We start from the raw sequence: 143,757 nt of genomic DNA on the forward strand, positions 1-143,757 counted from the left end.
TCACGAATTCAAGTACTTGCCCTCCAAAGCTATCTGTGGCAATGAATTCCACCCTCTGGCTAAAGCAATTCCTCCTCTTCTCTGTTCTAAAGGGTTGTCCTTCTATTCTGAGGCTGTGCTCTCCAGTGCTAGATTGCCCCACTATAAGAAACATCCTCCCCACATCCGCACCATCTAGGCCTTTCAGATTTCTCCTCGTGGGTCAACCCAATACAGTTCTCATTTTTTTTAGTTCACAGGACTATGGCGGTGTGAGAGTAAAAAGTTTCCATAGCCCATTCGTCTGGTGAAACTGCAGTCACTGGCACCAAGCCAGGAGAACACTTGGACCTTTACAGAATGAAGTACACTTATGCGGTTGGAACACTGGCCGTGAGTCCAGCCACAACAACCTTTGCTTTTTATGTAACACTGTGTGTACAATTCCCTTCAGGTTGGCAGCAATGATTGGCAAATCCTGGCACTGACAAGAGCAAGGAAGATCAAGGCAATATCAGAACTACAGCAGCTCAATGTCTGTCGTCTGATCTTGGGCAAGAGAGCGACCTTCACTGCATGGTGTTAATCAAAATGTTCAGTGACTAGATAATTCCATTAGACATAGGAGCAGAATTAGGCCATTTGGCCCATCTTGTCTGCTCTGCCATTCAATCATGGCTGATTTATTTTCCTTCTCAGTCCCATTCTCCGGCCTTCTCCCTGTGACAGCCTGACTAATCTCTATCGATCTCTGCTTTAGAGGTACCCAATGACTTGTCCTCCACATCTGCCTCTGAAAATGAATTCCACAGATTCACCACCCTCTGTCTAAAGAAATTCCTCCTCATCTCTGTTCCAAAGGGGTGTTGAGGTGTTCCCTCTAGTCCTTCACTCTCCCAGTAAATAGGAGCATCCTCTCCATGCCTGTCTATCTAAGCCTTTCAATATACGATAAGTTCCTCCTCATTCTCCCAAACTCCAGAGCCGTCAAACGTTCCTCCTAATCAGCATGTGCCCCCAGGTATCAACCCGGAGGTAATCACCTTGTGGCTCTGCTTTTCCGTTTAGCTCTGAGCCCCTCATAGTTCCCGAGCAGACCTCTGTCTCCATCCTGTTAAGGTGGTACTGTAGTGTAGCTGTTTCTGTAACGCTTTACAGTACCAGTGAGCGGGGTTCAATTCCCATCGCTGTCTGTAGGGGGTTTGTACATTCACCCCTTTGACCCTCTGGCTTCCCTCCCACGTTCTAAAGATGTACGGGTTAGTAAGTTCTGCATTTGATACTTTGGCGACAGCAGCATGCTGATTTGCGGGCTGCCCCTAGCACTTTCTCAGGTTGTGTTGGTCATTGACACAACAAGACTTTCATTGCATATTTCGATGTTTCGATGTACATCTGACAAATAAAGCTACTCTTTATTTTATCGTTACACTCACCAGCACAAGCCGATCCTCCCCCACCCACCCCAAGTTATTCTGCAGCCTAGGACCCAAGCGCCAGGAGGCACCATGTCGTCCAGGACTCTCTGTCTCTACTGCAGAGAACAGTGACCTTCCCCCAACTCTACTCTCTCTACCTCCTACCTTTCTCACTCCCCCCCCCCACCTGAATGCCCCTCTCTGTCCTGGTGTCACTGACAGTTCGTGCAAACTGCTCCTCATCCAATCAGGGAGCAAGAACTGCCTTCCTATTGGGCAAGGGCCAAGCCTCCTTCCGAATTTTCCTTTGAATTCCCTCCACCTGCCTCTTTTGCAAGTCACATCCTCCTGCCCCTGATCTGATCTTTTGCCCCTGATCACTGAATCTATCTGAGGAAGTTAATTTGATTTGAAACCAGTGAAAAGCTTGGCCTGGTTTGGCTCGATGCTTGAGGGATTTGTTTGATTCTGTGCTAAGACAGAGGCCTTCTGTGGACTTCTGAATCGGCTGCTATGGACTTCTGAGTTGGTTTCTATGATGCCTGGTGTTGTGAACTTCAGTTCTGAATGCTGTTTGCTGGCTTTAACGTTTGCACGATCTGTTCTTCCTCTCTGCACGTTGGGTGTTAGACAATCTTCTTTTGCCTTAAATGGGTTCTACTGGGGTTCTTTGTATCATGGCTGCCTGTAAGGAGCTGAATCTCAAGTTTGTATAAAGTATATGTACTTGGATAATAAATGTGCTTTGAACTTTGCACAGTGTTCATACAGATCAAATCACTACACGGTGCATTGAGACAGAACAAGGCAAAACACAATACAGAATAAATATTGTATAGTCACAGCTTTATAGCTCCAGTAACTGGGGTTCAATTTCCATCTCTGTCTGTAAGGAGCTTGCACCGTATGCTCTCCCTGTGGCCGTGTGGGTTTCCTCCGTGTGCTCTGGTTTCCTCCCAAATTCCAATAGATATAGAGGCTGTGGTTAGTGAGTTGTGGGCATGCTATGCTGGTGCCAGAAGCGTGGGGACACTTGTGGCCTCTCTTGGACTGTGTTGGTCATTGATGCAAACAACACACTTCACTGTATGTTCTGACGTGCCTGTGACAGGTAAAGCTAATCTCAAATCTCCAGAGTGTAACAACTACAGCTGCAGGCACACCATAAGGTGCAGATCATAATGAGGTCCACAGTGAGGTCAAACGGGGGAAGAATTTTCACCATCAGTATTGCCGAGAATGGCTTTTCTTTCAGAGGATTTAATTGTCCACATTTGGCGGGGCGCCGCAGTAGTGTAGCGGTTAGCGCAGCGCTGTTACAGCTCAGGGAGTCGCAGTTCGGAGTTCAATTCCGGTGCCCTCTATAAGGAGTTTGTACCTTCTCCCCGTGACCGTGTGGGTTTTCTCTGGGTGCTCTGATCTCCTCCCACAGTGCAAGGATGTACCAGTTAGTAGGTTAATTGGTCATTGTAGATTGTCCCCCGACTAGCCTCGGGTCAGATAGGTGCTTCGCTGAGTGGTGTAGCTGGTTGTTCAGGAAGGGTTTGTTCCACGTTGTACCTGTAAATAAAACAAAATAAAGGCCTGTCTCCGGGTGACCACTCCAATACCCCATGACTGCACCGCGCTCCCTCTGGGGCTCTGGTTTCCTCACACATTCCAAAGACGTGTGCGTTAGTAGTTTAATTGGTTACCTGGGCTTGTTGGGCCGGAATGGCCCGTGATCGTGCTGTTTTATGTAAAATTATAACACCCATTGTCCTGCTGCCCACTCTCTGCCCCCACTGGGCCGCAGCCGGTGGTGTCCCTGAACAGAGACCCTGCACGTGTCCCTGCAGCGCACGGACTGGACTGAGGGACTTCACTGTCTTGCAGCAGAGGGTGGCTGCGGAGAGAAATGCACGCCAGCTCCGATGCATTCCTGGAGCCTGCACGCTGCCACACTGCAGTCGCTCAAAGAGTGGGCTGCCATTCACTTGACCTCTACCTACATGCGGCGCTTGGTTCATTTTCAATCTTGTTTCCAAAGTTCAAAAGTAAGTTTATTATTAAAGCACACATACAACCAGCAGCTTACCTTTCTCGTGGGCATACTCAATAAATCCAATAACCATAACAGAATCAATGAAAGACCACACCAACGGTGTGGACAACCAGTGTGCAAAACACAAGAGCCTTGCAAATGCAATAATAATAATAAATAAACAAACAATAAATATCGAGAACATGAGATGAAGAGTCCTTGAAAGTGAGTCTGTAGATTGTGGAACCTCTGTTTATGTTAATATATAAATGATACATTATAAATTTAAATTTAAATATTTTATTTAAACACTTAAAAAAATAAAAACATGAAAACATAAAGAGATCAATTAGTGTAATCTTTGCTTCAAGTTAGTTTAATTTGGCTTGAGGGTCAGGGACCAGCAGTCCGTCCCTGTACTGCAGTGTTCTAATGAAGGATTTCAGCCCGAAATGTCGACTGGTTACTCTTTTCCATAGATGCTGCCTGACCAGCGTTTTGTGTGTGTTGTCCTGTATTTCATAGTTTTTTTGATAGTGCTTCTTTCATATTTTAAAGTAGCCAATGTCCATTTACTTTTAAAAACTTCGCTTGCTGTATTAACTTCGACTGGGTGCAGAGCCAGAGCCAGACTGTGTCCACAGCGCCACCTCATGGTTGCACTCCGCCTCCGAATCTGAATCACTGACATTGCCGTGATAACTTGTTGGTTTGCGGCAGCAGTATAGTACAATGGACATTAAAAATACTTTAAGTTACAATAAAGAATAATATAAATAACTATTGCAAAAGTGGAATGGCGAGGTAGTATCACAAACAAAATGCTGGTGGAACACAGCAGGCCAGGCAGCATCTATAGGGAGAAGTACTGCCAACGTTTCGGACCGAGACCCTTCGTCAGGACTGGCGAGGTAGTATTCTGGGGTTCATGTGGCAGAAAGTATCACCCCAGCTATTAACAACAGTACGCACCTCTGCCAACCCAGAAAGTCCATAGCCTTTGTCAAAGCTGGAGACTGGCCACAGTCTCAGAGCAGATCCCCGCAGGCTAGCTCACCACAATGTCTGACTGGCAGCTGAAGTCGATCTCTCGGCAAGACCTTCCCAGACTTCATCACATCGTCACCCCTGAGGCCTGACATGGCCGCTCTGTCAGAAACCTCGAAGCGGGGGTCATGGGTGAACTGACGGTGCATTGGGAAGACTGGATTGAGGAGGCATTTAGGCATTTTGTTGTTTGCCTGTTCTCTATCTCCCTCTGGTGCTTCCCCCCCCCCCTTTCTTTCTCCTGAGGCCTCCCGTCCCATGACCCTTTCCCTTCTCCAGCTCTGTATCACTTTCGCTAATCACCTTTCCAGCTCTTAGCTTCACCCCACCCCCTCCGGTCTTCTTCTATCATTTTGGATCTCCCCCTCCCCTTCCCACTTTCAAATCTCTCACTATCTTTTCTTTCAGTTAGTCCTGATGAAGGGTCTCAACCTGAAACGTCGACTGTACTTCTTCCTATAGATGCTGCCTGGCCTGCTGCGTTCCACCAGCATTTTGTGTGTGTTGGTATGGAAACTGTGTATGGAGGAGGGAATTCCTGTAATGTACTCTTTTATGTTCTGTGTTCTAAGTTGCACGTAATGGACATTGTGAAATTAGAGGTGGGGGGGGGGGGGTTCAAATTTCCCCAATAACCAGGATCACTAAGTATGAAAGGAATTTTAAGTTTATTCAGGGAAGCCTTTGATGCCAGTACATAGATTCTAGTCAAGGGTTAGTTCTGGAACTATGCTTATGAATTTACATTGGCAAGTCATTGAAATGTCAGTGGGAGAGCATTTTGAAGCATAATTTTGTAAGCTTCAAGATAGTATTGGGAAGGGATAAAATGGGCTAGGTTTAATGTCCTGAATTGAGGGGGAGCAATATCATAAACATCATGGATTTTAATATCATAAGGCAAGACCTGTGAAAAGCAGAGTGCAAGTGTCCACTTTCAGGTCAATCTAAAGAGAGAGAAAGATCACGTACTTCAAAACATGCATCATAAATACGAGTAATTCTGCAAATCCTGGAATCAAGGGAACAGACACAAAATGCAGGAGGAACTCATTGTCTTTCTCCTATTCCAACAATACCTGCCATACCCACCACATCTGCTACCAGGAAGGACAAGGGCAGTAGGCCCAGGGGACCGCCCCCGTCTGCAGGTTCCCCTCTGAGTCACACAACATCCTGACTTAGAGCTTGTTTACTGGCACTTGAACACAGACACACACAAAATGCCGGAGGAACTCAGCAGTTCAGGCGGCATCTACAGAAATGAATATACCGCCAACATTTTGGGCCAACACCCTGCTTCAAGACTGGAAAGGAAGGGGGAAAGAAGCTAGAATGAGAAGGTGGGGAGGGAGGGGAAACAGTACAAGCAAGAAGGTGATAAGTGAAGCCAGGCTTGTCTTTCATCCAGGTCAAAACCTTTCCCAACAGCACTGAATAACATCACAAATATTAATTCATATCAAGATGGTGACTTATGGTCACCTCCCTAATGGTAATAAGTGATAAATAATAAACCCTGGCCTTTCCAACAGTGCTCACATTCTGAGAAATGACTATTAAAGAAATTAAAGCCAATGAGGTCTCACTATCTGAGGGAGCTCACCGTGCACAAACTGGCCACCGTGTTGCCTGCATTACTTCCCAAGGTGCACACCAGAACCTCCTCGAGTGGCTCTTTGTAAGGCCCTCACCTAGTGGAACCGCTGTAGAAACAGAAACGTCTTCTTCCTCTTGCAAATGTAATTTTCTCCAGCCACACCAAAAAGGTGACGTCACACTTCGCTGCACTTAATTTTAAAAGTTTAAAAAAAAATCTATTTTGCAAGCAACTGCTCGTTTTAAGATATGAAACCAAGGCAGTCCCCAAGGGCTGGAAGTAATAATAAAGCATTTAGGGTTTGGTGTGTGGTGAGTCTAAGATATGGCCTCTGTTGAGGATGTGTGCTGTTTTAATTTCTTGGTGTTTTTACATTTGTTGCTCTCCTGCAAATTCTTTCCGTCTTCTAAAGAATGATACAGATCTGACAGGGCTCGGGGGCCTGTGACAAACCATATCCGGTGTGACTGGCTTATCTCTGGCAGTGTGTGGTTGAGATAGAGTCTGCTACAAGGGTGTAACAGAGTCAGCGGGAACGAGAACCAGGGTGAAACTGCAGAACACACCACACTGTAGTAGCTGGACTCGATCAACTGCATCAAGGCTCAGACAGAAGGAATTGTCCACTGCCCAGTGCCAAGGTGCTTTCCAGCTGGTAGCCCAACTCTGTGCAGAGCGGCTAACGGTGAACTAACTGTCAGAGCGGGCAAGAAACCACACTGTCCGCTGGATGAGAGACAGGAAGAAGGTTAGAAGCGAGGTGGTTTATTTTAAAAAGAGTTATATTTCCTGTTTTACTTTGCAGAGCGGTGTGAGCACGGAGACCTGACAAGCTCCAGAGCTAAAACTCTTCTCAGCAGAATGTTGCTCCCACTTTGAGGAGAAGCCTGAAGCTGACCAGGACAACTCAGCCCGGAGTTTGTAGGGATCAGGAGGAGAGGCTGGGATGGAAACAACATCCACAGACTGACTCCATTCACCCGAGTGTCTCTGTATCCAGATCTACCCCCGGCTCTGTCCAGTGTGCGGATTACAAACAACAGGCAGACACGTGCGGCTGAGGCCCAACTAACCTTCCATGGTCTGGCATGAGATGCTGAGATGCTGTTGGACACCTGAGCTTCAGACAGCAGCGCCTCCAGGGGTGAGGGAGAGGGGTAACTGAAAGGTTTGAATGACTTCACGTGAACGATTCCATTGGAAAGGGAAGCAATGGCTTTTGTGAGCAATTGATCGCATTGGTCTGAATCAGCTGTGAAACCTCAGTTACTTACGCACGACAGAACAGCTTCTAATCCAAATAATGATTTCTGTTGGATATCACCATTGGGTGCCCCTAATTTAGTCAGTAACCTGAAATTGCTCTGGTTAATTTGTTTTATTTGCAAATATTGGATCTAATTTCACCTGCAGGAACATTGGTGGCCTTGGGATACGTTGCTCACTACGATTACAGATACAGGCAGACACAACGCTTTGTTACTGACGTTGGTGCCAGGAGGTCTGTTGGGCCAGTGCCACCTCTCAGGATGACGGGTCTTTCTCCAAAGCGGGGTCTCAGCCAGGCTGGCGTGGGCACAGCCAAGAAGAGGAGGCTGGTGACTGAGAGTTACGAGGAGAAGCTCGAGCGCAGGCACGAGAACCGCCAGAGCCTCTTCGGCCGAAACAACGTCACCTCATGCCGCAGTTCACCAAAACGGCGCGGCGCGGAGCAGAGCTCACGGCAGGAGGAGTTCTTGAAGCGGCGGAACCTGACGGTGGACGATAATGCGGCGAAGACAAAGACACCTGCTGTGGCGCCCTGCAGGGGGAAGGGTGTAGGAGGAGCCAACACTGGGAGTCCAGCACAATCACCACCAACATTAATCAAAGTAACACAGGTAAGACGGTCTACATTTCTGAATCAGAATCAGAGTCAGGTTTACACCTCGTGAAAATTGTTAGTTTGGCAGCAGCAGGAGAGTGCAATAGTTATAAATTACTGTAAGTTACAATAAGAAATATATCTAAAAATAAACAGTGCAAGACAGCAGCACCCAACATCAAGGACCCCTCCAGGAAGGAGATACTGGAGCCTCAGGGCTCACACCAGGAAGCGTTTTCACTCCTGAACCAGTGTGGGTAGCTTCACTCACCATTACTCTGAACATTACTTCCATACATTCACTTTCAATGACTCCTTACAATTCCTGTTGTCAGTATTAATTGTTTTATTTACTTGCTGCTTACTTATCCATTTCCTTAAGCACAGTTTGTCTTCCTTTGTATTTTGGTTGTTAGTTAGTTTTGTTTATACATACTTATTAAAATTCTTCCTGTAAATGCCTGAAAGAAAATTAATCTCAAGGAAGTACAGTAGATGGTAACATATACATTCTTTGATAATAAATTTACTTTGAACTTCAAAGATTTTGAAGATTTGAAGGTACAGTATTTATTTAGTACACATCCTGAAATTTGTCCTCTTCACAGATATTCACAAAACAAAGAAACCCCATACAACAAACAGAAACATCGAAGTCTAAAGCCCCCTTCCCTTCACACCAGCAGCAAAAAGTATTGACCCCCACGCCGGCAGAAACACCAACCCCGCCCCCAAACCCCCACCATGCAGGCAACAGGAAAAGCACCAAGAGACAATCAAACTACAGTCCAGAAACCAGAACACAAGAGAGTTGGCGTTCACAGATTCAGAGACCACAATTCTCTGCATGGATCCCCCTCACCGGCTCTACGAGAAACCTCCCCACCCTGGCCTAGTACACAGTCAATAGCTCAGCCTCTTTGGCGGGATTTCTAAAAGCTCACAGTCTCCCAGACACACATATAGATTCAAAGAGTCATACCGCACAGAATCAGGCCCTTCAGCCCATTTCCCTTCTAAGCCTGTCCCATTTGGCCTGTCTGTCTCTAGACCTTTCCTATCCACAGACCTGTCTAGCTACTGTTATTAAACGTGCAGTGTGCGCACAAGTACAATAGTAAATAAAAATATTAGATGGAGCCTCACAGAGGCCTAACATCAGAGACAAAACATATACAGGAACAGTATAAAATAAGCACATAATTAACAAGAACGAACACAGAACAAGAAAGGGTCTGTTTTAGTGCAAGGTGGACATAGTGTAGTTGTACTGCTGGTGGCCAATGGCTCTCTCCCGTGTCACCCTACGAGAAATAAGCCTTGTAAGTAAGACAAGGATCACTGATTTTATAGAAGTTAGTTAGGGCTGATCTCCTCAAGGAGAGAGATCGAATGAGTCATCATTCAAAGCCATCTTTATACCTATCGTACTCACACCACTACACCCGGACACAAGCAGGAAAAGTGTGAATGCTGGGATGTTCCAGGAAAATCTTCCAAAGTTCCAGGTTCAGGAACAGCTAATACTCTCAACCATCAGGGTCCTGAATCAGCATGGATAACCTCACTCACCCCAGTACTGAACTGATTCTGCAATGTAGGGACTCACTCTCAAGAACTCAACAACTCATGATCTCAATATTCTTTATTACTTATTTATTCATTATTATTTTTGTACTTGCACAGTTTGTTGTCTTTTGCACGTTGGTTTTATGTCGTTGTTTGTGTGTGGTTTTTCATTGGTTCTGTGTTTTTTTTTGTTTTTACTGTGAATGCCTGAAAGAGAACGAATCTAAGGGTTGTCTGTGGTGGCATGCGCATATTTTGATGATAAAATTACTTTGACTTTGAACTTTGAAACAGAATTTGAGAAAGCAAGAGGGCAGTCCAAATGATAGCAATAAGCCACAGGGAGACTGACCTTACAGAGCCATTAGATAGTACAGATACCCCCCTCCCCTGACATACTTAACATTGTGAAGCTGGTAGATTAATGCAGGTGTATTAAAATGGAACAAGAGGCACAAATCTCCAATCAATCACCTTCAACACCCTTTGCTGGGCATAGGTTCCCAAGCTTGCTGAGATTTTAAAACCCTTGTTTGTCTTTGGTAGGTCACGCCCCATGGATGAAAATAGTGACCTGATTTCAAAATGCCCAGTATGTATTTATTTAGTGATAGTATGGAATAGCCCCTTCGACCCTTCAAGCCAGGCTGCCTAGCAACCCCCAATTTAACCCTAACCTAAATCATGGGACAATTTACGATGAACAATTAACCGACTAACGGCGCATGTCCTTGGACTGGGCGAGGAACCCAGAGCACCCGGAGAAAACCCGCGCGTTGCACGGGGAGAACGTAGAAACTCCTTCCGGAGGACGCAGGGATCGAACTCCCAACTCCGAAGTCCTGAGCTGTAATAGTGCCGCGCTAACCGCTGCGCCACTGTGGGGCCCACAGCTAATGTACTCAAGGCCAAGGTCAAGCTTATTGTCATATTCACAAGCGCACTTGTACTCAGCTGAATCCTGGTGTGGCCGCTCCGGGTGGAACACGGCTACTTCCTTCCATCAGTTACATGAGAGAGAAGTTTCCATAAGACCATAATTAGGCCATTTGGCCCATTGAGTCTGGTCCATCATTTCATCATGGCTCAACCTCACTCTCCTGCCTTCTCCCCATAACCTTTGATGCCCTGAAAATTCAAGAACCTACTTTAAATATACTTTCAGGCATCCTGCTTTAAATATACCCAATGACAGCCTTCTGTGGCAATAAATTCTACTGATTCACTACCCTCTGGCCAAAGAGATTGCTTCTCATCCCTTCAGGAAACAGATGACTTTCTGGAACCACGTTCCTGGGTCTGCATCCTTCAGATTCTGTCCTCTCACTGCCTCTCTCGACATCTTACGATGCACTGAGCTCTCCCTGATAGCTCTCTGTATAGGGATTGATGTCTGCTAAAAGTTGAAGTCACTCTCATGTTAGCATCCAAGCAGAAAACTAACTTTACAACTTTGAAAAGAACAATAGAAAACAGGAGACTGGGATTTTTGTTGTGTCATTTGCCCGTGATCTGAGGTTCGATGCAAAATTTGACATTCATGTCCTTTGATCATTATCGGGGCACCAGCTATCACAGCAATACACACAAAATGCTGGAGGAATTCAGCAGGTTAGGCAGCATCTATGGAAAGGAATAAAGAGTCCACATTTTGGGTCGAGACCCTTCATCAGGACTGGAAAGGAAGGGATAAAGAGTGAGAATAAGAAGGTGAGGGAGGGGAAGGAGTACAAGTTGGCAGGTGATCGGTGTGACCAGGTGAGAGGGAAGGTGTGTGGGTGGGGGAGGGGAGTGGTGAAAGCTGAGAGGTGATTGGTTGAAAAGGTAAAGGGCTGAAGAAAAAAGAATCTGATGTGAGAGGAGAGTCGTCCATGGGAGAAAGGGATGGAGGAGAGGATCCAGGAGGAGATGGGCTGGTGAGAGAAGGGATAAGAGGGGAGCCAGAATGGGGAATGGAAGAGAGAGAAGGGGGAGGGGGTAGAAATTACCAGAAGTTAGAGATTTCAATGTTCATGCTATCAGGTTCAAAGTTCAAAGTAAATTTATTATCAAAGCATATGTTACCATATAGAGCCCTGAGATTCTTCTGGGCATACACAATGAATCTATAGAATAATAACCATAACAGAATCAATGAAATACTGCACAACTAGGGCGTTCAATCAGTATGCAGAAGACAACAAACAGTGCAAATACAAAAAGAAGAAATAGTAAGAATAAATGACTAAACAATCAAATGAATAACTATCAAATATCTCAGATGAAGAGTCTTTGAATGTGAGTCAATAGGTTGCGGGAACATTTCACTGATGGAGCATGTGAAGTTGAGTGAAGTTATCCACTCTGGTTCAGGAGCCTGATGGTTGAGGGGTTGTAACTGTTGCTGAACCTGATGGTGTGAGTCCTGAGGCTCCTGTACTTCCTTCCCAATGGCAGCAGCAAGAAGAGAGCCTGACCTTGTGATGATGGAGGCTAGCCAGATGGAATATGAGGTGTGGCTCCTCCCATCTGAAGGAGATTTCTTCGCAGCAGTAGAGGAGGCCAAGGACCAACATGTGCCATGGGAATAGGGAGGTAGAGTGAGCACTGGGAAATCGGGCCTTTGGCATCAGTTGTGGTGCTTTCTGAACTCCCAGATCTTTAACACATGGTAGTATTTTGTTCCTCGGTCAGTGATCTTGCTGTAATTCAATAGTTTCAAAGGTACATTTAATGTCAGAGAAATGTATACAATATATATCCTGAAATTCTTTTTCTTCACAAACATCCACGAAAACATAGGAGTGCCCCAAAGAATGAATGATGGTTAAATGTTAGAACCCCAAAGCCCCCCCAACTCCCCCCCACGCATAAACAGCAGCAAAACAATGACACCCCCCTCCCCTACCAGCAAAAAAGCATTGGCACCCCACCCCTCCAAGAACTCATGTGTGCAGCAAAGCATCAATAAGACACAGACTTGCAGTACCCCAAAGACTACTCGTTCACCCGGTATTTGACACACCACAGGCTCTCTCTCTCCCTAATAAGGGAAAAGAGGTGTCCCCGTTTTGCAGCGAATGGGGAGATGTAACAAAGCAACTCACTGATTTATGGTGTTAGAAGTCTGTTGCGTCGCTTTTTCCAAGTTCTGTACCCAAAGAACTCAGGTCTCTGGGCACACAGCCAGCAGCCAGCTCACTGCTTACGATCTTCCGTCTTCCTCGACATATCAGGCAGTGGCACTGGCCTCGAATCCACCGGCCGCCAGAGCCATGAAAATCCAGCACCCTGAAGGTGAGCTGGTCTTCCAGGCCGCATCCTCGGCATATCGAAAAGCGGTCGGCCAAGGGCAAGACCCATTTCCATAAAGAACCAAAATCAGTGCGCAACTCCAGGTCAGGGTCTTCAAAAAATCCTTGAAAGGAGAATAAAGAGATATCCAAGATGGAAATAGAGCTGTTTCCAAAGAGGCAAGCAAAGGAGTCACTGTTAGGTGGCATTGTCCTCCTAAGCTGCTGGTGATGAAGGGAATGAACCACGTGCCAGCAGCCCACCATCCTGAGCAACCACACCTTCGTCTCGGTATGAGCATCGAGGGTCCACATCAGCATCTCTCTCTGGTGACCCTTAAAACAAATGGGTTATTGGGTAATCCACCTGTGTCTGTTGCACACACAGACTGGGTCAGACAGAAACAATAAACCTTCTCTGGAAGGCATTAGTGAAGTAAGTATTTATTTTATATTTGATTTTATTTTATTGAGATACAGTGCAGAATAAACCCTTCTGGTCCTTCGAGCTGGGCCACCCAGCAACCCCTGATTTAACCCTAGCCTAATCACAGGACAACTTACAAAGCCCAATGAACCTACCAACCAGTACATCCTTGGACCATGGGAGGAAACTGGAGCACCCAGAGGAAACCTATGTACAAGGCAGCGGCGGAATTGAGCCGGGTCGCCTGTACTGTCAAGCATTGTGCTAATCACTTCGCTACTGTGCACTGATACAAAAACGGAAAATACAGGAAGAACTCACAGTGTCACTGGGGATCAGCCCCTTGGGCCCAGCTGGCCCGTGCCCATCCAAGTGAGTCCCGATTTTCAGATTCAGATTCGTTTATTTATCGTGTGCGTCGTTTGAGTTAAAACCAACACAACCTACGATGTGTTGGGAGCAAGATTCACCACACTTTGCAGCACCAACATAGCGTGCTTACAATATTTGACAGTGTTGGCCCATAACATAAAGTCTATTTATTTATTTATTTGCTTGTTTATCTATTGATTGATTGAGATACAACACAGAACAGACCCTTCCGACCCTTTGTGCCTCACTGCCCAGCATTCCCTGATTTAATCCTAGCCTAATCACGGGACAATTTACAATCACCAATTAACCCCCCAACTGGTACATTTTTGGACTGTGGGAGGAAACCGGAGCACCCGGAGGAAACCCACGTGGTCATGGGGAGAATGTACAAACTCCTTACAGGCAGCAATGGTGGGAATAGAAGCCAGATCACCAGTACTCTAAAGTGCTGTGCTAACCACTACGTTACTATGGCACCCGTCCAATTAATGTCTGTCCAACTCTCTTTAATAAGTTATTATTTTATCTGTCTCAACGACTGCCTCTGGCAGCCTACTCCACATATATATCATCCTATGTGTAAAAAAGTTGCTCCTCAAGTCCCTTTTAAATCTTTCTCCCCTGTGCCCTTGAGTTTTTGATTCTCCAACCTTTGGGAAAAAAAATGTGCACATTCACCCAATATGTGCCCCTCATGACTTTATATGCCTCTACAGTAGTAACACACACACACACAAAATGATGGAGGTCAGGCAGGATCTATGGGAGTGAATAAATGGGTGACGTTTCAGACCGAGACCCTTCTTCAGGACTGAAAAGGAAGGGGAAGGATGCCAGAATAAAAAGGTGGGGTGGGGAGAGGGGAGGGAGGATAGCTGGAAGGTGATAGGTAGCCAGCTGTGTGGGAAAAGTCAAGGGCTGGAGAAGCAGGGTCCCAGGGGCAGGTGATAGGCAGTTGATAAGAGTTAAAAGGTCACTGTGGGGAATAGAGGAAAGTTGGGGAGCAGGCCTCTATATATCCAGTTCTCAGTCTCCTACACTCCCAAGGAATAAATTCCTATCCTGCCCAACCCTATAACTCAGTCCCTGAAGCCCTGACAAAAATCTTGTAAATCTTTTTTGCATCCTTTCAAGATGAAGGACGCCTTTCTTACATTGAACACAACATTCCAATTGAGGTCTCATCACTGTTCTAGATAACCACGTCATACCACCCCCACTTTTATACTCAGTCCCCCGGCTGACGAAGGCCAACGGGCCAACCCAGCCACTCAAACAGTACCTTAACATTCTGGGTCAGGAGCAGACAAGGATCTCAAAGCAACACTCAGGCAGTGACCTGAAACACTGACTGGTGTCTCTTTCCGTAGCTGCTGCCCAACTGGTTGAGATCTTTCAACCTTTTCTGCTTTTATTTCAGATTCTGACATCTACAGTTAGAACATAGAACATGGAACAGTACAGCACAAGAACAGGCCCTTCGGCCCACAACGTTGTGCTGAACCAGCTAGAAAGTAAATTAAACAACCCCCAATAACCAATCCTTCCTACCTACATGAGGTCCATATCCCTCCATCTCCCTCACATTCATGCATCAATCTAAACATCTCTTAAAAGCCTCTAATGTACTTGCCTCTACCCCAATACCAGGCAGCACATTCCAGACATCCACCACTCTTTGAGTAAAAAACCTTACCCTTCCCATCCCCTTTGAACCCACCCCTCTCACCTTCAATGCATCTTCTCTGCTATTAGACATTTCTACCCTCAGAAAAAGATACTCCCTGTCTGCTCTTTCTACGCCTCTCACAATCTTATAAACTTCTGTCAGATCTCCTCTTAGCCTCCAGCGCTCCAGAGAAAGCAATCCAAGTTTATCCAGCTTCTAATGATTGCACGTGGTCTCTAAACCAGGCAGCACCCTGGTAAACCTCTTCTGCACCCTCTCCAAAGCCTCAATATCCTTCCTTTAGTGGGGCGACCAGAACTGTACGCAATACTCCAGAATTCCAAAATTCCATAAAGTTGCAACATGGCCTCTTGGATTTTGAACTCAATGCCTCAACTAATAAAGTAAGCATTCCACAAGCCTTCCTACCTACCTTATCGACCTGTGTAGCCACTTTCAAGTTGTAGTTGTTTTCCCTTTGGCCTCATCACGGGCATTAGCTACTTAATGTATTGAACTTCCGATTCCCAGCAGGAGCTGAATATGAAATACCTTGGTTTCCTTGACTGTGTAAGCCCAGGGAAGACACCCTCCGGCCCCCAGTAGTGAGATTGAGGCGCTCTCGATCCCACCCCAAACCCCAGTCTGTGTGGATGCTGTGTAACTTGCTACCCTGTTACAAATTAATGCCATGAGATAACGGACGGTGCATTGCATATAATTAAAGGAATTACATTTATGAATCTTAATTTAACTGAAGGGTTAGTAAAGAATAGCAAAAAGAAAAGGGCACATTATAACTGAACAGTCCAATGTGCACAAGTTGGAGCTCATCTTGAACCTCTCTGTCACTCACGAGCTGGGCCCCTGTCAGTGTGAACGCCCACACCACCCTCCGAACGCCGGTTGCAATCCGTCTCGAACAAATGGGTCTCCCACCGGATCGTGTGTTGCTACGACTGGTTCTCTCCGGCATCTTCTCTCTTCATCTCCCGCCAAACACAAAAAAGAACAAACCCAACCTTATTGTCCCTCAGCAAGAAAACCTCCTGCTAATTGGATGGCACGCATTCCACATCATCCCTTATCTTCAACAGTAACCAAAACAAGCCGAGATGGAGCAAGCTGAAAACAAGCAGCTCTTACAGAAATACCAAAATGAAATACGTACAGCATTACAGTAAAAATATGAACCAGGGCAATACAAATATCAACTTCCCCCCTCACCTGGATCTACCCATTGCTTGCCAACTCTTGACACCTCACCTCTCCATCTTCACTCTTTCATTTCATAAAACCATAACCATTAGACATAGGATCAGAATTAGGTCATTTGACCCATTGAGTCTGCTCCGCCATTCTATCACAGCTGATTTATTATCCATCTCAACCCCATTCTCCTGCCTTCTTCCTTTCATGCCATGACTAATCAAGAACCTATCAACCTCCTCTTGAAATATATCCAATGATTGGCCTCCACGGCTGTCTGTGACAATTAATTCCACAGATTCACCACCCTTTGGATAAAGAAATTCCTCCTCATCTCTGTCCTTGTACTCTGGTTGTGCTAGCTGATGTTGATTGTTCATTTCCCTCCACACATGCTGTCTGAATGTTGAGTTCCTCTAGTGTTTTGGTGTTTGCTGAGTGTTTACTCTGTTGTAGTTCTCTGGTAATTCTGTTGTGACAGGTTATTTTGTAAGGCCTGTCCCAGGAAAGGAGTACACCTCCTGATACATATTAGTCTCTGTGGCAATGCAGTGGTTCACTCTCAGCTGTGGTTAGAAGGCAAGACAGCTTCTGGAGGCATGAGAGATTTGATAGCGGAAGTTGTCTCTGCCAGTCATGCCCACATTCTGTCTGAACAACAGAAGCTTACTTCCATTGAGATTTACAGCAGCATTGAGTCGGTGCGGAAAAAAGATACAGGAGCAACAGGTCAGCGTAACAAACCCCAGGCATTTAACAGGCATTTCTAGTGTAAATGGTACCCAGGAAATTCCTTCAGAGCCTCAGCCAGTTGTGTCAAGTCAAGTCTCTTCCGGTTACTTATTCCCCCCAACCTTCCTCCCTTCTTTTTCCATTCTCCATTGTGGTACCCCACCTCTCACCCCTCTTTTCTCCTCAACTGCCCATCACCTCCCTCTGGAGCCCTTCCTCCTTCACTTTCCCTCGTGGTCCAGTGTCCTGTCCTATCGAGTTCTGTCTTCTTTAGTCCTCTTCCACCTATTGTAAGGCCATAAGACATAGGAGCAGAATTAGGCCATGTCCCAGCTTCTTACTTCATCCCCCCCTCCCCCACCCACCATCTTTCCCCCTCACCTGGTTCCACCTATCACCTACCAGCTTCTACTCCTTCCTCTCTCCACCCCTTTCCTCCTTCCTTTCCTCTCCACTCCTCCTCCCTTTCCAGTCTTGACAAAGGGTCTTGACCATCTGATTCAAGTTCATGTATGTATCATATATACATTGAAAGCAGGGTGTCAAGGTGGAGATACATCTCTACCAAAGGAGGTGTAAGGCGCTCCTTCCCTCTGCCAGCCTGAAGGTCCCCCTTGGGCAAGGTGTGGCACCTGCTTAGCCCCCGATCCATGGGAGCAGATGGTGGATGGTCGTACGAGCAGCTGGTGCAGATCACAAGTCCTGGTTCTGTGACCACTGACACCAGACAGACAATCTCTGAAGATAATGGCTGGTCTCACCCGTCTTGTAAAGACACTGCCTGGAGGAAGGCAATGGCAAACCACTTCTGTAGAAAGATTGGCTAAAAATAATCAGGGTCATTGAAAGACCATGATCACCCACGACATACAACACAGCACATAATGAACAAATGAACATTGAAAAACATAGTGAAATACCTAAGGATGTGCTGGGGACAGCCCACAAGTATCACCATATATTCTAGTGCTAACATAGCAAGCCACCATGTTCAGTCACGTTCGGTCTAGTTTAATTGCTACCAGACAATACAAGTGATTTCACTCTCTACCTCTCTCTCTCACTCTTCAGGTCTCTCCACAGTTCGGGTTCGCTAATGGTGGCTTGTCACTGAGTAGTCAGCTCAGTCAGAGGGGAGCAAAGGACTCGACCCTCACTTTCCTTACCAACACACTCAACCAGACCGATGCCATCTTCAAGAAGGTCTCCAAAAGAGATAAAGGTGAGAGTTGGAAGCAGTAAAGCTGGTAAGGCAGCACTTCACCAGTGAATCTGCTGGGGTTGTCTATTGTGTCCGGGGCTTCTGATGCAGCCTCTTCTGCATTGGTGAGACCCATTGTAAGCTTGGGGACTGCTTCATTGAGCACCTCTGCATCATCAGCCTCAAGCTGACCAAACATTGTAATTCTGATTCCCATTCCTGTTCCAACGTGCCGGTCCATGACCTTCTCCGGTGCATTTTGTGGGTGAAGCAGGTATATGCTCGGGGTTTGGTCGTTGTCTGTAGTGATGAGTAGAAGGCCGGACCTCAGGTTGGAGGGTGTGGATGTCCTGACTAGCACACACTAAAATGCTGGAGGAACTCAGCAGGGCAGGCAAACATCCATGGAGAGGGATAAACATTTTGGGCCAAAAGCCTTCATCAGGACTTGTATCACAGTGTTGCTTGAGTTTCTCCAGCATGGTCATGGAGCATACGGATCTTGGACCTCCAGGAAGTGTACACAACAGGGGTGATTGATAAGTTCATGGCCTAGGGGAGAAGGAGATGACTTATACAGCTCTCCTTACATGCACATGCAGGTCAACTCTTTGAGTGATTGTGCAGAAAGTTTGAAGTTAATAACTCATCTCAGGAACTTATCAATCACCCCTGATGAGTTATTAACTCCACTTTCTGGAGGTCCAAGATCCGTATGCTCCATGACCGCTGGACTAAGTGTGTAAATGTAGGAGGGGACTATGTTGAGAAATAAATGTGCTAGGTTTTCTAAAATTGAATAGCAGACAAGAAGACGCTGTTCCTGAATTGTTGAGTGTGTGCCTTCAGGCTTGTGTAGCTTCTTCCTGAAGAGAGCAATGAGAACAAGGCATGTTCTGGGCTATGGGGGTCCTATTATTATTTATTTTATAATGCTACATTCTGTTATTGATCAATGAACAGCTGCTTTAATGTCTAGAAGATCAGGAATTTGTACTTTGCATATTAATAATGCCATAGTGCACGCAGACACCAAGTGGAAACCTGGTTTGGTGGCGTGTGGCCCTCTCTGATTTATCTTAGTGTTACCATCAAACCCAAGAGGCAACAGAATCACATCTCGTTACGGGACCCGTCCTAACAAGGACAGTCACAGTTACAGAGATGGGCACAACCATGCTGCCACGGTGAGGGCATCCCAGCCCACTGTTGGATTCTGCCGTTTTTAATCCAAGGCTCTCTCAGAAGTCAGGACAGAGGCACAGAGCTTGTTGCTTCATGATCGTTGTATTAAGTGTTAATAGAGCAAAGGAAAATTGAAACAGACAGGGACCCTGCCATCACACACAATGCTTCCTGAACTTCTGTCTTTAACTTCCACCTGTTGGGCCCTGAGAGCGGCAACACGGGAACAGGATGATCTCACTCGTTCCTCAGATCGGTTCCATCAGTAAAGGAGACCTAGATCACTCCGTGACCAACCTCCCCCATTGACAGACATCTGTCAGACTTGGATCTGCTCCAGTCAATGGGAGGGGTGGTTCTGAATCTCCACCCCCTGTGTGAGAGGGGAGTGAGGGAGGGGCAATGAGGGATGAAGAGATGATGGAGTGCCAGGGAGCAAGGAAGTAACGTAAGGTGATGTGGTACTGAGGGATAAATGATGGGGAAAGGGGGAATGAGGTGTATTGAAGGATGTGAGATGGGAGTGGGGGGAATGAGGAGATGAAGAGGGAGTTGGTCAGTAGTGAGGGGGATTCAGGAGAGTGCGGTTTGTGGGAGTGAGGGGGGATTGAGGAGATGATGAGGATGTTTGGGGGAGTGAGGGGGGATTGAGAAGACTTTGATGAGGAGGTTTGGGGAGTGGGGTGATTGAGGAGGTTTTGATGAGGTTTGGGGAGAGAGGGGGATTGAGGAGATGATGAGGAAGTTTGGGGAGTGGGGGGATTGAGGAGGTTTTGATGAGGTCTGGAGGACTGGGGGGATTGAGGAGATGATGAGGAGGTTTGGGGGAGTGAGGGGGGATTGAGGAGATGATGAGGAGGTTTGGGGAGTGGGGGGATTGAGGAGGTTTTGATGAGGTCTGGGGAGTGGGAGGGATTGAGGAGATGATGAGGAGGTTTGGGGAGTGGGGGATTGAGGAGGTTTTGATGAGGTCTGGGGGGGTGGGGAGATTGAGTAGATGTTTGGGTTGGTGTGGGACACGACTTATGAGCTGTTGGGATTGTTGTACCTGAATCTTCAGAAAGGGGGTGTATCTCTGAACTGCCGTCTCTCACTTCATTTGTGAACAGCAACCCAGGTCCCACCAGCGGGCAGTGATGGATTCGGAAATGTGTCCCAGAAGGAAGCAAGCCAGCAGACAGAGTAAGTACTGACTCCCCCATTTTGGGCTGGATCTCAGTTAATTTACCTCGTGTCCAGTACTTATTCCAGTTAAAACACCTCAGAAAGCAACGGAGCATGCCCACAACTAACCAGCTCTAACCTGGACGACTTTAGAATGTGAGGGGAAGCCAGAGCATTCTGTGGAAATCCACACGGTCACAGGGAGAATGTACAAACTCCTTACAGACAGTGGCGGGAATCGAATCCCCCCCCCCATCCCTGGTGCTCTAAAGTGTTACACTACTCACTACTCTCCCGTGATCCCCCCCCCACTCTCACCCCATTAATGTACCTCCAGGCAGGTCAGATTCTGGTCACAGGGGCTGATTATTGTCACCAGTACCAAGATCATCCCGATACATCCATCCCCAGCTCAAGATGGAACATCCACCATCAGAGAACCCCAGCATCCAGGCCGTGCCATCTTCCCTCAGCTCCCGTCAGGAAGGAGGTACTGAGGCGTGAAGTCCCACACCACAATGTTCAAGAACAGCTACTTCCCTTCAGCCATTTCATTCTTGAACCTAATCGCAATGTCCACATTTAATCGAAGTTAAATTCATGTTGTTCTAATTGTGTTCTTGCTTGTAAAGAGTGTGTGCAATTTATGATTTTCTGGTGAATGCTGATGATATAATACTGTATGCCTATGATGCTGCCACAAGTAAGTTTTTCATTGCAACTGTGCATGTAGGGATTTATGCAAACCTGACTTTGAGTTTGAGCTACAGTATAAAGTCTAAGTTTGTGTGCCATTTGGGCAGATAACGTATGTACACTGAGGTAGTAAATACTACCCTCTCCTTGGCATTGTGTGGGCTGTAAAGAAAAGAGCCCAAGGACCATCACAGAGGCTGCAGAGCGAGCCTCCGGATGGCTCTGGAAGTCTAGATCAAGAGGTGTGACCCGTGAACACAAGCCAGGGCCTGATCTCCCTGCTGGGTCGCCTGGGCGAGGGTATCTGATGCTGAACTACCTGTCCCCAGGCTACATCGCTGATGATGTGTCTGATGTGTCCCAGCACATCCTCGGATGTATCTCAACTACAAAACCGAATGCAGAAACAGGATGCCGTTTATGTTGGGACGGCACCCTAACAGAGGGCCCTGATGTGTAGCTGACATTGGTACACAGTCTACAGCTTAGCATCCCCTGCCGGGCTGGTGTACCATGTACTGTGACTCACTCTCCGCCCATCGACTGCCTTTAATGCTCTTGTCGTATTTTTCTTCACAGATGTGGAGTTGCGGTTCTGGATCAGGTGAGGAAAATTTGCATCAGTCTTTTCCATGGGGCTTGGTGTCTCTGTCTGCTGCAGTGCTGCAGTGACCTGCCTGTGCTTTGGGTGTCACAGCGGGTACAGAGTGAGCATATTTCACCTGATCTCTGATATGTGGAAAGGTTGATTGAGCTGGGGCTTTTTTCTTTGGAGCAAAGGAGGATGAGGGGCAACCTGACAGAGGTGTATAAGATTATAAGAGGCATAGACAGAGTGGACAGCCAGAGATTTTTCCCAGGGCATCAATGACAAAAACCAGAGGATGTCCATTTAAATGGAGGAAGGTTTAGGGGAGATGTTAGAACGTAGGACACTACAGAACAGTTCAGGCCATTTGGTTCAGATTGTTGTACTGACCTTTTAACTTACTCTAAGATCAAACTAACCCTTCCCTCCTACATAACCCTCCATTTTTAAATCATCCACATGCCTGTCTAAGAGTCTCTTAAATGTCCCAAGTTTATCTATGTCTTCCACCACTGCTGGCGGTATGTTCCACGCACCCACCACTCTCTGTGTAAAGAACTTGCCTCTGACATTCCTCCTGGTATTAGCCATTTCCACCCTGGGACAACTGTTGGAGGTACCCACCACACAGTGTGGTGGGTGCATGGAATGTATTGTCAGGGGTGGTGGTAGAGGCAGAAACGTTATCACCCTACCTCCCATGGATCCACCCATCACCTCCCAGCTTCAAACACTAATCTGACACTCTCACTTCCTCATCTGCCTATCAACTCCTCTTCCCCAGATCCACCCATCACCTCCCAGCTTCTGACACTAATCTGATACTTTCATTTCCTCATCTGCCTATCACAACCCCTCTTGATCCACCCATCACCTTCCAGCTCTCGCTCCACCCCTATCTCTCCAACTCTTTATACCAGCTGTACTTCCAGTCCTGATGAAGAATCTCCACCTGAAACATCAATTGTCCATTTTCTTCCAAAGATGCCCCCTGACCATTGAGTTTCTCCAGCGTCGCGTGTGTCCCTCTGCATTGTTGTAAAAATCCAGCTGGCTCGTAGGGAAATAGATCTGCAGTCCTGTCCTGGTCTGTGTCTCTGTCTGGGTCCACATCCAAACTCAATGTTGGCTCGTCTCCTCCCTCGGTAAGGGGCCATCCTCAGCTCAGGAGCAACTGGGCTCAACCCTCACAACCTGTGAGTGGATAAAGCAACTCTAGTCACCAATAACTACTGTAAGTGGCAGACACAACTGAGGAAATTAAACTTCTCAACTTTGGTTGCTAGAGGGACAAACTGAACACTATCTGGTGTGATGTTCTCAGGTGGATGGATGGGAGTGGACATGGCCCTAGTTGGAGACTAGGGGTGAAGTCTGGCCAGCAGTGTGGTCTTGATGGGTTTAGATCAAAATTTAATTTTGTCTCCTTCATGAAATTCCTGCATTTTATGTTTTTCAGGAGATCCAGCAACTCTCAGAGTATCTGAAGGTAATTCGTCTGCAATCTAACTCTGAAATGCAATGCAAAGTTGGATATAATATCATTAAAAATGTAAACGCTGACATGTCTAACAGCGAGTGATTGCTTTAGTCACTTTTTTTGTGATTGCAAGACCCTGTTGGACATTGTTAATGTGGTATGCTGCAAGTCTGATTCACTGATTCATTGGTGGACAGTGAGGAAGCGAGTGTGGCCTCCGTCGTTGAGAGGATTAGGCCTCAAACCGTGGTGTCGCTTGTTTACAGCCACCTAGGAGGGAGGCAGCAGAGTTGGTGTGCTCCATCAGCTGAGGTGTGGCATGGGGTTCAAGCAGGAGTCAGTGCTGCCCCCTAGTGTTGGCTGGGCAGAAGACCAGCTACATTGAGTTCGAGCGCAGATTTCTGCAATGTTCATTGACTCAGGATCCTGAACTACATTTTTTGGTGTGACTGTACTTCACTGCTATCTTATATGCGCTATATGAGCTCTGAGCTGTGTATGACTGTGTTGGTACTGTGTGTTGCACCTTGGCTCCGGAGTAACACCGTTTCATTTGGCTGTATTCATGTATGGTTGAAGGACAACAAAACTTAACCATCTTCAACTATCAGTGAATTCTTTAATTTAGTAGATCTCTGTTTGAAGGTGTAGCTTGATGTAATCAAGTGTGTTTGAAATGCAATGCGGTTTGATTATTGAGCTGGAGGGCTCGTACTGACTCTCGGGCATCTCCCCCCCACCCCCCATAGGAAGCTCTGCACCGTGAGGTGATGCTGAAACAGAAGATGGCAGTCCTCCAGCAGCTGCTTGCCACGGTCCTGCAGGCTGCAGAGAAATCGTGGAAGGTAGGAATAACGTGGTTGCCATTTGCTGCGTGTCGAACCAAGACTCATAAGACCATAAGGCATAGGATCAGAATTAGGCCATTCAGTCCATCTGAACCTGCTCTGTAATTTCACCATGGCTGATTTATTATCCGTTGCAACCCCATTCTCCTGCCTTCTCCCTGTAATCTTTGATGCCCTTTCTAATCGAGAACCTACCAACTTCCAATTTACATATACCCAATGACTTGTCCTAACACATCTATCTGAATTCCACAGATTCACCACTCTTTGGTCAAAGAAATTCCTCATCTCTGTTCTAAATGGACATCTCTCCAATATGAGGCTGTGCCTTCTGATCTTAGACTCTGCCACCATAGGAAGCATCCTCTCCACATCCACTCTATCGAGGCCTTTCAACATTCGATAGGTTTCAAAGAAATCGCTCCCTCATTCTTCTGAATTCTTGTTAATACAGGGCCAGAGCCATCAAACATATGATGTTTATATGATAAGCCTTTCAATCCTGGACTCATTCTTGTGAACCTCCTCTGAACCTTCTCCAATGTCAGCAAATCCTTTCTTAGATAAGGGGTCCATTGATGGTACATGGATGGTCTGTGGATGGTCTATGGATGATGTGTGGATGGGCCATGGATGGTCTGTGGATAGTCCATAGATGGTGCATGAATGGTGTATAGATGGTCTGTGGATGATCTGTGGGTGATGGGTGGATGGTCAGTAGATGGTCTGATGTGGTCTGTAGATGGTCCATGGATAATCACTGTGTCACAAGTATCAGACTGAATCCATGTCAACCTCCAAAATCTGGGTTGCATTTCTGCTGGAATCCCCTCCCATTGTTACAATGCTGGTGTAAACACTGACAGAATCCTCACAGCCTGTCGCTGAGATTAATTCCCCGGGGCTGGACATCACACTCTGCTTCACTTGGTCTATGCTCACCTGTAAATCCTCATTTCAGGTACAACTGAATGATGATTCGCTACGCTGCAAACTGCAGTCACTGGAGACTCAGTTACACACCTGGGCACAGGTAGGGGAATTCATTGTTCAATAAGATCATTCTTTAAAGTTGTTGAGTGTAAAGTGTGTGCGTGTGAGATGTTGTACCCTACAGCCGGAAATAAATACAAAAAAAAAAGTGCAGTTTCCCACAATGATGGGAAATCACGCACGAGGGGACAGATAGGGTAAATGCAAGCAAGCTTTTTCCACTGAGACTACAACCAAAGGTCATGGGTTAAGGGTGAAAGATGAAAAATTTAAGGGGAACATGAGGGGGAACCTCTTCATTCAGGTCATGAGAGTGTGGAACGAGCTGGCAGCACAAGTGGTCCATACAAGCTTGATTTCAATATTTAAGACAAGTTTGGATAGGTGCTTGAATGGTAGGGATATGGAGGGCTATGGTCCTGGTGCAGGTTTACCATGGACTAGATGGGCTAATGGGCCTACTTTTGTACTTTTCTATGACGCTATGGAACAGAGGGATAAAATGAGACTAACAGCAAACTGTGAATGTAGAGAGTTCAACTGTCAAGCTGTAGATTTTATTCAGAAGAAATGAATACTGGTTTATTATTGTCACATGTACCGAGATACAGGGATGATATCTGTATATCATCAGATCATTCCATACTTTAGTATATTGTATATTGTTTTATTTTTATAAGACCTCATGACTGAATGTAGATCAAAGAACTAACAAATTCCATGAGTCTACATTTTCTATGATTGTGTTTGTGTTTTGTAAGTTTCGAGGTCCTTTTCTAACCCTGTCTCCGTGTGAGATTTCACTGGGTGCTCTGGTTTCCTCCCACATCTCAAAGTTAGCTGGCCCCTGTAAAGTTAAGCCTTCACGTAGGAAGGTGCCAAAGGAAGAAGGGGGAGCCTATGGATGCACATCACAGGCTTACAGGGGAAAGGGAAGGGCAAAGGGTCAGAGCGACTAGTTCTGGCGACTAGTTTGGATTTAATGGGCTGAATGTCATGGAACAATACAACACAGAACTAGGCCCTTTGGCCCATCTAAGTCCCCCTGAACTGTTATTCTGCCTCGTCCCATCAACCTACAACTTGGACCATAGCCCTACAAACTACTCCCTCCCAATCTATGTATCTATCCGAACTTCTCTTATATGTTGAAATCGAACCCACATCCACCACTTTCACTGGCAGCGCATTCCACTCTCTCACCACCGTCTGAGTGAAGAAGTTTCCCCTTAAATATTTCACCCTTCACCCTGAACCTATGACCTCTAGCTCTAGTCTCACCTAATCTCAGTGGGAAAAGCCTGCTTGCATTTACACCATCTATACCCCTCATAATTTTGTACACCTCTGTCCAATCTCCCCTCAATCTCCAACATTCCAGGGAATAAAGTCCTAACCTATTCAACCTTCCCCTATAACTCAGATAGTGTAATTAGTAAGTACAAGCAACAATTTAGAAATTGTGCTGGTGACCATTGACTAAATGAAAGGCCTTCAGTGTTCACAATGTCTGTTTCCCATCCATCCATTGAAACTTCTCCTCTCTGGTGCTACATGGAACACCTCTGTCTTTCTCCAACAGAATCACTCAAGAGACAGTGTCAAGGAAAGCATGATTGAAATGCAGGAACAGAAACTCAAGTATGAGAACATGGCCAAGGAATCGCTCCAGAGAGCGATCGAGGAGAAAAGTACAGCGGAACGAAGCCTGGACAATGTGAAGGTGAGTGGCACAGAGCTGGCAGGTGTAGAGGGCTCAGGTACAGCTGGTGATGCTGAGAAAGGCCCAGCAAAGAGAGCCGCGGTCAGACCGAGCTCAGATCGCAACAGAGGAGCAAGCATTTCCTATCACCTGCACGTCAGACTCGTTTATCATCACCGACTTACCCAGCATGGAATTTATTGTTTTGCAGCAACAGTACGGTGCAAAGACTAAAACTCCTACAAATTGCAAACAAAAAAGAAACAATAACAAGGGAGTCTTCATGGGTTTATGGACTGCACCAAAATCTGTTAGCAGAAGGGAAGAAGCTGTACCTAAAACACTGAGTGTATGTCCGTCTGCAGGCTCCTGTACCTCCTCCCTGACTGTCAACAGCATCATCATTATATCCACCACCTGCTCCCATGGTTTCATGTCACCCTGATTGGGGGGCTAAGGCGGTGCTACACCTTGCCCAAGGGTGACCTGCGGGCTAGAGGGGGGTAGGACCCGCTTTGGTAGAGATGTACAGTATCTGCACCCCAGCTCCTATAGGGAGTAGCAATAAGAAAAAGGCATGTCTGGGATTCTGGGGGTCCTTAACGATGGATGCTGCCTTCTTGACATAGCACCTCTTGAAGATCCTCAATGGTGGGAGGGTTGTGCCTGTGATGGAGCTGGCTGACTCTACAATCCACTGGAGGCTCTACCCCAGTCAGAGTGCTCTCCACCAACAGCCAATGGAAATTTACAAGTGCATTTGGTGATAAATTGAATCTCACCAGCCACATCAACGTTGCATTTGCTAAAGTCAGCAGCCAAAAGCACAACTCTAAAGTCAAAGTATGTTTATTATCTACCTGATTACTTGTCTGCGGCAGACAGCCCTGAGACTCGTCTTCCCAGACAGCCACAAAACAAAGAAAGCCATGGAACCCCCCACCCACACAAAAAAACAAATCGCACAGACAGCAAAAAAACATAAGAATGATAGAACACGGAATACAAAGCAGAAAATCGAAAATGGAAAGCGCCCTGGCATATTCAGTGCAATCTAGTGCTGTGCCTTTTGTTATCTGCAAGCTGCCTCAGTCAAAGTTGACCAAAATAGCATAAAAAAGGGGCAACTAGAAACAACACTAGTTCATGCTTATGCCACACTAAGCTGAAGAAACTGTATGAGCTTGAATTTTCAGATAATTTTAATTAAAGCAAAAGATTTAGAACACAGAAAAGTACAGCATATCACAGGCCTTACAATGCCGACTAGTAATAAACATAAAACCATATAACAATTACAGCATGGAAACTGGCTATCTCGGCCCTTCTAATCCGTGCTGAAAGCTTACTCTCACCTAGTCCCACCGACCTGCACTCAGCCCATAACCCTCCATTCATTTCCTGTCCATATGCCTATCCAATTTTTTTTTTAATGACAATATCGAACCTGCCTCTACCACTTCTACTGGAAGCTCATTCCACACAGCTACCACTCTCTGAGTAAAGAAGTTCCCCCTCGTGTTACCCCTAAACTTTTGCCCCTTAACTCTCAACTCAAGTCCTCTTGTTTGAATCTCCCCTACTCTCAATGGAAAAAGCCTATCCACATCAAATCTATCTATCCCCCTCATAGTTTTAAATACCTTTAACAAGTCCCCCCTCAACCTTCTACGCTCCAAAGAATAAAGATCTAACCCGTTCAGCCTTTCTCTGTAACGTAGGTGCTGAAACCCAGGTAACATTCTAGTAAATCTCCTCTGTACTCTCTCTATTCTGTTGACATCTTTCCTATGATTCGGTGACCAGATCTACTCCAAGATCAACCTAATGCTTCCGTCCTAAAGAGCCCTCAAATTTTCTTTCATCCTTGTGCCTACGAAGAGTCTCTTAAAAGCCATTTTCATATGAGCCTCTCCAACATCCCTAGCAGGGCGATTCAGCCTCTGTCATCCCCCCTATACTTTCCTCCAATCACTTTAATAATTATGCTCCCTTGTATTAGCCATTTCCACCCTGAGAAAAAAGCCTCTGGCTGTCCTCTTAACATCTTGTACACCTCTATAAAGTCTCCTCTCATCTTCTTTCCCTTGAAAGAAAAAGCCCTAGCTTGCTCAACCTGTCCTCTTGTGATATGCTCTCTAATCCAGACGGCATCCTGGTAAATCTCCTCTACACCCTCTCTAAAGTTTTTACATCCTTCCTATAATGAGGCAATTAGAACTGGGCACAATATTCCGAGTGTGATCTAACTGGCTGGTAGAGATGGGTGAATGCTAAGTGTTTGTGTTTGCAGAGATCGCTGACGGAAGTGGAACAGGAGTCTGCCCACTGGAAAGAATCGTATCACAGGGCAATGGCTGAGTGTGCTGAACTGACAGCCCAGTGCTCACAGACTACTGATCGACTGCACATCGTAGAGAGCAAGCTGCAGGTAACGTTCTGTCGGTGGACCCTGACTCCTTCACTCTGAAACATGCCTAACTTAAAGAAAACATAATTGAAAAGTAACAAAATTGTCATACAGTTGTTTAGCACAGAAAAGGGCATTTTGGCCCAACATTTCCATGCTAATATCTATACCACTATCCACATGTCTGTTCTATCATCTGTAGCACTGTCCACATGACAAAACTACTATCTAAACCATAATCCACATGTCCATACCACTATCTATATTATCCGTATGTTCATACCACTATCTATGCCATTATCCACATATCCATACCTGTATCTACAGCACCATCTACTATTTACCACCACTTGCTCTATTGGCTATTGAATCTTGCCAATTCAAATGCCCATCCCCATGCTTTTTAAGTGCCATTGAGAGCCTCTGATGGAGGATCTTGACCCGAAATATCCTATATCCTTCCCTTAATTCATGTGCTTCTCAGTAACTTCATTTCTAAAATCACTGACAAATCTCCTCATGTCCAAAAATCTCCTGATTTTGTATATACGTACATGCACATATAAAGTATAAAAATAGCTAAATTACTATAAATAAGTAGGATAAAAATACAAATTAAAAAGTAGTGAGGTGGTGTTCATAGGTTCAATGTCCATTCAGGAATCTGATGGCAGAGGGGGAAGGGCTGATCCTGAATCATTGAGTGTGCGCTTTCAGGCTCCTGTACCTCCTCCCTGATGGTAGCAATGAGACGGGGGCATGTCCTGGGTGATGGGAGTCCTTAATGATGGACACTGCCTCTTTGAGGCACCACTCCTTGAAGATGTTGTGGGTACTGTGGAGGAGTGGTATTGAGTGGAAGTAACTGGATGGGTGCAGGAGTGATTCCAATGACCACCCATACTGCTTGTGGCCACTTCCCAGCCCAGCATCGCTAAACTCACTGCCCAGTACAAAACTGAGATCTGTGAAGGACCATTTCAAATAGACATGCCCAAGATGAAAAGCCATCAATCTGTTTCATTCTCCACAGACGCTACCCAGCCTGGCGGGTATCCCGAGCATCTTCTGGTTTTACTTCAGATTGCCGCCATCTCCTTGTGTTTGGAGACACCAGAAACGGAAATACTGGAATCTGGAGCAACAATATTCTGGAGGAACTCAGCATCTGTGATGCTGCTTGACCTGCTGAATTGCTCCAGAACGTTGCTTGATACTCCATTGTCTTTTGTTCGCTTTTCACATTACTTTAAAATAATTCTTGTACAACATTGCTTACTTTTTCATTGGAGGTCCCAGACCCATCATCAGGACTCTTCCCCTCCATAGATATTGTCTGACTAGCTGAGTTCCTCTAGCACTTTTTGTGTCTTATTCAAGATTTCCAGCATCTGCGGAATCTCTCATATTTACTCATTTATCTTTCTCCCTCACCCCTTCATCACTGTTTTTCCCAGAGGGCAGAAAGTGATGGTATGGTACTCAGGAATTTACAGAGCAAATTGGAGACCGTGGAAAATCAAACCCAGGAACTCTTGAACGAAATCGAAGCCTTGAAAGAAGACAATGAACTCAAGCAAAAGCAGCTTCTAATCAGCAGAGGTATGCCTGGATTGGGAATCAGCATCAAAATCAGGTTTATTATCACTGACATATGATATGAAATTTGTTCTTTTGTGGCAGTAGCACAACACAAAGTCATATTACAGAAATAGTGCAGAGAAAATGACTAGTAAGTTAGTGTTCATAGACTGTTCAGAAATCTGATGGTGGAGAAGAAGATGTTTTTTAATTGTTGTTCAGGCTGCTGAGCCTCCTCCCTGGTTGTAATAATGAAAAGAGGGCATGTCCTGGATGGTGAGAGTTCTTAGTGATTGATGCTGCCCTTATAGAAACATAGAAAATAGGTGCAGGAGTAGGCAATTCGGCCCTTCGAGCCTGCATCACCATTCAGTATGATCATGGCTGATCATCCAACTCAGAACCCTGTACCTGCTTTCTCTCCATACCCCCGATCCCTTTAGCCACAAGGGCCATATCTAACTCCCTCTTAAATATAGCCAATGAATTGGCCTCAACTGTTTACTGTGGCAGAGAATTCCACAGATTCACCACTCTCTGTAAGTTTTTCCTCATCTTGGTCCTAAAAGGCTTCCCCTTTATCCTTAAACTGTGACCCCTCGTTCTGGACTTCCCCAACATCGGAAACAATCTTCCTGCATCTAGCCTGTCCAATCCCTTTAGAATTTTATACATTTCAAGAAGATCCCCCCCCTCAATCTTCTAAATTCCAGTGAGTATAAGCCTAGTCGATCCAGTCTTTCTTCATATGAAAGTCCTGCCATCCCAGGAATCAATCTGGTGAACCTTCTTTGTACTCCCTCTATGGCAAGAATGTCTTTTCTCAGATTAGGGGACCAAAACTGCATACAATATTCTAGATGCAGTCTCACCAAGGCCTTGTACAACTGCAGTAGAACCTCCCTTCTTAAAGATGTCCTGAATAGTGGGGTGAGTTGAGCTCATGATGGAGTGGGCTGAGTCTATAAACCCTTTGCAGTCTCTAGCGATCCTGTGTAGTGGAGTCTCCATACCAGGTGGCAATGCAACTGGTCAGAATGCCCTCCACACTTCAAGTGTAGAAACTTGCCGGAGAATTTAGTGACATACCAAATCTCAAATTCATAATAGAAATGCAGGCGTGCATTCTTCCTGAATGCATCAGTGTTCTCGGTCCAGGAGAAATCTTCTGAGATATTGACAAAGGGGAAATGCCATACTTCTTTAGTCTCCTGAGGAAGGAGAGGCATTGGTGAGCTTTCTCGACCGTGGCATCGAAGTGGTTGGACCAGGACAGGCTACTGGTGATGTTCACACTTAGGGACTTGAAGCTCTTGACCTCAGCACTACTGATTTAGTGAGTCACTGAGTGCTGCCCAGTGTGCGATAGCTGACACTGTTAACAGCACGCATAAAATGCACACACACCTGACACCATTAGCAACACACACAGAAAATGCACACATAACTGACACTGTTCACACACACACCTGACACCATTAACACACACAAAATATGCACACAACAGACGCTGTTAACAACACACACCCGACACCATTAACATACACAAAACGTGCACACAACAGACGCTGTTAACACACACCTGACACCATTAACAACACACACAACTGACACCATTAAATGCACACACAACTGCTGACACTATTGTACTGTGAGTGGGGTAAATAATAATTAATGTTCTTTCCTGCAGCTGAACTACAAAAAGCCGAGGAGCAACAGCAAAGAATGGCTTCTACAATAATGAACCTTCAGAGTAAGTGCAGGTACCTTCTGTACAGTAGTATGATCAACAAGTAAATGTGCAGAACCTTCCAAAAAAAGGGCACAACACCTAGCAGAGACACAAGAGATTCTGCAGATGCTGGAAATCTTGAGCAACATACACAAAATGCTGGAGGAGCTCAGTGTGATCCACAGCATCTATGAAGGGAACAATCTGTCATCATTTTGGACTTGATGAAGGGTTGTGGACCGAAAGATCAAGTGTCCATTTCCCTCCACAGATGCTCTCAGATAGGCTCAAGGGTGTTAGAAAAATGGAGGGCTATATAGGAAGGGTTAGATTGATCTTAGAGTAGGTTAGAGGGTTGGCACAAAATTGTGGGATGAAGGGTCTGTAATGCTCTATGTTTTATGTTCATACCAACCTAAATCCATACACACAGTCCATGATGGACACAATGGGGTGGAGGATAGACCAATTTTCCCTTTATTCATTGGGTTTCTGATGAATTAATTTCCATGCGAATGCGACTGGCCCCTGTGGTGATACTCACCAACCCAATGCATCATATCAGTGACACACAATATGCATGGCTTGGATCATTTTTGCCTTGCTTTGGAAAGATTTCAGAGCTTGGATACTACAGGAGCCCAGCAAATGCTGCTCTGTGAGCTCGATGATCACTGCTGGTTACTGCCAGCTGGGAGCTGTAATGCTAGTCTTGGTGATGAGGGTTACTTATCGCTAGTTGGGACCTGGATTGACGGTCTCAGAGATATCTGATGGTTACTATTAGGAGTTGGGATGTTGGTTAGTGTCATCCGAATACTTCTTGGGAGAATTTTTGCAAAAGTTAATGAGAATTTCTTTATCAGGATCAGATGGTGCTAGAGGCAGATACATTAAGAACATTTAAGAAACTTTTAGGTAGACACAGACGATAGAAAATTCAGGGCCATGTGTGCAGGAGAAGCCAATGGGAAACCACTTCTATAGAAAAATTTGCAGGAACAATCATGGTTATAAGACAATAAGATATAGGAGCAGAATTAGGCCATTTGACCCATTGAGTCTGCTGCATCATTTAATCATGGCTTGTTCATTTTCAATCTCAGTCATGGATAGAGAAGGAAGACCCATGATCGCCCATGTCGTACGATACAGCGCATAATAATGAAGATGATGTGTGAGGGAAGGGTTAGATTGATCTTGGAGTAGGCTAAAAGAACGTATGTTCTATGTTAAATGATATCATAATCTTACAGAACAGGGAGCCAATCTTATAGAATGTTACATTTTGCATGGTGAACAAATGTCTGGAATAAAACTGAAATCTATTAATGAGTTGAATTTGTGTGTTTCCATTGGACTGAAGAGCAGTATCCATGCTGTAAACGCTCCAAGACGACACTAATCCTTTTCTTCAAACTGCAGGCACGTTACAGAAGCAAGTCACTGAGGCCACAGGGCAGGAGAAAACTGTGCTGCAGAATGGTTAGTCCAGCCTTCGCACCAGCTCCCCGGTATCTCAAACGCTGTTCTTTGCTTCTCAATTCCAAATCTAGACTCTGATTCACTGTAACAGGCATGAAATGCTGGAGGAACTCAGCAGGTCGGGCAACATCTATGGAAAGGAGTAAATAGTCGACATTTCGGGCCAAGACCCTTCATCAGGACCCATGGTTTTTTTTTTCCATAGATGCTGCCTGACCTGCAGAGTTCCTCCAGCATTTTGTGTGTGTTGCTCTGGATTTCCAGCACCCTGCAGACCTTCTCTTGTTTCTGAATCTTTGCAGGCGAGTTCCATGCCAGGACGGAACAGCGTGAGGCAGCTCTTCAGCTGGAGATCAGACAACTGAACGAGCAACTGGAAAGGCAATTACATCAGCTCCACGCTAAACAGGAGGAGGTGAGAAAATTATACCTATCCAGATGCTGAACAGAAACATTTCATCAATAATCCCAAACTTTAGAAACTCAAACTTGTTTATTAGTGTGATAGGCATACCTACACACGGTAGAAACGCTATGAAAATTAGCATTTTGCTGTTAGCAGCACAGTACAGTATAGGGTCAAACATGAATGTAGATTAACATACAGTACTGTGCCAAAGTCTTAGGCATAGTAGCATAACGGTTAGCACAACACTTTACAGTAACAGTGACCCAGGTTCAATTCCCACTGCTATCTGTAAGGAATTTGTACGTTCTCCCTGCGACTGCCTCGGGGTGCTCCTTTTTCCTCCCTCCGTCCAAAGGTGTACCAGTTGGTAGGTTAATAGGTCATTGTGAATTGTTTCATGATTAAGCTAGGGTTAAATCTGGGATAGCTGGGCGGTGCAGATCAAACGGCTGGAAGGCCTACTTCATGCTGTATCTCAATTTTTAAAAAATGTATAGCTAGGGTGCCTAAGACGTTTGCACAGTGCCGTATTTGTCAACGTGGAGCGGAGGGTGAGTTTGAAATCTGGTGGGAGCAAAAGATGTTGGGAAAGGTGAGGGAGAGGAAGAACAGGAGTACTGGGGCGGTAGATGACGTTGGTGGAGGCACACCCAGCTTTGAGACACCAGGCAGGTCATTTGATTCCAAACAATCGGTTTATTATTGGTTTATTGATTTGTGAGAACCTGATTATGTTTTATGCCATATAATGAGGAGGATATTTCACTCCTGTCTCATTCCATGAAAGATGGGCCAACTGTGTTTGAGGCAAAGTGATTTACGTGGTAGAAGTTTAACTCATTATTAATGCATCATGGCTAGTACCAAGCTTCTTGTGACTTGTTGGAGGTGCAGTCATTTGGCCAAGCGGAGAATTCATCATCACACTCCTGACATGTGCCTTGTCAGTGATAGGGAGCCTCTGGGATATCAGAAGGGGCTTCACTTGATGCAGGATAACCAACCTGCCACCTGCTCTTTAAATCCCAGTATTTATATGGCTTGGGTGGTAAGGTGGAGATACATCTCTACCAAAGGAGGTGTAAGGCACTCCTCCCCTCCGCTAGCCTGCAGGTCACCCTTGGACAAGGTGTAGCACCTGCTTAGTCCTCTGATCAGGGTCACATTAAACCATGGGAGCAGGTGGTGGATGGTTGTTTGAGCAGCTGGTGCATATCACAAGTCCTGGTTATGTGACCACTGACACCAGGCTGACAATCTCTGAAGAGTATTGATAATGGCTGGGGTCACCCATCTTGTAAAGACACTGCCCAGAAGAAGGCAATGACAAACCATTTCTGTAGAAACATTTGCCATGCACAATCATGGTCATGGAAAGATCATGATCAGCCTTCCCTTGTCATACAATATGGACTTTCTCTTTCTGATAATCATTCTCTAATACCTTTGATGTCATGAAAATTAATTGCAACTTAATCTATTTCAAGATACAGCATAGTAACAGACCCTTCTAGCCCAGCGAAACCGCACCACTCAATTACACCTATGTGACCAATTAACCTACTAATGCGTATGTCTTTAGAATGTGGGAGGAAACCAAAACAGTTAGAGGGAGAACGTACAATCTCCTTTCAGACAGTGATGGGAATTGAATCTGGGGTTGCTGGTGCTGTAATGGTGTTACACTCGTGTGCTGTCTCTTATCAAGGTCTTGCTGCATGCGGGCATTTTGGGGGGGGGGGGGAGGAGAGGACCTTAATTCACTGAGGTGATGCAGATGGGATTGAACATTGTGGACATCCCCAACTCTGACCTCATAATGGAAGGAGAATTATTGGGCCTAGGCTGATAACTGGGTGATAATTGGTCAGATTAGATCCTATGAGCTGGACATTGCAGATGCCAGAGTTTGTAACTGTGGCAAAATTCTTGGGAAGAGGTGTGGCTCACTCTGGTGAGATGTTAGAAGTCATAGAACTGAACATTAAGGCTTCTGGCTATTCAGCCCATCTGATCCATGTCAGTCTGAGAGTCGACTCCTGTATTAATCCCAGCTCCCAAACTTTTACGAATAAGCATTTCAGATGCTCTTCTGGAATCTTCTTCAATATTGTCAGAAACCCAAATGACTGGCTCTACTGATATCACTGTCCAGTGAATTCTATCTTCTACTTGTGTCTATGATATAGTTGATTTTTCAAATCGTATAATCTTCTTTTCCTCGTCAACCCTCCAGTGCACTGGACTTCACTTAGCGCTCGTGGCTGTGCAGAATGAGCGCCAGGCCCACCTCAAACACCAGCAGGGCCTCCGGGACGAGCCAGCGAGAGTTCAGAAGAGACCTTCCCAGGTGAGGTTCTGAAAGCAGCTCCAGACTCAGAGCAAGGTGAGAAATGGCCAGACAAATACCAGAGATTAACAATTAATCAACCACTTCAAGGCCTGATATGTGCATGAATCCACTGTCGAAATTGGTTGATAAATAATGCACACCACATGAACTAGCATGTTTTTTTGTCATCATTGACAATTTTAATCACAAACCAACAAAAATTAATAATGCCTTTCTAATTAACTCACTAACTTAAAAATGAAAAACTCTGAAGCTGCTTGCATGGAATTACATTCAATATTCAATATCTGCCCAGAAACCTACTTGTGCTAGAAGTGATAAATCTTCAGCACTGGGGATCTCAACTTTTTTTATGCCATGGACACCTACCATTAACCGAGGGGTCCATGGACTCCAGTTTGGGAACCCCTGCTTTAGCCAGAGGGTGGTGAATCTTTGGAATTCATTGCCACAGACAGCTATGGAGGCCAAGTCATTGGGTATAGTTAAAGCAGAGGGTGAAGGTTTTTGATTAGCCAGGGCAGCAAGGGTTATGGGGAGAAGGCAGGAGAATGGGGTTGAGAGGGATAATAAATTAGTCATGGTGGAATGGTGGAACAGACACAATTATCCTTATTTCTGTTCCTATGTCTTGCGATATTCTACTTGAACCTTTTCCCATTCTATCAACATTCCAGTATCTCTTTCTAATTCCTTCTCTCTTGTGTGTCCCTCTAAAGATCAGCCTATGTGTAGTAGCTCTTTGCTGGAGCAATATAAACCCAATGTTATTGCCACTTCTCCCTAAACACTAACACATTTATTTTTAAAAAATTACAAACACTGGAAAGCACTGTCGCAAATAACATCAACACAAGAGATTATACAAATGCTGGAAATCCAGAGTAACACATATAAAATGCTGGAGGAACTCAGCAGGTCAGGCAGCATCTATGGAGAGGAAAAAAGAGCCGAGTTTTTCAGCCGAGAACCTTCAATAGGACCGTCAAGAGTTGCAATGAAGAGTCTTGGCACGAAACGTTGGCTACTGTTCCTTCCTATAGATCAGGGGTCCCCAACCTTTTTTATGCCATGGACCTATACCATAAAATAGGTTTATTATGGTCACAAACTGTACACTGAGGTACAGTGAAAACAATACATACTGTCCATACAGATCAATTCATTACAAGTAGTACAAGGTAAAAGAATAACAGTATGGAATAAAATATTGCAGTGACACAGAAAGTGCAGTGCAGGCAGATAATGCCATGCAAATTCATGATGAGATAGATTATAGGATCAAGAGTCCATTTTGTCATATCATGGGACTGATCAAATGTCCTTTAACAACGGGATAGAAGCTGTCCTTGAGCCTGGTGGTAGGTGCTTTCAGGCTTTTGTATCTGCAGCCCAATGGAAGAGAAGAGAAAATATGTGGGGTGGGTGGGGTCTTTGGCTATGCTGGCTGTTTTACTGAGGCAGGAGCAGCATTACAGGAACATAGCATCATATAAATAGCATTCATGAGAAAGGCATAAACTAAACATACCTTATACATAATTTCTACTAGAGAAAAACATGACTTGAACAAAGACTACAAGGAAGTCTGCAAACGGGGAATGAAAGTTACTTCTGCAACATTTCAGAATAGATCTCATTTAAATTCCAATTCCCATTTCCGTTCCAACGTTTCAGTTTACGGCCTCCTCTTGTGCTAAGATGAGGCCACCATCAGGGTGGAAGACCACACCTTATATTCTGTCTGGGTAGCCTCCAACCTGATGGCATGAATATTGACTTCTTCTTCTGGTAAACAAATTTTCCCACCCTCCTTTATCTATTCACCACTCTGACCTTTTATGCCTTCTCACCTGCCTATCACCTGCCCCTAGGTCCCCTCTTCCTTTCTTATTAGATTCCTTCCTCTCGAGCCCTTTACCTTTCCCACCTACCTGGCTTCACCTACCCCTCCCCCCAACTTTTTATTCTGGCATCTTCCCCCTTCCTTTTCAGTCCTGAAAAAGGGACTCAGCCCGAAACATCGACTGTTGATTCATTTTCATAGATGCTGCCTGACCTGCTGAGTTCCTGCAGCATTTTGTGTGTGTTGCAAGGGATTTTCATCATCTGCCGAATTTCTCATGTTTGAGTCTCTTTGAGCCAATTACATCAGTTCTGCATTTAAACAACTTCTGTTTGAGGGACACTGGCTTGCAACAGATTCGGACGGTTTGGATTGTGGTGACTGATACTGAATAGTGGGCACCCACCTGCTCCTAATCAAAAGTTTGTCATCAACAGTTTCATTTTATCGTATGACAAACTGAAATTGGTCATGTTTTACAGATAATATTCCATGAGTTTATCTATTTTTTATATGAAAACTGCCTTCATTTAATGCAAAGGGTGGTGTATATTTGTACTTTGCTCTCAGAAACAGTGGTTTCTGAGAGCAACGTTGATAAAGCCACCTCGATAAATAAATGGATAGGAGATGTTTAGAGGGCTATGGGTTAAACATGGGCAAGTGGGACTACCTCAGTGGGAAACAGTCAACATGGGTGAGTTGGGCCGGAGGGCTGTCTGTGCTGTATGACTCTATGATCTGGCTAATGTTACTCTCTGGACCATTGGGAGTAAAACCTCTGACATTGATTTCATCTGAAAGCTTCTTGCACCTGTGATTAAATAAAATAAAAATGATAAATTAGCATGTTAGTATTTCGGTTAAATGATGGAGGGCCTTTGTACATCGAGATCCCACTGCATTATTTCATGCTGGAAGATTCTGTGGACTTTTGGGTCATTATCGGTCAAAGAAATTCTTCTTCCACTTCATACATCTCCATCTCTAGCATTGCTAGTCACAGTGACAAAGCCTTTATCTGCATCAACAATTCTCACCGAGTATTTTTAATTCTATCCAATCTAAAATTATATGCGCCTGATCCTGTCAGACTTTGTTGTTTCCAGAACAGAATGAAATTCAGTCAACGTCTGAATAGACCAATACATTTCCATGTTAAGAATCATCAGACCACACTATTTGTGTTTTTTTAGAAGCTCGAATGAATACTTCCTAAACCTTTATACAGCTTTCTAAATGCTGTCCTTGTCATCTCTGGTATTTTGGTTATCACATTTTCTCCAACGTCTCTGCAAAATATGAGAGTGAGTGACATAATATGGAGTGCAAAGATTCTTACTTTACCGGGAGTTTGGGTTTTCGGGTCTGATTTTAAGTAGGTTTTGACTAATCCAGATAATAACAAATAGGAAAACCCTCCAAACTTTGATGGTTGTAAAAACACAAGACAGACAAAATGGAGCTGGCTGGCAGTGAACCTCTGGAATTCTCTGTGGAGGCTCAACCCAGATGGATTCTGATATTAATTGTATTAAAGAATATGGAATCAGCGCAGGGAAGCAGCACTGGCTCTAAGATCAGCGGATTTGGTGGAGTAAGGGCTATCACTTCTACTTCTTACATGCCTTCCAAGTTTGCTTTGCTGTTCAAGTTTATTGTCATTCAACCATACACATGAACACAGCTAAATGAACATTGTTCCTTGGGGCCAAGGTGCAAAACACAGTATATATAATCACACACACCACATAAGACCACAAAATACAGGAGCAGAATTAGGCCATTTTGGCCCATCGAGTCTGTTCTGCCATTTCATTATGGATGATCCAATTCCCTCTCAGACCCAGTCTCCTGCCTTCTCCCTATATGCCTTCATGCCCTGACCAAACAAGAACTTATCTACCTCTGTGTTAAATATACCCAATGACTTGGCCCCCACAGCTGACTGTGACAATGAATTCCACAGGTTCACCACTCTCTGGCTAAAGAAATTTCTTCTCATCTCCATTCTAAATGGACATCCCTGTATTCTGAAGTTGAGTCCCCTCTGACCTTGGACTCCTCCACCATAGCAAACAACCTCTCCGCTTCCACTCCATCAAGGCCTTTCAATATTTGATAGGTCCCCTACCCCTCACTCTTTTGAACTCCAGTGAGTACAGGCCCATAAAACACTCCTCATACGATAAGCCACTCAATCCTGGAATTATTCTCGCAAAATTTCTTTGAACTTTCTCTGATGTCAGCACATCCTCTCTTAGATAAGGTGCCCAAAACTGCTCACAATGTTCCACGTGAGGCCTCACCAGTGTATTGCACTGCCTGGGGTGGTGGTTTAGACAGAAACGTTAAAGACCTTTATGAGGCGTTTAGATAGGGACATGAATGTGAGGAAAATGGGCATCGTGTAGGCAGAGAAGTTTAGTTAGGATGGTTGATTACAAATTTAACTGGTTCAGTACAACATTGTCGGCCAAAGGGCCTGTCCCTGTGCTGTACTATTCTGTGTTTTATGTGTATACGGTGCCTTGAAAAAAGTATACAGCCCCCAACCCTTTGTTCACCTAGATGAATATTACAAGCACTGATTTAACTGAGCATTTTTATTTGTGAATCACGTTCCCTTTTTTTTCAGAAAACTCCAAAAACAGGGAAAATCTTAAAGCATGAAAAACTAAAAAATCAAAAAACTGAAATTTAAGCAGTTCAGAAGTATTCCTCCCTTTTGATCAGAAATTATTTGAACCGCCTCTTGCAGCTATTACAGCCAGAAGACTTTTTGGATAAGTCTCTAATAGCTTTGCACAATGTGATGGAGCAAGACTTCCTTGCCTGTAAAGATTTGCAAAAGGTCACTTACAAGATACTGTAATGATGTGGAAGAAGGTCTTGTGGTTGTATGAGACTAAAGTGGAACTTTTTGGCCTCAACACTAAGCAGTATGTATGATGTAAATCTAATACTGTGCATCAGCCAGGTAACACCATCCCTACTGTAAAGTATGGTAGAGATAGCATCATGCTATGGAGATGCTTTTCAGCAGCAGGAAACAGAAATCTGGTCAGAATTGATGAGAAGATGATTGCTGGTAAATACAGAGAGATTCTGGATAAAAACTTGCTAGCTTCTGCCAGAAAGCTTAAACTAAGAAGGAAGTTCAGATTTCAGCAGGACAATAACCAAAAGTGCACTGCCAACGCAACCATAGAGTGGCTTCAGATGAAGAAAATTGATATCCTTGAGTAGCCCAGTCAGACTCCAGACCCTAACCCAATCAAACATCTCTGGCAAGGCCACAAGACTGCTGTCTACCACTGGTCACTGACTAATCTGGCACAGCTTGGGCAATTTTGCAAGGAGGAATGGGCAAATGTTGCTCCATCACAATGCACAAAGCTAACAGAGACTTATCCAAAAAGACTACTGGCTGAAATAGCTGTGAGAGGTCATTCAGCTAATTACTGAGCGAATGGGGATGAATACTTTTGAACTGCTGATATTTCCAATTTTTAATTTTAATTTTTCATGCTTTATGATTTTCCTGATTTTGTGGACTCTACTGTGAAAAAGGGACCATGTGGTTCACAAATAAAAATTCTCAGTTAAATTGATCAAAATCTCTGCTTGTAATACTTATTTATGTGAACAAAGGGTTAGGGGCTGAATACTTTTTCAAGGCACTGTATTTATGATCAAGCACATAAAGTCACAAGGTAATATTAGTAGAGCCCCTGAGTGGCATGGCCTGAAAGTTGACATATAGTGAGAGGTGCACATTTATGTAAGACTGGCACTATTATTATAAAACAAGCAGTCATATAAATGTGTGAAATAGTAGCAATAAAAGATGAAACGTGGCCAAGGCAGGATGAGAGTGTCTGTGAGTTGGTTTGTAAGTCATGATTGGCCTTTTATTGTGAGTCTATTTTCGCACACAAGTTCTTCACATCCCCTATTCCATCAGTATCAGGGAATGCCGATCAATAATCCCTTAAAAGTAGCATGACATATAGATAGAATCATAAAGAGAGCTTTTGGGACATTGGCTATCATAATTCAGAGTACTGAGTGCCGGAGTTGTAATGTTATGTTGAAGATGTATAAGACATTAGAGAGTATTGTGTGCAATTCTGGTCACTGACTTATAGGAAAGATATCAGTAAGATTGAAAGAGTACAGGGAAAATTTACAAATATGTTGTCGGGACTGGAGGATCCGCATTCTAGGGAAAGGTTGAATAAGATAGAACTTTATTTCCCTCTCACCTTAAATACATGTATTTAACAGCAAATGTATTATGTGGTACTGTACTAATGGAGAATTTGCTTGTTCTTTTCCAGAGGCGCTGCTGTCGATGTGTGACCTTCCTCCTGATGGCAGCAATGGTAGCAGGGTTTGCTGTACTTTGTGCAAATCTGGACAAAATCCCTCTTTGAGAAACTCAGTGAAAAATATTTTGCCACTGACATAGATTTGCAAATGACTTTGAACACCAAATTCCGATTAGAACAGAAATACTGATTTTTTTTTAAATCTTAAAATATTTTAAAAAATGAACTGGTTATGTGGAATATTGGGGAATGGTCAGGTGCCAAAGAGTCTAACCATTCGCACATCCTTGCTATACTAAGCTGAATAGCACAATCTGATCAAATCTGAAATATTTACCCACATGACTATATTTCACATTAGATGCATCTCCAACGGCCAATTCCCTCAAAGCAGAAAGAAATACTTTATGTCCCGTTCGGCTGGGGCATGGGATTTTATTAAAGCCCACGACCTTAACTCACAATCTTTGTAACAGCGGGAGTATTTAAACTCTTAACCCAGCAAATTCAAATGTTTTAGAATACCTGTTCTAGGTAATGGGTTGCGGAGTGGAGATGGTGGCATCTGTTAGTCTTGCGAGACCATAGATCTAGGCCTGGAAAGTCTACTGGAGTGTCCTCTCCAGGGCGCAGGCCTGGGCAAGGTTGTATGGAAAACCAGCAGTTGCCCATGCTGCAAGTCTCCCCTCTCCATGCCACCGATGTTGTCCAAGGGAAGGGCAAGGACCGATACAGCTTGGCACTTGTGTCGTTGCCGGAGTTGCCAAAGCGAGGTTGAAGGCAATGTCGGACTGCCTTAGGGACTCCAGCTCCGGATTTGTCCTCAGGGTTTACTCCCGAAGCCTTTCCCATGAGCTGCAAGGTATGGCCGCAAGGCAGCGGAAGTTTGAAATCAGAGTTTTCCCTCTCTCAGATGGACTGCCTTCCCAGGCTGACGAGTTCCATCTACCCAGAGTGGAGATATGTTTCTGACAAAGGAAGCATAAGGCATCCCTTCCCTCCACTAGCCTGTAGGTCACCCTGGGGCAAGGTGTAGCACCTGCTTAGCTCCCCAATCAGGGTCACGTGAAGCCACGGGACCAGGTGGTGGATGGTCGGACGAGCAGCTGGTGCATATCACAAATCCTGGTTAAGTGACCACTGACACCAGGCAGACAATCTCTGAAGAGTATTGATAATGGCTGGGGTCACCCATCTTGTAAAGACACTGCCCAGAAGACGGCAATGGCAAACCACTCCTGTAGAAAAGTTTGCCAAGAACAGTCATGATCAAGTCCATGACCACCTATGTCATACAGCATCGCACATAACGATGGTGATGGTGATGAGGACTCTAGGTTAGGGTAAATCTAAACCTATGAGATTGTTAGGATTGTTAGGAATTACTAAGGCTCTCTGGAAACAATATCTGTTGTCCTTATTGGATGTGGCCTGGTACAACACTCTGACTTGGTACAACAAATGATTCAGTTGTCAAGAGGGAGAAACACCTCTGTATTGTCACAACCCAAAGAGTGAGCGAATCAGTGTTGGACACATCCCCTTACTGAATACAACAAAGCCTACTTTTGTCAATGTTGTAAATAATTTGTGTATAATTTGTTTTCTCATTAGAGAATATCACCAGATGCAGCTTTCTTAACAGTCTCTGATACAGTCTCCTTACCTTTCCCAATGTCGAAGGCTGGCAGAGATGGCAATTACCTTGTAATGGGTATCATAGTCCTATCACATTTTCCTGTACATAGAATAAAATATATTTTCTCATGACCATCTGTAACAATCAAATATGTTCAAACAGAGACCTTTTCCCATGGCAGAAATGGCTAATTCATGTGCGCATGATTTAACGGTGATTAGAGGAATATATAAGGGGGAATGTCAGAGACAAGTTTTTTTTACCCAGAGAGGTGAGTGTGTAAAATGCCCTGCAAGAGGTGGTGGTAGAGACAGATACTTTAGGGACATTTAAGAGACTCTTAGATAGGCACATGAATGATAGAAAAATGGAGGGCTGCAATACTGTGCAAAAGTCTTAGGCACATACTGTATATACTGTATAGCTATGGAGTCTAAGACATGGCAAGGGATGAGAAACCTGATTCTGATATGGGTCTCTATTGTGGACTGAAAGTGGGAAGGGGGTAGGGAGAGGGGTATCATGGTTGGGAAAAGGGGAAGGGAGAGGGGAGAGAGCAGGAAGCACCAGAGAGACATACTGTAATGATCAATAAATCAATTGTTTGGAAATAAATGACCTTGCCTGGTGTCTCAGGGCTGGGTGTGTCTGCACCCATGCCACCCCCTGCCTCTGTCACTCCTTCTCTGCTACCTGTCCCGCACCCTTCCCGTGGCGCTCCACCCTCACCATTCCCAACATCCTTTGCTCCCACCAGATTTACAAACTCGCTCTCCACTCCATGTTGACAAACACAGCACTGTGCAAAAGTCTTGGGCACTCTAGCTATATTTATGTGCCTAATATTTTTGCACAGTGCTGTAGGTGGGAGGGAAGAGTAGGTCAACATCATGGGACGATAGGCCTTTAATGAAATGTTCTATGTTCTGTGTAGGTACTTGCCACAAAAAACGTCCAGCTAACTTAAAAACCTTTCTCCTGAATACTTCCAGGTCCCCACCATTATACTGTGAGTATCAAGCATTTGGGACCAGAACAATTAAAAACTGTTTGATGCTCAATGCAGCAGGCAGTATTAGCAAGAACACAGGCCTGGCCCATGAATTGGTCAAGGTGTTAAACTCAATTTGATAAGAATTTCCTTCTGAGTAGCTGCAAAGTATTGGGAAAAAATTGAACATTTTGATTACTAGGTTCATCTGCACTGGAGTCCCATACAATAGTTCAATACCTCTTTGTAATGTTATTTTTGTAATGACCTAATTGACACCTCTCGAATGTTGAAAGGCCTTGATAGAGTGGATGTAGAAAGTATGTTTTCTATGATGGGAGAGTCTAGGACCAGAGGACACAGCCTCAGAATAGAGGGGCCTCTTTTTAGAATGGAGATGAGGAGAAATTTCTTGGGGAATTGCCATAAGCAGGTGTCAAGGCCAAGATTTTATATATATTTAAGGCAGGGGTTGATAGACACTTTATTGGTCAGGGCATGAAGAGATACAGAGAGAAGGTAAGAGACTGAGGCTGAGGGAAAATTGGATCAGCTACGATGAAATGGTGGAGCAGACTCAATGGGCAAAATGACCTAATTCAGCTCCTATATCTTGTGGCTGTTTTGGAACAGATGGAATTTGCATGATTAACTGGCAGAAAGTTTTTTTTAAATTCTTGGGTCTGATAACCATTATGTGTACTCTCTTCAGTGTGAACAAACATTTACATTTAAGATTTAAAACTGGTTTGGTGACAGAAGGCAGATGGTAGGGGTAGGAATTAGAAATCTGTGACTAATGATGAACCTCAGGGATTGATGCTTGGACCTTTACTGTTTGTGATATCCACTCAGTGGCCACTTTATTAGGTACCTAATAAGGTGTTTTTGCCCACAGAACTGCCACTCACTAGATGTTTTTTTTTTAATCACACCATACTCTGTAAACTAGAGACTTTAGTGCGTGAAAACCCCAATGCATCATCAGTTCCTGAGATACTCAAACCACCCCATCTGGCACCAAATATCATTCCACAGTTGAAGTCACTTCGATCACATTTCTTCCCCATTCTGCTGTTTAGTCTGAACAACAACTGAACCTCTCGACCATGTCTGCGTGTTTTTATGCATCGAGCTACTACCGCATGATTGGCTGATTAGATATTTGCATTGATAAGTAGGTGTACAGGTACACCTAATAAAGTGGTCATTAAGTATACTTTATATAGTGACCTGGATATTATATAGTGACTTTGACATGTGCATGACACAAAAGAAAACAAAATTGGTGAATTTATGAATAGTGAGAAAAGTTGTGGACTGCTGCAGCAGAATTTAGTCAGATGGAAAGTAGGGCAGACTGTTGACAGATGAGATTTAATTCTAATGAGTGCATGATGACGCACATTGGGAAATCAAATAGAGGTAGGACATAACTGGTAAATGGTAGGGCACTGAGGAATGTAGATGAACAGAGAGGTCTGAAAATTCAAGTCAACAGTTCCCTGAAAGTGGCAACTACATTCAGTGGGATGATGAAAAGGGTTCAAGGCATGCTTGCCTTCAGAAGTCAGGGCACATAATTTAGGACGTTAATGTGGTGTTATATTGCAACTTTATAAAACATTGGCTAGGATTCTGTGTTCGGTTCTAATTACCTCACTGTAGAAAGGATATGACTGCACTGGAAAAAACAGAGAACATGAAAAGTTTAAGGGAAACATGAGGAGAAACATCTTCACTCAGAGGATGGTGAGAGAGTGGAATGAGTTGCCAGCTCAAGTGGTGCATGCAAATTCAATTTCAACATTTAACAGAAGTCTGGATAGATGCATAGATGGTAGGGGTATGGACGGTTATGGTCCCAGTGCTGGTTGTTGGAAGTAGGCAGTTTAAATAGTTTGGCATGGACTAGATGGGCTGAAGGGCCTGTTTCTGGACTGTACTTTTCTATGACTCCATGATACTACCTGTATTGGAGAACTTTAGTTCTGGGAAGAGAATGGACAGGCTGGACTTGCGACAGAGTCTGAAGAGCAACCAGATAGTTACATATGATGATGAAAGGTTCAGATAGGGCAGCTAGCCATGACCTTTTCCCTATCATAAGGGTATTAAAAACGAGAAGACATTTGTTTTAAGGTCAGCAGTTTTAAAGGGACCTGAGGGGTAAAGTTGAAAGTCATTTGTATCTAGAACTTACTGTCCGAGGAGGTGAAAGTCAGGTGCAGTTAAAGATAAGCACCAGAGGTTCAGCAGACGCTGCAAATCCTGAGCAACCCACAGTCCTGATGACTCTCAGCCCAAAATGTTGACTGTTTATTCCCCTCCATAGACGCTGAGTTCCTCCAGCACTTTGAGTCTGTCATAGCAGAGTCATAGACTCATAGAACATCACAGCACATAACAGGCCCTTCGGCCCCTCTAATGAGAACATAAGAAATAGGAGCAGGAGTAGGCCATCTGGCCCATAGAGCCTGCCCCACCCACCATCCATTAAGATCATGGATGATCTGTCCATAAACTCAGCTCCATTTACCTGCCTTTTCCCCATAACCCTTAATTCCATACCGAACTATAATGCTGCCTAGTCCCATCGATCTGAACTGGAACATAGCCCTCCTATCCATGTATCCATCAAAGTTCCTCTTAAGTGTTGAAATCAAACCCACTTCCACCATTTCCATTGCCAGCTCGTTCCCCACACTCTCCCCACCCTCTGCTTGAATAAGCAAGGCATGGCAGGATATAATTCTAATGTGGCAACTAGGAATCATCTAGATGGGAAAAAAAAAGTTGGGATGGAGATGAAGTTTCTAAGCTGTACAGCAAACTCTGTAATTTCATGACTATGGTACACTCTCACTTAATAGAGTGCATCATTAAACTCACAGAGTCTTGAGATTATGTCACAGTGTTCATAGTTAAAACAGCCAAAGGATTTAAAGTATTCACACCAAGCTTTACTGACCTAGGCTGTAAAATACATTTTTTGTAAGGTGCAAATAAAGTCAATATTTTGAGATAATGGCAAATGTCTAGTTAATTCTTCCATAAATTTGTTTTGGTAAACCTGCTGGTGTGGGATGTGAATGGTGTAGTGTTTTTGGGCAGGAACTTGGGCAGTAAGGTCCAGTTTCAGTTTCATGTTCCTCTACTCATCTTGTTGAGTAATTGGATAAGGTAGATGAACTTGCAGCACAGTTGCAGATTGGCAGGTATGATGTTGTAGGCATCACTGAATCATGGCCTAAAAAAGATTACAGCTAGGAGCTTAATGCCCAAGAATACACATCATATTGAAAGGGCAGGCAGGAAGGCAGAGGGATTGGCATTGCTCTGTTGGTAAAAAATGGAATCAAATCATTAGAAATAGGTGACATAGGATCAGAAGTTGTTGAATCTTTGTGGATAGAGCTAAGGAACTGCAAGGGGAAAAAGACCCAGATGGCAGTTGAATACAGACCCCCAAACAGTAGTAAGGATGTGGTCTACAAGTTACAATAGGAGATGGGAAATGCCTGCCAAAAGGGCAGTGGTACAGTAGTCATGGGAGATTTCAATATGCAGTTAGATTGGGAAAATCAGGTTGGTGCTGGATTCCAAGAGAGGAATTTCTAGAATGCTTAAGGATTCTAGATCTGATTTTTAAATCAGCTCATGGTTGAGCCCACTAGAGTATCAGCTATTCTGAATTGGGTGTTGTGCAAGTAACTGGAATTGATTAGAGTGTTTAAGGTAAAGAACCCTTAGGGGTAAGTGGTCATAATATGATCGAATTCACCTTGAAATCTGAGATGCAAAAGCTGAAGTCAGTTGTGTCAGTATTACAGTGGAGTAAAGGGAATTACAGAGGAATGAGAGAGGAGTGGCCAGAATTGATCAGAAAAGAACACTGACAAGGATGATGGCAGAGCAGCAATAGCTGGAATTTCTGGAAGTAATTCGGAAGCCACAAGATATATACATCCCAAAGAGCAAGAAGTATTCTAAAGGAAAGATGACACAACCATGGCTAACAAGAGAAGTCAAAGCCAACATAAAAGCTGAAGAGAGGGCATTTAACAGAGCAAAAATTAGTGGGAAGTTAGAGGATTGTGAAGGTTTAAAAACCAATAGAAAGCAACTAAGAAGTCATCAAGAAGGTAAGGATGGAACACAAAAGTAAGCAAGCCAATAATATTAAAGAGGATACCAAAGTTTCAGATACATAAAGTATAAAAGAGAGGCAAAAGTGGATATTGGACTGATATCGGAGAGGTACTAATGGGGACAAGGAAATGGTAGATGAACCGAATAAGTATTTTGTATCAGTCTTCACTGAGGGAGCTATTAGCAGTATGGTGGAAGTTCTAAGTGTCAGAGGTCATGAAGTGTGTGAAGTTACCATTACTAGAGAGAAATTTCTTAGGGAACTGAAAGGTCTGAAGGTAAATAAGTCACCTGGACCAGGCTGTGTATGCCCCAGTGTTCTAAAAGTTGTCTGAAGAGATTGTGGAGGTATTAGTAATAACCTTTCAGGATCACTAGATTCTGGAAAGGTTCAGGAAGACTAGAAAATTACAAATGTCACTCCACTCTTCAAGAAGGGAGAGAGGCAGAAGAAAGGAAACTGTAGGCCAGTTAATCTGGACTCAATGTTTGGGAAGACGTTGGAGTCGATTATTAAGGATGAGGTCTCAGGAGGCACATGATAAAATAGGCCATAGTCAGCATGGTTTCCTCAAGGGAAAATCTTGCCTGACAATCATTTGGAATTCTTTGAAGAAACACCAAGTGGGATAGACAAAGAAGAATCGGGTGACATTGTGTAATTGAATTTTCAGAAGGCCTCTGACAAAGTGCCATGCATGAGGCTGCTAACAAGCTATGAGCCCATGGTACTACAGGAAAGATTCTAGCATGGACAAAGCAGTGACTGATTGGCAGGAGGCAAAGAGTGGGAATGAAGGGAGTCTTTTCTGGTTGGCTGTTGGGACTAGTAGTGTTTCACAGGGGTCTGTGTTGGGGCCAATTCTTTTTGTGTTATATGTCAATGTTTGGATGATGGAATTGATGGCTTTATTGCAAAGTTTGCAGATAGGTGGAGGGACAGGTAGTTTTGAAGAAGCAGAAAGGCCGCAGGACAGACAGATTAGGAGAAAAGGCAAAGAAATGGCAGATGAAATACAGTGTCAGGAAGTGTATGATCATGCACTTTGGTAGAATAAATGAAAAGGTTGACTCTTTTCTAAATAGAGAGAAACTGCAAAAAAAAATGAGGCACAAAGGGTCTTGGGAGGATTTGCAGGATTCCCTAAAGGTTGACTTGCAGGTTGAAACTGTGGTAAGGAAGGCAAATGTGATGTTAGTTTTTATTTCAAGAGGACTAGAATATAAAAGCAAAGATGTAATGTTGAGACTTTATAAAGCACTGGTGAAACCTCACTTGGAGTATTGTGAGCAGTTTTTGGCCCTTTTATCTTAGAAAGAATGTGCCGATTCCAGATCTGAATGGCCTGCCATGTGAAGAGTGTTTAGTGGCTCTGGGCCTGTATTCACGAAAATTCAGAAGAATGAGGGGTGACCTCATTGAAACCTATCAAATGGTGAAAGGCCTTGATGGAGTGGATGTGGAGAGGATATTTCCTATGGTGGGAAAGGGGAAAACCAGAGGACACAGTCTCAGAATAGAGGGGTTTCCTTTCAGAACGGAGATGAGGAATTTCTTCAGACATGAATGGTGAACCTGTGGAATTCTTTGCAGCTATGGAGGCCAACCAAGTCTTTCTATATATTTAAGGCAGAGGTTGATAGATTCTTTATTGGTCAGGGCATAAAGGGATACAAGAAGGCAGGAGATTGGATCAGCCATGATGAAATGGCGGAGCAGACTCAATGAGCCAGCCTAATTCTGCATTTCCAAAGGCACTGAGAGTGATCAGGAAGATGTCACTCAGCTGAAGGAACACGTAAAACAAGCTGGAGGAACTCAGTAGGTCGGGCAGCATCTGTGGAAACAAGCAGTCAAGGTTTCGGGCCGAGACCCTTCATCAGGACTGAAGCGGGAGGGGTCAGGGGCCCTATAAAGAAGGTGGAGGGAGGATGGGAAGGAGAAGGCTGGTCGGTGCCAGGTGAAAAACCAATCAGAGGAAAGATCAAGGGGTGGGGGAGGGGAAAGGCAGGAAAGGTGAACAAGGAATGTAAGGGGAAAGCACTATGTGTAGTAGAAGAAGTTAGAGTCATGAGAGAGGTGATAGGCAGCTGGAGGAGGAGGCAGAGTGAAACTGGGATGGGGGAAGGGAGAGGGAGGGAATTACCGGAAGTTGGAGAATTCAATGTTCATGCCAAGGGGCTGGACACTACTCAAGACAGTATATGAGGTGTTGCTCCTCCAACCCGAGTTTGGCCTCATCATGGCAGTGGAGGAGGCCATGTATGAACATATCTAAATGGGAATGTGAAGCAGAGTTGAAGTGGATGGCAACCAGGAGATCCTGTCTGTTGTGGTGGATGGAGCGGAGGTGCTCGACGAAGCGGTCCCCCAATCTGCGTCGGGTCTTGCCGATGTAGAGGAAGCTGCACCGGGAGCACAAATGCAATAGATTATCCCAACAGACTCACAGGTGAAGTGCTGCCTCACCTGGAAGGACTGTTTTGGGTCCTGAATGGTGGTAAGAGAGGAGGTGTAGGGACAGGTGTAGCACTTACGCTTGCAGGGATAAGTGCCAGGTGGGAGATCTGTGGGGAGGGACGTGTGGACCAGGCAGTTGCGGAGGGAACGATCCCTGCAGAAAGCGGAGAGGGGTAGAGAAGGAAAGATGCGCTTAGTGGTGGGGTCCTATTGAAGGTGGTGGAAAATGCAGAGGATAATATGCTGGGATCCGGAGGCTGATGGGGTGGTAGGTGAGGACAAGGGTAAACACGGTCCCTGTTGTGGTGACGGGAAGATGGGGTGAGGGCCGAAGTGCGGGAAATGGAGGAGGTGTGGGTGAAGGCATCATTGATGACGGCAGAAGGGAAACCACGATCCTTAAAGAAAGAGGACATTTGAGACGTCCTGTAACAGAAAGCCTCATCCTGGGAGCAGATACGGCGGAGATGGAGGAACTGGGAATAGGGTACAGCATTTTTGCATTTGGCAGAGTGGGAAGAGGTATAGTCGAGGTAGTTATGGGAGTCAGTGGGTTTACAGAAGATGTCAGTGGACAGTCTGTCTCCAGAGATGGAGACCGAGAGATCGAGAAAGGGGAGGGAAGTGTCCGAGATGGACCAAGTGAATTTGAGGGCTGGGTGCAAATTACTTAGCTGAAGGAGAGGTGCAGCCCAGGAGGGATGAAGAAAGAAGATCAAAAAGCTTGAGCTGTAAGATCTTCCTCAAACTATTCTTACATTTTCCACCAATTCCAACTGCTGCCATAAAGTTCAAAATTCCAAGTAAATTTATTATCAAAATACATATATGTCACCATATACAACCCAGATTCATTTTCTTGTGGGTGTACTCAATAAATCCATATTAGAATAATAATCATAATAGATTCAATGAAAGACTGTGTTTTGCACCTTGGCTCCAGAGGAACATTGTTTTGTTTGGCTGTATTCATGTGGTTGTTTGAATAATTATACTTGAACTACTCTGCTACTTTTGGTTTGTCAATGGACAATTACACCTAAACCAGCACACAACCACTGTGGGCACCACCCACCCAGCAAACTGCCTTTCCCAAAAGCTCCCTTCTGCAAAGTACTATAGGGCTATTAAAACAAAAACTTCACGCCGTCTTAAAAGCTTCTTCCCCAGCCAGTTAATCTCATCAACCATTAAGGTAGCCCCCACGTGTTCCCCTTTATCTATTACCCCTGTCACTGGGGTAAACACTTCAAACCATTTTTATGACACTATTTACATTTTAAATATATGTTGGTATTTATAGTGCTTTAGGCACACTTATTTCATTTCTATACCTTCACCTCTATTTTTTCTTACATCATTCAGCATCAGAATCAAGTCTAATATCACTGACAAGTCATAAAATTTGTTGTTTTGCAGCAGCAGTAGTACAATGCAATACATTAAAATACTATAGGTTACAATAAGACTAATTATTTATAACTCTTTGCAATTGTTAAATGTTTTTGTTTTCTGTGCCTAAGACTTTTGCACTAACGTATGAGTGATGATAAACCTGATTCTGAAATGGGTCTGAATCGTGGACTGAAGAGTGGGAAGGGGGCAGGGAGAGGGGATTCATGGTTGGGAAAAGGGGAAGGGAGAGGGGAGGGGGCAGAAAACACTAGAGGGACATTCTGTAATGATCAATAAATCAACTGTTTGGAATCAAATTACTTTGCCTGGTGTCTCAGCACCTGATCCAACCCCCGCACCTGGCACACCTTCTCTGCCACCTGTCCCAGAGCCCTCCTTTGCCATTCCCAATATGTTTTGCTCCTGCCAGATATACAAACTTGCTCTCCATTCCATGTTGACAAATCTAGTACCGTGCAAAAGTCTTAGGCACCCTAGCTATAAATACGTGCCTCAGACTTTTGCACAGGACTCTAAATGTACATGGTGATTAAAGCTGATCCTTGATAAAATTATTATCTCCCAATGCAACAGACGTTGCAATAACCTGGAATAAGTTCCCTTCAGAAACAAAATTTACATTGCAAACATTACACTGCTGTGAAAACACTGGCCGGCATGACTGCAGAGAGCGACCGGAGACCTCAGAAGAGTACAACACAGTACAGGCCCTTTAGCCCATGATGAAGAGGCTTCATATCTTCCCATAAACCCACTGGAAATTGTGAATGTCCAAGAGGAAGCTGGAACTGGTAATGATGGAAGTAAGAGGTGCAAAAAAGTCTACATTCTCTTTCAGGCAGTAAATGTCTTGACATTCTTTCAACTTAAACCTTTATTTTATTTAAATGTATAGCACAGTAAGAGATCCTTCCGACCGGGAATGACCCACTGTCCAAATACACCCATTTGACCAATTAATCTACTAACCCATATGCCCTTGGAAGGTGGGAGGAAACCAGATCACCTGGACGAAATCCATGTCGTCACAGGGAGAACGTACAAATTCCTTACAGACAGAGACAGAAAGTGAAAGTGAACCCTGTTCACCACTATGCTATGGTGTCTCCCTCCTAAACCTCTTCAATATATCCTTAATTACATCATCATCATGTGCCGTGTCGTAAGACGTGGGTAACCATGGTCTTTATGACCATGATTGTTCTTGGCAATTTTTTCTACAGAAGTGGTTTGCCATTGCCGCCTTCTGAGCAGTGTCGTTACAAGAGGAGCAACCCCAGCCATTATCAATATTCTTCAAAGATTCTCTGCAAGGTGTAAGTGATCCCTTAACCAGGACTGCTGATACGCACCACCTGCTCCCATGGCTTGCTATGAACCTGATCAGGGGTAAGCAGATGCTATACCTTGCCCAAAGTTGGCCTGCAGACTAGTGGAGGGAAGGAACACCATACAGCTCCTTTGGTAGAGACGTATCTCCACCCCACCACCCACTCCTTGATTTACTCCATCAATAGCATCCTAGTGTTAGATCCTAAACTCAGGAATTCACTTCCCAGGCCTCTTCCTTCCTTTGCCCATCTTTACAAGTCATTTCTTTTGACTGTGCTCTGCGATGCAGTATCTTTTGTGTCGAAGTGCTGCTGTGTGTAACATTTACAACGTAATACAAGGCAGACACACTGCCTCTGTGGAAATGCAGAGATCAGAGAAGGAGAACTGCTGGTTAAAGTCTGACTGCAGGTCCCTCTGCCATGTCTCTATGGTGCTGTGTAAATCTGGGTAAAGGCTTCCCGGTACACTGAATGAGTACATTCGGTGTTTGAGGTTTTTAGTGATTCTGGGACAAAAAGCAGAGATGGTGAAAGCCTGAAGTTGAGTCATGCCTAAGCAATTCTCAAAACTCTTGTTGAAATCAAACCAGTATGAAACAGGGAACCCAAGGAGGAAACCAAACACTGTACAGAGGTTCCAGTCTGAACAGCAGATCTCACTGGTGGTTACAAAACCTGAATTACTTCTCCCTTTTTGAATTACCTGGGATCTTAAGTGTTTACAAATAATATCCATCTGGGCTTTGACTTGATTTGACACCAACAACTCCGCTAATTGTGGGTCATCTCTATGCGCAGAAACATCGATGACCCGGACACCATTTTCTGGAAGAGCTCTTTCCAAGTGTCTGACAGTTCTGTCTAAATTTATTATTAAGATATTGTCTTGAATGCTCAGGATGTGCAGGTCTTCGGAGAGAAGCCCCATTTTCTGTAGCTCCTGGACATATCTCCGGATCTGTTCTGCACTTGACAAGCAGTAATCAAACAAGAAAGCAGGCTTTAATCCACAATCTACTGCTAGAACTTCAGCGAGGAGCTGTAAGCACCTTGATTCAGGAAAATTCCTCTTTTGATTCATCCTTAAAGACTTTCGTGTCACGAAGGTCAGCTGTTCCTTCTGTGCAGCCTCCATTGCGGAAACAAACGCTCTAAAATACAAAAGAGACACAAGTAGACCAAGGAAAAATCTGTTCAAATGACAGGGAATATTAAGGAGATATTTCTGCAACTATATCTAATGCTGGGTGGCAGGGTGGAGATACGTCTTTATCAAAGGAGGTGTAAGGTGTAAGTCCCTCTGATAGCCTGCAGGTCACCTTTGGGCAAGGTGTAGAACCTGCTTTGTTCCCTGCCCCTGAGCAGGGTCACATCAAGCCATGGGAGCAGGTGGTGGATGGTCGTGTGAACTGATAATTCTACAGAAGGTAGTGGATTCGGCCCAATACATCAAAGGTAAAGCCCTCCCAACCACTGAGCACACCTACATAAAACAAGATTGTAGAAAAGCAGCATCCGTCATCAGAGATCCTCACCACCCAGGCCATGCTCGTTTCTCACTGCTGCCATCAGTAAAAGGTACAAGAGACTCAGGCTCATCAGGTTCAAGAAGTTACTACCACTTAACCATCACGCTCTTGAACAAAAGTAGATAACTACAGTTACTTGCCCATCCATTGAGATGTTCCCATAATCAATAATCGTACTTTAAGGACTCTTGATCTTGTTATTTCATGTTTATTTATTCCTATTTCTTTATATTTGCATTTGCAGAGTTTGTTGGCTTCTGCACTCTGGTTGATCTTTCACTGATCCTGTTATAGTTACTATTCTATAGATTTGCTGAGTATGCCCACAGGAAAATGAATCTCAGGGTTGTGTGTGGTGACATTAATGTACTTTGATAATAAAATTTACTTTAAACTTTGAGCTAGTGCCAGTCACAAATCCTGGTTATGTGACCACTGACACCAGCCAATCTCTGAAGAGTACTGATAATGGCTGGAGTCACCCATCTTGTAAAGAGACTGCCCGGAAGAAGGCAATGGCAAAACACCTCTTTTTGAAAATTTTTCCAAGAATAATCATGGTCAAGACCATGATCATACACATCACACAACTGGGCACATAATGATGATGATATCTAATATAGATATTAGATAATTAAATGAGTGGTCTCAATAGCAGAACTATGTATTGTCTGAACTTTATGCAATATAAATGTAAAAGGAGGATCATCCAGAAGATCAAGATGATGGATAAACAGTGAATTGGCTATTTGGATTCAGAATTAGCTTGCCATAGAATGTAGTGGTCAAAAAGACTTAAGTTTAGCTGGAGGTCTGTGATTAGTGGTGTTCCACAGGGATCTCTGCTGGCAATGATATGAATGACCTGGATGAAAATATAAATTGCTGGGTTCAAAGTTCAAAGTAAATTTATTATCAAAGTACATATATGTCACCATATACAGCCCCAAGCTCCATTTTCTTGCGGGCATACTCAATCTATAGAATAACAACCATTACAGAATCAGTGAAAGACAGGGCAGATAACCAGTGGTCAAAAGAGAACAAACGGTGCAAAAGAAAAGGCAGATGGAGTTTAACCCAACCAAATGTAAAGTGTCACACCTTTGTAGGTCAAATGTAAAAGAGACCTTACTCCATTAAGACTGTTCAGGAGCAGAGAGATCTTTGGTCAAGTTCCTAGTTTCCTGAAAGTTGCCACAGAGTTAATAGAGGGGTTAAAAAGGCACATGATATTTATCAGTTGAGGCACTGAGTTTAAAAGTCAGGAAGTTATGTTTCTGCTTTATAAAACTCCAGTTAAGATGCATCTGGAGTATTGTGTGCAATTCTGGTCACCCCATTATAGGAAGGAAATTGAGGCTTTTAAGAGAGCACAGAAGAGGTTCACCAGGATTATGTCTGGATTGGAGGGCATGTGCTACAGTGAGAGGTTGGACAAAGCTGGGTTGCTTTCTCTGGAGCGCCAGAGGCTGTGTGGAGATCTGTAAGGTTATGAGAGACATAGCGTAGACAGGGAGTATCTGTTTGCTGGATTTGAAATATCAAAGACCAGTGGACATGTATTCAAGGTAGAACACTCCAGGGGTAAGTTAAAAGGAGATGTGAGGGGCAAGTTTTATTTTTACACATAAAGTGGTGGATGCCTGGGTGGTGGTAAAATCAAATACAATTAGCAAACAGGAGGAAATCTGCAGATGCTGGAAATTCAAACAACACACACAAAATGCTGGTGGAACACAGCAGGCCAGGCAGCATCTATGGGGAGAACGACAATCAACATCAAGCCATGGGAGCAGGTGGTGAATGGTTGAGTGAACGGAAAATCCTACAGAAGGTAGTGGATTCAGCCCAGTACATCACAGGTAAAGCCCTCCCAACCACTGAGCACATTTACATAAAACAAGGTTGTAGAAAAGCAGCATCCATCATCAGAGATCCTCACCACCCAGGCCATACTCGTTTCTCACTGCTGCCATCAGTAAAAGGTACAACAGTCAGGACGAAGGGTCTCGGCCCGAAACGTCGATAGTACTTCTCCCGATAGATGCTGCCTGGCTTGCTGTGTTCCACCAGCATTTTGTGTGTGTTGTTCAAATACAATTATGGACTTTGAATAGACGTTGAGATTGGCGCGTGGATATAAGGAAAATGGAAGGTATGGACATTGTGTAGGGAGAAGGGATTAGTTTAGTTGGCCGTTTGATTACTAATTTAATCGGTTCGTCACAACATTGTACAAGTGGCTGCGCACTCCCGAACCCCCAGGCTCCAGGTGCGCCCCCCACAACACCACACACAACGCTGGAGGAACTCAGCAGGCCAGGACTGCTGAAGCGTAATGTCGCCTGTACTCCACAAATGCCGTCTGTTACTCGGATTTCCAGTGATTGAATTTGCCCCTATCCACTGTGCTGGGAGAAGGGAGGCGGGATCTCCATGGCACCGGGGCCAAGGTCGAGCGGTCTCCGCGAAGGCCTTGGCCATTTCCAACGCGCCCCTGCGCTTGCCCACCCGGGTCCGGCCCGACCACCGGCCGCCACGGCGGAACTCACCGGCGCCGCCGCTCCAGCAGAGACCGCAGGCCGCGCGGGGCCTTGTGGGAGGCGCGACTTCCGCTTCCGCTTCCCGAGGCCACGGCTGGTGCGGGGCGGTGAGTGAGAGCGGCTCAGGGAGGGGTCAGGAACGGGAATCAAGCACGAGGGAGGGTATTCAGCGCAGGGGGGTGGGGTCGGGGCATTTTCCTTCTGGTTTGTGAATGGGCTTGCAGTAGTGAATGCACCGCCTCAGAATAGGATGCTCCCTTATAACAGAGATGGGGAATTTCTTTAGTCAGAAGGATGGTGAATCACTGACACAAACGGCAGTGGAGGCCAAGTCATTGGGTATATTTAAAACAGACGTCGATAAATTCTTGATTAAGTTGTCAAAGATTACAGAGAGAAAGCACAAGGATGGAGTTGAGGGGGATGTTAAATCAGCCATGATAGAATGCTGGAGCAGAGTCAATGGGCTGAATGACCCAATTTTGTTCCTATCTCATATGGTTTTATCTGCAGTATTTCTTACAGAAGTCTTGATACTTGTTAACACATACAAACAAGCTAGATGAACTCAACAGGTCGGGCAGCATCCGTTGAAAAGAGCAGTCAATGTTTTGGGCCGAGACCCTTCATCAGGACTGAAGAAGGACGGGGCAGGGGCCCCAAAAAGAAGGTGGGGGGAGGGTGGAAAAACAATCAGAGGAAAAATCAAGGGGTGGGGGGGAAGCAGGGAGGGGAAAGGCAGGAGAGGTGAAGAAGAAATCTAAGGGGAAAGCACTATGGGTAGTAGAAGAAGTCAGAATCATGAGTGAGCTGATAGGCAGCTAGAAGAGGAGACAGAGTGAAAATGGGATGGGGGAAGGGAGAGGGAGGGAATTACTGGAAGTTGGAGAATTGGATGTTCATACCAAGGGGCTGGAGACTACCCAGACAGCAAATGAGGTGTCGACTACATTGGTGCTGCTTCCTGCACCATTGCTATTCCCTATTCCCAGTTCCTCTGTCTCCGCCGCATCTGTTCCCAGGATGAGGCTTTCCGTTCCAGGACATCCCAAATGTCTTCTTTCCTTAAGAATCGTGGGTTCCCTTCTGCTGTCATCAATGATGCCCTCACCCACATCTCCTCCATTTCCCACACTTCAGCCCTCACCCCATCCTCCCGTCACCACAACAGGGACCGTGTTCCCCTTGTCCTCACCTACCACCCCGCCAGCCTCTGGATCCAGCATATTATCCTCTGCAACTTCCGGCACCTTCAACAGGACCCCACCACTAAGGATATTTTTCATCCTCTACCCCTCTCTGCTTTTTGCAGGGATCGTTCCCTCCGCGACTGCCTGGTCCACACGTCCCTCCCCACAGATCTCCCACCTGGTACTTAACCCTGTAAGCGCAAATGCTACACCTGTCCCTACACCTCCTCTCTTACCACCATTCAGAGCCCCAAACTGTCCTTCCACGTGAGACAACACTTGTGAGTCTATTGGGGTAATCTATTGCATCCGGTGCGGCGGCCTCTACATTGGCGAAACCCGATGCAGATTGGGGGACTGCTTCATCAAGCACCTCCGCAACAACAGACAGGATCTCTCAGTTGCCACCCACTTCAACTCTGCTTCACATTCCCATTTGGATATGTTCATACATGGCCTCCTCTACTGCCATGATGAGGCCAAACTCAGGTTGGAGGAGCAACACCTCATATACCGTCTGAGTAGTCTCCAGCCCCTTGGTATGAACATCCAATTCTCCAACTTCCGATAATTCCCTTCCTCTCCCTTCCCCCCATCCCACTTTCACTTTGTCTCCTCTTCTAGCTGCCTATCACCTCTCTTGCCTATCTCCTCCCTGTTTCCCCTCCCCACCCCTTGATCTTTCCTGTCATTGGTTTTCCACCCTCCCCCCCCCCCCACCTTCTTTATGGGGCCCCTGCTCCCTCCTTCTTCAGTCCTGACAAAGGGCCTCGGCCCGATACGTTGACTGCTCATTTCAACGGATGCTGCCCGACCTGCTGAGTTCCTCCAGCTTGTCTGTATGCGTTGATTTGACCACAGCATCTGCAGTGTACTTTGTGTTTGATACTTGTTATGTTGCAGAAGGTGCAGGGTGTTGCTTAAAGTGTAAAGGTTTACAACTATTTATAAAAGTCATTGCATAAGATTTAATTAATGTACTGAAAGATTACTGATCACTGGGTTTCAAAGAGTCCAAACTTTAATGACAAAACTTGAAGAGGTTGGTAAACGTTGACAATGTCTGATTTTGGAAACACAAGAGACAGTTGCTTGGATCTGGAGCAATAACAAAATGCTGGAGGAACTCAGCAGGCCGAAATCCAGCAGCTCATCAAGCTCATCCCCACATTTAGTTGTAAATTTTAGTTATTCTTTAAAATTGTAACATGCCGTAGGGTTTCATTGCTGTGTAACATGCTTTAAGATTTCACTAATAATGTAATGGTTTCTCTGCAGCAGCAATATTCGGGTTATGACTAGAGATTACGGGGTTTGGAATGCTGTTGTTCTTTGTTGTGAGCTGGAAGAGAGATTTTCGCAGTCTTTTTGCTGAGGAGAGAAGACACGAATGGAGAGAGTTGGTAGACTGCTGGGCAGGGTGGAGTTGGAGTGAGGGTCCAAAGGAAAGTGATGATCGGAGGAGGTCGATGGTGGACAATCAACTTATCTGTGAGCTCCAACATTGTGCAATAAGATTGTTTCATAAGATTGGGCCCTTTTTTTTGTTTTCTTTACTAAACATATAGTCAAAGTAAGAATTATAAAGGTTAATCGTTTAATCGCATATTGTGTATTGTTTGTTATTTCGTGGTACGGATTTGTAACGGGACACATTGTGCAACATCCTTTCAAACAAGATTTCTTAAGTTTAGCTGGGCCGGGAGCTATCACCCCCTATGTTTAGCTGCTAGCTAAAGCGAGAGTTGGAAAAGCATAGCAAATTCTTCATGACTATCTGATTCCAATTTTGAATTTGCCAAGCATCCTTCAGTTGGGCAATTGCAGGTGAACATGTTGATTCCGTCTACACACGTCGTTCCTGGTGGGCATGCGGGCGTTAAGTCACACTCATTGATATCTGGAACAATAACAACGTTAAAAGTAAGTTTAAACTTCAAAGAAAATTTATTATCAAGGCACATATATGTCATGATACAATTGCCTTGAGCTTAATTTTCTTGCTGGCATTCACAGTGAATACAAAGAAACACAATGGAATCAATGAAAATCTGCCCTCGACAAAGACAGTAAACAACCAATGTGCAAAAGACAACAAATTGTACTAATACATAAAAAGAAACAATAATAAATAAACAATAAACATCAAGAACACAAGTTGTAGAGTCCTTAAAAGTTAGTCCATAGGTTATGGAATCATTTCAGTATTTGGTGGAGTGAAGTTATCCCCTTTAGTTCAAGAGCCTGATGACTGTAGGATAACAACTGTTCCTGAACTTTTCATATGTGACTTGAGGCTCTTGTATCTCCTTCCTGATGGCTGCAGTGAGAAGAGAACATGGACTGGATGGTGGGGGTCCTTAATAATGGGTGCTGCTTTCCTGTGCCAGTGGCCATGTAAGTATGCTCAATAGTGGAGGGCCTATGACAGACTGGCCTGTATTATCTGTTACGTTTGGTTAGGTTTCTCTGTTCAAGAGCATCGTTATACCCATACCAGGCCATGGTGAAGCCAGTCAGTATACTCTCCGCCACACATCTGTAGAAGTTTGTCAAAGTTTTAGATGGCATGCTGAATCTTCACAGACTTGTAAGAAAGCAGAGCACAGCAAGGTGTACAATTTGAATGCTAGCAGCATTGCAAGTCACTATTAAACCTGAATCCCAGGGAAGTGTGCCGCAACGTTCCTACTGCCTGTGCTGATGAGCGGTGGGGAGAAAGCACCGAGCAGTCAGCAGTAGAAAGGATGAACAACTTCCAGGATCCTATACATTGATGCATTCACAAAGAAGACACACAGCTGCTCTGCATCCTGATTATTACGAGATTTGTTATGCCACCAAAGACTCTAGAACTCTGCTATAGATGGTCCCAAGTCCGACTGGAAGAGCGAGGGTTAAGACATTGGCTAAAGAACTGCCAACAAAAGCTCCAAGGGTCTCATTGTTGGGGGAAGAAAGATCTTCAGAGATCTTGGGGACATCTTGATAAACTGGTCCAGGGCAGAGGCCTCTGGCACGTTGATGTCAGTGGCCTGTGCCCCAGTAGAGTGGTGGGCCCTACTCTAGCTAAAAGACTCTAGCATGATCTGTACATGTACGATAGAGAGCATTCTGACTGGGTGCGTCACAACCTGATATAGAGGCTCCAATGCACAGGATGGTAAGAGGCCACAGATGCTTGTAGATTCAGCCAGTTCCATCATGACTACAACCCTCCCCTCCATTGAGGACATGTTCAAGGGGCAGTACAGCAAGAAGGTGACATCCATCATTAAGGATGGACGCGCCCTCATTACCACACGAGTCTGAAGACCCACACTCAATTCCAGAACAGCTTCTTCCCCTCTACCGCCAGATTTCTGAATGGTCCATGAACCAATAGGTTACACATGCACAGCGAGGATGACAACAGAGTGGTGTGATTAAACATTTTTACTGAGTCACATTAGTAGCATTACGCGCTGGGCAATTAACACTTCATGAGCTATGCTCCTGTCCTGCCTGCCATGAGCACTTAAAAGCCCGCATCCAAAAGTGAGTACCTTCTGCACGTTGGAGGACCAGCCATTGTAGCACCACAGTCTTGCAATCGATCTCATATGGTAACCATGAACACTACCTTACTATTCCTTTTTAAGTTTATTTACGAATAATTAATTAAGTTTGTAATCTGTAGCAAATTTATGTCTTTGTACTGCTTCTGCAAAACAGCAAATTTCATGGCATACAAGACTGATTATGAACAAAACGAATGAATTTGCTTTAAAGTTGTAAATCATCGCCCTGTTACCAAAACCCACAGTCAATAAATTGTCGCACATGAGAGCAAACAAGGATGGAAGTTTCAAACTGGAGTGGTGAAGTCAGTGTACATGGGTTTGCAGGTTTAGTGAATGAGAATTAGTCACAGATTCAGAAAGGTGGGCACATTCAGCTCACCATAGTGAGCCACCCAGAAACTACCTGTAGTCATCCCACTTCCCAGCACTCAGCCACGGTCTTATATCATCATAAGATATTGGAGCAGAGAAGGCCATTCAGCCCATTAGGTCTCGTGCCCAACTTAATCATGCCTGATATTTTGTTTGATGTGCCATTCTCTCACTTACTGTCCATAGTCCTTGACCACCCCCCCAACAATCAAGAAGCTATCAATCTCTGCTTTAAGTACACGCAATGACTAGGCCTCTACAGCAATTAGGCAACAAATTCCAAAGATTCTTCCTCCTCTAGCTGAAGAAATTCCTCCTCATCTCAGTTCTAAAGAGGCACCTCTTTATTCATATGCTTGGATCCTACATGCTCCAACTAATGGAAACATCCTCTCCATGTCAACTTAATCCAGACCTTTCAGCTTCAATGAGATTGCCTCCCATCCTTCTGACCTCTGTTGAGTACAAGTGAGAGCCATCAAATGTCACTGATATGTAAAACCTTTCATTCTTGTAAACCTCCTTCAGGGCCATCACGTGTTTCCTTAGATACGGGGCCCAACATTCCTCATATTTCACAAAGACCTGGCAATTCAGGTCCTCATCCAGAGAATTCTTGGATGTTCTGAGTCCCTGCCTCTTCCACCCCATTATTCACAGCGATTCAAATTGTAACACCTGTCTGATCAGATGGTCTCAACATTCAGAGAATAGGAAGGAGGAAGCAAAGTGGTAGAATGCCCCCAAAGACTTAAGTGAAGTTTATCATGTCAGGTGATCAGCAGTTGTCAGTTCAGATGTGACCAGCCCCTTGTAATGTGAAGGGTTAGTTTACTTGTCACTCAGAAGCTGCTTCTGTCGTGCTGGTCGTCAGTTGACCAATTCAAAGGATGCAGTAGTGCTTTCCCATTGGTTGCCTTGTGTGGCATGATGCCAATGTCCAGTTCTGGACACCTCAGGGGTATAAGAATAGTACATGCTAGAGATTGGCTGTCTGTCCTTGTCTCCAGGGGCTCACCTTCACACTGAGGTCATGTCCAGTGCTGAAGAACCACTGGGAAAGTATGCTGCAGATACAGGAGGACCCACATGCATACTTGGCTAAGTATCTGTCGAATGTTTATTTGTTCAACTTGGGGAGAATTAATGAAGTACCAGTTGAGTTTTAAGTGTTATGGAATGGTTAGTGTCATACTTTACATAACTTATGGCGACTTAGATGTCTGAATGATTGTCCTGATGAAGGGTCTTGGTTTGAAACGTTGACTGTTTACTCACTTACATAGACGCTGCCTGGCCTGCTGAGTTCCTGCAGCATTTTGTGTGTGTTGGTTGAATGTTTTACTGTTTGTAAATAAGTGGCTAACCTGCTTATTCTTGCTGCGCAGGTTGGCTCCGTAGTTAAGAAGACTTCGGCTGTCATCAATCGTGGAATTGAGTTTAGGGGCCGAGAGGTAATGTTGCAGCTATATAGGACCCTGGTCAGACCCCACTTGGAGTACTGTGCTCAATTATGGTCACCTCACTACAGGAAGGATGTGGAAACTATAGAAAGGGTGCAGAGGAGATTTACAAGGATGTTGCCTGGATTGGGAAGCATGCCTTATGAGAATACATTGAGTGAACTCAGCCTTTTCTCCTTGGAGCGACGGAGGATGAGAGGTGACCTAATAGAGGTATATAAGATGATGAGAGGCATTGATTGTGTAGATAGGCAGAGGCTTTTTCCCAGGGTTGAAATGGCTAGCACAAAAGGGCACAGTTTTATGGTGCTTGGAAGTAGGTAAAGAGGAGATGTCGGGAGTAAGTTTTGTTACGCAGAGAGTGGTGAGTGACTGGAGTGGGCTGACGGTGACAGTGGTGGAGTTGGATATGATAGGGTTTATTAAGAGACTCCTGGATAGGTACATGGACCTTAGAAAAATAGAGGGCTATGGGTAACCCTAGGTAATTTCTAAGGTAAGGACATGTTTGGCACAGCTTTGTGGGCCCAAGGGCCTGTATTGTGCTGTAGATTTTCTGTTTCTATTAATATCTTCTGTCTCACTTACCAAACCCGTGAACCTGCTTTACCATAATATCTTTCTTATTCTTTTTATTCTTTCTTACTTCTCTTCTAATATTTGTATATCTGTGCATTTGTAATGCTATTGTGACACTGTAATTTCAATTGGGATCAATAAAGTATCTATCTATCTCTCACTTATCCTTCCTTTCCAAATTCCTGCTCCCCCATCTCTGATGTTTACACAATCTAGTTCCGTTAGCTGTTAACAAAGGGACCCTGTGCCAAGAACTTATGAGTTCAACCCCATTGTTGCCATCTCTGAGCCAAGACCCTACTCTACAGCAAGCAGTACCAGAGTAGAGTCATTGCATTTCACAGCAGAGATACAGGCCCTTTGGCCCAACTCTGCCATGCTAACCATGGTGCCCATTGTTTGGCCCATACACTTCTAAAACATTCCTGTCCCTCTACCTGTCCAACTGTCTTCTAGACATACACTAAATCCATGCAAGACAGGGTATTTGAGCCCCCATGTTACTCTCAGATACCATAACCCATCATAGTATGGGTTGATCAAGATATTACTGCTTCCTAATGACTACCGTCAGAATTCATCGCTTGAGAATGGAAGTTCTCTTACCTGTTTCACAGAAGGTTCCATTGAATCCTCCGAGACATTTACATTGTGCTCCTATGGCGGTGTTCCGACAGGTCCCATTATTTTGACAGGTTATTGAATTACAGCTCCGCCTGGCTGGAAATCGGAAATTAAATTAAAGGGTTTTATTTCTGCATGGCAGCAAGGGGAGCAAATTAAGCCCCGTATCAAGGGAATCCGAGTGGATTGAATCTTTATCCTGGTCTTTACAATTCTAATTAAAAGTCCATTACTTCAATATACAATCTATACAAATCCCAAAACAACACTGAAACTACATGTAAGTATATGTTCTGAATAAAGTTGGTCCTTGATTCTTTAGCCAGAGGGTGGAGAATCTGTGGAGTTAATTTCCACAGACAGCTGTGGGGGCCAAGTCATTTGATTATATTTAAAGTGGAGGTTACTAGGTTCTTGATTAGTCAGGGCATCAAAGTTTGCAGGGAGAAGGCAGGTGAAAGGGGTTGAGAGGGATAGTAAATCAGCCATGAGCAGACTCAATGGACTGAATGGCCTAATTCCACTCTTATGTCTTATGGTTTTATACTTTAATTTTTACCCACACATTCCATTTTGAAACTTGTTTGTTAAGATAATTACAATGCATGCCATTGTCAGGCATTAGACCACAGATCATGGAAGAACAGAGCACAGGAACCAGCCCTATAACAGCTCCGGCCAGCGAAGTTCAGAGTTCAATTCTGACACTCTCTGTAAGAAGATTGTACGTCCTTCCTATGTGTGCATGGGTTTCCACCAGGCCCTCTGTTTCCCTCCCACAGGACAATTTAGTAGATTACCAGGTTCATTGTAAATTGTCCTGGGATTAGGCCTGGGTTAAATCTGGAACGTCCTGTTCTGTGTTATATTCCTTGGAATGTAGGAGAATGAGGGAGGTTTGATAGAAGTATATAAAATTAAAAGGGGTATAGATAAGGTAAATGCAAGCAGGCTATTTCCACTAAGGTTGTGTGGAACTACAACCAGAGGTCATGGGTTGAAAGATGAAAATTTTAAGGGGAACATGAAGGGAAACTTACCACACAGAGGTTTGTGAGAGTCTGGAAGGAACTGCCGGCAGAAGTGGTGCATGCGATCTTGATTTCAATCTTGTAAGAGAAGTTTGGATAGCTACATGGATGGCAGGGTTATGGAGGGCTACGGTCCCGGTACAGGTCAAAGGGAGTAGGCAGTCTGAATGGTCCAGCACAGTCTGGATAGGCCAAAGAGCCTGTTTCTGTGCTGTACTTTTCTATTACTTGATAAATAAATAAATTGTGGTGACTTTCCACTTCCCTTTTGATGCAGGGTCTCGATCCAGAATATCGACTCACACCTTCTGCCAACATAGATGCTGCTTGACTCACTGAGTCCTCCCAGCATTCCGTATAACATGATGTTTATTTCCCTTGACAATCTTTAGTCCTTCTTTCCATTTAAATCAGAACATGAAGGGAAAGTTGTTTCACTGGTGGCTGGAACTTACATTCTTTAAAGTGAAAGTCCCAGCGGTTTTATGAGAATGATAAAATGGAGAACCACATACCTGTGTAGAGTTTCCAGAAGGATTCCTTAAAGAAAAGAGAAATACATTAATAACAATTGGCCTTGGTTCAATATCTGGTGAGGACAATATTGGTGGCTTGGTATCAGACGTCAGTGAAAGGGAACAGAAGCAGACAGTGCTGAAAATACTCAGCAGAATCTTTGGAAGAAGGAACGAGGTCAACATTATACTCAGATCACCAGACCAGCTTCATAAGACAAATGAAACCCCCTCACCGTAGCTCAGTAGTGAGAAGGCCACCTTTTATAAACGTATATGTATAGAGCCAGTATGATTTGGGGTTCAATCAAACAAGAATGTTGGGAATTACCATTAAAGGAACCTCAATTTGAGCGAATGCTGTTTAATTACTGATCATGCACAGTTATTGGCTGCCAAGAAATCACAGATCGTACACCTGAATAAATTATAAACTAAGAATATTTACAAATTTCAGCTTTATCAACAGTTGGTAGGAAAAAGAAAAGGAAAAACAAGAGCCATTACAATTAAACCAGTATAAATGTGCACATAAACAATGGAGCTCGTTTCTGTGGTGGTTGGGTATACCGCTTTACTCATGGTGCAGAATTCTCATCACCATTCACAGGGAGAACTTCCCTTCTTGAACATCTTCGCCTCCTGAAGCTCTCCTTGCATTAGGGTTTTCCCTTCAGATACAAAGCACCAGGTGTCTTCCTTGATCCTCTCCCCTCCACATCTCCCGCTTAAAGACCACGAACCCGACCACTGTCTGTCAGAAGTCTCTATCCTTCCAGATCTCTCTAGAACCTTCTCTCCATACCACCATCCTGATTGGCTGACACAACATTCCTAAGCTGAACAACTTCATTCATTGTCCACTCAAGGAATTCAAAGGGTCAGGATAATAAGACCATAAGACAGAGGAGCAGAATTAGGCCATTTGGCCTATAATGGTGGTATGGAGATTATCTTCAGCTGAAACTAAAACACTCTCACCAAAGATAACACACTGCTTTTACAGAAAACTGCTAAAATCAAATACTTCACAGCATGGCAGTAGAAATCCTAACCAGGGCATTACAGGTGCTTTGCGCTGTGTATGACTGTTGGTACAATGTTTTACACCTTGGCCCTGGAGTAACACTGTCTCGTATGGCTGAATTAATGCGTATTCTTGTATGGTTGAATTGAAATTGATTTCGATTGAAGACATAGGAACAGAATTAGGCCATTTGGCCCAAGCCTCCTTTCAGCCTTTGCAGCTCCAGGGAAAGCAACCAAATTTGTCCAGCCTCTCCTCATTGCGCTTGCCCTCTAATCCAAGCTGCATTCTGGTGAACCTCTTCTGTGTTCCTTCTAAGGCTTTAACATCTTTCCTGTAATGAGGTGCTCATGGATGAACAGAATACGCCAGATGTGGCCTCACTACGGTTTCATAAAGCCACAACATTACATTCTGACTCTTGAACTGAATGACTTGATCAATAAAGGCAAGCACACCATATGTCTTCTTAACCTCCCTATCAAACCGTGCAGTCACTTTCAGAGAGTTATGAACTTGGACCCCACAATCCACCTGGCACTTCCTGTTTTTATTTCAGATTTCTGGCACCTTCAGCTTTTAACAGATTGCCATTTCTGTGCCCAGAAGACAGAGGAGCCAAGTTAGGCCATTCAGCCCATTGAGTCTGTTCCAACATTCATTATGACTGATTTATTATCCCTCTCAACCCCATTCTCCTGCCTTCCCCCGTAACCTTTGACGTCTTGACAAATCAAGAACTTATAAATCTCCACTTGGAATATGTCCAATGACTGGGCCTCCACAGCTTCCTGTGGTGATGAATTCCAGAGATTCACCACCCTCTGGCTAAAGAAGTTCCTCCTCATCGCTTCTTTATAGGAATGGCCTTGTATCCTGATGCTGTGCTCTTTGGTCCTAATGATGAGGCTGCAACATGGAGGTGGTTTATATTGTCCACTATAAGATGTGACTGACATTGGTGAGCCAAGTGAGGTCACTGAAGACACTGGGTAGTGGAAGACATGGCAATGTTGTTCCTCAGTCGTGGTTTTAGTTAGCTTTCTTCTCTTGAGTCCCCTTCGTCTTGTGTCCACCCATCAAAGAGATGGGTCCTACCACCAGTAAGGCAAAGTGGCATTTGAGGTGAGATGAACTATGTCATTCTCCAGCAGTGAACAGACTGAACATACACTGCATGGGTTGCCTCATAGTCTCGGGTATATAACATCAAAGGATATGGGAAGAAGGCAGGAGAATGGGGTTGAGAGGGATAACAAATTAGCCATGATTCATGGAACAGACCTGATGGGCCAAATGGCCTAATTCTGCTTCTCTGTGTTATGGTCTTATTCTCCTGACCCTTTGAATTCCTTGAGTGAACAATGAATGAGACAACAGTCTGGAGGGTGCAAAACATCATCATCATTATGTGACATGTTGTATAAGAGGATTTCCATTGCCTTCTTCTGGGCAGTGTCTTTACAAGACGGGTGACCCCAGCCATTATTGATAGGCTTGTCTGCCTGGTGTCAGTGGTCACATAACCAGGACTTGTGATCTGCACCAGCTGCTCATACAACCATCCACTACCTGCACCCATGGCTTCACATGCTAAGCAGATGCTACACCTTCCCCAAGGGTGACCTACAGGTGAGGGAAAGGAAGGAGCACCTTACACCTCCTTTGGTAGAAATGTATCCCCACTTCACCATCCAAGGGGTGAGGAAAGCAAGGGCTAAATTGGAATTGGACCTGCAAAATTTGTCCTTACCGTTTTGGAACCATCTTCAAAAATCTCTCGGGCTTCTTCCTTTGAGCATGTTTCTTCCACACACTCTCGCTCCAGATTCCCTTCTTTAAGCTCTTCTGGAAAACTGTTTGCCCTGCGGATTCGAGACAGGAGCTGCAGAGCTGAAGGTTTCTGTAGAAAGACTCAATAACACATCCACAGTATTAAACATCCAGCGCCTGTCTGCTGACGGAACTGTGTCATGATGTCAGACTACTACCTCTGAAATGCTTTGGTGTGCACTTGCAATGAGATCGGATTTGTATAAAAGCAGAAATGTTCTTCTGTTTAACTTTAAAAACCTACACCACATCCCCACCAACAGAGGTGGAAATGGTAAACACAAAGTGTGCTGCAGATGCTGTGGTCAAATCAAGACATACAAAAATGCTGGATGAATTCAGCAGGTCGGGCAGCATCCGTTGACTGCTCCTTTCAATGGATGCTGTCCGACCTGCTGAGTTCGTCCAGCTTTTTTGTAAGAGGTGGAAATGGCTAAGGCCAGTCAACAGGGCTCTGGTGAAGCTGTATAGATCAAACCCTGTTCAGTAGATACAATCGATTACAGAAACATTGATGAACTCCAACCATAACATTGACTTTGGACAATGGGGACAGGAGGTCATCGATGGTCCTTGTCCCACTGGGAGCTAGGGGCCCAAGAAGAAGAAGATGTTAAAAGCCAACACTGTTGTTGCCTGTGATGAAACTACGTTGTCAAATGTCACACTACATTCAGAGTGGTCTCTCCAGATATGAAGAGGTGAACTGAAGTAACAGAAACTGTAAATATTATTCTGACAACAGCCTTAATAGGATAAGCAAATAAGATGATGAAACCAGTTGCTAGTTACTTATTCACCATTGGTTCATAAACAGAGTTTAAAATGAAAAACAATCTCTGTAACCACATCCTCACGACGATCGCAAGCTCATTCTACTCAGTAAAAAGCAACAGAAATTTCTCATGTTAACTTTTTTGATACATTGTACGGGGAAACAACTTCCCATTATACAGGATTCCTTATAATCAGAGATTAAGCAGTCTTTCCACATCTCCCTGGAATCCACTAGCTGGGAACAAAATCACTGGGAATTCTTACACAAAATCTGTTTCCTCAATTCCTTGCTTTGCTTAATACAACTAATTTCAAAGTCTACTTGTACTAATTTGTTCATCTTAGGGAATACATTGGTTGTTGTGTTTCTCAGTCTCACCCTGGCATTGGGAGATGGTGAAAGGAAAAGACACAGTGTCTAACAGTGCAGCAAGGTGAATCACCTGCACGGTTCCCCCTAAGCTACGCAGATGCACAGCCACGCTGTAACTGAAATGCTCCCGTGCACATAGATTATGTTACCAAGCAGCAGGAATGAAAACTGATGAGAAAAAGTTAACAAAACATTCAAGATTTTCTTTGATGTACTGAATTTCATCAACCCTCCGATTAATAAATAAAATCAAAAGTATGTGATGTTTCAATTTTCAATCTAAATATTTATACTATGCATATTACAAATAAAAACATTTAAAGTGCTATGTAGTTTTCAGGCCATGTAAAAATTTCCTGCTTAGAGCAATGTTTGGTCCGTTCAGCTTTAAAGCTTAGAGGAAACTTTGATCACCTGTCAGGGACGAAGAGAGCACACAAGTCTCAAGCTATTATCTGACAATTCCTGTCAACAACCTTCGCCTGAAGTCACCACCGTGGGAGGAACAGCGTCAGCTGGAGGAGATGTACAGACGAGAGGAACGGGTTGCACTGAGGGTTCATTGATGCTTACCGTCATTCGTGTGACAGCCAGTGAGAAGCAACAAGATGATCCCGTAACTGAGGACGAGCTTCATCTTGCTTTGTCACCGTCCGATCCGACCAATTGGAGAGACACGACGGGGGATTTTGCAAATGGATCTATCTCACTCAAATCACAGATACACTCTTTATATAATCAGTTCTTTTTCTTTGTTTTGCAAATATTTCTGTTAATAAATAACCAACAATTTTGAAAGACTCACAGGAGTACATTGACTTCTGGAAATAAATTCTGGTAATGTTGACAGCAGAAAAGTGGAACACCTTTCTTCTCAGTCTGTTCATACATTGAAACTGCATTGGAACAGAGAAAATTCCTGGTTGTAATAGTGTATTAGTTATGTTAAATCATACAAATATCTTGATTAATGCGTGAAAGCTGTTCAAATCCTCTCAATGTTTATCCAAGTGTAAAAGTTATGCTGACCGTGAGACTCCCCACTGCTCGGGTGTTCTGATCTTTGACGTGAATTGGTGTTCTAAGCAATTTCAATGTACAGAACAATTACAGTTAATTTCCATCAAACATTCAGTTCTTGAACCAACTGGCAAAAACCTGGTCACTATGGTTTGTTAACACAATGACCACTATGATCATTTTGCACTATAATAAACATTTTCTGGTCTAATTCTTCTGTCTTGTAAAAATTTTGTGTTACTTAAAGATATAGAGCTTAATTTTATTTGTCACATGTATGTCAGAATATTGAAACATACAGTTAAAAGCATTGTCTGCGTCAACATCCAACACAGTCCGAGGATGGGCAGGGGGCAGCCTGCTGGTATCACCATGCTTCTGACATTAACATAGCTTGATCACAACTCACTAATCCTAAACCGTGCATCAGGGAGAGGGTCAGGCGGCGAGTGGCACCCTCCCTTGTGCCACTCATGACTTGACCCTCTCCCTGTGCCATTCACCGCCATAATGGAGTTGTGAGTGAGTGGCACAGGGAGGGGGTTAGGTGGCGAATGGCACAGGGAGGGGGTCAGGCAGTGAGCGGCACAGGGAGAGGGTCTTGCAGTGAGAGTTGCACAAAGGGGGTCAGGTGCTGAGTGCAGGGAAGGGGTCAAGTGGCAAAAGGTGAGGATCGAAATTTGAGCAGCAAGCAGCATGGGGTCAGGAAGAGGGGCAAGCGATGATACCAGCACCTGATGCAAAACCTTGTGTGGGATTGGCTTGTTTGCCAGATGAAAGCCGCTTCTGCCATGACGGTGTTTGATTGGCCCATTTAAAATCTGCAGCAGCTCTTTCCCATTGGTTGCCTTGTGCATCACAGCTCTGGTGCCCAGTTTCAGACACCCCAGGTGTAAAGACTAGCACGTGCTGGAGGTTTGCTCTCTTTCCTTTGTCCCCAGGGCACGCCTCACAGAACCAGTGGGAAGGGTTGTTCCTCGCACTCTTTGAGCTCAGTGTTTGTTTGTGGAATATTTTGTAGTTTGTGTAACTTGGAGGAACTTAAATATTCGGTCAATACCTTTACTGTTTATAAATAAATGCTTAATATGCTTATTTGTAGTTGGGGATTTCTGCCTCACGCACCAATCCCAGGAACTTGCTTGCACGTTAAATATGGTGCTGCGAGCAGGGCATGTTGATTGGGGCAGAAAACACATTTCTTCAGGATGTTGCTTAAGACAGAGGACCCGCACCCACACCCCCGCCCCCCCTGCGGAGAGGCAATGCCGAGTCCCAGGGCAGAGCAGTAACAGTGAGAACTTTGGAAGTCTCGTCAAACTACTATGGGTTATGGGATGCCAGTACATTGGTACGGTGAATAGATTAATTGGGGTTGAAACTGGACACCACGTCATGCCCATGCTGAAAATACTGGGTTTTCCAAGGTGAAAGGGTAGACAGAGGGATGCTTTCTGGCTGTTTGCAGACATTGTAAGGCACCAGCACAAGAAAATCACAGATCTTTAGAATGAGGTATAAGAGCTAAATCGACACTGTTCCATTATGGGAGAAGACCTGCGGTTGGCCCAGACCCAGGCTGCAAAGTTAAAAGATAAGAATACAGACATAGCTTGTTGGCTAATGAAGGTCCAGCAATGTGAGATCGTCTGGATGGTGAAATTGAAGACGAGAGGGTAGAGTGGACTCATAGGACTATTCCTCAAAATGATCCCTCTATTCTCTGCATAGCCAAAATGGTATGGGCCAGGACAGTGATCACATGGGCATATACCTGCCATGGGGGGCATCGGCCCACGGTCTCTTCTTCGCAGGAGGGTTAGGAGGATCAGGAATGTGTGGGAGATGGTACAATGAGCCTCTTCGAGACAACAGAGATCTGGGAGTTATCCACGAAGAATCAGGTGAGATTAAGGGATAGGTACAGACAGATGCCTCGAGAGTCTTTGACTGCGAGGTTGTTGAGGATATGGGATTGTTGAGGGGTACCAGAATGAGCCTATCTAATAGAGAGATGGGTTCTTTAGTGAGCCTATCATCCCAGCACAAGATCAATTACACGCTGAGAATGCTGATTGCTTCCTCTAAGTTTATACATCATTATGGGATTGGGTGGAAGCGGCACTTCAGATTTAGGGACCCTTCTCTCTTTTGAATGGGATTTAAAACCCCCAGTGGAACTGAGCACTAAGGCCGTTTGCCAGTGAGCTCTTAATACAGATTTATACAGTGGTAACGATAGCCGGCCAGAGGATGTTGAATTAACCATGATACGCCATCTGGTTATGATAATGACTTCCCAGACAAAAGGAGGAGTTCTTTCTTTAATATGACCAGCAGTGGATCACTCTGTAAGCACAGCGATTCAATTGTTGCCAGGTTTGGAGTAGTTAGAAGAGGGATTGAGTAACCAGGTATGGAGGTTGGGTAAGTGGACAGTGAGTGCAGGGCCCTCCATGACCCATAAGGAAATGCTTTTGCTGTTGCTTAAAGCTGGTTCTCAACCCCTCCTCTGTGCAATGTACTGCCAAGGAAAGTGAGAAAAGGAGGCAACTAACAGGGAAGGGGCATTCTTCATGCCCTTTTCTGATAAGGGCTCCCTTTATCCTCTGCTGGATTCCTTGCATTCCGTTCCGAATTCGCTATATCCCGCGCTGGAGGATATACAAAGGCTATGACTGACCTCCAGCAGCAGTGGGTCTGAGGGGGTGGTTTGTGCCCTCCTGCCTCATTTGATAGGGTGAGTGTGAGCAGGAACAGTATCTTGGGAAGGCTGTGTCTATGCCAAATGGTGCTGTGAAGGTGGACACTCGTTGGACACTGAGTGGCACTTACTGGATATGCAGTTCCTAGGCCTACCCTCGGCTTCCCACAAGGTGGTGCAGCCTCTGCTGTCTGGGATATGTGGTGCCATACGCACACCATGCCAGTGCCTGGATGAGTGCTTTATCCATGCTGGCTGTCATAGGAAGAGGGTTATTACAAAGGAAGGATAATAGCATATCCCAGCGTGATGTGGCCAGGCTGTCCCGGGATATCATGGCCTTATATTACCTGCTCACTAAGGAAGAGTGTTCACATCTGAGAGTTGATGTATAAGATTAAGTGAAGCACTAGCTCCTTGGCTATTACACCCTAGAGAAGAGTGGTGGCCTACTGTAGTACGCACATGGGAGAGGTTGAGTATTGATGTTTCATTTGTAGCTTAGTTGGGAGCTCACTAAGGACATTCCAGTTTAACGGTCCAATTGGCACAGTGTCACAACTTTGGAGGGGTGAAAAGCCATGTGAGGGTTTGGCTTATTTGACAGTCAAAAGCAGGCTCAACCATGTCGAATGTTCATGGCCCATTTGAAACCTGTAGCAGCTTTTCCCATTGGATGCCTTGTGTGTCCAGTTTCAGACCCCCCCACCCCCAGGTGTAAAGACTAGCACGTGCTGGAGGCTTGCTCTCTTTCATTTGCCTCACAGAGCCAGGGGGAAGGGTTGCTCTGCCCGCACTTTTACCAAAGTATCTGATGAATGTTTAGCTTTGCAGATTGTATCACTTGGGGGATCTTAAATGTTTGGTCTAATTTTTAACTGTTTGTAAATAAATGTTTATTTCTAGTGTGTTTTCTGTCTCACTCACCCAACCTGGGTAACTGCTTCCACATTACAGAAGGCACGAGAATGGGGTTGAAATGGATGTTAAGTTAGCCATGATAGAACGGTGTGGCAGACTCAATGGGCCAATTCTGCTGCAGTACTTTGCTTTTATAGAAGGTCTTCATGCTCATTATTCCCAAAAGCTGCAGTGTGTTGCTTAAAGAACAATTTATAAAAATCATTACATAAGGATTAATTTGTGTACTGAATGACTACTGATCACTGGGTTTTATAGAATCCAGACTTTAATGGCAGAACTTGAAGATATTGGTGGACATTGACACTGTCTGATTTTGGAGACACAACAGACAGGTGCTGGAATCTGGAGCAGCAACAAAATGATGATAAATATGCTGGTTTGTAGTCAGTGTTTTTGTTTTATTCACCAAACCTGGGAACCTGCTTCCAATTGGCACTGCGAGTAGGGTTTGCTGATTGAGCCAGAAAATGCATTTCTTTAGAAGGTTATTTAAGAGAGAGGACCCCCCCCCCCCCCACCCCTGTATGAATCTGAAGCAACAACAAAATGCTGAGGAAACTCAGTAGGTTAGGTAGCATATGTGGAAGACAGACGGATGGTCATCATTTTGGGCTGACTTCCTGCACCTGAGTTTGATTCTTCCGATTCAAGCTCAGTTCCATATTGTAAATATTTATTCTGATTTAAAATCCATAACAAGTCCTTCACAACTGTGTGTTTATAATTCTGAATTTGCATAGCATCCTTCAGCTGGACAAATGCAGGTGAAGTTGTTGATTCCGTCTACACAAGTTGTTCCTGGTGGGCATGTGAGCATTAAGTCACACTCATTGATATCTGAAAAAAAATCAATAAAGTAAATTTGTTATCAAAGTACATATATGTCTTGTACAACTGCCCTGAGCTTCATTTTAGACTATAAGATATAGGAGCAGAATTAGGCTATTTGGCCCATTGAGTCTGCTCTGCCATTCAATCATGGCTGATCCAATTTTTCCAGTCATCCCCACTTCCCTGCTTTCACCCCATACCCTTTGATGCCCTGGCTAATTAAGAACCTATCTATCTCTGCCTTAAATGCACCCAATGACTTGGCCTCCACAGACAGTCGTGTTGTGTCAACAAATTCCACAGATTTATCATTTATCATTTATCATCCACTAACTGCACCTCAGTTCAAAATGGACGTCCTTCAATCCTGAAGTTGTGCCCTCTTGTCCTAGACTCCCCTATCATGGGAAATAACTTCACCATATCTAATCTGTTCAGGCTGTTTAACATTTGTAATGTTTCTATGAGAACCCCCTCACTCTCCTGAACTCCAGGGAATACAGCCCCAAGAGCTGCCAGATGTTCCTCATACGGTAACCCTTACCTGAGACCATTACTTGAATGATTCCTGGAATCATTCTTGTGAATCTTATTTGAACCCTCTCCAATGGCAGTATATCATTTCTAAAAGAAGGAACCAAAAACTGCACACAATACTCCATGTAGTCTCACGAGTGCTTTATAGAGCCTCAACATCACATTCTTGCTCTTATATTCTATACCTCTGGCAATGAATGGAAATATTGCATTTGCCTTCTTCATACCAACTCAAACTGGAGGCTAACTTTTAGGGTATCCAGCATAAGGACTCCCAAGTCCCTTTGCATCTCTGCTTTTTGAATTCTCTCCTCATCTAAGTAATAGTCTGCCTGTTTATTTCTTCCACCAAAGTGGAATTCTCTTGCTGGCATTCACAGTGAATACAAAGAAACAAGAGAATCGATGAAAATCTGCTCTCGACAAAGACAGCAGCAACCAATGTGCAAAAGACAACAGACTGTACTAATACATAAAAAAGAAATAATAATAATAATAATAATAATAATAACAACAACAACAATAATAATAATAATAATAATAAACAAACAATAAACATCAACAACATGAGTTATAAAGTCTTTAAAAGTGAGTGTATAGGTTGTGGAATCAGTTCAGTGTTGACGTGAGTGATGAACACTTTTGGTTCAAGAGTCTGATGGCCGAGGGCTAATAATCATTTCTGAACATTGTGATGTGGGACTTGAGGCTCCCCTACTTCCTTCCTGAGGGGCACCTTGACCCAGAGATAACAACGTCTCGTTTGACTGTATCCATGAGCATTCATGTATGGTTGAATGACAATTAAACAAATTAAATTCAGTTGAATCTTTGCACTGAAGTTGTGACCAGTTTTGAACAACCACTGGGAAAATACGCTACAGATACAGGAGGGCGCACACACAGACTTAACTAAGTATCTGTTGAATGTTTAGTTTTGTGTTGTGTAATTGAGGAGACTTAATAAATTCCCTGTTGAGTTTGAAGTGTTACTGATTGTTTTGTGTTGTAGTTTTTCTAACGCAGGCTGGTTTAGATGTCTGATTGAATGTTTTACTCTTTGTAAATGAATGGTTAATGTGCTTATTCATAATCAGTGTCTTCTGTCTCACATATCAAACCTATGAGTATACTTCCCCATAACACCCTTTATTTTCCAGATCCCTGCTCCCCTGTCTTTGATGTCTACTCGATCCTGTTTCATCAGCTGTTGACAAAGCGCACTGGTGCCAAAACCTTACACAGCAGAACCTCAGGAGTTCAACTCCATTGTCACTAACTTTGATCCAAGGAACTACTGGGCAGTTAGCAGTACCAGAGTAGAGTCATTGCCCTTTGGCCCAACTCTGCATTGCTAACCATTGTTAGCAATTGTTAGCATTGCTAACAATTGTAGCAATTGTTAGCATTGCCCATTGTTCGCCCCAAAAACTTCTAAAACATTCCTGTCCATCTATCTGCCCAACTGCCTTCTAAGCAGACAGTAAACCCATGCAAGACAGGGTGTTTGAGCTCCCATGTTACTCTCAGACATTGGCCCCCTCATAGTTCTGATCAGGATATCACTGCTTCCTAATGACTACCGTCAGAATTCATCGCTTGAGAATGAAAGTTCTCTTACCTATTTCACAGAAGGTTCCATTGAATCCTCCGAGACATTTACATTGTATTCCCATGAAGGTATTCTGACAGATCCCATTACTTTGGCAGGTAGTTGAATTACACTTCAGCCTGTCTGGAAATTAAATTAAGGGGTTTTATTTCTGCATGGCAGTAAGGGGAGCAAAACACATCCAGTATTGCAGGAATTCGAGTGGATTTACATCTTTATCTTGATCTTTGCAATTCTAATTAAAAGTCCATTATTGCAATATACAATCTATACAAGTCCATCAAAACAACACAGAAAATACACGTAAATAAATGGTCTGAATGAAATAGGTCCTTGGGTGGAGAATGTGTGGAATTCATTGCCACAGACAGCTGTGGTGGCCAAGTCATTTGATTATATTTAAAGTGGAGGTACGCGGTTCTTGATCAGTTGGGGCATCGAAAGTTACAGGGAGAAGGCAGGAGAATGTGGTTGAGAGGGAGAGTAAATCAGCCATGATAGAATGGCTGAGCAGTCTGGATGGACTGAGTGGCCTAATTCCACTCTTGTGTCTTATGGATCTTCCATCTTCATCCACGCATTCCATTTTGAAACTTGTTAGTTTGGAGGATTAAAATGCATGCCATTGTCACTGTAGGACCATAGATCAGTGAAGAACAGAGCACAGGAACCAGCACTCTTACAGCTCAGGGCAGCAGAGTTCAGAGTTCAATTCTGAGGCTCGCTGTGAAAAGATTATACCTCCATCCCATGAGTGCGTGGGTTTCCACCAGACAATTTAGTAGATCAGCAGGTTCATTGTAAATTGTCCTGGGATTAGGCCTGGGTTAAGTCGGAGCATTGCTGGGCAGTGCAAATTGTGGAATACGGAAGGGCTGGTCTGCACTGTATTCCTTGGAACGCAGAAGATTGGGTGTGTCTACAACTAGAGGTCATGGGTTAAGGGTGAAAGGTGAAAGGTATAAGGGAAGCATGACGGGAAATATTTTCACTCAGAGTGTCGTGAGAGTGTGGAACGAGCAGCCAAAGCAAGTGGTGCATGCAAATTCAATTTCAATGTTTAAGAGAAGTTTGGATGGTAGGGGTATGGAGGGCTATAGTCCCAGTGCAGGTCAGCATAGGCTAGATGATCTTTCTCTGCTGTACATTTCATTACTTAAGAAATAAATAAACAGTAGCAACTTTCCACTTCCCTTTCCGTCCCGATGCAGGGTCTCAATCCAGAATATCGACTCACACCTTCTGCCAACACAGATAGATGCTGTTTGACCCAACTGAGTCCTCCCAACGTTCTGTATAACATGATGTTTATTTCCCTTGACAATCTTTAATCCTTCTTTCCATTTAAATCAGAACATGAAGGGAAAGTTGTTTCACTGGTATCTGGAACTTCCATTCCTCAAAGTGAAAGTCCCAGCTGCTTTGTGAGAATGATAAAATGGAGAACCACATACCTATGTAGATTTTCCAGAAGAATTCCTTAAAGAGTGAAAAGAGAAAAATGTTAATAACAATTGGCTTTGGTTCCATATCTGGTGATGACATTATTGGTGGCTTGGTATCAGATGTCAGTGAATGGGAACAGAAAATGCTCAGCACAATCTTTGGAAGAAGGAAAGTGGTCACCATCACATTGTGGTCACCAGACCTGTGTCATAAGACAAATTTAACCCCCTCTCCATAGCTCAGTGGTGAGATGGCAACCTTTTATAAACAATATATATATAGGGCCGGTATGATTTGGGGTTCAACCAAACAGGAATGTTCGGAATTACCATTAAAGAAACCTCGATTTGAGCGAATGCTGTATAATTATTCACCATGCAAAATTACTGGTCGCCAAGGAATAACATTGTACACCAGCAAAAAATTATAAAAAAAAGAATATTTACTAATTTCAGCTTTATTAACAATTAATAGGAAAAACAAGAGCCATTACAATTAAACCAGTATAAATGTGCACATAAACAATGGAGCTCGTTTCTGTGGTGGTTGGGTATACCGCTTTACTCATGGTGCAGAATTCTCATCACCATTCACAGGTAGAACTTCCCTTCTTGAACTTCTTTGCCTCCCGAAGCTCTCCTTGCATTAGGGTTTTCCCTTCAGATACAAAGCACCAGGTGTCTTCCTTGATCCTGTCCCATCCGCAGCTCCCGCTTAAAGACCACGAACCCAACCACTGTCTGTCAGAAGTCTCTATCCTTCCAGATCTCTCTAGAACCATCTCTCCATACCACCATCCTGATTGGCTGACACAACATTCCTAAGATGGACAACATGGCTTCTTATCTTCAGCCGAAACTGAAATACTCTCACCAAAGACACAAATGCTTTTACAGAAAACTGCTAAAATCAGTTACCTCACAGCATGGCAGTAGAAATCCTAACCAGGGCATTACAGGTGCTTTGCACTGTGTGTGACTATTGGTACAATGTTTTACTCCTTGGCCCTGGAGTAACACTGTCTCGCTTGGCTGTATTCATGGGTATTCTTGTATGGTTGTATTGAACTGAAACTGATTTCAAGGGAAAATGACTAAATGTGTCCAAACCCCTTATATCAATTGCCCTCTAATCCAGGCTGCATCCTGGTAAACATCTTCTGTGCCCCCTCTAAAGCCTTAACATTCTTCGTGTTCTGGGAAGGAGCACCTTACACCTCCTTTAGTAGAGATGTATCACCAGCTTACTATCCAGGAAGTGAGGAAAACAAGGGCTACATGGGAATTGGACCTGGAAAATTTGTCCTTACCGTTGTGGAATCATCTTCAAAGATCTCATGGATTTCTTCCTTTGAGCATGTTTCTACCACGCACTCTTGCTCCAGAGATTCTCTGTGGATGTGAGACAGGAGCTGCAGAGCCGAAGGTTTCTGTAGAAAGACTCAATAACACAAACACAGTGTTAAACATCCAGCGCCTGTCTGCTGACAGAACTGTGTCAGGATGTCAGACTACTACCTCTGAAATACTTTTGTGTGTACATGCACTGAGATTGGATTTGTATAAAAGCTGAAATTTTCTTAATAACTTTAAAAGCCTACATCACGTCCCCACCATCAGAGGTGGAAATGGCTAAGGCCAGTCAACAGGGCTCTGGTGAAGCTGTATAGATCAAACCCTGTTCAGTAGATACAATCGATTACAGAAACACTGATGAGCTCCAACCATAACATTGACTTTGGACGATAGGGACAGGAGGTCATTGATGGCCTTTGTCCCACTGGAAGCTAGGGGCCCAAGAAGAAGATGTTAAAAGCCAACACTGTCGTTGCCTGTGATGAAACTATGTTGTCAAATGTCACACTACATTCAGGGTAGTCTCCCCAGATATGAAAAGCTGCAAAATGCAATCGTCACTAGGATCCCAGGCTTAATGTACTCAGCAAAAAAGCAGCAGAAATTGCTCGTGATAACTTTCATGATGCATTGTACGGGGAAACAAACTTCCAGTTATACAAAATCCTTCATAATCAGAAAATAAACAGTTTTTCCACATCTCCCTGCAATCCACTAGCTGGGAACAAAATCACTGGGAATTCCTACACAAAATCTGTTTTTGCAATTCTTTGCTTAGCTTAATACAACTAATTTCAAAGTCTACTTGTATTAATTTGTTCATCTTAAGGAATACATTGGTTGTTGTGTTTCTCAGTTTCACCCTGGCATTGGGAGATGGTGAAAGGAAAAGACACAGTGTCTAACAGTGCAGCAAGGTGAATCACCTGCACGGTTCCCCCTAAGCTATGCAGATGTGCAGCCACGCTGTAGCTGAAATGCTCCCGTGCACATAGTCTATGTTACGAAGTAGCAGGAATGAAGACTGATGAGAAAAAGTTTACAAAACATAAAAAGATTTTCTTTGATGTACTGAATTTCATTATACCCTCTGATTAATAAATAAAATCAAAAGTATGTGATGTTTCAATTTTCATTCAGAATCATAATCAGGTTTTTTACTGGCATGTGACGTGCAATTTGTTAACTTAGCAGCAGCAGTTCAATGCACTACATAATCTAGCAAAGATAAAAAATTGATAATATAAAATTAAAAATAATAATACTAAATAAGTAAATCAATTACAGTATACGTATATTGAATAGATTTTTAAAATGTGCAAATATCAAAATATTGTAGATTGATAAAAAAAATTGAGGAAGTGTCCAAAGATTCAGTGTCCATCCAGGAATCAGATGGCAGAGGGGAAGAAGCTGTTCCTGAATCATTGACTGTGTGCCTTCTGGCTTCTGTATGTCCTATCTGATGGTAATAATGAGAAAAGGACATGTCCGGGGTGCTGGAGGTACTTAATAATGGATGCTGCCTTTCTGAGACACCGCTCCCTAAAGATGTCTTGGGTATTTTGTAGGCTGGTACCTAAGATGGAGCTGACTAGATTTAAAACCTTCTGCAGCTTTTTTCGGTCCTGTGTAGTAGCCTCTCCATACTAGACAGTGATGCAGCTTGTCAGAATGCTCGCCACAGTACATATATAGAACCTTTAGAGTGTATTTTTTGAAATGCCAAATTTCTTCAAGCTTCTAATAAAGTATAGCCGTTGTTTTGCTTCTTTATAACTGCATTGATATGTTGGGACCAGGTTAGATCTTCAATGATCTTGACACTCAGGAAGTTGAAACTGCTCACTCTCTCCACTTCTGATCCCTCTATGAGGATTGGTATGTGTTCCTTCATCTTACCCTTCCTGAAGTCCACAATCAGCTCTTTCGTCTTAAGACGTTGAGTGCCAGGTTGTTGCAGTGGCACCATTCCACTAGTTGGCATATCTCACTCCTGTATGCCCTCTCGTCACCACCTGAGATTCTACTAACGATGGTTCTATCATCATCAATTTTATAAATGGTATTTGAGCTATGCCTAGCTGCACAGTCATGTGTATATAGAGAGTAGAGCAGTGGGCTAAGCACACACCCCTGAGGTGCGCCAGTGTTGATAATTAGCGAGGAGGATGTGTTATCACCAATCTGCAAAGATTATGGTCTTCTGGTTAGGAAGTTGAGGATCCGTTTGCAGAGGGAGGTACAGAGGCCCAGGTTCTGCAAATTCTCAATCAGGATTGTGGGAAAAATGGTATTAAATGCTGAGCTATAGTTGATGAACAGCGTCCTGAGGTAGTTGTTTGTGTTGTCCAGGTGGTCTAATGCCGTGTGTAGAACCATTAAGATAGCGCCTGCCATTGACCTATTGTGGCGATAGTCAAAATGCAATAGGCCCAGGTCCTTGCTGAGGCAGCAGTTGAGTCTAGTCATGACCAACCTCTCAAAGCATTTCATCACTGTCAATGTGAGTGCTATCAGGTGATAGTCATTAAGGCAGCCCACATTATTATTCTTAGGCACTGGTATAATTATTTTGCCTTTTTGAAGCAAGTGGGAACTTCCACCCGTAGCAGTGAGAGGTTGAGATTGTCCTTGAATAATCCAGCTGTTTGGTTGTGTTATGCCTACAGTCCCCTCCTTTGTGAGAATCGCAAGATCACTATTGAGTTGGGTCAGGAGACCCAGGAAATGAGAGAGAGACGTGCGGAATGTCTCGTTCGCCGGCGATATACAGCTATGGGACACTGCCGTTGTCTCTTAAAGACGAACTTGTGGTTTGAAATACTGTGCTACGTGGAAGCCCTCAGGCAAAGTGGGCTGGTTGAGGGAGGGATTGCATCACCCCCAACCTGATTGACATCTGAGACCCTGTGAGTCAGGATAAAAGAGGGTCTGTGGGAACAGCCCCTCCGACGCACCAGAAGAAACGCTAGCGATCCCGTAATAGCGGAACCCATTGGAAGGAGGCCACGTGCGTTCGGTTCCATTTGCCCGGAACTGGTGGCTCTTACCATGGAAAAACGGCTTTTAGCTAACAACAGGGAAACCAACTCCCCACGACTCGAAGGATTGGCTTCATAAAAGAACTGGGCAAGTTTAACCCGTCTCTCTCTCAACCCCAAAACGCTGCAGCTTGAACGAACTAACAGTGACTTTTATATTTCCATCGGACAATACATTATCCCCTAGACAACGATAGAGCTATTTCTTATTGATTATTATTATACCCGCGCTTTTAGATTTAGTATTGATGACGTATATTACCTGTATGTTTGCATTGATCTTATTTTTGTGCCCCTTTATCAATAAATACTGTTAAAAATAGTACCATCAGACTTCAACGGACCTCTCTATCTTTGCTGGGAAGTGACCCAGTTACGGGATTTCGTAACAGTTGGCACAGGTTTTCAGAGCCTTACTAGGTACTCCATTGGGACCTTCCACCTTGTGAGGGTTCACTCTCAAGAAAGACAGCCTAACATCAGCCTCTGAGACAGAGATCACAGGGTCACTGGGTGCAGCAGGGATCTTCACAGCTGTAGTTATATTCTGCCTTTCAAAGCGTGCATAGAAGGCGTCGAATTCATCTGGTTGTGAAGCATCGCTGCCATTCATTCTATTGGGTTTCACTTGGTAGGAAGTATGTCATAAAAACCCTGCCAAAGTTGTCGTGCATCTGATATCGCCTCCAGCCTGGTTCAAAATTGTCCCTTTGCCGTTGAACCAGTCCTCTACAAATCATACCTGGTTCTCTGGTACAGGCCTGGGTTGCCAGACTTGAATACCACAGATCTGGCCTTCAGCAGACTACGTACCTCCTGGTTCATCCATGGTTTGTGGTTTGGGAATGTACAGTAAGTCTTTGTGGGCTCACACACATCCACACAGGTTTTAATGAAGTCAGTAACAACTGCAGCATACTCATCCAGATTCAAAGATGAATCCCTGAATACAGTCCAGTTACCGACTCAAAGCAGTCCTGTAGGTGCTCCTGTGCTTCCTTTGTCCAAACCTACTTGGTCCTCACTACTATTGGTCTAAATACTCATAGAATGCATATTACAAATAAAAACGTTTAAAGTGCTGTGTATTTTTCAGGCTATGTAAAAATTTCATGCTCAGTGCAATGGTTGGTCTGTGCAGCTTTAAAACAATGGAGGAAACTTTGATCACCTGCTAAGTCTCAAGCTATTAGCTGAGAATTCCTATAACAAGCTTCTCCCAAAGTCACCACTGTGGGAGGAACACCGTCAGCTGGAGGAGATGTACAGACGGGAGGAACGGGTTGCACTGAGAGTTCATTGATGCTTACCGTCATTCGTGTGACAGCCAGTGAGAAGCAACAAGATGATCCCGTAACTGAGGACGAGTTTCATCTTACTTTGTCACCGTCCGATCCGACGTATTGGAGAGACACGATGGGGGAGTTTGCAAATGGATCTACCTCACTCAAGTCACAGTTACACTCTTTACATAGTCAGTATTTTGTCTTTGTTTTGGAAATTAATAAATAACCAACGATTTTGAAAAACTTTCACAAGAGTACAGAGAGCATGAACATTTGGAAGTCAGTTCTGATACTGAATAAACTCTTCTCGCATTTCCAGCCGGGTAAAGGTATCGATTATAATCAATATAGTCAGTAGTTTTTTTCAGTGTTTTACAAATATTTCTGTTAATAAATAACCAACGATCTTGAAAGACTTTCACAGGAGTACACGGAGTATTGTTTCTTGGAAATAAATTCTGGTAATGTTGACAGCAGAAAAGGGGAACACCTTTCTTCTCGGTCTGTTTATGCATTGAAACTGCATTGGAACAGACAGAATTCCTGGTTGTAATCATGCATTTGTTATGCTAAACCATATAAATATCTTGATTAATTTGTGAAAGCTGTTCAAATCCTCTCCATGCTTATCCAAGTGTAAAGGTTATGCTGACTGTGAAACTCCCAACTGCTCGAATGTTCTAATGTTTGAAATGAATTCAAAGGTTCAAAGGTACAATTTAATGTCAGAGAAATGTATACAGTATACATCCCGGAATGTTTTTTCTTCACAACCATCCACGAAAACAGGGGAGTGCCCCAAAGAATGAACAACAGTTAAATATTAGAACCTCAAAGTCCACCCCAGCTCCCTTCCCTCCCGCGCGTAAGTGGCAGCAAGCAATAATCCTCTTCCCACCCCCAACAGGCAAAAAAAGCATCGACACCCACCACCAAGCACTCAAGCAAGAGCAAAGCAACAGCAAAGTCACAGACTTGCAGTTAGCCCAAAGACCACGTTTCACCCGGTATTCAACATACCGCAGGTTCTCTCCCTAATAAGGGAGAAGGAGGTGGCTCCGTTTTCCCAGCGAGCAGGGAGACATAACAAACAACTCGCTGGCTTACGATGTTGAAAGTCCACCGCATTGATTTATCGAGCTCCGTGCCCAAAAGACTGGGCACACAACCACAGATATTCCGACACCCCTGACGACACACGGGTCTCCTGTCGTGATACCGATCCTCGATTCGCCCGTTTCCAAAGCCCCCAGATCCTAGAGTTCTGAATCTGAGCTGGACTCTTAGGCTGAGCCCTTGGTGTTGGTGTTCTAAGCAATCTTAATGTACCTTCCCCAAGATCAGAACAATTACAGCGAATTTCCTTCAAACACTTAGTTCTTGAACCAACTGGCAACCCCTGGTCACTACAGTTTGGTAACACGATGAGCACTTTGATCACTTTGCACCAAAATGGCCACTTTCTGGTCTAATTCTTCTGCCTTGTAAGAATGTTGTGTTATTTAAAGATATAGAGATTAGTTTCATTTGTCATCAAAACATCCAGTAAAAGCGTTGTTTGCATCAACATCCAACACAGTCCAAGGATGTGCAGGGGGCAGCCTGCTAGTCCCACCATGCTTCTGACATTAACATAGCTTGACCACAACTCACAAATCCCAAACCATGCATCAGGGAGAGGGTCAGTAAGCGAGTGACACAGGGAGAGGGTCAGTAAGCGAGTGACACAGGGAGAGGGTCAGGCGGCGGGTGGCACAGGGAGAGGGTCAGGTGGCGAGTGGCACAGGGAGAGGGTCCGTAAGTGAGTGGCACAGGGAGAGGGTCCGTAAGTGAGTGGCACAGGGAGAGGGTCGGGTCGTGAGTGGCATAGGGAGAGGGTTGGGTGGCAAGTGGCACAGGGAGAGGGTCGGGTCGCGAGTGGCACAGGGAGAGGGTCAGGTTGCAAGTGGCACAGGGAGAAGGTCAGTAAGCGAGTGGCACAGGGAGAGGGTCAGGCGGTGAGTGGCACAGGGAGAGTGTCGGGCGGCGAGTGGCACAGGGAGAGGGTCGGGTGGTGAGTGGCACAGGGAGAGTGTCGGGTGGCGAGTGGCACAGGGAGAGGGTCGGGTGGTGAGTGGCACAGGGAGAGGGTCAGGTGGCGAGTGGAACAGGGAGAGAGTCAGTAAGTGAGTGGCACAGGGAGAAGGTCAGGTGGCGTGTGGCACAGGGAGAGAGTCAGTAAGCGAGTGGCACAGGGAGAGGGACAGGCGGTGAGTGGCACAGGGAGAGTGTCGGGCGGCGAGTGGCACAGGGAGAGGGTCGGGTGGTGAGTGGCACAAGGAGAGGGTCAGGTCACGGGTGGCACAGGATGAGGGTCAGTAAGTGAGTGGCACAGGGAGAGGGTCCGTAAGTGAGTGGCACAGGGAGAGGGTCAGGCAGTGAGTGGCACAGGGAGAGGGTCAGGTGGCGAGTGGCACAGGGAGAGGGTCAGGTGGCGAGTGGCACAGGGAGAGGGTCAGGTGGCGAGTGGAACAGGGAGAGAGTCAGTAAGCGAGTGGCACAGGGAGAGGGTCGGGTGGTGAGTGGCACAGGGAGAGGGTCAGGTCACGGGTGGCACAGGATGAGGGTCAGTAAGTGAGTGGCACAGGGAGAGGGTCCGTAAGTGAGTGGCACAGGGAGAGGGTCAGGCGGTGAGTGGCACAGGGAGAGGGTCAGGCGACGAGTGGCACAAGGAGAGGGTCAGGTGGCGAGTGGCACAGGGAGAGTGTCGGGCGACGAGTGGCACAGGGAGAGTGTCGGGTGGTGAGTGGCACAGGGAGAGGGTCAGGTGGTGAGTGGAACAGGGAGAGAGTCAGGTCGCGAGTGACACAGGAGAGGGTCAGTGGGTGAGTGGCACAGGGAGAGGGTCAGGTCGCGAGTGGCACAGGGAGAGTGTCGGGTGGCGAGTGGCACAGGGAGAGGGTCAGGTCACGAGTGGCACAGGGAGAGTGTCGGGTGGCGAGTGGCACAGGGAGAGGGTCAGGTCGTGAGTGGCACAGGGAGAGGGTCAGGTGGCGAGTGGCACAGGGAGAGGGTCAGGTGGCGAGTGGCACAGGGAGAGGGTCAGGTGGCGAGTGGCACAGGGAGAGGGTCGGGCGGCGAGTGGCACAGGGAGAGGGTCAGTGGGTGAGTGGCACAGGGAGAGGGTCAGGTCGCGAGTGGCACAGAGAGAGGGTCGGGTGGTGAGTGGCACAGGGAGAGTGTCGGGTGGTGAGTGGCACAGGGAGAGGGTCAGGTGGTGAGTGGCACAGGGAGAGTGTCAGGTGGTGAGTGGCACAGGGAGAGGGTCAGTGGGTGAGTGGCACAGGGAGAGAGTCAGGTCGCGAGTGGCACAGGGAGAGTGTCGGGTGGTGAGTGGCACAGGGAGAGGGTCCGTAAGTGAGTGGCACAGGGAGAGGGTCCGTAAGTGAGTGGCACAGGGAGAGGGTCAGGCGGTGAGTGGCACAGGGAGAGGGTCAGGTTGCACATGGCATAGGGAGATGGTCAGGTCGTGAGTGGCATAGGGAGAGGGTTGGGTGGCAAGTGGCACAGGGAGAGGGTCGGGTCGCAAGTGGCACAGGGAGAGGGTCAGGTTGCAAGTGGCACAGGGAGAGGGTCAGGTCACGAGTGGCACAGGGAGAGGGTCAGTAAGCGAGTGGCACAGGGAGAGGGTCAGGCGGTGAGTGGCACAGGGAGAGTGTCGGGCGGCGAGTGGCACAGGGAGAGGGTCGGGTGGTGAGTGGCACAGGGAGAGGGTCAGGTCGCGAGTGGCACAGGGAGAGGGTCAGTGGGTGAGTGGCACAGGGAGAGGGTCAGGTGGCGAGTGGAACAGGGAGAGAGTCAGTAAGTGAGTGGCACAGGGAGAGGGTCAGGTGGCGTGTGGCACAGGGAGAGAGTCAGTAAGCGAGTGGCACAGGGAGTGGGACAGGCGGTGAGTGGCACAGGGAGAGTGTCGGGTGGCGAGTGGCACAGGGAGAGGGTCGGGTGGTGAGTGGCACAGGGAGAGGGTCAGGTCACGGGTGGCACAGGATGAGGGTCAGTAAGTGAGTGGCACAGGGAGAGGGTCCGTAAGTGAGTGGCACAGGGAGAGGGTAAGGCGGTGAGTGGCACAGGGAGAGGGTCAGGCGACGAGTGGCACAAGGAGAGGGTCAGGTGGTGAGTGGCACAGGGAGAGTGTCGGGCGACGAGTGGCACAGGGAGAGGGTCGGGTGGGTGAGTGGCACAGGGAGAGGGTCAGTGAGTGAGTGGCACAGGGAGAGGGTCAGTGGGTGAGTGGCACAGGGAGAGGGTCAGGTCGCGAGTGGCACAGGGAGAGGGTCAGGTCACGAGTGGCACAGGGAGAGTGTCGGGTGCCGAGTGGCACAGGGAGAGGGTCAGGTGGTGAGTGGAACAGGGAGAGAGTCAGTAAGCGAGTGGAACAGGGAGAGGGTCAGGCGACGAGTGGCACAAGGAGAGGGTCAGGTGGCGAGTGGTACAGGGAGAGTGTCAGGCGGCGAGGGCCACAGGGAGAGTGTCAGGTCGCGAGTGACACAGGGAGAGGGTCAGTGGGTGAGTGGCACAGGGAGAGGGTCAGGTCGCGAGTGGCACAGGGAGAGGGTCAGGTCGCGAGTGGCACAGGGAGAGTGTCGGGTGGCGAGTGGCACAGGGAGAGGGTCAGGTGGCGAGTGGCACAGGGAGAGGGTCAGGTCGCGAGTGGCACAGGGAGCGTGTCGGGTGGCGAGTGGCACAGGGAGAGGGTCAGGTCACGAGTGGCACAGGGAGAGGGTCGGGTGGCGAGTGGCACAGGGAGAGGGTCTGGTCGCGAGTGGCACAGGGAGAGGGTCAGGTGGCGAGTGGCACAGGGAGAGGGTCAGGTGGCGAGTGGCACAGGGAGAGGGTCGGGCGGCGAGTGGCACAGGGAGAGGGTCAGTGGGTGAGTGGCACAGGGAGAGGGTCAGGTCGCGAGTGGCACAGAGAGAGGGTCGGGTGGTGAGTGGCACAGGGAGAGTGTCGGGTGGTGAGTGGCACAGGGAGAGGGTCGGGTGGTGAGTGGCACAGGGAGAGTGTCAGGTGGTGAGTGGCACAGGGAGAGGGTCAGTGGGTGAGTGGCACAGGGAGGGAGTCAGGTCGCGAGTGGCACAGGGAGAGTGTCGGGTGGTGAGTGGCACAGGGAGAGGGTCAGTGGGTGAGTGGCACAGGGAGAGGGTCGGTGGCGAGTGGCACAGGGAGAGGGTCAGGTCGCGAGTGGCACAGGGAGAGGGTCGGGTGGTGAGTGGCACAGGGAGAGGGTCAGGTGGTGAGTGGCACAGGGAGAGGGTCAGTGGGTGAGTGGCACAAGGAGAGGGTCAGGTGGTGAGTGGCACAGGGAGAGGGTCAGGTGGTGAGTGGCGCAGGGAGAGGGTCAGGCGGTGAGTGGCACAGGGAAAGTGTCAGGCGGCGAGTGGCACAGGGAGAGGGTCAGGCGGCGAGTGGCACAGGGAGAGGGTCAGGTGGCGAGTGGCACAGGGAGAGGGTCAGGTGGTGAGTGGCACAGGGAAAGTGTCAGGCAGCGAGTGGCACAGGGAGAGGGTCAGGCGGCGAGTGGCACAGGGAGAGGGACAGGTGGCGAGTGGCACAGGGAGAGGGTCAGGTGGCGAGTGGCACAGGGAGAGGGTCAGGTCGTGAGTGGCACAGGGAGACGGTCGGGTGGTGAGTGGCACAGAGAGGGTTGGGCGGCGAGTGGCACAGGGAGAGTGTCGGGTGGCGAGTGGCACAGGGAGAGGGTCAGGTCGCGAGTGGCACAGGGAGAGGGTCGGGTGGTGAGTGGCACAGGGAGAGGGTCAGGTGGTGAGTGGCACAGGGAGAGGGTCGGGTGGTGAGTGGCACAGGGAGAGGGTCAGGTCGCGAGTAGCACAGGGAGAGGGTCAGGTGGTGAGTGGCACAGGGAGAGGGTCAGGTCGCGAGTAGCACAGGGAGAGGGTTGGGCGGCGAGTGGCACAGGGAGAGGGTCGGGTGGTGAGTGGCACAGGGAGAGGGTCAGTGGGTGACTGGCACAGGGAGAGGGTCAGGCGGCGAGTGGCACAGGGAGAGGGTCAGGTCGCGAGTGGCACAGGGAGAGGGTCAGGCGGCGAGTGACACAGGGAGAGGGTTGGGCGGCAAGTGGCCCAGGGAGAGTGTCGGGTGGCGAGTGGCACAGGGAGAGGGTCAGTGGGTGAGTGGCACAGGGAGAGGGTCAGGTGGCGAGTGGCACAGGGAGAGGGTCAGGTTGCGAGTGGCACAGGGAGAGGGTCGGGTGGTGAGTGGCACAGGGGGAGGGTCAGGTGGTGAGTGGCACAGGAAGAGGGTCGGGTGGTGAGTGGCACAGGGAGAGGGTCAGGTCGCGAGTGGCACAGGGAGAGGGTCGGGTGGTGAGTGGCACAGGGAGAGGGTCAGGTCACGAGTGGCACAGGGAGAGGGTCAGGTGGTGAGTGGCACAGGGAGAGGGTCAGTGGGTGAGTGGCACAGGGAGAGGGTCGGGTGGCGAGTGGCACAGGGAGAGGGTCGGGTGGTGAGTAGCACAGGGAGAGTGTCGGGTGGTGAGTGGCACAGGGAGAGGGTCAGTGGGTGCGTGGCACAGGGAGAGGGTCAGGTCGCGAGTGGCACAGGGAGAGTGTCGGGTGGCGAGTGGCACAGGGAGAGGGTCGGGTGGCGAGTGGCACAGGGAGAGGGTCGGGTGGCGAGTGGCACAGGGAGAGGGTCGGGTGGCGAGTGGCACAGGGAGAGGGTCAGGCGGCGAGTGACACAGGGAGAGGGTCAGGCGGCGAGTGACACAGGGAGAGGGTCGGGCGGCGAGTGGCACAGGGAGAGGGTCGGGCGGCGAGTGACACAGGGAGAGGGTCGGGTGGCGAGTGGCACAGGGAGAGGGTCGGGTGGTGAGTGACACAGGGAGAGGGTCAGGTGGTGAGTGGCACAGGGAGAGGGTCGGGTGGTGAGTGGCACAGAGAGGGTTGGGCGACGAGTGGCACAGGGAGAGGGTCGGGTGGTGAGTGGCACAGGGAGAGGGTCAGTGGGTGAGTGGCACAGGGAGAGGGTCAGGCGGCGAGTGGCACAGGGAGAGGGTCGGGTGGTGAGTGGCACAGAGAGGGTTGGGCGGCGAGTGGCACAGGGAGAGTGTCGGGTGGCGAGTGGCAAAGTGTGAGGGTCAGTGGGTGAGTGGCACAGGGAGAGGGTCAGGTCGCGAGTGGCACAGGGAGAGGGTCAGGTCGCGAGTGGTACAGGCAGAGGGTCGGGTGGTGAGTGGCACAGGGAGAGGGTCAGGTGGTGAGTGGCACAGGGAGAGGGTCGGGTGGTGAGTGGCACAGGGAGAGGGTCAGGTCGCGAGTGGCACAGGGAGGGAGTCAGGCGGCGAGTGACACAGGGAGAGGGTCGGGCGGCGAGTGGCACAGGGAGAGGGTCGGGTGGTGAGTGGCACAGAGAGGGTTGGGCGGCGAGTGGCACAGGGAGAGTGTCGGGTGGCGAGTGGCACAGGGAGAGGGTCAGTGGGTGAGTGGCACAGGGAGAGGGTCGGGTGGTGAGTGGCACAGAGAGGGTTGGGCGGCGAGTGGCACAGGGAGAGTGTCGGGTGGCGAGTGGCAAAGTGTGAGGGTCAGTGGGTGAGTGGCACAGGGAGAGGGTCAGGTCGCGAGTGGCACAGGGAGAGGGTCAGGTCGCGAGTGGTACAGGCAGAGGGTCGGGTGGTGAGTGGCACAGGGAGAGGGTCAGGTGGTGAGTGGCACAGGGAGAGGGTCGGGTGGTGAGTGGCACAGGGAGAGGGTCAGGTCGCGAGTGGCACAGGGAGGGAGTCAGGCGGCGAGTGACACAGGGAGAGGGTCGGGCGGCGAGTGGCACAGGGAGAGGGTCGGGTGGTGAGTGGCACAGAGAGGGTTGGGCGGCGAGTGGCACAGGGAGAGTGTCGGGTGGCGAGTGGCACAGGGAGAGGGTCAGTGGGTGCGTGGCACAGGGAGAGGGTCAGGTCGCGAGTGGCACAGGGAGAGGGTCAGGTTGCAAGTGGCACAGGGAGCGGGTCGGGTGGTGAGTGGCACAGGGAGAGGGTCGGGTGGTGAGTGGCACAGGGAGAGGGTCCGGTCGCGAGGGGCACAGGGAGAGGATCGGGTGGTGAGTGGCACAGGGAGAGGGTCAGGTCACGAATGGCACAGGGAGAGGGTCAGGTCACGAGTGGCACAGGGAGAGGGTCAGGTGGTGAGTGGCACAGGGAGAGTGTCGGGTGGTGAGTGGCACAGGGAGAGGGTCAGGCGGTGAGTGGCACAGGGAAAGTGTCAGGCGGCGAGTGGCACAGGGAGAGGGTCAGGCGGCGAGTGGCACAGGGAGAGGGTCAGGTGGTGAGTGGCACAGGGAAAGTGTAAGGCGGCGAGTGGCACAGGGAGAGGGTCAGGCGGCGAGTGGCACAGGGAGAGTGTCGGGTGGTGAGTGGCACAGGGAGAGTGTCGGGTGGTGAGTGGCACAGGGAGAGGGTCAGGTGGCGAGTGGCACAGGGAGAGGGTCAGGTGGTGAGTGGCACAGGAAAAGTGTAAGGCGGCGAGTGGCACAGGGAGAGGGTCAGGCGGCGAGTGGCACAGGGAGAGGGTCGGGCGGCGAGTGGCACAGCGAGAGTGTCGGGTGGTGAGTGGCACAGGGAGAGGGTCGGGTGGTGAGTGGCACAGGGAGAGTGTCGGGTGGCGAGTGGCACAGGGAGAGGGTCGGGTGGTGAGTGGCACAGGGAGAGGGTCAGGTGGCGAGTGGCACAGGGAGAGGGTCAGGTGGTGAGTGGCACAGGAAAAGTGTAAGGCGGCGAGTGGCACAGGGAGAGGGTCAGGCGGCGAGTGGCACAGGGAGAGGGTCGGGCGGCGAGTGGCACAGGGAGAGGGTCGGTTGGTGAGTGGCACAGGGAGAGGGTCGGGTGGTGAGTGGCACAGCGAGAGTGTCGGGTGGTGAGTGGCACAGGGAGAGGGTCGGGTGGGGAGTGGCACAGGGAGAGGGTCGGGTGGTGAGTGGCACAGGGAGAGTGTCGGGTGGCGAGTGGCACAGGGAGAGGGTCGGGTGGTGAGTGGCACAGGGAGAGGGTCGGGTGGTGAGTGGCACAGGGAGAGTGTCGGGTGGTGAGTGGCACAAGGAGAGGCTCAGGAGGTGAGTGGCAGAGAGAGAGGGTCAGGTCATGAGTGGCACAGGGAAAGGGTCGGGTGGTGAGTGGCACAGGGAAAGTGTTTTGCAGTGAGTGCTGCATAAAGGGGGTCAGGTGCTGAGTGCAAGGAAGAAGTCAAGAGGCAAAAGTTGAGGATCGAAATTCGAGCGAGGGGTCAGGGAGTGGGGCAAGTGATGAATACCAGCACCTGATGCAAAAACGTGTGTGGGATTGGCTTGTTTGCCAGTCGAAAGCCGCTTCCACCATGACGGTGTTTGATCGGCCCATTTGAAACCTGTAGCAGCTTTTCCCATTGGATGTCTTGTGTGTCCAGTTTCAGACCCCCCCACCCCCCAGGTGTAAAGACTAGCACGTGCTGGAGGCTTGCTCTCTTTCGTTTGCCCCTGGGCACGCCTCACAGAGCCAGGGGGAAGGGTTGCTCCGCGCGCACTTTTACCAAAGTATCTGATGAATGTTTAGCTTTGCAAATTGTATCACTTGGGGAATCTTAAATGCTTGGTCTAATTTTTAACTGTTTGTAAATAAATGTTTATTTGTAGTGTGTTTTCTGTCTCACTCACCCAACCTGGGTAACTGCTTCCACATTACAGAAGGCACGAGAATGGGGTTGAAATGGATGTTAAGTTAGCCATGATAGAACGGTGTGGCAGACTCAATGGGCCAATTCTGCTGCAGTACTTTGCTTTTATAGAAGGTCTTCATGCTCATTATTCCCAAAAGCTGCAGTGTGTTGCTTAAAGAACAATTTATAAAAATCATTACATAAGGATTAATTTGTGTACTGAATGACTACTGATCACTGGGTTTTATAGAATCCAGACTTTAATGGCAGAACTTGAAGATATTGGTGGACATTGACACTGTCTGATTTTGGAGACACAACAGACAGGTGCTGGAATCTGGAGCAGCAACAAAATGATGATAAATATGCTGGTTTATAGTCAGTGTTTTTGTTTTATTCACCAAACCTGGGAACCTGCTTCCAATTGGCACTGCGAGCAGGGTTTGCTGATTGAGCCAGAAAATGCATTTCTTTAGAAGGTTATTTAAGAGAGAGGACCCCCCCCCCACCCCTGTATGAATCTGAAGCAACAACAAAATGCTGAGGAAACTCAGTAAGTTAGGTAGCATATGTGGAAGACAGACGGATGGTCATCATTTTGGGCTGATTTCCTGCACCTGCGTTTGATTCTTCCGATTCAAGCTCAGTTCCATATTGAATTGTAAATATTTATTCTGATTTAAAATCCATAACAAGTCCTTCACAACTGTGTGTTTATAATTCTGAATTTGCATAGCATCCTTCAGCTGGGCAAATGCAGGTGAACTTGTTGATTCCGTCTACACAAGATGTTCCTGGTGGGCATGTGGGCATTAAGTCACACTCATTGATATCTGGAACAACAACAATGTTAGAAGTAAATCTGTTATCAAAGTACATATATGTCATGTACAACTGCCCTGAGCTTCATTTTCCTGAGGGCATTCACAGAGAATACAAAGAAACACAATAGAATCAATGAAAAGCTGCCCTCAACAAAGACGGGCAACCAAACAATGTGCAAAAGACAACAAACTGTACTAATACATAAAAAACAAACAACAATAATAACAATAAACAAGCAATAAACATCAATAAACCTGAGTTGTATAGTCTTTAAAAGTGAGTCTATAGGTTGTGGATTCAGTTCAGTTCATTTGAACCCTTTTGGTTCAAGAATCTGATGATTGACTGGTAATAATCGTTCCTGAACTTTGTGATGTGGGACTTGAGGCTCCTGTACCTCCTTCCTGATGGCAGCAGTGAGAAGTGAACAAGGACTGGATGGTGGAGCCCCTTGATGATGATGACAGCATTCTGTGTACATGTGCTCAGTGGTGGGGAGGACTGAGCCCTATCCACTACCTTTGCTGGTTTCTGCATTCGAGACACATCGAACTTTGCAAACTTCTCTGAAAGGAGAGGCACAGGGAAGTTGACTATCTGAATGCATTCGGTCGATTGGCCCATTCGAAGGATACAGCTGCTCTTTCCCATTGGTTGCCTTGTGTGCCGCAGCACTGGTGTCCGGGTTTGCCCGCCTCAGGGGTATAAGATGAGCATGTGTGAGAGACTGGCTGTCTCCTCTTTGTCTCCAGGGGCTCATCTGCATATTTGTCTGGTGGTGTTTCCACTAATAGTCCCTTTGTATTTGTATATCTGAGGACTGGGTCTCGAAGCCACAGTGTCACTTAGCAGGCGTTGGCATAAGGGTGGGTTATCAGATGATCTCAGTGAGCTGGAGGTTCTGTACTATATACATGTATATTCTGTGTCATATTTTTTTTACTGATATTCTAGATGGGTTTGTATGTACAAGGACTGGGCATCAATCTGGGTACGGTGGGGGGACGTTAATTCCGTGAATGTGTTCTTGTGGGTGACAGTTGGTACTGTGTTTTGCACCCTGACCCCAAAGTAACACTGTCTCGTTTGACTGTATTCATGGGTGTTCATGTATGGTTAAATGGCAATTAGACTTGAATTAGTTTGAATTGAATTTTCAGACTGAGATTGTGAGCACTGCTGATGAACCATTGGGAAAGTACGCTACAGATACAGGAGAGTATGTACATACACACACACACACACACACACACACACACACACACACACACTTCACTAAGTATCTGTTAAATGTTTAGCTTTTTGTTGTGTAATTGAGGAGACTTAATAAACTCCCTGTTGAGTTTGAAGTCTTACTGATTGTTTCGTGTTGTAGTTTTTCTAACGCAGGCTGGTTTAGATGCCTGATTGAACGTTTTACTTTTTGTAAATGAATGGTTAATGTGCTTATTCATAATCAGTGTCTTCTGTCTCACGTATCAAACCTATGAGTATACTTCCCCATGACACCCTTTATTTTCCAGATCCCTGCTCCCCTGTCTTTGACGTCTACTCGATCCTGTTCCATCAGCTGTTGACAAAGGGCACTGGTGCCAAAACCTTACACAGCAGATCAACTCCATTGTCACTAACTTTGATCCAAGAAACTACTGCACAGCTAGCAGTACCAGAGTAGAGTCATTGCATTTCACAGCAGAGATACAGGCCCTTTGGCCCATCTGTGCCATGCTAACCACGGTGCCCATTGTTTGCCCCATAAACTTCTAAAACATTCCTGTCCATCTACCTGCCCAACTGTCTTCTAAACATACAGTAAACCCATGCAAGACAATGTGTTTGAGCTCCCATGTTACTCTCAGACATTGGCCCCATCATAGTTCTGATCAGGATATCACTGCTCCCAAATCCCTACAGTCAGAATTAATTGCTTGAGAACGGAAGTTCTCTTACCTGTTTCACAGTAGGTTCCATTAAATCCTCCGAGACATTTACATTTTACTCCTATGGCGGTGTTCCGACAACTCCCATTATTTTGGCAGGTAGTTGAATTACACTTCAGCCTGGCTGGAAATTGGAAGTGAAATTAAAGGGTTTTATTTCTGCACGACAGTAAGCGGCAGCAAAATACGTCCAGTTTCGTAGGAATGCGAGTGGATTAAAATCTTTATCCTGGTCTTTGCAATTCTAATTAAAAGTCCATTACTGCAATATACAATCTACACAAGGCATCAAAACAACACAGAAACTATATGTAAATAAATGTTCTGAATGAAATTGGCCCTGATTCTTTAGCCAGAAGGTGGAGAATCTATGGAATTCATTGCCACAGACAGCTGTGGTGGCCAAGTCATTTGATTATGTTTAAAGTGGAGGTTTGATTCTTAATTAGTCAGGGCAGCAAAGGTTACAGGGAGAAGGCAGGAGAATGTGGTTGAGAGGGGTAGTAAATCAGCCATGATGGAATGGCTGAGCAGATTTGATGGACCAAATGGCCTAATTCTGCTCCTATGTCTTATGATTTTATACACTAATATTCAGCCACACATTCCATTTTGAATCTTGTTAGTTAAGAGGATTAATATGCATGCCATTGTCAACTGTAGGACCGTAGATCAGTGAAGAACAGAGCACAGGAACCAGCACTCTTACAGCTCAGGGCAGCAGAGTTCAGAGTTCAATTCTGACGCTTGCTGTAAGAAGTTTGTACGTCCTTCCCATGAGTACATGGGTTTCCACCTGGCTCTCTATTTCCCTCCCACCGGACAATTTAGTAGATTAGCAGGTTCATTGTAAATTGTCCTGGGATTAGGCCTGGGTTATATCGGAGCATTGCTGGGCACTGCAGCTTGTGTAACGTGAAAGGGCTGGTCTGCACTGTATTCCTTGGAATGCAAAACATTGGGTGCATCTACAACTAGAGGTCATGGGTTAAGGGTGAAAGGTGAAAAGTTTAAGGGGAACATGAGGGGAATTTTTTTCACTCAGAGTGTTTTGAGAGTGTGGAACGAGCAGTCAAAGCAAGTGGTGCATGCAAGCTCAATTTCAATGTTTAAGAGAAGTTTGGATGGTAGGGGTATGGAGGGCTATAGTCCCAGCACAGGTCAATGGGAATAGGTAGTTCAAATGGTTCAGCATAGGCTAGATGAGCTTTCTGTGCTGTACTTTTCAATGACTCAAAATAAATAAATAAGCAAACAAACAAACAGTGGCAACTTTCCACTTCCCTTTCTGTCCCAATGCAGGGTCTCAATCCAGAATATCGACTCACACCTTCTGCCAGCACAGATGCTGCTTGACTCACTGAGTCCTCCCAGCATTCTGTATAACATGTTTATTTCCCTTGACAATCTTTAGTCCTTCTTTCCATTAAAATCAGCGCATGAGGGAAAGTTGTCTCATTGGTGGCTAGAACTTCCATTCCTTAAAGTGAAAGTCCCTGCGGTTTTGTGAGAATGATAAAATGGAGAGCCACATACCTGTGTAGAGTTTCCAGAAGGATTCCTTAGAAAGAGAAAAGAGAAATACTTTAATAACAATTGGCCTTGGTTCCATATCTGGTGAGGACATTATTGGTGGCTTGGTATCAGACGTCGGTGAATGGGAACAGAAGCAGTCGGTGCTAGAAATGCTCAGCAGAATCTTTGGAAGAAGGAAAGTGGTCACCATCACATTCTGATTACCAGACCTCCTTCATAAGACCACAAGACAGGAACAGAATTAGACCATTCAGCCCAACGAGTTTGCTCTGCCAGGCAATCATATCTGATTTATTATCCCTCTCAACCTCATTCTCCTACCTTCTTCCCAGAAGATGAATATTCATGTGAATATTTTAATACATCAACTGGTTTAATGCATTATTAGATTAATGAATACATAGAATGGGCGAGACTTTCCCTGGAGAAAGATGTTCAGTTTTAGTCACCCTACTGTAGGAAAATAGTCATTAAGTTGAAAAGAGTGCAAAAAAATGATTTATTTTGTTACTGAGATCCATTACAGAATAGGTCCTTCTGGCCCATTGAGTCACACTGCCCGGCAAACCCCCAATTTAATCTAAGCCTAATCATCAGACAATTTACAGTGACCAAATGGCTCAACTACTGATAGGTCTTTGGACTCACCTGGAGGAGAGCCATATGGTCATGGGGAGAATGTACAAACTCCTTACAGGCAGTGGTGGGAATTGAACCCTGGCCTCCTGTACTGTACAGCATTGTGCTAACCACAACACTACTGTGCCTAAGACTTTTGCACAGTACTGTATGTTCATTTTTTCATTTATGTTAACTTACATTTGACCACTACTTACATCTGACCACTACTTCTTGATTCCCTAACTTGTAGATGTAATAAGCCATTGACTGAGTTACAGAGAGAGGTTGAACGGAGCACATGAGCATAAAACATAGAAGAAGATTTAGGCCATTCAGGGTATCATCTCCACCATTCCATCATGGCTGATTTATTATTCCTCTCAACCCCATTCTCCTGCATTCTCTCCACATCCCTTGAAGCCCTTATTAACCAAGAACCTATCAACCACTTTAAATATACCTAATGACTTGGCCTCCACAGCTGCCTGTGGCATTGAATTCCACAGATTGTCTGGTTAAAGAAATTATGGCTCATCTTTGTTCTAAAGGGATTTTGAGGTTGTCCTGGACTCCCCCACTATAGGAAGCCATCGGACACAGAAATTCGGAGAATAGAACTCAGAAACAATCCCTGTGGCTCACGATGCTGAGCCAGGGTAGGTTATTTGGTAATTAAATGATTAACTAAACCAGTCCGTGCTCCCTTGACATTGTCATATCCTTCCATTCTCTGCGTATTTATGTCCCTATCTAAGAGTCTCTTAAGTGTCCTTAACATATCCATCTCCACTACCATCCCTGGCAGTGGAGTCCACACACCCACCACCCTATGTTTTATAGAAACCTCCTCCACAACATCCCCTTTGAACATTCTCCTTCTCGACCCACTCGTATTAGATGTTTTGTACTCAGGGTCAAAGATATGAGATCTCTACACAGATCTCTCGCCAGCCTCTGCCGCTCCAGACAAGACAGTCCAAGCTTGTCCAAGCTCTCCTTACAGCACTTGCTCTCTAATCCAGGCTGCATCCAGTCAACCTCTTCTGCACCCTCTCCAAATCTTTCCTATAAATGGGTCGGCTAGAAAAGAATGCAATATGCCAGATGTGGCCCCACCAGAGTTTTATAAAGCCGCAACATTACATTCTGACTCTTGAACTGAGTGACTTGACCAGTAAAGGCAAGCACACAAAATGTCTTCTTAACCTCTCTATCAACCCATGCAGTCGCTTTCAGAGAGTTATGAACTTGGACCCCACAATCCACCTGATACTTCCTGTTTTTATTTCAGATTTCTGGCACCTTCAGTTTTTAACAGATTGCCATTTCTGTGCCCAGAAGACAAAGGAGCCGAGTTAGGCCATTCAGCCCATTGAGTCTGTTCCAACATTCCATTATGGCTGATTTATTATCCCTCTCAACCCCATTCTCCTGCCTTTCCCCTGTAGCCTTTGATGCCTTGACAAATCAAGAACCTCTCAATCTCTACTTGGAATATGTCCAACAACTGGGCCTCCACAGCTTTCTGTGGTGATGAATTCCAGAGATTCACCACCCTCTGGCTAAAGAAGTTCCTCCTCATCTCTGTTCATATTCTGAGGCTGTGCTCTTTGGTCCTAGGCTCTCCCCACCGTAGGAATCCTGTCCACTTTAGCTAGGCATTTCAATGTCCAATAGGTTAATGAAGGGGCTGCCACATGGAGGTGATCTGTATCGTACTTTGTAAGATGTAGCTGACACCTGCCTGGTGAGGTCACTGAAGTCCCTATGGGGAGTGGTAGACATGGCAATGATGTTCTTCGGTCTTGGTTTTAGTTAGCTTTCTTCTCTGGAGTCCCCTTTGTCTTGTGTCCACCCATCAAAGAGATGGGTCCTAACACCAGTAGGACAAGGTGGTATTTGAGGTGAGATGAACTGTGTCATTCTCCAGTAGTGGACAGACTGAAAATACACTGCATGGGTTGCCTCATAGTCTTGGGTATGTAACATCAAAGGATATGGGAAGAAGGCAGGAGAATGAGGTTGAGAGGGATAACATATCAGCCACGGTTCATGGAACAGATGATGGGCCAAATGGCCTAATTCCGCCCCTCTGTGTTATGGTCTTATTATCCTGACCCTTTGAATTATTTGAGCAGGCAATGAACGAGACAACAGGCTGGAGCGTGCAAATCATCATCATGAGCCATGTTGTACTGTACAATGTTGGGTTTCCATGACCATGACTGTTCTTGGCAAATTTTTCTACAGGAGTGGTTTTCATTACTTTCTTCTGGGCAGTGTCTTTAAAGGCTGCGTGACCCCAGCCATTATCAATACACTTCACATAACCAGGTCTTGTGATGTGTACCATCTGCTCATACGACCATCCACCACCTGCTCCCATGGCTTCACGTGTCCCCGATCAGGGGCTAAGCAGGTGCTACACATTGCCCAAGGGTGACCCGCAGGCTAGCGGAGGGAAGAAGCGCTTTACAACTCCTTCGGTAGAGACGTATTTCAACACTGCCACCAAGGAGGGGGAAAAGAAACAAGGACTAAATTGGATGTAGAAATTTCATCCTTACCACTTTGCAATCATCTTCAAAAATCTCTTGGACTTCTTCCTTTGTGCATGTTTCTTCCACGCACTCTCGCTCCAGATTCCCTTCTCTAAGCTCTTCTGCAAACTGGTTGGTTCTGGGGACTCGAGACAGCAGCTGCAGAGCTGAAGGTTTCTGTAGGAAGACTCAATAACACATCCACAGTATTAAACATCTGGCTCCTGTCTGCTGACAAACTGCGTCATGAAGTCAGACGACTACCTCTGAAATGTTCTGGTGGGTACTTGCACTGAGACTGGAGTTATATAAAGGCTGATACTTCCTTCATGAGAGGCCCTGTCAGGACAGGTGAAAATGGGTAAGGCCAGCCAACAGGAGGTCATCATGGCCTTTGCTCCATAGAACACAGAACAGTACAGCAGGGAAACAGGCTCTTGGGCCCATAACATTGTGCCAAAGCACCACACCAGGGCAACGCATTCCAGGCACCCACCACTCCCTCACATCCCCTTTGAACCTGTCTGCTCTCACCTTCAATGTATGCCCTCTGGTATTTGATATTTCAACCCTGGGAAATAGATACTCCCTGTCTACTCCATTTATGCCTCTCATACGCTTGTAACCCTCTATCAGATCTCCCTTCAGCCTCTGCCACTTCAGAAAATACAACCCACATTTGTCCAGCCTCTCATGATAGCACACACCCTCTAAACCAGGCAGCATCTGGATAAACCTCTTCCTCACCCTCTCCAAAGACTCAACGTCCTATAGTGGGGCAACCAGAACTGTACACAATACTCCAGATGTGGCTGAATCAAAGTTTTATAAAGTTGCAACATAACCTCTTGACTTTTGAACTCAGTGCCTTGACTATTAAAAGCAAGCATTCTATAAACCTTCTTAACCACCCTATTGACCTGTGTAGCCACTTTCAAGGAGCTATGAACTTGGATCCCAAGAACTCTCTGCTCAGTAACACTGTTAAGAATTTTGCCCTTAACAGTGTACTGTCTCCTTGCATTTGTACTACTGAGATGCAACACACAAGAACACAAGAAATGAACATAAGAAATAGGAGCAGGAGTAAGCCATCTGGCCCTTCGAGCCTACTCCGCCATTCATTAAGATGATGGCTGATCTGGCCATGGACTCATCTCCATCTACCTGCCTTTTCCCCTTAACCCTTGTGCAAAAATAGATCCAACCTTATCTTAAATATATTTACAGAGGTAGCCTCCACTGCTTCATTGTGCAGAGAATTCCACAGATTCACCACTCCCTGGGAAAAGCAGTTCCTCCTCATCACCATCCTGTCTACTCCCCCGAATCTTGAGGCTGTGTCCCTTAGCTCTAGTCTCACCTACCAATGGAAACAACTTTCCTGCTTCTATCTTATCTATCCCTTCCATAATTTTATATGTTTCTATAAGATCTCTCATTCTTCTGAATTCCAGCAAGAATAGTCCCAAGCAACTAAATCTCTTCTCATAGTCTAATCCCCTCATCTCTGGAATCAACCTAGTCATCCTCCTCAGCACCACCTCCAAAGCCAGTATATCCTTCTTCAAGTAAGGAAACCCAGAACTGCACACAGTACTCCAGGTGCGGCCTCACCAGTACCCTGTACAGTTGCAGAATAACCTCCCTGCTCTTAAATTCAATCCCTCTAAAAATGAAGGCCAATGTTCTATTTCTGTTCTTGACAGCCTGCTGCACAAGCAAACCAACCTTTGTGGTTCATGCACAGGCACTCCCAAGTCCCTCTGCACTGCAGCATGCTGCAATGTTTTACCATTTAAATAATAACATGATCTTTCATTTTCCTTCAAAGTGAATGACCTCGCAATTACCAACATTGTACTCCATCTGCCAGACCCTTGCCCACTCACTGAATCTATCTATATCTCTTTGCAGACTGTCTGTATCTTCCGCACAATTTGCTTTTCCATTGAATTTAGTATCAGCAGCAAACTTACATACACTACACTCTGTCCCCTCTTCTAGATTGTTAATGTATATTGTGAACAGTTGTGGGCCCAGCACCAAGCCTTGTGGCACACCACTCACACTGATTGCTAACCAGAATAACACCCCTGTATCCCAACTCTCTGCTTTCTATTAGTTAACCAATCCTCTATCCATGAAAATACATCACCCCCAAATCTGTGCATCCTTATCTTATGGACAAGTCTTTTATGTGGCACCTTACGCCAATCCCATGAAGGGATTTCTACAGAGTCTCTGTGGGTGGAGGTTAGGAACAGGAAGGGGTCAATAACTTTACTGGGTGTTTTTTTATAGACTGCCTAATAGTAACAGGGATATCAAGGAGCAGATAGGGAAACAGATTCTGGAAAGGTGTAATAAAAACAGAGTTGTCATGATGGGAGATCTTAATTTCTCAAATATCGATTGGCATCTCCCTAGAGCGAGGGGTTTAGATGGAGTGGAGTTTGTTTGGTGTGTTCAGGAAGGTTTCTTGACACAATATGTAGATAAGCCCACAAGAGGAGAGGCTGTACTTGATTTGGTATTGGGAAATGAACCTGGTTAGGTGTCAGATCTCTCAGTGGGAGAACATTTTGGAGATAGTGATCATAATTCTATCTCCTTTACAATAGCATTGGAGAGAGATAGGAACAGACAAGTTAGAAAAGTGTTTAATTGGAGTAAGGGGAATTATGAGGCTATCAGGCAGGAAATCGGAGGCTTAAATTGGAAACAGATGTTCTCAGGGAAATGTACTGAAGAAATGTGGCAAATATTCAGGGGATGTTTGTGTAGAGTTCTGTATAGGTACATTCCAATGATCCAGGGAAATTATGGTAGGGTACAGGAACTGTGAAGTACAAAGGCTGTAATAAATCTAGTCAAGAAGAAAAGAAAAGCTTACAAAAGGTTTAGAGAGCTAGGTAATGCTAGTGATCTAGAAGATTATAAGGCTACTATGAAGGAGCTTTAGGGGGAAATTAAGAGACCCAGAAGGGGCCATGAGAAGGTCTTAACGGGCAGAATTAAGGAAAACCCCAAGGCATTTTACAAGTATGTGAAGAGCAAGAGGATGAGACGTGAAAGAATAGGACCTATCAAGTGTGACAGTGGGAAAGTGTGTATGGAACCAGAAGAAATAGCAGACCTACTTAATGAATACTTTACTTCAGTATTCACTATGGAAAAGGATCTTAGTGATTGTAGTGATGACTTGCAGCAGACTGAAAAACTTGAGCATGTAGATATTAAGAAAGAGTATGTGCTGGAGCCTTTGGAAAGCATCAAGTTGGATAAGTCACCAGGACTGGACGAAATGTACCCCAGGCTACTGTAGGAGGTGAGGGAGGAGATTGCTGAGCCTCTAGTGATGATCTTTGCATCATCAATGGGGACCGGAGAGGTTCTGGAGAATAAGAGGGTTGCGGACATTGTTTCTTTATTCAAGAAAGGGAGTAGAGATTGCCCAGGAAATTATAGACCAGTGAGTCTTATCTCAGTGATGGAGAAGATCCTGAGAGGCAGGATTTATGAACATTTGGAGAGGTATATGATTGGGAATAGTCAGCATGGCTTTGATAAGGTACCCCATGCAAGGCTTGAAAAAGTAAGAAGGCATGGGATCCAAGGGGACATTGCTTTGTGGATCCAGAACTGGCTTGCCCACAGAAGGGAAAGAGTGGTTGTAGACGGGTCATATTCTGCCTGGAGGTCAGTGACCAGTGGTGTGCCTCAGGGATCTGTTCTGGGACCCTTACTCTTTGTGATTATTATAAATGACCTGGATGAGGAAGTGGAGGGATGGGTTAGTAAGTTTGCTAATGACACTAAGGTTGGGGGTGTTGTGGATAGTGTGGAGGGCTGTCAGAGGTTACAGCGGGACATTGATAGGATGCAAAACTGGGCTGAAAAGTGTCAGATGGAGTTCAACCCAGATAAGTGTGAGGTGGTTCATTTTGGTAGGTCAAATATGATGGCAGAATTTAGTATTAATGGTAAGTCTCTTGGCAGTGTGGAGGATCAGAGGGATCTTGGGGTCTGAGTCCATAGGATGCTCAAAGCAGCTGCACAGGTTGACTCTGTGGTTAAGAAGATGTATGGTGTATTGACCTTCATCAATCATGGAATTGAATTTAGGAGCCAAGAGGTAATGTTGCACCTATATAGGACCCTGTTCAGACTCCACTTGGAGTACTGTGCTCAGTTCTGGTCGCCTCACTACAGGAAGGATGTGGAAGCCATAGAAAGGTGCAGAGGAGATTTACAAAGATGTTGCCTGGATTGGGGACATGCCTTGTGAGAATAGCGAACTCGGCCTTTTCTTCTTGGGGTGACGGAGTTTGAGAGGTGACCTGATAGAAGTGTACAAGATGATGAGAGGCATTGATTGTGTGGATAGTCAGAGGCTTTTTCCCAGGGCTGAAATGGTTGCACAAGAGGACACAGGTTTAAGGTGCTGGGGAGTAGGTACAGAGGAGATGTCAGGGGCAAGTTTTTTACTCAGAGAGTAGTGAGTGCGTGGAATGGGCTGCTGGCAACAGTGGTGGAGGCGGATACGATAGGGTCTTTCAAGAGACTTTTAGTTAGGTACATGGAGCTTAGTAAAATAGATGGCTATAGGTAAGCCTAGTAATTTCTAAGGTAGGGACATGTTCGGCACAACTTTGTGGGCCGAAGGGCCTGTATTGTGCTGTAGGTTTTCTATGTTTCTATCGAACACCTTCTGGAAATCCAAATAAATAACACCCACCTGTTCCCCTCTATCCACTGCACTTAATCCAGGTAAACTCCTCTCATTTATCTGGATTAAACTCCATCTGCCATTCCTCTGCCCATATGTGCAACTGATCTATATCATACTGTATTTTTTGCCAGTCTTCTACACTATATATAACTCCACCAAATCAGGTATCATCTGCAAACTTATTTACCCACCTATCTATATTTTCATCCAGGTCATTTATATATATTACAAACAGCAGAGGTTCCAGCACAGATCTCTATGGAATTCCACTAATTACAGACCTCGAATAAGTCCCTTCAAATACTACTCTCTGTCTTCTAGCACAATCCAGTTCTGAATCCAAACAGCCAATTCAATGGAGAGGTACAGATGGGAGGAAGAGGTTGCAGTGAGAATTCATTGATACTTACCATCATTTGTGCGACAGCCACTGAGAAGGAACAAGATGATCCAGTAACTTAGGGCGAGCTTCATCTTCCTTTGTCACCGTCCGGTCCAGTGTTTTGGAGAGACACGATGAGGGATTTTGCAAATTGATCTTTATCACTCAGATCACAGTTACACTTTTTCCATAGTCAGTATTTTTTTGTTTTGCAAATAATTTCTGTTAATAAATAACCAATGATTTTGAAAGACTTTCACAAGGGTACACAGGGGTACGCTGATCTTTGGAAATAAATTCTGGTAACGTTGACAGCAGAAAAGTGGAACACCTTTCTTTTCAGTCTGTTTATACATTGAAACTGCATTGGAACAGAGAGAATTCCTGGTTGTAATAGTGCATTTGTTATGTTAAATCATACAAATATCTTGATTAATGTGTGAAAGCTGTTCAAATCCTCTCAATGTTTATCCATATAGAATATGCTGCCCGTGAAACTCCCAAATGCTCGAGTGTTCTGATCTTTGAAATGAATTGGTATTCTAAACAATCTCAACCTACCTTCCCCAAGATCAGAAACATTACAGTTAATTTCCATCAAACATTCAGTTCTTGAACCAACTGGCAAACCTCTGGTCATTACTGTTTGGTAACACGATGACCACCTTGATCACTTTGCACCAAAATGGACACTTACCATTCTAATTGTGTTACTTAAAGACAAAAATGTTAGCTTTATTTATCACATGTACATCGAAGCAGAGAGTGAATACCTTGTTTGCTACCTACGACCAACCCAGTGTGAGCATGTGCTGGGGACAATCTGCAAGTGGTGCCATGCTTCCGGCGCCAACAGAGCATGCCCACAACTCACCAATCCCAAATAGTATGTCGTTGGAATGTGGGAGGAAAGTAGAGCACCCAGAGGAGACACATGCGGTCACAGGAGAATATACAAATTCCTTACAGACAGGGCAGCAATTGAACCCCGATCATGATTGCACTCAATGGCACTGTAAAGCATTACACTATGTTCTACGCTACTGTGCAGCCCTTTTGTTGCGAGGAAGCAGGGTGACGGGTTTGATGAGTGAGACAGAAGGCACTGACTATGAATAAGCACACTAACCATTTATTTACAAAGAGTAAAACATCTAGCATGTCAATCAAACATCCAAGTCACACCAAGCTACAAAAACTACAACATTAAACAATCATTAACACTTCAAACTCAACAGGTACTTCATTAAGTCTTTCCAAATTACACAACTACAAAACTAAACGTTCAACAGATACTTAGTTAAATGTGCGCGTGGGCCCTCCTGTATCTGTAGCAAACTTTTCCAGCGGTTCTTCAGCACTGGTCACGACCTCAGTGTGAAGTAAGCCCCTGGAGACAAGGACAGACAGCCAGACGTGCTATTCTTATACCCCTGAGGCGCTCAAAACCAGACACTGACGCCGTGGCACACGAGGCAACTAGTGGGAAGGGGCTGCCGCACCCCACAGACAGGTCACTTGCCAAACGGCAAGGCATAAGTGACTGTGGACTGACAAGTAAACTAAGCCTTCACATTACACCATTATATTTAATGACTAATTCATAATTGAGAGAAATGATTAAATTAAAGACGGTTCTTAAGGAGTCCATTTAGAATGTGCTGACACAGAAAGAACGTGCAAAGCAACTTGCAGGGCAACGTATAAACCAATTTGCAAAATCAGGATGAAACAATAGCTTGCTGATTAAAGAAGCGATACGGGTAACGGGAAGACATGCTTAACGGTTGAACAATAACGGTGTTAATGCGCTGAGGCTGATAAGTGGGCCAAAGGGTAATCACATTTGTAATTTTGTAATGAGATTAAGGAAGAATGTCTGCACCTCACATGGGTGCAACTCACAAAGTCGTAAACAAGTAGGGTATAAAAAACTGTGCAAAGTGTAATTCGGCACTCAATCTAGCAGGAGCTGGTTGGGTCCGACTCTGCAGACTCGAAAAATAAAGTTTACCGTTCTGCAAATTGCTGAGACTCAGTGTGTTTCTGACAACGTGGGGGCTCGTCCGGGATCCACACTCCGGCCGCGGTGGACACGAGGAAGGACATCGGAGACGGTGCACCCCGCCGAGTTTGGCGGTCCCTGACTCCTTGCTCGTCGCTCCGACGCGGCTTGAGCGAGTGATATCCGGACAGCGCAGAGCGGTAAACGGGGAGAAGGGGACAGTACCTGGTACTGGAAGTCCCCAGGACGCACCGGGTAAGTGCCTACTATTATAGTAGAAGGGTGCGGGAATAAGTAAGGACGGAGAAGACCGGGATCGCTACCCGGGGGTCCTCCTGATAAAAGTCCTTGGGACGCACCGGGTAAAGTGCCTACTGTTGCAGTAGAAGGGTGCGGGATTAAGTAAGAGCGGAATAAGATGGGAGGGGGTGGCTCTAAAAAGAAAGAGGAAACTAGCCCCCTCGGTAGAATGTTTGAGAATTGGGGATGTGGAAGACTAAAAGGGAAACAAAAGAAAAAAATGATACAGTACTGTTTAATTTGGTCGAAACAGCCGATAGAAAAACCTGCGGTCTGGTGGCCGCGGCTTGGGTCTGAGGAGGATTGGGTACGACAAGCCTTAAACATTTACGTTAATTCAAAACCAAATGTAAAACCGGAAGAAATTGCTTATGCTTTTTGTTGGGCTCCCTGGCCAGGAGTAACAACAAAGAGTTTTAAATTGGGCATTAAAAGGGAGCGGAAGTGGGACCCACTCGATCATTTACCCCCTCCCTATGTCCAGCCTTCTGCGCCCCTTGCGGGAGCAGAGGGAGGACGTGAAGAAAGTGAAAAAAACAGAAGAAATAGACCCGGAGAGGGATGTTAGGGAAAAAGCAAAAGCAAGGATCGAAACAAGGAGTGTGACAGGAGCAGATAAGAAAAAGAAAGACGAATTAAAAAAGGAAGAGGTACAGCTGTGTCCCCTTCGAGAGGTTCCAATGGGAGGAGAACGGGGAGGAACAGGATTTGTAAACGTCCCTCTGACAAGTACCGAAGTACGAGGATTTAAGAAAGATATGAAAACTTTATTAGAAGATCCGATGGGACTGGCAGAACAGTTGGATCAATTCTTAGGACCTAATGTTTACACTTGGGAAGAAATGCATGCGATTATGGGAACGCTATTTTCTGCACAAGAGAGGCAAATGATACGACAAGCTGCAATATCAATTTGGGGAAGGGAACAGCCGAATGAGTTACCGGGGGACCGGAAATTTCCAGTAAACGACCCACAGTGGGACAAACAAGCAGAAGAAAGAAGACGGCAATATCCCATTGCCATGGAAGGGAGGAGGGGATTACAACCTGTAATTGAGACATTAGTATCAGATGGACTCCTGGAAGAATGTATGTCACCCTTTAATACCCCCATCCTACCGGTCCGAAAGCCCGACGGCACGTATCGAATGGTTCAAGATCTGAGAGGCTTAAATGCGGTAGTCCAAACACGATACCCGGTAGTGCCTAACCCCTATACATTAATGAGCAAAATACCTCCTGAACATGAATGGTTCAGTGTGATAGATCTAAAAGATGCCTTTTGGAGTTGCCCGTTGGAGGAAGGTAGCCGAGATATGTTCGCATTTGAATGGGAAAATCCTTTCACTGGGCGGAAGAAGCAACTCCGGTGGACCGTCTTGCCCCAAGGGTTCACGGATGCCCCAAACCTATTCGAACAGGTACTGGAGCAAGTATTGGCTGGATTCCATTGTACCGAAAAGAACCAACTATTACAGTATGTCGATGACCTACTACTATCGGGACCAGCAGAGGAGGTAGTGCGAGACGATACTATAAGACTCCTGAATTACCTAGGAGAAAAAGGATTGCGGGTGTCCAAGAAGAAACTGCAATTTGTCGAGAAGGAAATAACATATCTCGGACACAGAGTCAGTAAAGGGCACCGCCAAATAACCCCAGAAAGAATAGCCGGAATAACTAAAATACCGCTTCCCAGGACAAAGAAGGAAATAAGACAATTTCTGGGCTTAGTGGGCTATTGCCGGATTTGGATAGAGAATTATACCTCCCTGGTGAAGTTTATGTACGACAAATTGGCAAAGGAAGACCGGGGAATAATCAGCTGGACCGAAGAAGAAGAACAGAAGTTCAGGAAAATAAAAGGGCAACTAATTCGGGCCCCGGTATTAACACTGCCAGCACTGGAAAAGCCCTTTCAGCTGTATGCAACAAACAATGAAGGAACTGCGTTAGGAGTACTAACCCAAGAAAAAGGAGGAAAGCGGCAACCTGTAGCCTTTTTATCAAAAATGTTAGACCCGGTATCCCGGGGATGGCCGACGTGCATACAAGCCGTAGCGGCAGCAGCCGTACTAGTAGAAGAAGCACGGAAATTAACCTTTGGAGGAAGAATGACGGTGTATACCCCGCACTCCGTTAGCACCCTCTTAGCCCAAAAAGCTCAGCGGTGGTTGACGGACTCTTGCATACTGAAATACGAAACCATTCTGATGGTCGGGGATGATTTAAGCTTTGAAAAGAACAATAGTTGTAACCCGGCACAGTTCTTATACGGGGAATCAACAGGGGAGGAAACCGAGCATAACTGCGTGGAGCTAACAGACCTTCAGACAAAAAGTAGGGAAGATCTACAAGAAGTTCCCCTAATTGAAGGCGAGGAACTATATATCGACGGCTCCTCCACATGCATCAATAGGGTACGACACAGTGGATATGCTATTATAAACGGGAGGACTAGGGAGACGGTGGAGTCCGGCCGGCTCCCGGGTAATTGGTCAGCCCAGTCTTGTGAACTATATTCCTTGCAGAGGGGACTGCAACTGTTAAGAAACAAAATAGGCACTATATACACCGATTCTAAGTATGCCTATGGAGTGGTACACACCTTCGGAAAGATTTGGAAAGAACGGGGGTTGATAACAGCCAGGGGAAGGGAATTAGCTCACGAACAAATGATAAGCATGACTCTGGAAGCTCTAACACTACCTCAAGAAATTGCAGTGGTTCACGTTCCAGGACATCAACGAGGAACAGCCCCGGAAGCAATAGGAAACCGGCTCGCAGATGAAGAAGCCAAACGGGCAGCAATGGAAAAAACGGTCCGACTTCTAACCCTGATACCAATAAGGGAAGGGCTTAACAAACTACCAGTCTTCACCCAAGTAGAAATAGACGCTATGAGCCAGCTGGGAGCCCGACAAACATCAGAAGGCGAGTGGAAGACCCCCGACGGACGGCAAGTACTGAATAAGGAAGTAACTCGTCATATACTGCAACAACTACACCAACAAAGCCATTGGGGAGTGCAAGCTATGTGCGACACTATCCTAAGGGACTATGTTTATAAAGGGATATTCACACTAGCTCAACAGGAGGTGTGGGGCTGTTACACCTGTCAAAAGGTAAACAAGAAAATGATGCGTGCCACCCATAAGGGGGGACAAACACTAGCCGTCCGACCGTTCCATCGGATCCAAATAGACTTTACGGAACTACCACAAGTTCAGAGATGGAAGTACCTGTTAGTAATTGTGGATCACTTCACTCGGTGGGTGGAAGCATTCCCAACCACTAAAGCGGACGCCCCTACAGTGGTACGGATCCTATTAGAAAATATAGTCCCGAGATATGGAATAATGGGGTCTATTGATTCAGATAGGGGAACACACTTTGCCTCAAAAACACACCAGCTAATCTGTGACGCCTTAGGAATCCAGTGGAAGCTGCACACCCCCTGGCACCCTCAGAGCTCAGGAAGAGTTGAGAGGATGAACAGTACTTTGAAGACGCAATTGACAAAACTAATGATGGAAACCAAGCTACCCTGGACCAAGTGTCTACCCCTGGCCCTACTAAGAATCCGCACGGCTCCTCGAAAAGATATAGGAGTATCCCCTTATGAAATGTTGTTTGGCCTTCCATATTGGAACAAGGTGGAGGGCTATCCTTCCCTGCAAGGGGGAGATGTCTTTGTAAGGGACTATTTACAGGCACTGTCTCGTTCTTTTGCAGAATTGCGCAGGAAGGGGTTACTCGCACAAACCCCACCTCTGGACTTCGCACTCCACCGAACTCAGCCCGGTGACTGGGTCCTGATTAAGACTTGGAAGCCAGAGAAGTTACAGCCGCGGTGGGAAGGCCCATTCCAGGTGCTACTGACCACCGAAGCCGCAGTAAGGACAAAAGAAAAAGGGTGGACCCACGCCGCGAGAATCAAGGGACCCGTAAAGCCCGAAGAAGGTGCAGAATGGACTTGCGTCCAGGGAGAAGACCCGATGGTGCTAAAGCTCAAAAGACGGACAGAATGAACTTTGGGACTGTAATGTATATACTGCTATTGTTGAGAAGCGCTGAAGGGGGATGTGATAAGTGCAGGACGATGGTAAGGGTGGGCATGACGGTTTTTTTCCAGGGTCCTTTGTATCACACTCGCATGTAAACGAGAAATGTTATGACTACAACAAAAAGGAGGAGTATGTGGAAAGTTTAATCTAACCAACTGCTGCTTAAAGATAGATGACAACGGAAAGGTGGTTCAAAAAAAATATCAGATAAAATAAGGAAACTGGCCCACGTGCCGGTACAGACCTGGAAGCCGCTGGGGTATTGGGACTGGCTGGACGGATGGTTGAAAGGCTGGTGGCGAACCACTTTAGGGGTTATAGGAGGGGGATTGATGGTCCTCCTTCTGCTACCATGTCTGATCCCCTGCTTGCGGGAGCTAGTAGCTCGGGTGGCAAGACAAGTCATGCAACCAGGGGCCCCAGCTGATCCTGTTCAGGTACTCCTACAAAGGGAAATAGAGCTAGAGGAAGAAGCCTATGTAAACCCGTGGCAAAAGCCCAACTGATAGCACATTCTAAAAAGAAAAAGGGTGGATTGAGAGAAATGATTAAATTAAAGACGGTTCTTAAGGAGTCCATTTAGAATGTGCTGACACAGAAAGAACGTGCAAAGCAACTTGCAGGGCAACGTATAAACCAATTTGCAAAATCAGGATGAAACAATAGCTTGCTGATTAAAGAAGCGATACGGGTAACGGGAAGACATGCTTAACGGTTGAACAATAACGGTGTTAATGCGCTGAGGCTGATAAGTGGGCCAAAGGGTAATCACATTTGTAATTTTGTAATGAGATTAAGGAAGAATGTCTGCACCTCACATGGGTGCAACTCACAAAGTCGTAAACAAGTAGGGTATAAAAAACTGTGCAAAGTGTAATTCGGCACTCAATCTAGCAGGAGCTGGTTGGGTCCGACTCTGCAGACTCGAAAAATAAAGTTTACCGTTCTGCAAATTGCTGAGACTCAGTGTGTTTCTGACAATAATTATGTTTAATTTTGTTTTTTCCTGTGAACGCAGCAAGAGGAATTTCTTTAGGCAGAGGGTGGTGGTGAATTCTGTGGAATTCATTGCCACAGGTCACTGTGGAGGTCAAGTCATTGGGTATACTTAAGGCAGAGGATGACAGTCAGGGCATGAAGGGATACAGGGAGAAGGTAGGACATTGGGGCTGAGAGGGAAAATGGATCAGTCATGATGAAATAGTGGAGCAGACTCGATGGGCCAAATGGCCTAATTCTGTTCCCATATCTTATGGTCTTTTATGACGCTAAATTTTCATTGCACGTGGACTTGTGCAGATGACAATAAACTTGGCTTTGACTTTGTCTTTCCCCCAGCACCAGCTTACAAAGATGGCTCACCACCACCTCAAGCTCAGTTGATGGACAATCAGCTTTGGCCTTGCTAACATCACCCACAAATCAACAGTAATTATGGCATGGGATTAGGCTGTCTCAATTTTCCGTTGTAGTATCAGCAGAGAGTTAGTGTAAACTGAACAAGGTTAAATAGTTTTGCTACTGCTAATAATTCCTGATTACCTAGGAGGAGGATATTTGGCCCAACAAGTTGATACCGGCTGACAGACCAATCACATTCTTCCATTTATATCCCATCAACCAATGCTTTTTCACATGCTCCTTAGCTCTCCTCAGGTCCTCCTACCATCACCTGTATTGGGAACAATCTGAATTGCTCAGGAATAACGTGACACAAGAGCATAGTGGTTAGCACAACTCTTTACAGTACCACCGACCCGGGGTCTGTGAGGAGTTTGCACATTCTCCCCGTGACTGCATGGCTCCGGTCTCCTCCCACAGGCCAAAGATGCTACTGGTTGGTAGGTCAATTGATTATTGTAAATTGTCCATTTATTGAAGGCCTCTGCAGGGGAGGGCCGACCATGGATGTTGCGTCCTAGCTGTCTGATACACAAGCCAGGGTAGCACAATATGGAGAGCAAGCTGTTGCCAATGTAGCAAGCCCCCCCCCCCTTCTCCACACAACTGATGAATCCAAAGGAATGGCAGAGACCGATACAGTTTGGCACCAGCAGCATCGCAAGCATTTGTGTATAGCAACCATCTAGTGACTTTCGCATGGTCCTGGTGAGTGTCCACGTCTCTCATTCATACGTGAGAATGGACTGTACGACTGCTATGAAGATCCTCTTTTTGAGCCCGCTGCTCAGGTTCGACCTCCAGATTTCCTTCATGTCATTCTGTATGGAGACAGTTGCTATACACGAATGCTCCGGATGGCTCTTGGGGTGAGTTGGCAACAGCACATGATGAACGTCGAGCTCTATGACGACCTACTGATGCTCACTACTAAAATCGAGGCAAGAAGATTGCAACTAGCGGGGCACTGTCTACGCCACCCTGAGCTACCTGCCAGCCTAGTCGTCACATGGGAGCCCAAGCATGGGAGGATGAACCCTGGGCGCTCCTAGAAGATAGCGGCGCGGCTAATGTAGATGAACTGAACACACTGATGAGGGAGAGGGAGGAGTGGAGAGTCCGTCATTGTGCCCGACGCCGGCCCCCTAGCCTGAGTCGACGTAGTAGCATTGCAAGAGTTACCAGTACAGCATTGAACTCAAGTAGGACTGCCTTAGGGACTCCAGCTCCAGGGTTTACCCCCAAAGCCTTCCCCATGATTGGGCATAGCCGCAAGGCAGCAGAGATTTGAGATCCTAGATCAGCTGCGAAGGACGGCTGATGAGCCTCATCTGTCCAGTGATTAGGCTAGGGTTAAATCAGGCGATTGCTGAGTGGCACAGCTTCTGTGAGAGAGAATGGGGGAGAGAGAGAGATAAAAACCAGAGCACTGTGTCCTGGTCGGATATGTGCCATTTTGCCATGTTCCCAATCAGAACAATACTTAATTCACCTTGTGAGTTTGCTTAAGCCCTGCTTCTAACTATGTAACTATGAAAATGGACAAGGGAGAGCCAGAGGATGTAGTGTACCTGGACTTCCAGAAAGCTTTTGGTAAAGTCCCACATAGGAATTAGTGGGCAAAATTAGGGCACATGGTATTGGGGGCAGAATACTAACACGGATTGAAAATTGGCTGGCTGACAGGAAACAAAGAGTAGTGATTAACGGGTCCCTTTCGGAATGGCAGGCTGTGACCAGTGGGGTACCGCAAGGTTCGGTGCTAGGACCTCAGCTGTTTACAATATACATTAATAATTTAGATGAAAGGATTAAAAGTAACATTAGCAAATTTGCTGATGACGCAAAGCTGGGTGGCAGTGTGAAATGTCAGGAGGATGTTATGAGAATGCAGGCTGTCTTGGACAGGTTGGGTGAGTGGGCAAATGTATGGCAGATGCAGTTTAATGTGGATAAATGTGAGGTTATCCACTTTGGTGGCAAGAACAGGAAGGCAGATTACTATCTAAATGGAGTCAAGTTAGGAAAAGGGGAAGTACAATGAGATCTAGGTGTTCTTGTACATCAGTCAATGAAAGCAAGCATGCAGGTACAGCAGGCAGTGAAGAAAGCTAATGGCATGCTGGTTTTTATAACAAGAGGAATTGAGTATAGGAGTAAAGAGGTCCTTCTGCAGCTGTACAGGGCCCTGGTGAGACCCCACCTGGAGTATTGTGTACAGTTTTGGTCTCCAAATTTGAGGAAGGACATTCTTGCTATTGAGGGAGTGCAGCGTAGGTTCACAAGGTTAATTCCCGCAATGGCGGGACTGTCATATGTTGAAAGATGGGAGCGACTGGGCTTGTATACACTGGAATTTAGAAGGATGAGAGGGGATCTGATTGAAACAGATAAGATTATTAAGGGATTGGACAAGCTGGAGGCAGGAAGCATGTTCCCGCTGATGGGCGAGTCCAGAACTAGAGGCCACAGTTTAAGAATAAGGGGTAGGCCATTTAGAATAGAGATGCGGAAAAACTTTTTCACCCAGAGAGTGGTGGATATGTGGAATGCTCTGCCCCAGAAGGCAGTGGAGGCCAAGTCTCTGGATGCATTCAAGAAAGAGTTAGATGGAGCTCTTATAGATAGTGGGGTCAAGGGATTTGGGGAGAGGGCAGGAATGGGGTACTGATTGTGTATGATCAGCCATGATCACAGTGAATGGTGGTGCTGGCTAGAAGGGGCAAATGGCCTACTCCTGCACCTACTGTCTATTGTCTAACTGGAAAGCTCCCACTGAAAGAATTTGATACAGATCAAAGGTTCATCCAGACAAATTCACCACGGAGACACAAGGTTCTGCCGATGGTGGAATGTGAATCAACACACAAAGTGACATTTCAGGCTGACACCCTTCTATAATGCTGGACCCAAGCACAGGAGCACACAGAGACCTGGAAGGGTTAAACCAAACTAGGAATTTTATTAAGAAGGGAGACAAAACAAAATAGTACAACTTACAAGGTCTTGGATAACTTGGAATAACTCGGCCAATACTTCACTAGGCAAGGTTTAGGACGACTGAGCAAATGAGGGGTTAGCACTGCCCCTTTAAATACACTCTGTGGCATGTAAGAATTTAATTGGATACTGGCAAAGTCTCAGAGAATTAATTGGAAGTAATCAAGTGAAATGGCAACTTAAATGTAAACTAGAAAAGCCCTAACAATAACTTTTAAAAAAATGAAGCTCAACAATATGGATATTTATATTTAATAAAACACAGAACACAAAAACAACAGCAATAACCTGGAGCCCTCAGAAAACTCTACTGATGACCCAAGGTTGTGACATCTTCATGTGGACCAAGATATGGAAGCGGGTATAACCAGTGAGGGGAAGGGGTGGATCCAAAACTGGCAGTTGCTTGGCAGGTGTGATTAAAGGCAGACGATGATGGAGACTGTTGGGAGACAAAGATCTTCACCTGAAGTGTCTCTTCAAAGGACACTGTGGAGATCCTCTTCAACATTGGCATCTGCTCTGTACACTTGATAGCAGAAGGAAAGGAAGCATGGGGTATCAGGAGAAATCTTAAAGCATAGATTACGACAGCATAGTACAAGCCCTTCAGCCCATGATGTTGTACTGACCTTATAGACATCTATCATCAGGGATCCCCACCCAGGTCACACTCCCTTTTCACTGCTGCCTTCAGGAAGGAGGTAAAGCAGCCTCAAGACTCACACCATCAGGTTCAGTAACAGTTATTACCCCTCAACCAGAGAGGATAACTTCATTCAGCTTCACTTGCCCCATCACTGAACTGCTCCCACAACCAACGGACTCACTTTCAAGGACTCTTCGCCTCATGTTCTTCATATTTATTGCTTATATATTAATTATTATCACTTTCTTTTTGTTCTTGCACAGTTTGTTGTCTTCTGCATTCTGGTTGAACACCCAAGTTGGGCGGTCTTCCACTGATTCTGTTATGGTTATTATTCTATGGATTTATTGAGTATGCCCACAGGAAAATGGATCTTAGGGTTGCATATGGTGATATATATGTACATTGATTTAAAAAATTGCTTAGAACTTTTGAACTTTGAACCTACTTTAAGATCAATCTAACCTTTCCCTCTTATATAAGCCTCCATTTTTTTCTAAAAGTCTCCTAAATGGCCCTAATGTATCTGCCTCTACCACCATCCCTGTAGTGCATTCCTTACACCAACCACCCACTCAGAGGGAAAAAAAAACTACCTCCGACATTGCCTCTATACAGTACTTTCCTCCAATCATTTTAAAATCAACCCTTGGGAAAGTGTCTATGATCTATGCTCTTATCTTCTTGTAGAACTCTATCAGGTCACCTCCAATCCTCCTTTGCTCCAAATGGAAAAGCCCGAGATAGCTCAACCTCTCCTCTAATCCAGCCAGCACTCTGGTAAATCTCTTCTGAACCCTCTCTAAAGCTTCCACATGTTTCCTATAATGAGGCAACCAGCATCACGTGTGGTCTAACCAGGGTTTTATAGAGCTGCAACACTACCTGGTGTTCCCTGATCTCAGTTCCCGGATTAATGAAGGCCAACACACCATACACACGTAACAACCTTTATCAGATTGCTGGAGCAAAAAGCTGAATTGTTTTTCAGGTTTCTGTGCAAATTTGCAGGATCTGACTGCCCGCTGGAAGCTCAGACCACAGTCCGGCATTGAAGAGGCTGTCAGGGTGGTGAGGCATCACGCCCGGACCTTCACCCTCGAAGCTCCCAACGCAGACTCTCCACCTCCTGCTCCCAATGTGCCGCCATCCTCTGTTGGCAGCTCCTCAGGAGGCACCTCTTGTTCTGTGTTTCCAGCAACACAGGGCGCGGTTTACCTGACCTGTCCATTGCAGACACGTCCACCCGGCTGTAACACGAAAGGTCAGTTGCTTTCAGCCGTAGGGTCTTTGGACTTACTGCCAGAGGAGCTGAGGCCGTTTGCATGGAGCATCCCGCTTCTGACCCTGAAGAGATTCGTGTCCTGAGTAGCGCTGACTCCGTAGGGGCCGCCATTTTCCCGAAGAGACGCGGCTGCCTGGGTTCGATCAGGACCTGCTTAAGAGTCCGCAACAAAGCTTCCTTCGGCTGGCTCCACCTCCGCTGGTGGAGGGCGGTGTCCCGGTCTGAGTCTGTGGTTTAGTTCTCGGAGCGAGTCTGGCTGGGCGCACCTCCGCTCAGCTGGAACGGCTAGTCGCACTCAGGCACCAAAATCTTCAGCGGTCTTTCATCGACACCTGCAGTCCCATTCAGAGATGCAGGTAGGAGGTACCTGTTTGGACTGCTACGCCACACCATCCATTTCCTAGCCATGGCAGTCCATTTTTCAACCGGGAGTCCCCAGTGGAAGTCCCTTTATGAGGGTGTCCCCCACTTCCACATTAGGGTCCCGGGATGGAGGCTGAGGTGTTCTATAATAAACCACATTCGTTTCTACCTGGATCTCCCAGTTACCTGGGAGAGACCGTGTACCACATCTACAGGGCTGTGCGAGGTTGTAGCCCCCTTTTGCATAACTGTCTCGCCTTCTGGCTATTTGCCAATGGTCTGGCAACTGTCGTCGGGGTGGAGCTACAGAAGACTTAGGTCCCACACCACTAGGTCCAGGACAAGTTATTACCCTTCGACTGTCAGGCTTCCGAACCAACGTGGATAACATCAGTCACCTCAACTCTGAACTGATCCCACAACCCATGGACTCAGTTTCAAGGACTTGACAACTCGTACTCAGTTTGTTTATTTGCCTCTAATTCTGGAGACAAGCTACTAACTGACATCTTTTATAAACCTACTGGTTGCCATAGTTATTTTGACTATAACTCTTCCCACTCTATCTCCTGTCAGTTTCTTCTCCTCCGTCACATCTGATCCCAGGACACAGCCTTCTGTTCCAAGACATCAGATATGTCATTCTTCTTTAGAGAACAGGGTTTCCCACCGTCTACTACTGATGCATCTCCTCCATTTCACAAACATCCGTGTTCACCCCATCTTCCCGCTGCCTTAACAGTGATAGAGTTCCTCTTGCCCTCACCAACCATCCAATACATCATCCTCTGCAACCTCTGCCTTCTCCAAGGGATCCTACCACTAAACACTTTACCTCCACCCTCTGCTTTCCACAGGGATTGCTTCCTCCGTGATAACTTTGTCCATTCGTCCCTCCCCACTGATCTCCCTCCCAGCAGCAAGCAACTAAAGTGCTACGCCTGCCCATACACCACCTCCTTCACCTCCATTCTGGACCCCAAACAGCCCTGCTAGGTGAAGCAACACCACCTGAGAATCTGCTGGGGTCATCTATTATGCCCAGTGGTCCCAATGTGGCCTCCTCTACATTGGAGAGACCCATCATAAATTAGGGGACTGCTTTGTCGAGCACCTCCTCTCCATTTTTTTTGTTCTGGCTTTTCCCCTTTCCTTTCCAGTCCTGAAGAAGCCTTGGCCCAAAACGCCAACTACTTATTCCTTTCCATAGATGCTGCCTGACCTGCTGAGTTCCTCCAGCATTTTGTGTGTGTTGCATTGCATTTCCAACATCTCCAGACTTTTTCATGCTTGTTAGTTCACTTATCTACCTCTATTTTTGTGTTTGCATAATGTGTCTTTTGCACAAATTGGTTGTTTATCAGTCTTTGTGTGTAGTTTTTCATTGATTCTATTATATTTCTTTGAATTATTGTGAAGGCTTCAAGAAAAAAAATCAGCTCAGGGTAAGATTGGAGGTATGTACATACTTTAATACAACATTCCCTCTAATTGTTATTGACAACTGTGTGGACCAACTATTGCTCTGAGCAGGTAATTTTTACATGGCCTGAAAACTGAGCGACTCTTTAATAAAACAAAATTCCATCTGTATGGCAATGGGGATACGTGCCTGGGAGCATTTCTGTTACTGCGCGGCCACGCACCACTGCTGCTTAGAGGGAACAGTGCTTTGATAATAAATTAACTTTAATTTGAATTTCATTTGCTTTAGCTACTTTCTCCGGCAGCTCATTCCACCATCCTCTGTGTGAAGTGGTTGCCCCTCAGGTACGTTGCCCCACAGCTCAGCAAACCCCGATTTGACCCTAGCCTTATCACGGGATAATTTACAATGATCAATTAACCTACCAACTAGTACAGTCTTTGAACTGTGGGAGGAAACCGGAGCACGTGCAGGAAACCCATGTGGTCACGGGGAGAACATACAAACTCCTTACAGGTGGGAATTGAACCCAGGCTGCTGGTACTCTAAAGCATTGTGCTAACCACTAAGCTACCAGGCTGCCCCACCTTGAATCTGTGTCCACTACTTTTTGATTCCCCAGTAAGCCATTAGTTTCCATTCAATTTCTGTGACGCTGTCTAGCAAGTATGGCAAGTATTTTATTCCAGTGCGACAGGTAACTGAAATTTTATATAGCATTGAAATTTCATCACAAAGGCAAAATGCTGATGTTTGACTATATATTATTCTGCATATTCGAAACTGAAATTAACCTGCTGAGTTTGTATTCAAATTACACATTTGATGTTCATTGACAGGGGCATTCCTTTGGCATGGAGATGAGGAAGTTTTGCACCTCATTAATGACTTCCTGTGTAAATTTAATCAGGTTCTGGTGAGTCTTGACAACTTCCGTCTGCTTTTCAATGATTTTCCTTTGGAAGGTGAGGATGGAAGAGAGGTCACATTTCTTCCAGTCTATTGCTAAGCATGAGGAAGAGAAGATTGAACAGTAAAGTCTCTTAAAGAGCAATGGTTAAAGCTCAGGTTCAAACTACAAAGTTCAAAGTAAACGTTATTATATAACCATATAACAATCACAGCACGGAAACAGGCCATCTTGGCCCTCCTAGTCCGTGCCAAAATCAGAATACATATATGTCACTGTATACAACCCTGAGATTCCTTTTCCTGTGGGCAGACTCAGCAAACCTATAGAACGGTAACTGTAAACAGGATCAATGAAAAAGCAAGTAGAGCCTAGAAAACAACAAACTGTGCAAATGCAGATATAAGTAAATAGCAATAAATAACGAGCATGAAATAACTAGATAAAGAGTCCTTAAAGTGAGAACATTTGTTGTGGGACCATCTCAGTAGATGAGTGTAGTTATCCTCTTTTGTTCAAGAGCCTGATAGCTGAGGGGTGGTAACTGTTCTTGAACTTGGTGGTGCAAGTCCTGAGGCTCTTGTACCTTCTACCTGATGGCCACAGCATTAAACCCAGATGAGAACATAGGAGATTACAGTACAGACCCTTCAGCTCTTAACTTACTCTAAAATAAGTTTAACCCAGAGATTCCCAATCGGGGTCCACGGACCCCTTTCTTAATGGTATTGGTTCATGGCATAAAAAAGATTGAGAACCCCTAGTCCAGCACTTCCCTCCTGCATATCCCTCCATTTCTTTATCATCCATGTCTCTGTCTAAGAGTTTCTTAAATGTGCCTAATGTATTTGTCTCTACCATCACCCTTGGTAGGGCATCCCACACACTCACCACTGTCTGTGTAAAGAACTTACCTCTGACATACCCACTATACTTTCCTCCAATCACCATAAAATTATGCACCCTTGTATTAACCATTCCCACCCTCATAAAAAGTCTTTGGCTGTCCACTCGATCTATGCCTATTACCATCTTGTACATCTCTATCAAATCACCTCTCATCCTCTTGCTCCAAAGAGAAAAGCTCTAGCTCGCTCAACCTTTCCTTATAAGACATGCCCTCCAATCCAGACAGGATGTTGATAAATCTCCTCTGCACCATCAGTAAAGCTTCTATATCTTTTCTATAATGAGCAGCTACAGCACTTGCTGCATTTTCTAAGCAAAGAAATAACTTTCTCTGCAGGTGAACAGAGAATTCCTCAGAGGGATCTGAAGAAAGGTCTCAGCCGGAAACATCTACTGTTTATTCATTTCCATAGATGCTGCCTGACTGCCTGAGTTCCTCCATCATTTTGTGTGTGTTGCTCTAGATTCCTAGCATCTGCATATTTTCTTGTGTAAAAGATGATCCTTGTTTTCAGAGTCACGAAGGGAGGAGCAAGTTAAGCTTGGAAAACGTTTATATGAGGGGTGTTTCTATGCCACAAGCTCTCCAATGAACCTCTTGACCATGGCTGCATGTTTTTATCCATTGAATTGCTGCCACAAAATTTGGTGATTAGATATTTGCATTAATAAGCAGGTGAGCAGGTCTTCCAATAAAGTTTCCACTAAGTGTACGTTGTGAAAATCCCAGGAGATCAGCAAATTCTGATCTAGTCTAGCACCAAAAGTCATCCCACCATCAAAGTCACTGAGGTCACATTTCAATTTCATTCTGATGTTTGGGCTGAACTACTGAACTTCTTCTTTTCTAGTTACGTTTAATGGCGGTAGGCAGACCACCGTAAGGTGTATTATGGCCATCTACTGATCATCTAGGTGGCAGGGTGGAGATACATCTCTACCAAAGGAGGTGTAAGGTGCTCCTTCCTCCACTAGCCTGCAGGTCACCCTTGGGAAAGGTATAGCACCTGCTTATCTCCCCGATTAGGGTCACGTGAAGCTATGGGAGAAGATGGTGGATGGTTGTATGAGCAGTTGGTGCACATCACAAGTCCTGGTTATGCAACCACTTGACACCAGGCGGACAATCTCTGAAGAGTATTGATAATGGCTGGCGTGCCCCATCTTGTAAAGACACTGCCCAGAAGAAGGCAATGGCAAACCACTTCTGTAGAAAAATTTGTCAAGAACAATCATGGTCATGGAACAGAGCATCATTCATGTGCACCAAATACTTCTCTTCCAGAAAGTCTCCTTCCAGCACCCCTTTCACCACTACAACCTCACATAGTACTATGAACCTTAAATTCCTCTGACCATTATCTCACAAACTTATTGCATTCCATTGTAGGATTTTTTTAAAAAGGAAAAAAAAAGGAAATGAAAATGAAAAATGAAAAAAAAAGAAAAGAAAAAAAATATTACCAGTCCTTCTCTGACCATTAGCTAACAAACATTTAGCATTCCATTATGAAAAAAGGGAAAAAATTGTACCAGAACAATAAGCACTAAGTTTCCAATACCAGTGTAGACTTGTTTTCTACACTTCAGCTTGTTGTCTCATTCTGTGCTCATAGGATTCAAAGGCGTAGAATAGTCAGACCATGAGACACAGAGGCAGAATTTGACCATTCAGCCCATCAAATCTTCTCAACAATCCCATCACTGTTGATTTATTATCTCTCTCAACACCATCCTACTGCCTTCTCTGCTGGCGCCCTGACTAATCAAGAACCTATCAACTTCCATTTTCAATATACCCAATGACTGTTATACATAGCAGTCTGTGTCAACGGCTTCCACAGATTTACCATCTGGCTAAAGAAATTCCAGTTCATCTCTGTTCTAAAGGGAAACTTTTGTATTCTTTGCATTCTTTCCCACTGTTCAATGGGTCAACTTATAATGCTCCACCAATGTCCAGGTTAGAGCACTCTCAGTCTGACATCTCTGTACACTTAACTCCTCGGCTGCCTTGTCCACAAAGGTTTACCTCTCAGTTTAGTTGACAGAGTGAGTGAGAGGAATTCTGGCTGAAAGGAACTGATCAGGGCAGCCACCATCTGAGGAAGATTGTTGGTCCCATTCCTCATTTTATCATGAGCCCACACTCGGAGTATTGTCAGCAGTTTTGGGCTCCTTATCTAAAAAATATTCTGCTGACATTGGAGAGGGTCCAGAGGAAGTCCTTGAGAATGACCCTGGAAACAAAAGGTTTAATGTATGAGGACTGTTTGATGACTGTGGGTCTGTATGTGCTGCAGTTTAGAAGAATGATGGGCAATCATAGAGCACTGAGGAGTGCGGTAGAACAAAGGGGTCTGAAATACAGGTCCATAGTTCATTGAATGAGGAAGCACAGGTAGATAGGATCGTAACAAAATCTTTTGGCACATTGGCCTTCATAATTCAAAGTATTGAGTACAGGAGATTGGATGTTATGTTGAAGTTGTATCCAGTTTTTGTCACCTACCTACAGGAAAGATGTAAATAAAGTTGAAAAAGTACAGAGAAAATTTACAAAGATGTTGCCGGGATTGGATAACCTGGGTTATAAAGAAATATTGAATATGTTAGGACTTAATTCCTTGAAAAGCAGAAGACTGAGGGAAATTTGGATAGAGATATACAAAATTATGAGGGCTGTAGATAGAGTAAATGCAAGCAGGCTTTTTCCACTGAGGCTGGGTGGGACTATAACTAGAGGTCATGGGTTAAGGTTGAAAGCTGAAAAGTTTAAGGGGACCATGAGAGGGAAACTTCTTCACTCAGAGGGTTGTGAGAGTGTGGAACAAGTTCCCAGTCATGTGCATACAATCTTGATTTCAATGTTTCAGAGAAGTTTGGATGAGTGCATGGAAGTCTATGGTCCTCCTGCAGGTGGATGGAAGTAGGCAGTTTAAATAGTTTGGCATGGACTAAATGTGCCAAAGGGCGGTTTTCTGTGCTGTATTTTTCTATGATTCTATTACTGTCTCTCATTGAAACATTAAATATTGAAAGGTCTAGTCAGAGTGAATGTGGAGAGGCTATTTCCTATAGTGGGGGAGTCTAGGACCAAAAGGCACAGCCTCAGAATACAAGGATGTCCCTTTTAGAACAGCGGTGAAGAGGAATTTCTTTAGTCAGAGGGGTATATCTGTGGAATTCATTGCCACAGACAGCTGTGGAGGCCAAGTCATTGGGTATATGTAAAGCAGAAATTGATAGATTCTAGATTAGTGAGGGCATCAATGGTTACACAGAGACAGCAGGAGAACTGGTTTGAGAGTGATAATAAATCGGCCATGATAGAATGGTGGAATAGATTCAATGGGCTGAATGGCCTAATTCTCTTCCTATATGGACTCAACTTTGCTTCGCCATTCAGTGGCTGATCTGATTTTGGGGTCAGTTCCACTTTGGTCATCATCATCAGGTGGCGATCTTCAGTGATAGTCAATGACTCCAGTGAAAGGTAATCTTCTGGAAAGATACTCAGAGCCTGAGGCAAAGATGCAAGTCAACATTTTGGGTTGTAAATCCATATCAGGAGTATGGGGGCGGACAAGAAAGGTTAGACTATAAAATAAAATTGGCTTTATTTGTCACATGTCCACTGAAACATACAGTGAAATATGGCATTTGTGCCGGGCAGCCTACGAGTGTCACCATACTGCAGGAAAATAAATCTCAAGGTCGTATACAGTGACTTAGGTATACTTTGACAATACAGTTGCTTGACTTTGACTGTCGGTGCCAACGTAGTATGCCAACACTAACCCATATTCTTTGGAACATGGGAGGAAATTGGAGCACCTGGAGGAAACCCACACAGTCACAGGGAGAACATACAAATTAGTTATAGATAGCAGCGCGGATTAAACCCGGGTCGCTGGCTTTCTAATAGTGTTGCACTAACTGCTACACTTCTGCGTCGCCATATTCTAAATGTAAACAATAATTTAGAAATTACTACTCATGTCTTCTGAGTATGGTAATCAGTGAGTCCACAATCTGAGGTACAGACCTCATTGACCTTCAGACTTACATCTGGACCTCTGATCAACCTTTGGGCTTGTGATGAGCCTTTGGTTTCGATCCAGACTTCCAATCGAACTTCAGGCTTTGATCCGATCATCTGATTGACCTTTAGCCTTTGATCTGGTTGACTTTTGGGCTTCGATCCAGACATCTGATCGACCTTTGTCATTTGATTCAGATTGTAGAGGATAGAAGTCTTGGTGTGTGTGAGGGAAGAATTGAAACCCTCCCTCCTGTACCATTCCCCATCTACACACACGGGCGAGGAGACTCACCAAGGCTGGACCAGTGGAACTCAGGAGGATGCACCGGCAGTATGTCCGCCTCTGTGGAGGTATTTGCTTCTAATGCAGCAGCTGACGGCACCTTCCCAGGAGCATCGTGTTTCCCCCTTTCATTGACTTCATGTGAAAGAAGATAAGAATATCAGAGGCAGATATTTGGCCAGGAACAGTGGGATATGGATCATGTACAGGTGGATGAACAGTTTAAATTGACATCAGGGTCAGTACAGACATGGTAGATTGAAGGGCCTGTTCCTGTTCTATATTCTATAACGTGAAAAACTGAAGTAGGAGGAGGACATTCGGCCCTTTGTCTACCAATGAAACTATTTGATCTTAGTGACACCTTCCTGCTCTATTAACAGGCAGAACTAGTGAGAGAATTAGGGGGTTCTGAATGAAGGTCAGTGCTATCACACATCACTTAAAGATATCATTCTTTATTCATCAGAATTCTCAATCCAGAGGGATTTGGGTGATGGGCATGGTTCCTTCTAAGAATGCATGGGTGCATGGCTGCACAATAACTGCAATGATCCCCTGCACATACCCTTTGTTGCCATGCAGCTAATATAGCTTTGCAATCATGCTAGTATAATTTTGAAACCTATGTTAATATAATTGTGAAATAGCCTGTAATTAATTTTGTGTTAATGAATACAATCCACAAACTTTCTAAATAATACAAATTTTACTTTGAAACATTTTAGCGCTTCAACATATTTACATAATCAGTGTTTCAAGTTACAACACTTACAAATTGTAACATTAAGCACAGAATAGAAGACAGTATAGTAGCTCATTGTTAACAAACCACCAGTCTGCCGAATACCGATATCATCTAAGTTTAAAAGTTTATGAAACATGGAAGATTTTCCTTGTTGTACTGTATTTCATTATACCCTTCAATTAATAAATAAAATCAAAAGTATGTGATTTTTTCAATTTTCATTCTAAATATTCATAGTGTGCATATTACAATAAAATAATATTTAAAGTGCTGTGTATTTTTCAGGCCATGTAAACATTTCCTGCTTAGAGCAATGGTTGGTCCACACAGCTTTAAAAAAATTAGAGGAAACTTTGATCAGCTGCCAGAGATGAGGAGAGCCCAGAAGTCTCAAGCTATTATCTGACAATTCCTATCAACAACCTTCGCCGGAAGTCACCACCGTGGGAGGAACAGCGTCAGCTGGAGGAGATATACAGACGGGAGGAACGGGTTGCACTGAGGGTTCATTGATGCTTACCGTCATTCGTGTGACAGCCAGTGAGAAGCAACAAGATGATCCCGTAACTGAGGACGAGCTTCATCTTACTTTGTCACCGTCCGATCCGACGTATTGGAGATTCACGACGGGGGATTTTGCCTCACTCAGATAATAGTTACACTCTTTACATAATCAGCATTTTGTCTTTGTTTGAAAATTAATAAGTAACCAATGATTTTGAAAAACTTCCACAAGAGTACAGAGAGCATGAACATTTGGAAGTCAGTTCTGATACTGAATAAACTCTTCTCGCATTTCCAGCCGGGTACAAGTATCGAATATAACCGACTCCGCCATCTCAATCAGGGACGATGCCTGTCTAGACAGGTGGTATTTGTATCTTTCCCACCTAACTCCTCTGGAGTCCGTCCTTCTTGATTGGTTAGTCCTCATCCAATCAGGTTTCCACTCTCCCAACGTGTTTACAGTCGAGTTCCAGTTTTCACTTAGGCTGTGTTAAAATTCTTCACCTCTTGTTTTATTTCAGAGGCTTCTTTTACCAAGCGGTCCCAAAAGCCATTGGCGCAGTAGTTCTGTGCCGTCAAAGTCAACCTTATGGCCATTTGCGAATGCAATGTTCTGCTACGGCCGATTTCTCCGGGAAACCCAAACGGATACCCTCCTGTGTTCCTTGATACGGGTATCCACCGTGCATCCCGTCTGGCCGATGTACGCTATTCCACATTCACAGGGAATCCTGAAAACGCCAGCCGAGCCGAGTCCCAGGTCTTCCTTGACCCGCATAAACTGTGATTTGAGCTTCCTTACGGGTTTGTGGATAGTATTAAACTGGTCTTAACGACCCTTCCAGAAACCATGAAATATAGGGAAGACAGGCGGTAGCTACAGGTTCCTCCCCATTGTTCCTTTTCCTGGGTTTTCCTTCGGACCTTTTGAGAGCCCGGTTGATATCCTTCACCTTGTAGCCGCTCTGTAGGAACGTCGTGCATACTCATCTTAATTCATCTGGGAGACTCTCCGGGTCCAAAATAGTTTTCGCAAGGTTAATCAAAGTAGAAAGAACCGCTCTACGTTGGGAGGCGTGATGGTGGCTGTTATTGTTGAGGTACAAGTCTGTGTGAGTGGGTTTCCAACATGTCCGAGGCTACCGTCCAGTTTCTGTCGTTTTAGAATGTCCGGGAATAGGAGGCAACCATTCCTCTCCATCTCCATGGTAAATTGAAGGTTTGGGTGTACAGATGGTCGTGGAACTGTTACAGAGCCGGAGTCCACGAGGCCACACCACCAACGTGTCATCGACGTATCTGAAGAAGCATTTGGGGAGTAAGGGCGATGAACACAGAGCGTCTCCTCAAAGTCTTCCATGTAGAAATTAGCAATAGCCAGTGACAAGGGCGATCCCATGTCCACTCCGTCCCTTCGTTCATAGTAGTTCCCCTTACAGAGGAAGTCTGTCGATGTAAGTGTGTGTTCAGAAAGGTCAATGGTCTCCTTATCAGACCTTGACCGCCCAAGGTCCATAACGGGAACTCCCGTGAACAGGGACACCACGTCGTAACTGACCAGTCTGTCCACCGGGTTCAGCTGCTTGTTGGTTATTGTTTTACGAAGTCGATGGAATTCGTGATGTGGTGCTCACAGCCCCCAACAAAGGGAGAGAGCATGATTGTTAAATGATGGCGGGGTTTCGCCGTAGTGCCCGGAGGGCGATTCGCTCTTTAAAAGGGGAACTACTATGAACGAAGGGACGGAGTGGACATGGGATCGCCCTTGTCACTGGCTATTGCTAATTTCTACATGGAAGACTTTGAGGAGACGCTCTGTGTTCATCGCCCTTACGCCCCAAATGCTTCTTCAGATACGTCGATGACACGTTGGTGGTGTGGCCTCGTGGACTCCGGCTCTGCAACAGTTCCATGACCATCTGTACACCCAAACCTTCAATTTACCATGGAGATGGAGAGGAATGGTTGCCTCCTATTCCCGGACATTCTAAAACGACAGAAACTGGACGGTAGCCTCGGACATGTTGGAAACCCACTCACACAGACTTGTACCTCAACAATAACAGCCACCATAACGCCTCCATAATTAGAGCGATTCTTTCTACTTTGATTAACCATGCGAAAACTATTTCGGACCCGGAGAGTCTCCCCGAGGAAATAAGACGATTATGCACGACGTTCCTACAGAGCGACTACAAGGTGAAGGAAATCAATCGGTCGGGACAAAACCCGGAAACCGAACGACGAGGAGGAACCCGTCGCTACCCCTGTCTTCCCTCTATTTCCACGGTTTCTGGAAGGATCGTTAGGGTCCTGAGGAAATACCAGATTAACAAACCTTGAAATAAAACTAGAGGAAAAGAATTTTAACAAAGAGGAAGGCGTCGCTGTTAGGTAACAATTAGAATTCTATTGTAAACGAGGTGTGAGAGCAGAATGAGCACTAACCAGTCAAGAGGAGTGGACCTCGGGGGGGGGGGGGGGGGGGGGAATAAATACCACCTGACTGGACACTCACAGGCGTCATCCCTGATGACGATGGCAGACCTTGTCATCAAAACATCGGTTATAATCAATACCTGTACCCGGCTGGAAACCCGAGAAGTTAGTCCTCACGTACGCCGGGAAAACACTAAATCCTTTTTTCCAAATCTGGTAATGTTGACAGCAGGAAAGGTGTTCACCCCAAAAAATAAAGGGAATGTTAGTGATAGGATTTCCTGTACACCCAAGATCAAGGTTTTGTGATCTGGGACAGATACCACTGTTGAGGTAAAAATAAATAATAATACAGTCTCCATGTCCAACCAGAATGGTAGATGCACTGCCGACTTCTGCCATCTCTACTCAGTACTGGGTCTATTGTGTGTGGACTCCAATCCAACCAGCTACCTGCAGGGTATGTTAGGATTAGTTCACCAACTGTGTCATTACCCCAATAAACTCTCAAGGTGCCTGCACATCCCAATGGAAACCACAACTGAACTATACTCTTAAAGCAAAAATAAATGTAATAACTAAAATTTACCAGCATTACTTAAATTAATGAGTTGAGCATTCATTATCTTACAATTTAATTTTTCACTTCTGAAGTAAGCAACATTGAAACCTTCAGTTCATCCTTCATCAGAATTAGAATCAGAATCGAAATCAGAATGAGAATGGGAATCAGAAAGGGAATGGGAATTGGAATCAAAATCGGGTTTATTATCACTGTTTTATTTGACATGAAATGTGTTGTCTTGTGGCAGCAGCACGGAAAAAAAGACATAAAATTATAATAAACGGACAAGGGGAAGAAGCTGTTTCTGAATTGTGTGTTTGCCTCTAGTCTCCTGTACCTCCTCCCAGATGGCAGTACGGTGGCCCTCCACTGGTCGAGATGGACCATGGATATTACATCCTATCTGTCTATGTTGTTGGTGCAGCACTGTCTGGGGCTGAAGAGACCAAGGCAAAAGTGGTAGTGTCTGTTTGCAAAGGTCGCATCTTTAAGTGGTCTCAGCTCTGCTGGAGATGCAGCGTTTCATTTGTCTTCAGCCACTTTCAGGAATTTTTCCTCACCTACTTAAGGTGTTGTTTCAGGGTGCTTCTCCATCTGTGTGATGGGCAGTAAATTCCTCCCAAGACTTAGTGTTGACATCCAATGCCTTTATGTTCCATTTGCAGACGTACTTATAATGCAATTGCGGGCAGCCAGTGGATCTCTTGCTTGAAACCAGCTCACCATAGGGAATGTCCTTTGAGATGCAGCCATTCTGCAAGTGGCAAACATGCCCCAGCCAGTGCAACCTGAGCAGGGCATATGTGCTAGGGTGGCCAGCACAAGAGAGAACCTCAACATTGGGTGCTCTGTCTCTCCAGGAGATGTCCAATATGTAACAAAGGCTCATTAAGTGGAAAGTGTTGTGCTTTCTCTCCTGCTCAGTGTATGTTGTCCAGATCTTGCTGCCATACAGCAATGTGCTAGTAACACAAGCGTTGTACACTGCAATCTCTGTTTTGACTGAGGGTCTGGAGTTCTCCCAGACTAGTGTGGTGAGGCTGGCAAGACTTGTTACAGCCCTCCTGATGCACTTGTTGATTTCTGCATCCAAGGAGAGGTTGTCACCAATGATGGACCCCAGGTGTGTGAACTGATGAAAGTTTGTAGTTATCAATGGCAATGACTGGTGGTGCCTCCAACTCTTGTCCCAAGACATTTGTGTTTTTCAGGCTGATAGTCTCAAATTCCTTGCAGAAAGTGATCTATCAGGCTCTGAAGGTGCTGCAGAGTGTGGGTTGTGACTGCTGCATCATCAGCAAGCAGCACCAGCAGCAAGAGTATTGAACTGATTTGTTAACCCTACACAGTACAGAGTGGAGAACTGCTGTGTATTTAAAATTTCAATAATATTCAAGTAATATATTGTTTGGTGAAGTATTTGTTGATTACATAATGTATGGGTTGTCTGTAAAAGCATGTAAATGGCATACGTTATCACACCACCATGCCATTTGTACGTGTGTTGCTTAAAGTAAAAAAATGAACTAAGAGTTGCATTACCAGATCCTTTGTTTTCATTTCAATTATTTTTTGTTTCCGACTTACAAAACACAAGAACCACACATAAACAGCTACAGTTTTAACAGTAAGTGGCCCAAAGTTGGGCAGTGTTAATAACGTAGCAATGAACATATGCAATATTTCACATATAGTCAACATCATTTTCTCTAACTTCCCATAATTTCTCCACCTTTCCACTTCTTTCCACTTCTCTCTTTTTCCATTTTCCATTTTGGTTCTCCTCATCTGCCTAGCACCTCCCTCTGTGCCCCCTCCTCTTTCTCTTTCTCCCATGGTCCACTCTCCTCTCCTATTGGATTCCTTCTTTGTCAGCCTTTTACCTCTTCCACCTATCACCATTCAGCTTCTTGCTTCATCCCCCCTCCTATCATATTCCTTCTTCAGCCCTTTAGCTCTTCTACCTATCACCACTCATCTTCTCGCTTCATCCCCCTCTCCTATCAGATTCATTCTTCTTCTGCCTTTTACTTCTTCCACCTACCACCCCCTAGCTTCTTAATTCATCCCCCTCTCCCACCCACCTACCTTCCCCCTCACCTGATCTCACCTATCACCTGCCATCTTGTACCCCTCCCCCTCCCCCACTTACTTATTCTGGCTTCTGTCTTCTGAAATAGCAATATGTCACCTCTTGTTATTATAGTCCATCTCAGACTATGTGCTGAATTATAAAGGAAAAACACATACCCTTATACGCCTTCCAGAACTGCTCCTGTAAAACAAAGCATCCAGTTATCATTTACACAGAACATAGTAGCATACAGCACAGGAAAAGACTATTCGCCCCACAGACTGATGCCCAAGTTCAATAACCTGCGATATGCAGTCGATGGCATGGTGTTGTAGTGGATAGTGCAACACTTTCCAATGCCAGAGGCTAGGGTTCAATTCCCACTGCTGTCTGTAAGGAGTTTGCACATTCTCCCACTGACTGCATACGTTTCCTCTGGGTACTTCAGTTTCATCCCCCATTCCAAAGACGTATGGGTTAAGATTAGTAAGTTGTGGGCAGGCTACGTTGGCACCAGAAGCATAACGACACTTGTGGGCTGCCCCCAGCACTTCCTCGGACTGTATTGATCATTGACACAAAATTAGATATTTTACTGTATGGTTCAATGCTTTGACGTATGTGTGACAAATAAAACTAACCGTTCTAATTAATCCAATTAAATTAGTCTAATCCTTTCTGCCTGCACATGGTCTATATCTCTCCACGTCCATCTGTTTATGTGTCTGTCTAAGTATGCCTTAAGCACGCCTATCATATCTACTTCCATCATTCTTTCCTCACCACACCTTCACCCTTTGGCAGCATGTTCCAGGCACCTACACCTGTACAAAACTTGTCCTGCACATCGCTTCAAAAATTCCCTTTCTCACCTTAAAGTTATAACTCCGGTAGTTGACATTTCTTCATTCAAAAGGTCAAAAGACCATAAGATATAGGAGCAGAATTAAGCCATTTGGCCCTTTGAGTCTGCTCCACCATTTCATTAAGGCTGATCCATTTCCCTCTCAGCCCCCATCTCTTGCCTTCGCCCTGTAACCCTTCATGCCCTGACGAATCAAGAATCTATTAAGGTCTATGTTAAGTATACCCAATGACTGGGCCTACACAGATAACTGTGGCAACAAATTCCACATGTGCCATGTTGTATGACATGGGCAGTCATGGTCTTTCCAAGACCATTATTGTTCTTGGCAAATTTTTCTAAAGAAGTGGTTTGCCATTGCCTTCTTCTGGGCAGTGTCTTTACAAGATGGGTGACCGCAGCCATTATCAATACTCTTCAGAGATTGTCTTCCTGTTGTCAGTGGTCACATAACCAGGATTTGTGATCTGCACCAGCTGTTCATATAACCATCCATCACTTGTTTCCATGGCTTCACGTGATGCTGATCAGGAGACTAAGCAGGTGCTACATCTTGCGTAAAGGTGATCTGCAGGCTAGTGGAGGGAAGGAGCATCTTATATCTCCTTTAGTAGAGATGTATCTCCACCCCACCACCCGTTTCTACCCTGAGAAAATACTCTGATTGTTTTCCTTTTCTATGTTTCTCATAATTTGGTTTAGTGATCCACAGCATCTGGAATAAAACAATTCAAATCCCTCTGGATCCTATGCAAGTTCACCCTCTGGATCATGTACACCTTGTCAAATTCCTTACTGACATCCTCTGTGCTGTCCTTCACCTCTTCCTCAAGAGTCTCAGTCAGGGTTGTAAGACATGACCTGCCCTGCACATAGCCAAACAGAGTCTCCTTAAAAGACCTTGATTTTCTATACACAAGTAAGTACAAGGCCTTTTCTCGCTGGAATTTAGAAGAATGTGGTGGGAGGGAGTTTCATTGAAGCCTATTGAATGCTGAAAGGCCTGTAGGCCTATGGTGGTAGAGGCAGGTTCGGTATGGTCATTTAAAGTAGAATTGGATAGGTATATGGACAGGAAAGGAATGGAGGGTTATGGGCTGAGTGCGGGTCAGTGGGACTAGGTGAGAGTAAGCGTTCAGCATGGACTAGAAGGGCCGAGATGGCCTGTTTCCGTGTTGTAATTGTTATATCGTTATATAGAGTGGATGCAGAGAGGATGTTTCCTATACTGGGGAGTCTAGGACCAAAGGGTACAGCCTCAGAACAGAGGGATGTCCATTTAGAACAGAGATGAGGATGGATGTCTTTAGCCAGAGAATGGTGAACCTGCGTAAGTCATTGTCACAGGTGGCTGGAGGCCAAGTCATTGGGTATATTTAAGGTGGAGGTTGATAGATTCTTGATTAGTCAGGGCATGAAAGGATACAAGGAGAATGCAGGAGAATGGGGTTGAAAAGGAAATGGATCAGCCATGATAAAATGATGCGGCAGACTTGATGGGCCGAATGGGCTAATCCTGCTCCTATAGTCATACGGTCTTACAGTACATGAGATTTAGGAGCAAAATTAGGTCATTCAGCCCATCAGGCGGGTCAGGTTGGTGATATCAGAGGGCAAGTTAGGTTTGTGGAGGAGTGGGGCTGGAGTAAAGTGGGGAGGTGTTGGTAGAGAAGTTTGGAGATAGGTGTGGGGTGATGGATAGGGGAGTGAGAGCAAAGTGAGGGGATTGGATGGATGCTATAGGGGTGGTGCTGCAGTTGGAGGGTGGATGAGGGTAGTGGATGTGATGTGATGTGAAGATTAGTATTTGTGCACAAAAGTAGGGGGATATGTGGGGACCAACCTGTGAGTAATTGTTAACTAGTGAGGAGTATCGACGTGAGGAATTTTTGATACCGGAGGAATTATTGACTTGTGTGGAATGATCAACCTATGAGGAATTATTGATGTATGAGGAATTATTAATGTGTGAGAAATTATCAATGTGTGAGGTATTATTGACGTGTAGAATTATATCCTTGTGAGGAATTATCAATGCGTGTAGAAGTACTGACATGTGAGGAATTATCCAAGTTTGAAGAATTATCAACATGTAAAGAATTATTGATAAGTGAGGATCTATCGATCTGTGAGAAATTATCAACATTTGGGGAATGATCAACGTTGGAGGAATTATTAATGTCTGAGAAATTATTGACACATAAAGAATCCTCGACATCTGAAAATTATCAACATGTGAAGAACTATCAACCTATGAGTGAGGAATGTGTGAGGAATTATAGATGAAGGAGGAATTATTGGCCTGTGAGGAATCATCGACGTGTGAGTAGTTATTGAAGTGTGAAGAGTTATTGGCATGTAGGGAGTTGTTGACAAGAGTAGAAGTATCGACTCTGAGGAATTATCAAAGAGTGAGGAATTGTCGATGTTTTAAGAATTATTGATGTGTGAGGAATTATTGACATGTGAGGAATTATCAACTCGTGAGTAATTTTTGACATGAGAGGAATTTTCAACATGTGTGGAATTATTGACATCTGAGGAATTATTGACTTGTATGGAATTATCGCCTTGTAAGGAATTATCAACGTGTATGGAATTAATAAAGTGTGAGGAAGTATCAATGTGTGTAGAAGTACTGACACATATTGAGGAATTATCAACATGAGGAATTATTCTCGTGTATGGGATTATTGACCTGTGAGGAATTATCAACATGAGGAATTATTCTTGTGTATGGGATTATTGACCCATGAGGAATGATCAACCTGTGAGGAATTATCAACATGAGGAATTATTCTCATGTATGCGATTATTGACCTGTGAGTAGTTATCAACATGTGAGGAATTATAGACGTTTGAGGTATTATCAATCTGTGAGGAAGTATCAATCTGGGAGAAATTATTGACGTCATAGGAGTTATTGAGACGCGTGGATTGATGGATGTGCGTGGATTTATGTGTGAGGTATTATCGATGTCTGAGAAACTATCGGTGTGTGGAATTACCACCCTGTGAGGAATTATCAGCCTGCATGGAATTATCGATGTGTGAGGATCTGTTGATATGTGAGGAATTATCCATCTGGGAGAAATTATCGATGTGTGAGGAGATTGCCAGCAGATGGTAAGAGTGGGCTCCCTCACCTCTGCCCCTCTGGCCCTCAACACTGGTGCCCCTCAGGGCTGTGTCCTAAGATCCCTCCTTTACTCTCTGTACACCATGACTGTGTTGCCACCCACAGCTCCAATCTGCTAATTAAATTTGCTGACGATACTGCATTGATTGGCCTTATCTCAAATAATAACAAGGCAGCCTACAGAGAAATCATCCCCCTGACACAGTGGTGTCAAGAAAACAACCTCTCCCTCAATGTCACAAAAACAAAGCAGCTGGTTGTGGACTACAGGAGGAATGGAGACAGGCTAACCCCTATTGACATCAACGGATCTGGGGCTGAGAGGGTGAACAGCTTTAAGTTCCTCGACATCCACATCACCGAGGATGTTACGTGGTCTGTACATACTGGCTGTGTGGTGAAAAAGGCACAAAAGCTCCTCTTTCACCTCAGACAGTTGAAGAAGTTTGGTATGAGCCCCCAAATCCTAAGAACTTTCTACAGGGGCACAATTAAAAGCATCTTGACTGGCTGCATCACTGCCTGTTATGGGAACTGTACTTCCCTCAATCGCTGGTCTCTGCAGAGAGTGGTGTGGACAGCCCAGCACATCTGTAGATGTGAACTTCCCATTATTCAGGACATTTACAAAGACAATGGTGAAGAAAGGCTTGAAGGATCACTAGGGGCCTGAGTCATCACAACCACAATCTATTCCAGCTGCTACCATCTGGGAAATGGTACTGCAGCATAAAAGCCGGGATCAACAGGCTCTGGGACAGCTTCTTCCACCAGGCCATCAGTCTGATTAATTCATACTGATACAATTATATTTCTGTTATATTGACTGTCCTGTTGTACATAGTATTTATTATAAATTACTATAAATTGCACATTGCACATTTATTTGGAGAGTAACGTAAAAGAATTTTACTCCTCATGTATATGAAGGATATAAGTAATAAAGTCAATTCAATTCAATTATCAATGTGTGAGGAATAATCGATCTGGGATGATTTATTAACCTGGGAGGAATTACTGACGTGTGGAATTATTGATCTGTGAGGAACTATCAACCTATGAGGAAATATCGATCTGTGAGGAATTATCGTCCTGTGAGGAATGAGAAGAATTATCAATGTGTGTGGAATTATTGATGTCTGAGGAATTATCGAACTGCGTGGTATTTTTGAGCAAGAATACTCACAGTTTGCTGCTCATCATTTAGATATTCCGCAGCCTCTTCCTTAGTGCAGGTTTCCTCAAAGCATTCCCTCTGCAGGTTATTGTCCACCAGCTCCTCAAGACCAACGTTGGCCCTGCGCACACGGGACAAGAAACTGCTGGCCAGCGATTTCTGCTGGAAAACTGAATGACAGGCAGATTAGCAGGCTGTATGCTGGACATTTACTTCAACTGCTCTGCCTGTGACCCACAAGAACCTACAAGGAATTGTAGACGCAGCTCAGAATATCATGGGTACTAACCTCCCCTGTATGAGCTCTGTCTACACTTCACACTGCCTCACTAAGGCAGCCAGCAGAATCAAAGCCCCCACACGCCCTGGACATCCGCTCCTCTCCCATCTACCATTGGCCTGAAAGCACCTACCACCATGCTCAAGGACAGCTTCGACCCCACTCAGGCTTTTGATTGGTTCCCTAGTATGACAAGATGGAGTCTTGACCTCACAATCTGCCTCCTTAGGATCTTGCATTTTATTGCCTGCCTGCACTGCACTTTCTTTGTAACTGTGACTTTATTTGCACTCTGCTTTTGTATCACTTCAGTAACGATATGATCTGCATGGAGAGTAGACAAAACAACATTTAGAAAGAGATTAGCTCAATTTGTCAGACATCCATTGAAAAAGTAAAACGTACGGTGAAATGTGTCATTTGCGTAAGCCGCTGACACAGTTGGAGGGTGGTGCTGACGGCAGCCCGCAAGTACCGCCACGCTTCCTGTACCAACATAGCATGCCCACAACTTACTAACCCTACAGTTCCATTTTGTAACTTCAAAACATTAAATTAATTCATGGACACCCAGTAGTCCGGGAATATGGGTGTAACTTCATCTTTACTTTAAGCGAGACGTGCATGTATCACATGGTAGTGTGATGATGTAAGCAATGAACATATTTTTACATGTAACCTGTAATTAATTATTTAAATGAACAACACTGCTTAACTAAATGATATACATACAAAATTACCCAAATATCGTTGAAATATCAAATACACAAAGCATACGTCTTTGAAATGTGGAAGGACTCTGGAGGAAACCCTCATGGTCGCAGGGAGAACGTAGAAACTCCTTACGGACAGCGGTGGGAATCACCCCCCCAATCGGTGATCACTGAGGTCGAAAGAGTTTTGCTAACCATTGAGCCACCAAGCTGCCCCGCACTTTTGGCAAAAAACCACAATAAATTCAGAGAAGTACTTTAATTCCTGGCGCCAACACATCTTGGCCTCACCTACCACCTGTGTGAGCTAGTGTTGACTATCTGCCAGGAGACAGGTATCAGCTTTCTCTTAGGAAGCAGCCCAGCCGGAGTTAGTCCTTGTAGTACCGAACTGTGGCTGCTCAACACCCTCACCTTGCTCTGCAGTTTCACCCGGATGATGCCTACAGCTTTAGCTGTGTGTGAACTGTTAACTTCAGGAGGGGAGACTGGATTTGAAACCACAGAGCCATTAGAGTGAAGGAGGGCGAGAGGTGACTTAATCAAGGTGAATAAGATTACAAGAGGCATAGAATGAATGGACTGCCAAAGACTTTTTCCCAGGATGGAAATGGCCAACACCAGTTGTCATAATTTTAAGGTCATTTGAAGAAAGTATAGTGGGGTCATCAGAGGAGGGTTTGTCACATAGAGAGTGTTGCTGTGCTGCCTGGAGAGGTCCTAGAGACAGATACACTAGGGACAGTTAAGAGAGTTTTGGGCAGGTGGGTGGATGATAGAAAAATTGGAGGGGAGTGTGGGAAAGAAGGATTAAATTGCTTTTAGAGTAAGTTACATGTTAGTGCAACATGATGAACCGAAGGGGTTGTACTGAGCTGCCATGTTTTCATTCATTCATTTGTTATTTGTCATGCCGTATGACGTGGCCAATCATCATCTTTCATCCATGACCACAAACATCCTTGGCAAATTTTTCTACAGAAGTGGT

The 143,757-nt window shown here is 45.3% G+C and overlaps 5 protein-coding genes and 1 long non-coding RNA gene across 13 annotated transcripts; 2 read left to right on the top strand and 4 right to left on the bottom strand.

Moving 5' to 3' along the window:
• Positions 1-6,570: 6,570 nt before the first annotated feature.
• Positions 6,571-54,325, top strand: LOC132380962 (TRAF3-interacting JNK-activating modulator-like). 2 transcript variants are annotated; one of them, XM_059949992.1, is made up of 16 exons: positions 6,571-6,815; positions 7,481-7,947; positions 18,256-18,406; positions 20,680-20,752; positions 22,010-22,034; positions 23,479-23,508; positions 24,249-24,344; positions 25,309-25,380; positions 26,923-27,063; positions 29,336-29,473; positions 30,910-31,054; positions 32,724-32,786; positions 34,191-34,250; positions 34,553-34,665; positions 36,896-37,009; positions 43,202-54,325. In XM_059949992.1, the coding sequence occupies exons 2-16, from the start codon at positions 7,597-7,599 to the stop codon at positions 43,295-43,297; spliced, it is 1,668 nt and encodes a 555-aa protein (XP_059805975.1). In that variant the 5' UTR covers positions 6,571-6,815; positions 7,481-7,596; the 3' UTR covers positions 43,298-54,325. The 2 variants fall into 2 exon arrangements, with proteins under 2 accessions (XP_059805975.1, XP_059805976.1); XM_059949993.1 differs by having other exon boundaries at positions 6,571-7,947; positions 36,896-37,045.
• Positions 22,060-59,390, bottom strand: c25h1orf74 (chromosome 25 C1orf74 homolog). Of its 7 annotated transcripts, none has more exons than XM_059950001.1 (3): positions 56,673-58,605; positions 55,889-56,336; positions 22,060-23,213 (listed from the first exon to the last, which is right to left on the bottom strand). In XM_059950001.1, the coding sequence occupies exons 1-3, from the start codon at positions 56,705-56,707 to the stop codon at positions 23,184-23,186; spliced, it is 513 nt and encodes a 170-aa protein (XP_059805984.1). In that variant the 5' UTR covers positions 56,708-58,605; the 3' UTR covers positions 22,060-23,183. The 7 variants fall into 7 exon arrangements, with proteins under 7 accessions (XP_059805984.1, XP_059805983.1, XP_059805982.1 ...); XM_059950000.1 differs by lacking the exon at positions 22,060-23,213 and adding an exon at positions 37,165-38,089; XM_059949999.1 differs by lacking the exon at positions 22,060-23,213 and adding an exon at positions 37,165-38,397.
• A 753-nt stretch (positions 59,391-60,143) lies between these two features.
• On the bottom strand, positions 60,144-73,827 carry LOC132380965 (coagulation factor X-like). The gene is made up of 5 exons (XM_059950002.1): positions 73,181-73,827; positions 71,378-71,538; positions 68,598-68,622; positions 67,034-67,147; positions 60,144-62,350 (listed from the first exon to the last, which is right to left on the bottom strand). Exons 1-5 carry the CDS (start codon positions 73,242-73,244, stop codon positions 62,184-62,186), a joined length of 531 nt encoding a protein of 176 aa, XP_059805985.1. The 5' UTR covers positions 73,245-73,827; the 3' UTR covers positions 60,144-62,183.
• LOC132380966 (uncharacterized) lies at positions 62,397-68,547 on the top strand. The gene is made up of 3 exons (XR_009507888.1): positions 62,397-62,847; positions 65,774-65,839; positions 68,360-68,547. It is a non-coding gene; the product is annotated as an uncharacterized LOC132380966 (long non-coding RNA).
• Positions 73,828-77,786: 3,959 nt separating the features above from the next.
• On the bottom strand, positions 77,787-88,130 carry LOC132380967 (venom prothrombin activator pseutarin-C catalytic subunit-like). Its single transcript, XM_059950004.1, has 5 exons — positions 87,391-88,130; positions 82,991-83,121; positions 81,690-81,714; positions 80,245-80,358; positions 77,787-78,092 (listed from the first exon to the last, which is right to left on the bottom strand). The coding sequence occupies exons 1-5, from the start codon at positions 87,452-87,454 to the stop codon at positions 77,974-77,976; spliced, it is 453 nt and encodes a 150-aa protein (XP_059805987.1). The 5' UTR covers positions 87,455-88,130; the 3' UTR covers positions 77,787-77,973.
• Positions 88,131-97,119: 8,989 nt separating this feature from the next.
• LOC132381261 (coagulation factor X-like) lies at positions 97,120-109,780 on the bottom strand. Its single transcript, XM_059950642.1, has 5 exons — positions 109,648-109,780; positions 104,530-104,690; positions 101,342-101,366; positions 99,816-99,929; positions 97,120-97,873 (listed from the first exon to the last, which is right to left on the bottom strand). Exons 1-5 carry the CDS (start codon positions 109,709-109,711, stop codon positions 97,755-97,757), a joined length of 483 nt encoding a protein of 160 aa, XP_059806625.1. The 5' UTR covers positions 109,712-109,780; the 3' UTR covers positions 97,120-97,754.
• Between the last annotated feature and the right edge of the window lie 33,977 nt (positions 109,781-143,757).

The sequence above is a fragment of the Hypanus sabinus genome, chromosome 25 (assembly GCF_030144855.1).
Source record: "Hypanus sabinus isolate sHypSab1 chromosome 25, sHypSab1.hap1, whole genome shotgun sequence".
Taxonomy (NCBI): domain Eukaryota; kingdom Metazoa; phylum Chordata; class Chondrichthyes; order Myliobatiformes; family Dasyatidae; genus Hypanus; species Hypanus sabinus.

Bases quoted from the DNA above. Each gene is read 5' to 3' on its own strand.
- LOC132380962 (XM_059949992.1), top strand. From the start codon at position 7,597: ATGACGGGTCTTTCTCCAAAGCGGGGTCTCAGCCAGGCTGGCGTGGGC. The intron at 27,064-29,335 runs GTGAGTGGCACA...TTGTGTTTGCAG, and splicing joins GAAGCCTGGACAATGTGAAG to AGATCGCTGACGGAAGTGGA. The intron at 31,055-32,723 runs GTATGCCTGGAT...TCTTTCCTGCAG, and splicing joins GCAGCTTCTAATCAGCAGAG to CTGAACTACAAAAAGCCGAG.
- c25h1orf74 (XM_059949995.1), bottom strand. From the start codon at position 56,707: ATGACGGATGCTGCTTTTCTACAATCTTGTTTTAT. The intron at 56,337-56,672 runs GTAGGTGTGCTC...TTTGTATTTTAG, and splicing joins TTTCTACAATCTTGTTTTAT to AGCGTTTGTTTCCGCAATGG.
- LOC132380965 (XM_059950002.1), bottom strand. From the start codon at position 73,244: ATGAAGCTCGTCCTCAGTTACGGGATCATCTTGTTGCTTCTCACTGGC. The intron at 68,623-71,377 runs GTAAGGACAAAT...CTTTTCTTTAAG, and splicing joins TTGAAGATGGTTCCAAAACG to GAATCCTTCTGGAAACTCTA. The intron at 67,148-68,597 runs GTATGTGGTTCT...TCCGATTTCCAG, and splicing joins CTTCTGGAAACTCTACACAG to CCAGGCGGAGCTGTAATTCA.
- LOC132380967 (XM_059950004.1), bottom strand. From the start codon at position 87,454: ATGAAACTCGTCCTCAGTTACGGGATCATCTTGTTGCTTCTCACTGGC. The intron at 81,715-82,990 runs GTAAGGACAAAT...TCACTCTTTAAG, and splicing joins TTGAAGATGATTCCACAACG to GAATTCTTCTGGAAAATCTA. The intron at 78,093-80,244 runs GTAAGAGAACTT...ATTTTTTTTCAG, and splicing joins TGGAACCTTCTGTGAAATAG to ATATCAATGAGTGTGACTTA.
- LOC132381261 (XM_059950642.1), bottom strand. From the start codon at position 109,711: ATGAAGCTCGCCCTAAGTTACTGGATCATCTTGTTCCTTCTCAGTGGC. The intron at 101,367-104,529 runs GTAAGGATGAAA...TCTCTTTCTAAG, and splicing joins TTGAAGATGATTGCAAAGTG to GAATCCTTCTGGAAACTCTA. The intron at 97,874-99,815 runs GTAAGAGAACTT...TTGTTGTTCCAG, and splicing joins TGGAACCTACTGTGAAACAG to ATATCAATGAGTGTGACTTA.